Source organism: Leptosomus discolor, chromosome 1, assembly GCF_034619465.1.
Source record: "Leptosomus discolor isolate bLepDis1 chromosome 1, bLepDis1.hap2, whole genome shotgun sequence".
In the NCBI taxonomy this organism is placed as follows: domain Eukaryota; kingdom Metazoa; phylum Chordata; class Aves; order Leptosomiformes; family Leptosomidae; genus Leptosomus; species Leptosomus discolor.
Window position 1 is genome coordinate 28,800,648 of NC_141391.1, and position 144,179 is coordinate 28,944,826.

The 144,179-nt window shown below is 40.8% G+C and overlaps 1 protein-coding gene across 1 annotated transcript; it reads left to right on the forward strand.

Annotated features, from left to right (window-relative positions):
• Nucleotides 1-252: 252 nt before the first annotated feature.
• On the forward strand, nucleotides 253-64,037 carry COG6 (component of oligomeric golgi complex 6). Its single transcript, XM_086481911.1, has 19 exons — nucleotides 253-378; nucleotides 5,203-5,346; nucleotides 5,716-5,787; nucleotides 9,478-9,536; nucleotides 22,237-22,348; nucleotides 24,386-24,468; nucleotides 24,685-24,755; nucleotides 25,925-26,018; nucleotides 29,500-29,628; nucleotides 29,738-29,829; nucleotides 34,031-34,095; nucleotides 38,109-38,200; nucleotides 39,556-39,673; nucleotides 51,089-51,220; nucleotides 51,753-51,920; nucleotides 53,897-54,004; nucleotides 55,538-55,591; nucleotides 57,766-57,845; nucleotides 61,520-64,037. The coding sequence occupies exons 1-19, from the start codon at nucleotides 253-255 to the stop codon at nucleotides 61,665-61,667; spliced, it is 1,947 nt and encodes a 648-aa protein (XP_086338037.1). The 3' UTR covers nucleotides 61,668-64,037.
• Nucleotides 64,038-144,179: the final 80,142 nt, after the last annotated feature.

A 144,179-nucleotide genomic window follows, 5' to 3' on the forward strand; every position in this document is an offset into this window, starting at 1 on the left:
AAGCATTTATTTCATGAAATAGAGCTATCTGATCTCAGGACTCGAACCCTCTTTCTCATCATCAAACCCAACCCTTTCATTTAGTCTCCTGAGTGCCACCTGTGCCGGGAACCATACGCCCCGCTCCCCCACCGGCCGCCGTGGCCGCGGGCCCCGGGCCGGGCCGGAACCAAAGCCGCGGGAGCGCGTTTCCGCCGGGGCCGGTTCGCCGCGGCGGCGCTGGGTGCTCGGCGGCCGGGGAGAGCCGCAGCCATGGCTGACACCGCCGCGCCGCCGCCGCCCGCCGCCCCCGCTCCGGGGCTGCCGGCTGCCCCCGGCAGCAACCCGCTGTCCCGAAAGCTCAACAAGATCCTGGAGACTCGCCTGGACAACGACAAGGTGGGGCGGGCGGCGACTGAGGGAGCGAGGCGGGGGCCGGGCCGGGCCTCGGGGCTGGGGCCTGCCCGGCGGGGAGAGCCCTGCGGGGCATCGGTCGGGTGAGCCGTCGGGGGTTGCGAGCCACGCTGGGTTCCGAAATTGGGAAGTGAGCCCTGTCATACCCTCAGTTCCGTGGCGGAGTCGCAAGCTGACGTTTGCAGCGTTAATTGTAAATAAAATTTATTTTTGCTTTTGTCGTCCCTCAGTCGGGGTTTAGGTTCGTGCCCTGTGCGCAGGAGCCAGCACACAGAGCCCAAGGCCACCTTCCAGCCTTTAACGCAGTTCTGGACAGGAAAAGGTGCCAGGCGGTCGTTTGCAAAGATAGCGCTCCTCGCCAGAGGGGCTGCAGGCTTTTATACAGGTTACAACAAAGCAAAAGTTGCACAACAGTCGTTCACTCTGCAGAGCTGATCTGACATTAGCAAGCAGGCTCTCCTCCTTTAAGTATTGGAAGGCCACTATAAGGTTTTCCCGGAGCCTTCTCCAGGTTGAATAGCCCCAACTCTCTCAGCCGGTCCTCATAAGGGAGGTGCTCCAGCCCCCTGATCATCTTCGTGGCTCTCGTCTGGACCCGCTGAAGCAGGTCCATGTCTTATGCTGGGGGTCCCAGGCCTGGTCTCAGTACTCCAGGTGGGGTCTCACCAGAATGGAGTTGAGAAGGAGAATCACCTCCCTCAACCTGCTGGCCACACTTCTTTTGATGCAGCCCTTCTGCCATTCTAGGGCTCTGGGTTAATGCAGTTAATTCATCTTCCTCTGCTGAGGGATTGCGGGACAGTGGTTTTGCATCCACTGTGTCCCAAAGTGTTACCACAGTGTATCTAGCCCTATGCTGTTGGTTATCCATAAAGCTGCTGCCATCAGTGAAGTATTTGAGGTCTGCATTAGATATCGGCTTGTCTTTTAAATCAGCTTGGTTGGTGTATATATGTTCAACAATACTCACGCAGTCACGCTCGATTTCTTCTGTATTCTTAGCTGGGAGAAGAGTTGCTGGATTCAATACGTTGGTTAACGACAGGTTTATGTCCCCCTGGTACTTCGCCATCTTACTTACATCATACTGGGGACAGCCAACAGTGTCCTTTAGCTTCCATCATGGCCAATGCAGCATGTGGCACAATAACCATCAGGGCCTGTGCTATGGTTAACTTCCTTGCTTCTTGGACTAGTAGTGCTGTTGCTGCCACTGCCCGTAGGCACAGCAACCATCCTTTACTGGTTTTGTCCAGCTGTTTGGAAAAATAGGCTACTGCTCTTTTCCAGCTTCCTAATATCTCAGCAGTTACCCCTGTAGCCACCCCTCTTCACTCATGCACAAAAAGTTGGAAGGGCTTTTCCGTATTTGCAAGTGCTGGAGCCAGGGCTGACATTAGGGCCTCTTTAATGTCATCAGATCCTTTATAACACTCAGCATTCCATTCCAATACATTTTTTGTCCCTTTTGTTGCTTCATAAAGCGGTTTTGCCACTAGTCTGAAATTTGGAATCCAGATCTGGTGGGATCCTGCTGTTCCTAGGAATCCTCACAGTTATTTCTTCGTTCTGGGGACAGTTATTTGGCACGTGGCTTCTTTCCACTCAGAACCCAACACTCTCTGGCCTTAGGAAATATTAAAAGCCAAGTACCATACTTCCTATTGGGCTATTTGAGCCTTTTTCCGGGACACCTGGTATCCAGCCATTCCCAAATAATTTAACAGATCAGTAGTTACTTGAGTACACCTTTCTTTCATTGAGGCCCCCAGCAATAAGTCTCATCAACATATTGCAGCAAAGTTCCTTCATTTAAATTTGGCCAGTTATTGAAGTCCACGGCCAGCGCAGTTCTGAATAATGTAGGGCTGGTTTTAAATCCTTGTGGTCAGACTATCCAACACATCTGGCTTTTCGTTCCCGTGGTAGGATTTTCTCATTCAAAAGCCAATATTATCTGGCTGTCAGTTTCCAATGGTATACAAAAGGCGGCCTGTAAGGTCTAACACTGTTAAGTAGGAATCTTCCTCAGAGAGAGTAGCCAAAAGAATGTAAGGGTTGGGTATCACCGGGTGTTTATCTGTAGTTGTTTTGTTTATGGCCCACAGGTCCTGCACAAGCTGATACTCTGTGCTATTAGACTTCTTTACTGGCAATATTGTCTCCTTTCTCTGTATTTTCTTTCTTTCCTAGCGGATAATCTTTCTTCTGGTATCCTTCTTCCCTGCATCTGGCACACTGGTTGGGGCCAAGGGATTCACCTCTTCTCCCCTTCTGTTCTTGTCCACATCCTTGACCTCCTGAAAGTTCGCATCTTTCTCGGCCTCTACCTTCCTCCTCTACAGCATCTGCTGCCAAGAGCAATGCCTGTAGCTTCATCTTTTCTTTTTCCTTCTGCTGTTTTTGCACCTCCTGGTTGTTAGAAACTCTATATGCTATCTCAATTAGTTGAGAGACTGACGTTCCTCCTGTTCCATCTACCTTCTGCAATTTTTTCCTGGTATCTGGAGCAAATTGTCCTACAAACAGCATATTAAATGTGTTCTTATTTGTCTTATTGTCTAGGTTTAGGTCTGTCCACTTTCTGTCCATTTCACACGGACGCTTCCAAAAGCTGATGGATTTTCATCCAGGTTCTGACGGACATCATATAGTTCAGAAAAGTTTTTCGGCTTTGGTGCCCTATGTTGGACACCATATAAAATCAATTGGCGGTATTGTTTCAACAAGGTTGTGCCCTGACCAGTGTTTGAATGCCACTAGGGCTCCCTTCTAATTGGTATTCATTGTTATGCCTTGTCCTGGGGAAATCTTTGTCCATTCTTCTCCTCTGCCTTTTCTAAAACTATTCTTTCTTCCACGATCAGAAAGGTATTCAGTAAAGCCTGCGTATCGCCCCAATTGATATAATTAGTGATCAAGATAGTTTCAAGAAGCTGATGCATTCCTGAAGGATTATCTCTATAAGTCTTTTTCCAGTTTAATAAATCTGATGTAGTAAATGGCAGATGGATGAATACAGATTCCCCTCCTGTCCCTAAAGCCTGCCGTAGCGGAGGCTGGACACTTGGGCTCATCTGCTGTCTAGTATGATGGGCAATTGGACTAGAATTTATACTACCCTCAGTCGAATCAGCCAGATCATTTAGGGGAGATGATGAGACCCCTGAGCACAGGGAGGTGCTCTGAGCTTCCCTCGCAGGGGTGACAGGCGTGCTTCCCTGCTCTGGTGACATCTGGGTTACAGACAGACTTCCCGACGCTGAATTGTAGGGAGGGGTGGGAGGGGGCTTTGAAGATACCAGTAATTGAACGTCCTTTGATTCTAAACTGGGATAAATTTGTGGAGGCTCCCCAGATCCTCCTTTATCCTTGGGCTCAATGCACAGCATCATATGATCATCTTTCAACCCACAGTCAGCTTGAGTTTTCTGATCCCGAAATAATGACATAAACCCTTCAACAAAATTCATCCTATTTTCCAAAGCACCTACAAAATAACATCAGTTGCAAAATGGTATTGAAATTCAAGGATCCAGTTTCTGGCCATTGTTCTCTGTTATCTAACTTATAATGGGGCCACCGTTGGTTACAGTATTATTTCATTTCCATTTTTGTCATGGGGTCACCCCCATACTTATGCCCGTTCTTAAGGATGCATCTCCAGGGGGAACAAGGGGAAATGCTGGACTGGCAGCTTCCCATCTTTCTCCAGGAGCTGCTCACACTCGGCCTTGATTTAACCACCCAGTCAACTAGGGAAGGCGTACGGGTTATCAGCCTGGTCATGCCGAACCACGATGTCTACGTGTGAGTCTTGAGTGCCCACCCAAACGGTGCGCACCAGTCATAATTAAACGCATACTGACCAGTCTGATTGACCCCTCCCGCTCCCCAGGTTATCAATGCATCTCTTGGGCCATTATGCCACTGTACCACTCGCCGACCTCAGACCGCCGGAGGGTTGAGGCCAGACCACTGATAAAATCACTGGTGTGCACTGGTCTCAGGCATCCTGTCCATCCGTGTTGACGAGTTGGACCAGGCAAGGATTTTTGAGGGCCCCATCTGGGTCACCAGGAATTGTTGTCCCTCGGTTGGGGTTTAAGTTTGTGCCTGGTGCGCAGGAGCCAGTGAGCACACAGAGCCCAGATCCACCTTGCAACCTTTAACGCAGTTCTGGACAGAAGAGGGAGCCAGGCGGTAGTTCGCAAAGGTAGCGCTCCTCGCCAGAGGGGCTGCAGGCTTTTATACAGGTTACAACAAAGCGAAAGTTGCACAACAGTCATTCACTCTGCAGAGCTGATCTGACATTAGCGTGCGGGGGTCTCCTCCCGTGGTGTGCTTTTTACCATACTTTGATGGCCTTATCTCATTCCTTTGTTATCCTGTGTTATCTTGTTTGATTCTTTACTTCGAGGACCACACTTTTACAATGACATGCCACGGACTCGTTTGTTCCCATCAAATCATAGGGAGGTTCACATTGCTTAGCTTTTTAAGCTTCTTAAGCTTTTTCTGATTTAAATGTTTTCTAGCTATGGATAGGTGATGCTTTAACTGAATGTAATCTTACTGATTAAAGCTATTCTAAAATAGTAGACAAAGTTGTGTGTTAAGTATACAAGAATAAGAAAGACTCAGCAATTATATTGCTGATCTGGAGTGTGTTTAAGTAGTTTGTTCTCTAGAGTCATATAGTAGGTTTTTTTTTTTTTTCCCTAAGACTGTGAACTTAGAATGGTTACAGACTATCTAATCCACTTCTTTGTAACCATGTAAAAAGTTAAGGGTTTTTTTATTTTCTAGGAAATGCTGGAAGCACTCAAGGCTCTCTCGACCTTTTTTGTTGAAAACAGTTTGCGCACCCGAAGAAACTTGCGTGGAGACATTGAACGACGAAGCTTAGCTATAAATGAAGAATTTGTCCACATATTCAAGCAAGTTAAAGAGGTAGCATTTGTACAGTGTGACTAGCTGCTGTCTTGCAAGAGTACTGCTATGTAATTTAAAGTTTAAAAAAAGAAAAAAGGATTAAGAGAGATTTTGAATTTCTGGGTTAGATATAATTGTACAGTTAATTTATATTTCACCATTTGTTTCATTTGATGAAAATCCTGCACAGAGAAAGGTGATGTTTCAAACAGACAAAAATCCCAAGTAAATGTTGATCTTTAGAGGTGCATTCTCTCCATGGATTAACAGGGAGCTTCGAGCAACTATGTTCCTTGTAACCTGGGCATCTCATTTTGGTGGGGTGAAGCTGGGCCTAGGCATGGCATTTCTAATTTAAAATAGTTACTGTTATTTGAACTTATTTAGGAGCTTGAGAGTATAAACGAAGATGTGCAAGCAATGAGCAGCTGCTGTGAAGATATGTCCAGTCGTTTGAAGGTAATATATACAGAAGTGGGCTTTGTATATTTTTCCTTTTGAGGTGCGACTACTTTCTTTTAAAAGGATAAATAATTCTTTTGGAGGATTAACAGCGACACCAAGGTGTTTCCATAGTATGTCTAATGTGTTACTTTAGGATATTAGTATGTTTCTTTTTACTTATTTATAAAATGTATTGAGGAAGTCATTTTAATTTCTTCCAAATTGCAGTTCAGAATGCAGCAATATACTTATTTTGAGAACACCAATGTGATATCCATTTGTATATGAGTGGAGAGGAAATATTTTATTAGATTGGATGTGTGTGAGATTAAAGGGTTAATTACATTTGTGCATTTCCGTTTAAAATTTATGTGCCTTTCGCATTGGCTACGTCTGCCGAGTTATGTGTTCGTATAAATACCTCAAGTATATTCATAAGAAAGTATCTTGTAATCCAAAGACGGAGACAAATGTAGTGTGCCATCTTCATTCTATTAGTTTTCCTTCATAAAACTCAAAATGCTGTTAGGCAACAAACCCAATTCTATTCCGTATCCCTCTTGAGTTTGTAATATTCTAGGGGGAAAAAAAGTTGTGTTTTATAGCGTGTTGCAAATCTGGCTTGAGTTTAGTGCCCAAGTTCAATATTCAGTGCACTGATGAGTTTAAAAGGTTTACAGGTGCTGAAGCATAGATGTTTTGCCAAAGCAAATCTGTTCTGAATATAGCACGTAAGTGAAAATCCTCCACTAAAAAATCCTGTGAAAGCAGTTGCTTTTTCCCCTCCTAATGTGTGTGTGGACTTTAGATGTTCCCCTACTTAGATGAATAGGTTTCGTAGTCATTGTATGTAATTCCCGTAAGAATGCTGGTAGTTTGATGAACTTGTTCTAAAAAGCGTGAGAGTGCAGTGTAGCCCACTGCAGTACTTAATTTTTAGTTTTGGAAGGCAATGGGTAATGCACCTCAGAGGTCTCAGATCTCTTTGAACACTGCTAATGTGGATGTATTCCCTAGTGCAGTTCAGGAACTGTTTGATTAATCTCTTAGATGTGGAAATGAGTCAAGTGTCCATGCAGATTTTTGCTCTTTTCTGTGTTTAGATCATGAAGTGTAACTATTATCTGTGATTTTTTTTTTCCAGAGCAGAGCCGCCCTACAGTGATTTCTTTTTCTATTTCTTTTTCTATTAAAGTCAGTAGGTAGTTTTGTGCTGTGCCCCATGCGAGGTTTCCTCTAGAGCCCTGTAGAACTCCTAACTTGTCTCAATTCAACCCATGTTTTCTTTGTCTGTATGAATGTAAAGTAAGTTATTAAGCTCATGAACTAGCACTCAGTTGTCAAATACTCTGGTATTTTATCTGTAATAGGACATGAAAACTTGCAAGCATGCGCTCAAGCTGAATAAGAAGACAGAAATGAACCAAGTAGAGCAAACAAGATACAAAGAGGAAGATCTGTAGCGTATAAGGCAGAAAAGTGTGTTAAGAGAGCAGTGTATTAATAGAGTAGAACAAACACAAGATATGAAAGGGACTATATATTAATAAGCCAAAAAGCTTTTTGCCTTTTTTTATTTTGTAAGTTTATGATACCATCCAATCCAAATAACCAGATACTGATTTCAGGACAGTGACTTGATAAATGCAGTGGCAGAAAGGCAGTGGAGGAGGCAAGTGCTGGAATGGAATAAAGCGAGGTTGAAGGATAATGAAAGTTTTAATTAGTATACCGAGGTGGGGAGGAAGAGAAAAATATTTCTATTTTGGATCTGCAGTAAGCACCGGCTATCAACTTTCTGATTTTTCAAGCATGTCTGACTGCTTCTGCCAGTTACCTTGTTTTGGTTAGAACAAGCTCTTACATTACATGCATACAGTAATAACAACAGTAACTAGCATGTATTTGAAGGCATGTAAATAAAAACTGGCTTCCTGATATATCTAGGTAGATCCAGAAAAACTGCTTTTCCTTCTTTTCTGCTGTTCTACTGTTAGCATTCTGGCTGGAAAGGAAGGAAATTTCTTTTTTAATTTTTTTTTTTTAATTTTATTTTATTAAAATATACAACTCTGAAAGAAGGGGGGGGGGGAAAGTCTGGAATTAGTAGATTTCCATACTGGATAGTACAAGTCTAGTCTTTTGTTGTAATAGTCTTATCTTATTTTTAGGCTGAAGTGTTGAAAATTGGTATTATTATTAAAAAAAAAAAAAATTAAAATACAAATACATTAAACCCCCCTAAATATTATTATTTATAGAAGATATAAAAAGCTTAAAGATATCTTAAATTATTTTGGCACTACTAAATGTTCAGTAAATTCTGTTGAGTTTATATTAAATTTGCATGCTGGTCCATAATAGTTTCCTTTAGAAAATTCAGCAGCTGGCACCTTAGTGGCGCCCACTGTCTGTATTCATAGAACAGCTCAGACTTGCTCTGGTGACTGAAGTTGTACTTGAGTGGTTGCAGTCCTGCTTTCACCTTTGAAAACGTTGCTGTACCCTGACTGCTTTTCTGTTGTAACTAATGTAGTGTGGCAGATGGAAAGGCTGAAATGAATCAGTGTGCTTGCATTGGGCCTCTCATGGGTTTCAAGACTGGCATCTTCATTTTGGCAAACGCTGTAGTTTAGACCTGTTACAGTCTTGAAATTATTCACACAGAATGTCTTCATAGCTGTTTCCACCTCTTCCAATATTATTCCATACTGAATGCATTTTGGTTTCAGGATTTTTTTGTTGGTAAATCTTCTTTTTCTGCCTAAATGATCACCGGTGGTACCCAGGGGGAAACCAACAGTTCTGGATGTCTTTTATCTTCTTGCTGAGTGATAAGTTTCAGAAGTCTTTAACTTCAGTTGCAGCAATCCATTTAGTCATGCAGCTGCTCTCGGTAGCAGAATTGTTTCTGCATGGATTCCCTTGCATTGCCATCACTGAACATTTAAGTCTGTGATGAAATTCTGAAGTGCATTGCTCTTAGAATCATAGAATCATTTAGGTTGGAAAAGACCTTTAAGATTATTGAGTCTAGCCGTTAACCTTACACTGCAAAGTCCACCACTAAACCATGTCCCGAAGCGGCACATCTACACGTGTTTTAAATACCTCCAGGGATGGGGACTCAGCCACTTCCCTGGGCAGCTTGCACCAATGCTTGGTAACCATTTCAGTGAAGGAATTTTTCCTAATAGTTTTTCTTGGTCCTTACAGCCCTGTAAGCTGCTTGGACTGTAGAGGTAAACTTGCTTAGACCAGCAGAGCTCTATTCATGTTGTCTAAAATGTCTGGGTGGACACTGGTGCTGGGCAGTTTAACGTCCAAAGGAACTTGTTTCATTTTTCATTTTGTAACAGCAAAAAATTTACAGTAGATGAACAAACAAAATAATCAGAACTATTTCTAATATTTATAATAATGTTTTTGTATTAAATATAAGTTTAGAATCCACTGTTTGTGAATATAAATGTGTATAAAGATGAAAATATTACATGGATAGGGACATTAATTTATTTTTTCATGACTGAAAATAGGGAGAGTTAATGAATACTTGTTTCAAGAAGGCCTTTTGTTTCAAAAAGTACACTCTTTGAAGTGCTTATAGTCAGAAAGCTTCGAAAGTATTACATATTTTAAAGGCTGTGTAATATATTTGATATGTTTGTGTTTTTCACATGCTTAACGATTCTAATTGCATTCTAGGCAGCAAAGGAACAAACCCAGGACTTGATAGTAAAAACCACAAAACTCCAAGCAGAAAAGTATGTATGCCACCTTATTTATTTCTTGAAGACATGACAATACTGTTGGAATTTTCTTTTAGATCTGATTCCGCCACTCTTATTTTTGAGTAATGACTTTGGGGTTTTTGTATTTGTACTTTGTTTTTAACACTATCTGTGTTTGTTGCTGAATTGGAATAAAAATACTGAACTCCTAGTTTATTACTAGAGAAATCAAAAAGGTAAGAACATGTGTTAGTGCTTATTGCAATAAAAATTGCCCTGTTAGGGAAGAGAATCAGTTATACTGGTACTTCATGCTGAATATGGATGTGCTTTACCTAATGTCAGTTGATAATGTAAGTTATATTGTTTTGTGACAGATACGGACCTACTTAGTGTCTCATCAGTTTCACAAGCTTCTTGTTGTTGTTAATGCTTCAGATCCAGTGGAAATCACTCTCTTGTTCAGGAACTGTATGTAGCAAGAGAAAATTGACTTTTAACCTCCGCTGCCATATTTAAAGCTAACTGTGAAATACGTAAGTGCTGTTTAATGACCCTAACACAGATCACTTTTTCCCTTCGTTCTCCAGCCTCTTGTGGAAGAAAAGATTTGTATTTTGCCCTTTTCAGTATTTTTATTCATGGGAAGGGAATAATAGTGTATGACAGATTCAAGTAGTCTTTATTGTTTTTATGGCTAGGGTATCTGGTTTTACAGCTTTAGGCGTTGTCAGTGTAGAGGAATGAATCTCCTTGCTTTATGAGCTTTCTTCTGAAAATTATATACAGTTCACTGGAGATTAGAAATAATTATTTCCAGTGATAAGTTTCTAGTAGAAATTATGGCTTTGGATAGCTCTGGGTGCTCTTTCAAAATCAGTAGGTTCATGTTATGGACTTCAGTAGGAAGTGGATTATGTCCTGTGAGAATCTGAATGTGAAGTTAGAGTGTAATCTGTACATCTTTTTAAAAGTTGAATGTAGAATAACTCCGTAAAATAGAATGCTGGTTGATAGAAAATGAAGGATTTGGCAAAGTCATAGTTGAAATAAGTGAGGAGAAGTCAAGTCTTAGAAAATTTGTGATTTTAGATATGAGTATGTGAAGTAGTAGGACAGAGAAGTGGTTGTATTTTTTGTAGTCTTAAGTAGAGAAAAGCTGCTCTGATTCCTTGTTCTGAAGGAGAATGGAAGATACCAAGACCAATCCCAAGTAGTATATGTCTAATTGGCCTTAAATTCCATTAAAGGAGATTACGCAGACTGTACATCAGTACTTTTACAATATAGTCCTTACTTGCATAAGAGTTTTACTTTTACTAATTGCTTTAAGAGACAGAACATCCCCTTAGAGTGAGGGGAAAAAAAGGCTTAGGAAGTAGCCTGTCCTTCTAAGGGTCTGTGTGACCTTGGAGTGCACACATAGGAAAAAGTTTTTGAAAGGCTATTTTCTAAGTATACCATGAAGTAGCCACTAGTCGAAGCCAGACAATATTTGTGATTTTACAGTATGGTGGTTGTGGGAGACTCATAGTGTCATTTATTAACAAAGTTAACTTTTTTCCTGGCTGAACTTTTGAAAAATTAAAGCAAAAGCTAAAATGGGAAGGCTGTTTTGTTCCATTTGGGACATTTTAGTCATCTTTTCTCTTGATTCGTTAAATGACTGTTTGCTCTGATGCATCACTTTGGGTTACATCAGGCACATGAAGAAGAGTACACTGTCAAATGTTAGGGGTTTCTTGAAAAGCTGAAATCTTGCCTGCAGTCAGACAAAATACAGGTCTTAAATTGCGAATCCCTTCAACTTAACAGGTGACATTTCTTAGCCGACAAAGGAGTAAATGGTGAAACTGGGACAGCATGGCTTCTGTGTCTTCTGAGGGTTGTCCTAAAACACTGTCTGATTGAAATGCAGAGAAGAAAGCTGGACCCATTCAAAAGGAAGACAGTTGAAACAATGGCTCTAAAGCAAGAATAATCAGTCTAGAACAAGGCAGTTAATTACTGAGTGTAATCAATTTTTTTAGAGTTCTTCCTATAAAAAGATGTCTCTTTTCATATTATGAAACATGGAAGTCGTCTTCAGATTTAATCAGTCCCAGATTTCTTTCTACTCTGTGTGGTCCTACTAGCTGTTTATTTATGATAGGCTTTTCAAAAGAAAACATGAATTAGACGGAAGTTCCTTGAAGTTTAGGATAATGGGCATTTGTATTCGAATAGCACCAATATAGTAGAATTTTCTGTGTAATTTTTTAAATTTAACATAAAAATATTTTTGTAAAAAAAAATCCGTTTTATGGACGTGTTTTTGAGTTCTTAAATCAGTGCTGAGTATGTTTTTAAACATTACTCTGAAAAATAAAATGAGTTATGTGCTTCCTTTTCACATTAATTATGTTCTTCTTTTTCACAATGATAGTTACTGAACATTTTTAAATAGCAGAGATAATATATTCTGTCATTTTGCTGAACGAGTTATTTACACTGTCCTTAAGGAAAGTTATTTTGACTCTGCCCTTCTCACTGAGTACTGTATTAAGTCCTCATCTGTTTTCACAGTTTTTAGCCATTATTAAAAAATAACTGCAGAAATTATTCTGATTTGAAGTAAATAATTTGCTGTGCTAGCTGTTGGTCAAAAAAAGGTCTATTATGCTTAGCATTTATCTGATTTACTTTAGCTGACCATGTTTTTGTAGGTGGAAAATCATAGAATCATAGAATGGTTTGCGTTGGAAGGGGCCTCAAAGATCATCTAGTCCAACCCCCCTGCCATGGGCAGGGACACCTCCCACCAGACCAGGTTGCTCAAAGCCCCATCCAGCCTGGCCTTGAACACTGCCAGGGAGGGGGCAGCCACAGCTTCTCTGGGCAACCTGCGCCAGTGTCTCACCAACCTTGTAGTGAAGAACTTCTTCCTAATATCTAATCTAAACATTATGATTTGATTCAGTGTTCTAGAACTGAAGGGAGACAGTAAACTTTCAGATGGATTTGATGTGTTTATGGTAATTAGGGATTTAGATTTAAAAAAATATTTAATTTTTGTATTTGAAGTTTTAGGGAGAATGGGCTGCTGTCTTCACTCAGTATGATGAAGATAGAAAGTTACTTAGGCAAATAATTGAGTTTGTATTTCATAGTTTTTTATTTCCTTCCTTTCATTGTCTAAAAATATGTGTTAGCTCTGGCTTTGTTCAAATATGTCTAGTTGTCTTTCTGTAATAGTCTTAAGGCGGTTTTCAGTAAATGGCAGGTGTAACCTTGGGTAAACCCTCTTCATGCCTGGTCAGTTCTTGTGGAAAGTAAATTTTATTAGAAGGTGTTAGAATTAGTATCAAGTTTAAAGCAAACTGCAATCAAAAGAACAGAATGTTCACTTCAAAACCAGAGGAAGAAAAGTCAATAGCCAACTTTCTTTTTGATTGGAGTTGTAACTTTATTCCCCTAGCTATACAAAGCAAATAAAGGAAAGACTGAAATAGTAAGTGAACTATTTTTTTAGATTGCAACATTTTTTGACCTTGCAAATGTAAATATCTCTTCAGAAATTTTCATCTATGTGGCATTTGAACCCGTGTAGTGTTTTGGTTTTTTAATCAAGAGCTGTGTGTTGGCAGTGAAGAATAGTTTCCCGAAGGTGCAGAGTGGCCATGGGAACCTGAGTATGAGGATGAACATTTTAGGAAAGAATACTTGTTCATGCTTTCATCCTTGCATGTATTCTTTCTCTTCTGTGGTGCTTGCCAAGGAATGGCTGTCTCTGTGGTTCTGTGGAGGTACTAGGTTTCTTATGCTAAATAGTTTTTGCATTGTATTATCACCTTTATAATTAGATGTAGTTCAAGGTGATTTTCAATTTCCTAAGCTTTTTAACTAAACTCTTTGTTGGTCATCCTCGTCTCAAATTTGTGGTTTGCAGGTATAGTGGTCCACCTGCAGTATCCTCTAGGCAATGCTGATGGGCTATTTGGACTTCCTGTGTTGGTAAAATGTGTGATTTAAGACAATTGGTTAAATAGCTGGGGTAGAAAATAAGATGTTAATCTCAGATTTAACTTAAAACTTCTACATTCTCAGGTTTTTGCTTTGCAGCATTGTTTTACTTGTAACTTAGTTTGTGAGCTTTAGACCTGATCTGGAATAAATGCTAAATAGAGTAAGTTACTTAGATAACAAAATTAAAAAAGTAATCTTCAATTAATACAATTGCATTGTCATTGTATATGTCAGAATTGTTGCATTTCTTTGGTCAGTGAGGTTGCTTGTCCTGAATTTATTTTCTCTGTAAAGATTAATTAAAGTAACTGTACATTAGAAGCAGAACAATTTTCCTTCACATTATTTAAATTATGGAATCTGCTTAACATGGGAATTAGGGTTTTTTTTCCTCTTTTTCTCCTTAAAATTGAGACTTATCACAAATTAATAGAACCATGTAGTGTGAAATAAAGTAGTCCGAGCCATCCAACCCATCTCTCTATAACATCAGGTTAATTTATTGCTGTTCAGGAATGCAGAGTCTGGAGTAGAATGTTTGTTTTAATGTATTTCATAACAAACTTTGATAATAAAGAAAAACTGAGGTAGTTAATTCAGACATTTTCTGTGAATTGTTAAAAATCCACTTCAGTATCTTCACTAGATTTCTGTACACTTACTTGAGCACACTAATACCGCTTTCAGGTTGCATTAGGCTTTTTATGTATGGTAATGAGATTAGTTTGTTTTCAAACAATATCTGCTGTATTTTGAAAGATGTGGGTTTGTTTATTGCCATTGCTACTAGGCTGACGGAAGAAGGATCTTGCTCCTTGAAGTGAGATTTTAATAAAAGCTTCCTGTGACTTGTTGGTTTTCTTGTTGTACCTGACCTTGGTTCTTTTTTGCTTTGTGTGAAGCTAAAAACCTACTTGCAATACTAAACTACTTCACCTTGCTTTGGGAACAAGTGTCCTGGAGTTCAGTAGTTCCCAAACCAGAGAAGTAACAGTTCAGTTCCAAAATACTGTACGCAGAATGCCAGAAGCCTGGCTTCATAGTAGTTCTACCAGCCACTTAATGGTAAGGTATTGTGCAAGATTGTTTTTGAGGTTAGCCACAAATGACAGTCTTGAATCTAACAATTGAAGAAAGAGTCCAGAAGGTAGTAGTTACAATATTAATTCTTATAAAATTAAATAAGAGCAATTATGTGAGTTTATGTATATGTTCAGGGAGATCACAGAAAATAAGCCTGCAGAAGTAGAAAATTGGTGAGAGTCAGAAGCCGTTTTCTGGAAGTAAAGACCACCAAACTCTGAAAGAATGGGAATGGAAATGGCTTGGACAGATATTTTTGAGTCAGGCTAAAGTTTCAGAGCTTTCATTGAGGTTAAGCACTTGAACACTTTTACACATTTATCTTGTTTTGCGAGCTTATATTAATTGTGTTCTTAAACAGAGCAAAATGTGTGTTCTGATGTCAGAGTCCTTATTAGTTATTTGATTCTGGAAAATCAGTTTCTGTAGCACTAGGATTGTTTCACTTTTAAAAAATACAGTTAAATATGATTCCTAAACATATTTTGGAATGCAGCAGTGTATACTCAATTTATTTTATGGAATTACATTCAGACTTGCTCTTTATTTAAATTCAACAAACACAGTTCTTGGAGTTCAGTGAATGATTTGACTGTCACCTCTGTGCTCAATACAAGGTCAAAAGTCATAGGAAAAATGTTCTTAGTGAACATCTGCTTCAGTAGTGCTATGCTACAGATCTCGTACTCATCTCTGGGTGGTGGTTTTTTCCTTTTTTGAGAAATATCTTTTTCATCGTAGTCCCATTTTGAAACGATGCAGAAAGTTCAGCAGTGTTTGTAGCCAGTTAGAGAGGTTTGCTTTCGTCAGCGTATGCTGAGAAAAGTGGTGATCTGGTGGTTTGCACTGATGAGATGTGTTTCATGTCTTGACCTTTTGAAACTTGTAATTACATTTATTCCTGTGAATATGCTTCATGAGAAAAGGCAGTGATTGCCTAAAATGAATTATAATTTGATGTGGGGGAGGGTGAAGGCTTTAAGTTCTGTGGCTGATTTTCTTTCCTGGGTTGTACCACAGTAAAGCATAGGTAACAAGGCATAACACAGTGATCAAAACAGCTAAAACGGATCTGAAGGAAAAAAAAAGCCTAATTTGTCACATTCTATCCATGACCAGCAGAGAAGTCGCAAAGCCTTCTTTCCTTCCAGCTTTTCTACCTGGCAACCATGTACTCTGTTGAGACATGAGGTGCTCTTGATCAATGTGAAATGAGGCATGGTCTTATAGGTCAAGGGACATTCATCAGAAGTGCAGAATCAGTTACATGATAATGTTCCTGACTGATGTTTGTCTAATCTGCTCTTAGAAGAAAAGCCTGGGAACAGAGAGTCCGTGGTCTTCCTTGGAAATTGATTTTGGTTCTTTATTATTTTCCTAGCAGCTGATTTAGTTCTCCTTTTGCTGCCGGTTAAGCTCATTTGTTCTGATCTTATTCCAGGTGGATGTAGAGAACAGTGGGTTGTTTTCATGCCTTTGGCAACATTTTTGAATTTGATGGCAGATTTGAAGCTAGACTAAGCAGGCCCCTTTCAAATGTCTTTAGATCAGATTGTATAAAAGATATGCTGAAGATGTCAGGCTGTTTGGTACAACAGTATCAGCTAGCGCACCTCTACAAGGTGGAAAAGAATCTGTTCACTGGAAATGCACTCCTTTTTAACTTAATCTCTGATCACAAGTTAGAAACCATATCTTGTATCTTAACCATTGCTAAACACTGATTTACCTAGTAAGTATGTGTATCACGTGGTTGCTGTGAAGTGTCGCATGTGAAAATTACTTATCCAGACTATTCTGTAGATGCACACCAATGGTGTTTATAGGAAGCCTGATCAGTCTATAAGTAGAAAATTATTCAATTCTATGAATTTAATTGCAGCACATAAACTTTTTAATTCTAGTGTTTAGAAACCTGTTTGGCAAGATTTGAGTCATTTCAGTACAGTTAGTATCTTCTGTTGCTTAACTTTTAATTTAGCCTTTTTGATTTTTATCTATTTATTTTTCGAGCAGAATGTATTATATGGCAGGGCTGCAGCATTGCACGCTAGCTGTCTAGGTAGGGATTACAGATGTGAGAAACCTTCTAAGTTCAAGTCCACTCTCCTGCTGCCAGCTATCATTTGAATTGTGACTTTTATAAACTCCTCCACAGTTCAACATATAACTAGTGAATTATTTTTGCATTTTGTATGTGTCGTTGTTCTTGGAACACTTGCCTCAAAAGCTCATTCTTTCCAGTAAAAGCCTTTCCCTAGTTTCCAACTTAATTCTTGGATATAAATTGGCTGTTTTCTCATCTTGTCCTTTGTCTTAAGAGCTTCCTTCATCTCCTCTTATAAATTAGGTTCTCCATTCTCATGGTCATCCTGCTAGCTGTGGTCTAATGGGAGTCCATTGTTCTTGAACACAGATGATCAGGATTGTGATCTGTTTTCCAGATGAGGTCTCACTAAAGCCTTCTGTAATATTACTGTTCGTATATCCTGGGAATGTTAGATAATTCGCTATTATTTTCTGTGCCTTCCTATTTTTTAATTAAGGAGAAAATTTCATAGTTGCATTCTGTGATGGAATTGGTCACTGAACAGCTTCTCACAGTATTTCAGTTCTCCCTTAACAAAAGATGTGTTTGACAGACAAACCGTAGAATGAAAACATTTGTTCTCAGCATTTACAAATGTATTTTTGCACCTGGTACTTCAGAATGAATTCCTAACACTTACTGGTGTGTAGATGTTTTTTTATATAGTCTTATATATTTGCCTTCCACAAAAACCATCACAGAAAAGTATTTTTTCTAGCTGCTGCTGAAAAGTGTTTATACATGTGTGTTAAAGATGGTTGTTATCTCTTTATGAGTTAGAAATACTCCATCTTTCTGGGGCTTTAAAAATGTATTGAATCCTCAGTACCACAAATTGAAAGTAATTTCACAACTTGCTGCTATGACTTGTCCTAGGTAAAGGAAGCTGGCTGATTTTTATGCTGCATTTGGTGTCAAGATAAAATTAAACTTTGGAAAAGCCTGTTTCTCCTTCATCTCATTTTTTGAGCTGTCTAGGTGATAATCCTAACAAACAGTGCGCATTTGTATTTGGTTCAAGGGAAAAGTGCATGAAGTGCATAGTTTTCCCAGCCTTTTGAGTTCTCTTGCAAAAGAATTCTGTCTCCCTGGTAACGATTAAAACTGGGGAAATTGCTCTTTGTTGGAGTCCCCCGCCCAAGCTCCAAAGTCTACCAGTGCTTGGCACTTCCCCCTTTGCATTGGTGCAATGTTCCCATGATCTGATGGTTTTGTTCCTTTATGCAGGGATAACTTTGGTAAAAGAAAAAAAAACCCCACACTTTGAGATAGCAGCACAGTGTGGCCTTTCCTCTGCTGTACTGCACTTGCTTAGAACACAGTAGGAATTATTATGTTTACAGAAAGGCCAGTGGGTCTTGAAGTGTCCAAGTGTCTGCACAGGTACTGACTGCTGTGGGTTATATGTAAGATGGCCTCACTCTAGCTTTTGTTGTTACCTGCATGGTGTTTTACATAACTTACTGAAGTGAAATAACTGGCAAACTTGAGTGATATTTTAATCTGTTTCCCTGCTTTAATAAGATTGGTTAAATTCTAGTTAAATATCTGTTAGCTTATGTCTGAGGATACGTGTGTGTGTATATATATGTATATATAAATTACCTATGCGAATGTGTTTGTCTCATTAACACTGTATACTTCCAGGTAGAAGTCGAGGGTATGTAGCACTTAGATGTTTTGTTCCTGATCCATCATCTAGGATACAGGATCTTTCTCATGCAGATTGATAACCAAGGCAACTTCCATAGCCAGCATAGGCAGAGGTGGCTAACCCGGGCTGTGAAACTGAATACCTTGTTGAAATCCTAGGTCCTTTGTAAAGAGCCCGAAAGAAATGGCTTTATGAAAATTCAGACGCATGCTTTTAGGTTTAGGATAGGTGTTTCTCACCACTGACGAATCACTGTCTTGAGGAAGATAGATGATACATTGCTGCCACCTTGAGGTTGTTACCTTGTGTTTACATTGTGAAACTTGCCATTATGCTAGGGTTTAATGTATCTTCTCTGTTTTGTAAAAGTTAATTATTGGGAGTGTGCAGAGTGGCTCAGTGAGCAGTTACAGCAGATGTTAGTCAAAGACATGGGAATGGCTTTAAAGCACGATGTTTGATTGAACTTTGTTCTCTGTAGCAGCAAAAATGCAACAGAGGGAAGACTGTGCAGAGTGAGGACTTAGAAGCGGAGAGAGATTGACTAGTGAGTTCTGCCATTGTTCACCCCAGGAGTGAAGGGGGCACAGAATTCCAGTGCGGACTAACGAGCGTACTGTTTGTACAGTTCCTGACTCTGGCCCTTGTTCTTTGAAAGTCGACAACGCTAATTCCAACAAATCTGCAAAGCAAGCTGAACAAACTGTTAGGCCCAGTTTGTTGCACTTCTTAAAAGCAGACTTCCCCCTGCTCCCAGTTTGATGAAAGTATACATTCAAAAAATCTGAAGAACAGGAGATAATAGTAAAATGGTATCTTCTGTAAGAGCACTTTAAAGTTTATGCACTCAGGAGATTCCTTAACAGCCTGTCTGCTCCTGTGTTTATGGGAGATCTTGTTTCAAACCAAAGGAGGTCTTGCATTTGCTTTCTGTAGTCTCTTTCCTGCCTTCCTTCTTTTCCCTAAAGGGGGGGATAATCCAATGTAAGTATTTTCAGCTTTGTGGTGTTATATTAAATTGAGATTTCCATCACACGAGGAGAGACTCGGAGCAACTATTAAATAAAGTTAATTCACTAAATTACGTTGTCTGTTGTTTCAACCAAATCATGAGGTTGATGCATTAGACTTCTTCAGCACCATGGTGTGAAACAGGAATGCGCTGTTGATAGCACCATCATTGGATGAAATTTTAAGTTTCCTTAGCTGATTTTCAATTTGAGTAGCTATGTCATATGCCTCTAGGTTTTTGGGGGGATTGAGAGGGGAGGATCCTAATATTTTTTATTATTATTATTTGTTGTAACTGAGTATTGAAATGACCTCTTCTTATACACCCGAAGAGTTCTGAAGTGTAGTTTTCATGAGCAGTTTCATAGCAGCAGTGAACTAAGTAGTCACGGCCCCCTTGCCTCTGGCAGCTGGCTGTGCTGGAACACCCCTTGGTACAGAGGCTGTGCCTGTACAGAACTTAGTACCCCACAGTCCCTTAGAACAGGCCAGTGGTAAACTGAATTTGGGAATACATATAACCTCCACCCCAGAAAAATAAATAAAGTAAAAAATTTTTGGATTTTCCTACCAGATTTGTTCCCCGATCTGATTCACTACATGATAGTATAAACAATTATTCTGGCACAGTGGAAAGGGATGAGCAGGGATGGCTGAGGCAATCTAAGCAGCATGGCTCAGGCATTGTTGCAATGATGGAATATATTACTACAGAGCAGACCTGTTCCATCTTTTATCTGTGTCATGAGAATGACGTAGTTATCATCAGAAAATCTCTCACAAGCCTAATGTTGAATTAAGAATACTCTTCTATTAGTATTCTCCTGTCTGTTAATTCTTGTGAGTTTTTTCCTCTGTCTGCAGCTGAAGTTACACCATGGCTTTCTCTCTTCAGATTTTATCGCCTAATCTTCCTGCTGAAAATGTACTGAATGTGTTCAAAAGGTATTCTTCCGTTCTCCTTCCACTGTGTTGAGGTCTACAACACTTTCTGTGTCAGAAAAGCATTATCAGTGAGGCTGAAAAACAGTGCCAGGTCTGTTTAGGTTTGAAGGTAGTCTTGCATGTCCTCACCCTGATACAAGAGACTTAGACAAAGTTGTTCTCTTCAGACCCATCACCTCACACATCTCCCTTCCACCCTCAGAGTCTTTTGGTACTTTCCATTCTCTTCTAAATCTCTCTTTCCATGCCCTGTTCCTTGTGCTAGAAAACTGACTCCACCTTTTTGCCAAACCACCCTGATGCTTCTCAGTCTCTTTCCTGTCTTCCTTTCCTTTCTTCCTGTACCTGCATTTTCTTGTTCCCAAGCTGTGTATGCACTCTGGAGTCCTCCCTTTTTAGACTTCTTCCCTGTTCTTCCTCACTTGCAGTGAGCTACCACCAGAGTGCTTGGAAAGTCCTGTAAATTTTAATGGATGCATCTGCTGTCGTTGCCTGTTTAGTTGGCCAAAATCATCCTCCATCACTCTTGTTTGTTGCTGAGAAACATTCAGCTTCATGGAGACCCTCAGTTTGCAATTGTAGGGTTTACTTGGAGGAAGTTCGACAGGTTGATTTTAAGCACTGCAAAGCTGTCAATGTAAAGGCGAAATAGCCACATCTGCATAGGACGCTGGGGGAACCTGACTTATCAGTTAAAGATGTGATATTAAAGCATATGGGTTTCGGGGTTTTCTTTTTGTAGGTGTCTTCTGTGTCACTTAGAAGTACTGGGTTGCTCTCCCCTTTGATTTTAATAAATTTTACTGTTAAAACATTATTAGATTTTATATTCCCCTTCTCGCTGTTCAGTATGCTAGAAGAGTTAGTGGAACTGCAGGATAGGAAGGTCATCCATGTGTACAGAAAGGAAGACAGTTTTCCATGCTTTTTCAGCTGGATGAAGTCCAGACTCTAGTTGGATAATAGAGAAGGGGTAAATAAATAAAAGCTTACTTTTCAAGCTTTCATCTTGCAAGGAAATTTAATTATTGCAGTCAGTATTAGAAGTGTGCTTGCCTGTCTTACGACCCTATAATAACAGTATATTTAGCTTGCAGTAATTACATTGGAAGCTGAAATGTCTTAAAGTAACTGAGCCTTGTTCTTCTGCAAATAACTAGTTAGTGTCTTCTCAACGTCCTGAAAAAGTAGTCTTTATTTCCTGGAATGCTGTGTGCTCAAACCACAGTTTGAGCAAATTTGCTGTTGGTACAGGAATTCCAGACCCTTCCTGTGGAATAAAACTGCATTCACTTGGGTCCTTCTGTGGTTGTATGGTGTGTGACAAAACGCATGCAAAAAGATGCTGCCCACGAGATGGCGTTTGCGTATTCCATCCCTGCTGTGTGTGTTTTAGGGAGGGTAATAATCAACAAGAAAATTAGCCATTACGTTTTGATTGCTTGTGAGATTAGTAACATTTTGTCCCAACTGTATGTTGTTAAAAAGAAATGTGTCTGTTCTACAGAAAAGTAGATTAATCTAATGATCATTGTCGCATTTTCGGTGCTACAGCTTTTTGTGTCTGTCTGAAAACATGAGCCAAAATTCCATTCTTTCCTTGATGAATTTGAAAGGAAATAACTGCAAGCATTACAACTGTACAAGGGCAAAGTATCTGGATTAGATACTTGTGATACAGATGCTAAAGAATTTTTTTTTTAAAGAATTTACTAGTTTTCAAATGTGCTAACTTACCTTTATATTGTCTTTACTCAGTAATCTATGTAAATTTAATAGAAAATTGTATGTGAAGGTGCAACTCAAGTGTTTGATGGCAAGAATGTACTATTAGAATTTATTAACACTGATTTCTAATGCTAATTATATTTCCAAAAGTATGAATATGCAAAATAAATCTGATAAGCATAAAAAGGTAATGCCCTCTTCACTTTGTTTTGTTACAGTCAGAGACTAGAAATGAAAGCACAAGTTGCAGACGCGTTCATAGCAAAATTCCAGCTGACACCAGATGAAATGAACCTCCTTCGAGGCACGAAAGATGAGCCAATTACTGAGGTAGCTCGATGAACATTAAAAGCTTTGCCCTGAACTAAAATGTAGAAGTGACCTAGCTGAATTGTACATGAGATCTTATTATCAGTTTGTAATTTAATTTTTTATGGAGGAATGTACCTTTTAACAGAATGGTGAATTTCTGATGAGTTCAAAATGTGTGATGAAAGATTCAAGTAACAAGAAAGAAAATCAACATTAAATTTTAGTTTGTGTAATGAGTTTAAGGGGCAAATGAGCTATCGTGTGGTTCTACACTGCAGTAAGACCTTTATGAAGTCTGAATTTTCAGTGAAGATGTTTTAAAACTTCATCACACTCAAATAAAGCAAATGAGAAATTTGCAGTGCTTCAGTAATACGTAGTACTACCCTTGTGCATGTGTGTGTGCATTTTGCATATACATGTATATAGGTATTCAGTGACTTGAAACAATATAAGCTGAGACTTTCCCTTATTAGTATTTGGTTGATGAAGATACTAGGTGCTGATTCACTTTTAGCCACCTTCCAAACCAAGTTTTTGAATGTGTTTATGGTTTGAATAATTGTTCTGCAGTAAAAGCAAACTAAATAATGAGAGAACTGAGTACACTTAATAGATTTTTGTTATTGTAGCAGCATAGAAACCTTCACTTAAATGTAGACTGCCTGCTGAGACATACTATCTCGTTTCCACAGGCATCCTGTTTGCAGTTAAAGCATTATTAAAGGCATGGAACAAATAACCATAAACAGTGCTAATGAAAGCATAAATGGAATGTGTTAAATGATTGTGCACTTGAGTAATTGCTGTGTGCTTTTGTACCAGCTATTACTGTGAAAGAACGTTCAGGTTTCTAAAAAGCAGATGGTGCAGGGAACAATGACAGCAATGCTATGCTATTTATTCAGTGCCTGGTTTGCAGCAGAACGAGTATTAGTCCTTTTGAAACTTTGATCAGTCTAAAAAATGTGCAGAAGTAACTGAGATATAATCATAGTTGTGCTACTGAAATGGCAGACTTCAGGAAGATCACATGTGTGCTTTTCCCCTATGACAGAGTCAACCAGGGTGCTTAAAACATTTTTAGTCAGGCTTCTGTTTTGGCAATTTTTTAATGTTTTTTTTTTTCCTCGAAGGAAGAGTGATTTGGATTTTTGTAAACATGATCTTCAACACAGTTGATGCAAGGCAGTAGGTTAAATCAGTGTCCTACTTCACTTAGAATATGTGTATTTTTATGTGACTTAAGCCAGAATGAAACTCTACTTTCCTGAGGCAAACTGTATTTCAGGTCACAAAAGATGTAACAAACAGTTGTATCTGAATTAGCTAGTCTCCCCCAGGATGTTTGAAAGATGACTTCATAATAAGACACATGTTTGAAAATGTTAGCGGATTTCCATTTGCTCTCTGAAACAGTAACAGAATAACCTTTTTGGCCACATACCCATGTCTTCTAGGGTTTTTTTTCTTCACTGCTGCTGCTGAGTTATTCAGGGGGGAAAGACTGTGCTGCAAAACTTTGGTCTAGGCTATTGCAAACGGTTAATTTTTCTTAGAAATAGTTACCCCATTACATGAAAACAAAACTTATAATACCAAAACATGTAATCATCATACTTTATAATGTTTCAGTTTGCTCTTTCGTTGCTAACGTTAACGGGGAGAAGATGATGGAATGCATCGTAGTGTCCTCAAAATCTCCCCAAAATATTAACTAATAAATATAAAACACACACATGCTGCATAAAAGACAGGTTAAAAATGCGTCTTTACTGCCTTTTTTTTTTTTTTTGTGGAAGAAAGGCATGGTGCAATGGGAAAGAAAGAAGTCCTAAGGCTCTTAGAGTGGAATGAAAGGTGAGAGGTGGCAGAGCAGGGCATGTATTTGGAAAGCAGCACTTGGAACACAAATCTGCGAGGAACATAAATATAGAATTGTAATGAGGAGCATAGAGTGTTAGAGATTCAAATGAGAAGTTACTGCTTTTAAATACTGCTTTTATATAATTTTTTTTTAAAATACTGCTTTTATATTTTTTTTAATTGATTTAGGATTTTTTTAAGGCTTTGGGAAGAGTAAAGCAAATTCACAATGATGTCAAGATTCTACTCCGGACAAATCAGCAAAGGGCAGGGTGAGTGCGACTTAAATGAGTGCAAGATAACCATTTACTAGTTAAAAGCAGAAGTTACAGGAAGGTCTCATTCTTTACTGCACATGACTCTACAGAGTCACAAAAAAACAAAGAATAATAACATATTTTTGAATTTTCATTATTTTAATATTTGTACATGCCTTTGCCAGCACTATCTAAAGTAGTATTTGCAAATAAAATCTTTTTGTCTTGTAGCTTGGAAATTATGGAACAGATGGCTTTACTGCAAGAGACATCTTATGAACGACTTTACAGATGGACTCAAAGTAGGACTAAGAATGTTTTTGTGTTTATGAATATTATTATGATGATTCCTTAATTCCTTGAAGTGGATTGAACTCAGAAAAAACCCTTTCCAAGATTCATTAACCAGTCTTTGGGTTTCCTTCTTAGTGAAGGATTCTTGTGAACCAAATAGTTAATTGGAGATTCTCTCCTTTTTTTGGCCAATCTTATCGCTGTTTGTAAAAGTGTATTATTTATTTGTCTTTTTAGATGGTTTTCCACAGAGAACAACAACTACAGTTTGGTAGTCCAAGCAAATTCTTAAGTGTATTGCATTCCATTTTCTTACAGGTTACAGGGAAGTTGTTGTTTTTGACTATTTGGTAGTAAGATCTAGTTTAGTGGAAGGAGTGGCTTATTACCTTTAGAAAAGAAAAAAAACCAGTAACCTTATTTTATCAGGATGCCCTTTTGAATGATAGTAGGAGATTACTTTTTGCGTATGTATGCTGATCCAAGCATCAGTGTTGGATCTAACATCTTGGTAGTGTAAAATGTAGATGCTTTTTTATTACTTCTCTCTTGTCCTAAGACACTGACAGGAAAATTTGTGAAAAAAGCTGGTGCAATGCGATATTATATTCTTTAGCTGTTCTTCAGTGGATGCTGAAACCTCAAGTAATGGTTGTGGTTTCACCCTAATGAAAATTCCTAATTTTTATGCCGATGTTTGATTTAGTTTATATGATTTCCACGTTCTTGCATGGAATATACAATATTATATAGTTAATGTGATTAAAGTGAAAAAAAAAACCAAAACAGACAACAAAACAAACCCACAGCTTGCTTAAATACGTGCTCTCTATTTTCTTAATAGTTTACCTGGAATGTGGTAAACAGTTATAAAGGAGCCTGACAGAATTCTGGTGGTTGAATGATTTAACAGTCATACGTGGGCGCAAACATATACTAAGATTCCTTTAATTTCTATTGTTGTTGAAATTTGTGATGGACACCCATTTTATAGTGCAGTACTGCTATGGGGGAATTTAATTACATTGACACAAACTAGGCCAGGTAGCTTATTTTGAAGGCTTCAATTCAAAATCAAAAACCTTTGAGTTTTTAACTAATTTTCTAATTTGACAGCTTGTTATAAAAGGTATTACAGTGTAAAGAATGCACCTTTATCTGTGTTGATATTTTATAGATGAATGCAGGACTTTGACACAAGAATCATGTGACATTTCTCCAGTTCTCGCTCAAGCCATGGAAGCCTTACAAGATAGACCTGTCCTGTATAAGTAAGTAAATGTTCGTGACTATCTCTAACAGAAATGAGTATTTCCAGCCTATAAAATTTAAGGATGGGAATGAATTACAATGCCAAGGGTGGCGGCAATTTAGTCCTGTGTCAGATTTAAAAAAAAATAAAAATATATTTAAAAAATCATATTTCAACTTGTTTAAATTTCAGAAGTCTTTTTGACATAATTATCGTACAGTAAATGTCATTGGAGTTGTTCCAACTTACTATTTTCTAATTAAAGTAAAACGTTAGGCTGGTTTTATTTTTGTCTGAATGAATTGTGAATTTCTGCTGCTTTACCCTTCTCATTGTAGGCTTTTTCTGCAGAAAAAAATGCTGTCCAAAGTATGTGATTGTCACATATAGATTCCCAAAGTAAAAAATTGATAATGGCTGATTAGCTTTTACTGAAGTGCTTCTAGGAGTGAGAATATCTTCCGAGTTGTAAAGTAATCTGTTAAAAACAATCTACTACATATGGACCTCTAAAGCACAGGGATACTTTTATATATAGGTGTGTATCTCTCTCTGTCTCTCTCTCTCTCTCTCTCTCTCTCTCTCAAATATACTACTGTTCAGTTCTTGCTCAGAATTTCCTGAAAGGACTTCTTAACGTAAATTAAATGGTAGGTAGTAGAGACAATTTAACCACGAGGTGGCACTGTAAGAACTGTTTTTATTGGGGTGACCGTACTTTAAGAGGTACTTCTTGTACTTCCTTGCTTTTTAGGGTTTTTTTGAAAAATGCATTAGTCACGTTTTGCGACTATTGCAAATCACCTTTAGCCACAGGCATCCAGGACAGCAGAGTACTAGGCAGTCTTTCAAAGGCTAGCCTTCTCTTTTGGAGCGTCAGATGTGCGAAGGCATAGGTACGTGACCCTGAGAACACACGTCTCTACATGCTCAGTCAGTTCTGCTGGTTAATGTGAGAGAGAGGTGGTGTCACTCGACCTCCCTAGCTCGTGCATGTGGCGTGCTGCAGTACATTGGGCCATGGCTGGGGATTGCAGAGTCCTTTCTTGCATTGTCTCCTCCAGGCCCTCTTTCACAACTGCAAAGCATCAGTAACAACTGTGTTCACAACATTTTACGGGATCCTTTATAAAAATAGTTTATATTTTCTTTAATAAATATATTTTTTAATTATGCTACTTTCAAACTTCATAAAACCATTGTTTTGCTTTCTTAACATTTATGGAAAAAAAGCCCCATCTTCTGTATAAATCCACAGCTGGCCAGTTTAAAGTAAATCTGCAAAAGAGATTTTATTTTTCTTCTGACATCTCTCTCACAAACAGCAGTATTACCGAAGGTAGAACTTGGTAGGTAGGACTTTTCTTCTGCCAAAAAGGCAAAAGTAAACATTACTATAGGAGATGAAGCCATATATCTCTCATCAGAGATTCTCATGCTTAACTACTTGCTACAGCAGTATTGTCAGAATTGCAGTTCTGATGCTTTACATTTTAAATCTCAAGATTTAGTTCGTTCCCTTCCAAAAATTTTTGTACATAAAAAATTGCTGAGTTTCAAATGTAAAAATTATGTCACAGACAGAAGTAATTTTAAGTTGTTGTTGGTTTTATGTGTATAAGCACTGCTATGTGAACTAAACACTCTTCCTCACTGCCCTTGCATCTGATAAAGATTGTGATTTGATTGGATGAATGTGAGTAAGATGGAGAAAGGCAGGAGTTTAGAAACAAAACTGCAAATTCTTGTTTTCTTGTATTGACTTATGTCTTGTTAACTTAAGGTGGCAGAAGGACTGCAGCATGGATGGAACTGCAGTCAGCAGGGATCTGAAATAAACATTCAGTTTGGTTTTCACTTCCTGGTTCTAACAGAAAAATTCAAAAAGATTTTGCAGAAAACGCAGGGAGTCATAGCCCAAAGCAGTGTTCCTCTTCCATCATCCACTCTGGTTTTCAGAGCTTTTTCTCCACCTCCTTCTTCTCCCCACAGTGATTATTACATCACTGGGCTTTTAAAAACTTGAAGCTGAGTTGAAAAGAATCAAAATGTTGTTTTGTTCCCCTAACATGAGTATGTATAATATAGTAGTAAATTCTGTGTTTCTAGTATAAATAATAGTTATTACTGAATTTTTTAAGATGCAGGATTTTGTAATAGTTACATCCTTTTCTGCTGAGAGCAAAAGGAAAATTAGCAGTTTTCTTTTTCTTTTTAAAACAAAATTATCATTATTAATGCTGTTTTCAAAACTAATAACAAGATCACAAGATCTGTTTCACTACTATATTTTTAACGGTCTATTATGTACCTGTTTATCGGAGGGGGAAAAAAAGCTTAGCTGTTTTCCACAAAAACTTGAGATTTTTCACTGCAACACTGCTACTTCTGGACTGTGGGTACTCGGCAGATCCCAGATCTCTCCTACTTTTAATTGCATATTTTTTGTAAATATTAATGTATTAAAGACTTTTTTCATGAGACTTTTTTTTTTGCATGGCAGATATTTGCTCTCCAAGTTAACAAATACAGTGTATGAAGAAAAAGGCTTAAACAGAAATTTCTGGATTCTTCAGTATGCTTTTTCTGCCCCTCTCTCAAATAGTAATGTAGATTGAAAAGAGCAAAACTGAAGGTTCCCTTGGAATTTTTATGACATAATAGAAATCTAATCAAACTTAACTTGGAACATTTTTGAAACAGTATATTTCTCTTGTATTTTGTTCTCCACATCTGTTAATTGTGAGTGCAGTACTCATTTTACTTCAGTCAGTGAGTAACATGCTTTTTATTATTATTATTTTTGTATCTGTTCAGCTGCTGGGTGTCATTGGTAAGTGACACCATACTTACTCTTTGACATTTCTTCAGTTATAGTGGAAAAATAAACTGTCGTGTATTTTCTTTTTCTCCTTTGTAATTTATGTGTTTTGTTTAAAATGCTTAAATTTGTTCTTTTCAAAAAAATAGAAGTGTTCCATGGCTTGCAAAAATCCTGTTTCTAAGCAGATGTAACAGGGATATTAGCAGCATTCATTTCCCTTCCTTCACTTGCTATCGTGCTTCAGCCCCAACAGGAAGGCAGCCTGCTCCAAAAATGATCTGTGTGTGTGTTCTTGGTACCTCCTCTACTACCAGCAAGCCATTTGAGATCATCACTCTGGGCTGTAATTGTCCATCCATGTCAGTCAGCTGGACCATATGTGAACAGAAGTCCTAGACCTGTCAATACACGCTTATATGTACAAAGATGGAAAAGCTGATTTTTCATTTACTCTTTGTTTGTGTGGGGTAAGGGAATGGGAGGGTCAAGGAAAAGTTGTTTTTAGTATCTGTTTAGAGGAGTCAAGAAAATCAGATGGTTTTGAATGCTTCATAGTAGAAGCGTCAATGCAAGATTTCTAGAACTATAAAAATGGCTACTTGTATTAACTGTAAAGTTGAGCTAATAAACTGTAATGAGGAGAAATGTTTTACAGATTTTCATGTTTCAATAACAGGTACACGTTGGATGAGTTTGGAACAGCTAGGAGGAGTGCTGTAGTCCGTGGCTTTATAGATGCTCTTACTAGAGGAGGTCTGGGAGGTACTCCCCGCCCTATTGAAATGCACTCCCACGATCCTCTGAGGTACAGTACTAGCAAGATTGTGTATGAAGTAATCCTTTTGCCTGTTGGCACTTTGAATCCCTGACACCATAAACCGCTGATTTACACAGAAATTTCTGTCTTTATTTAGATATGTAGGAGACATGCTGGCCTGGTTGCATCAAGCTACAGCTTCTGAAAAAGAACACCTAGAAGCTATGTTAAAGCTTGTAACTATTCAAGGTAGTACTAGATTTTAAAACATAAATTGGGAATTGATGGAAAGTAAGCCTTTTCATTTTACTGTGCTTATAATAGATCTACACTAAATAATAGATTTACACTAAATTTACAAAGGGACATTTTAGAATGTAGTTGAGAGTTCAAAAATTGTCTGTAATGTATATGAATACATACCTCTCTGAAAACGTTGTCATAGGGTTGCTTATTGATATGTTCAGGATTCCTGTTAAGCCTTGCTCATTTGTTTAGTAAATTTTAAAAATAATTCATTCTTTCTATAATTCTCTTCCTTCTATGCCACAAGTAAAATGGAATTTTCTTCTGTCATGTGGCATGTCATTATAGGTTTACGGAGGTCAAAGTAGGCTGCTCATAGATACGTGAAGCTTTTTAATATCAAAGCTCAGAACTAGAGATTCTCATGCTTATTCTTCAGCCCCTTTGCTCTGTTTTAAGTACATTGGACCTAACCTATACTTTATCCCGTAAAAGCTGTAGTATGATTTGCCTCCATAGCTTCAGCCAAAGACTCGTTTAATAAATTAAGCATGTGTACTCAGTTGTTACAAACTCATTGTAAGAACTTATATTTGATCTGTATCTGGTGAACTCTTCAGACTGTAGGTCTTCATTCATTCCTGCTCTGGGATTTAAAGTGAATATGAATTCTCATTTTCCTTACTGCTGAAAGTATTGGCTTTCCTAATTAACCGTACATGAGCAAGGAGGCTGTTTAGGAACTGTTGTAAATCAAACTGAAGGAATGTTGTTGTTTTTTAACTATAGTTCTAGAAGTGAATTTAATATTATTTACTGGTAGTATCTCAGAAAGACAGGAAAGCAGGCCTCATGATGGTTTTATGGTAGAGAGAAAGACATGGCAGTTCTTTGTGGATGCCTGTCTGATGCTTCTGCTGTAACTGGAGAGTACTTCAGGAAAGGCTGGCCCCATGGAGGACGGTACTGTATCTGGTTCTGCTGTAGACTTGGCTACTGCTGCTGCCCAGGCCTGCATTCTGTTCTGAAATTCTCCTACCTCTTCGTGCAGTGCTTTATTTAACTATTATGTCCCTTGGCCTTCTGGCAGAATGTCAGGCTGAGATGCTATGACCACGTAATTTGATATATTTAGAGCATTTCATCCATAGATCAGAGTAAACTACTTGAGAATAGAGAGAATATAAATGTTTTTGGGAAAAAATTTCCCAAAACATCAACAGCCAGTTGATACTACCCAGAGACTAGTATAAACAAGAGGTTCAATGTTTCTTTCTGAAGCAGAAATATGTTTTCCTAAGCTCTCCAGGAATGGATTTGCCATCACTATTGTACAGTTTTCAAGAAAGATAAAGAGGGATTCTTAGCTTCATACTGGAAGCAACAACGCCTGGGAGGTGCTGTCCATTAACTATTCCTCTGCATCTTTGGGAAATATTTTTGATGACAAGGATGATTATGCAATAAGATCTGTAAGACAAAACAGTACTTAATGGAGTACCACTGGGTTTAACAAGAACCATTTATGGGAAGTGCAGCCTTATGAAGTACCTTGAGATTATATGCTTTATATAAATACAGATCCAGAGTTTGTAGTGGCTGATCAGTGAGTACAATGTCTGTGGTACTGAGAGATTCAAGTTGAGTTCCCTGTGCTGTTGTACAGTCTTCAGGTGTCTGGTTGCGCAGGCTACAGCAGAGATTAAGTTAATTTCACTTAGCTATTTAAAAAGTGGACATCTTATTTATTTGCAGTTATAGATAATGGCAAAGATTTGCATCTCCAGAGGCCAAATCTTTCCACCAAAGTTAGATCTAGCGTAGGCATTTCTGGAGACTTTAATCACAGATATTTGTTTGGGGCTTTTTCCATTCCCTATAGAGGGAGACCAAGCAGCTACTTTAGATAAGACACCTAACTGGGGGGTCTGAAGTTAGATCAGTCAAATGTTTTAATTACAACTTGCGTAGCTTTTTTGCAGGTGAAACTGGTTTTATTATTCAGGCATCTCCATTCTGAGTTCAGATGTTTAAATTCTATAAGCTCTGTGTAATTTCAGGACTATGGAGAATGCAGTAAATCATGACTACACAAAAACTTCCCTTCTCATCTTAAAAAAAAAAAAGCCACGTGTATCTATGGGTGAGATAGAGGTGGATTTGGTCCCAGTGGAAGAACAATTGTGTGAATGCCACATTTTTTGAGAAATGTTCCCATCCCAGTTTTTACTTTAAAGACAACAAACTATGTAGCCCATAAACAGGTATTCAAGAATAGCTTTTAAAAAGCTTTAAAATTTTGAGCTTGCAAATGTTAACAGTTTAAAATTCATCTGACCAAAAATGCTAATGAAATTTTAAAATACTGAAAACACATTCAGAAAAGTTTAACTATTTTGCGTTGTACTGGACAAGCATAAAGCATCTGGTTCTCTTCTTTGGAGCTTAAGTATTCTGCTAACAGAAGCCTGCCAGTCTTACAGACATCTTGCACTTTAAAGGAAGGGAGAACTGCAGGCGTTTTGTTTAAGAGATGCAGTAGAAACCCATTTTTCATGGAGTTACAGGAACCCAGCTGGAGAGCAAAAGCCAAACGAAGTCCAAGAAAGATCTCTCCCTTATAGAAGGATACACAGAGAAAAATTATATGTGGTGTAGCAGGCAGCCAGAAGCATATTTGCAGTAATGAACTGTTTTCTAAAAGTGATTTTGGGTCTCTAAGAATTGTTTATTCCATAATTCTTTTATGTCAGTGTGACGTGTTAGTACTTCCAACACTTACATAACCCATTGTGCTGGAAGATTTCTTTTTACTGTTTGCTGAATCTAAAATATTCTAATTGGACATGAAAATATATGTGAAGGCACAACCATATAATATATCAAGATTGTAATTCCATGTCCTTTGGTATTTGAACTTATGTATTTTTACAGCTAAAACTTTCATACCCAACAACTTGTTAAGTCAATCTGGTCTAGATGTACTATTGCAAATATGTGCTAGGTACTTGTTATATTGATGAACAGTGGAAGTGTGACTGTTCCTACTAAAAAATGTGTAAATTGTTAGGCTGTATCTGGGAGCTAGCCATTACATAACAGACCATACGTCTTGTGGTTTGTAATCTTGCTTTCTTCCTTGATGTCAGTACTCAAATATATAAACATATTTTTATTACCTTACCAGTTTAGTATGCTGAAGTCCTTACAGCCACCACACTGAGTTCAATTGTTTCTGCTTATGTGCTTTTTCACATGTCTTGGTGTAAAGAGACATTGGCACAGATCTCTGATCTTTCGTAATTTTTATTCTCAGAGGTAATCTCTTTTAGTCTGAAATAAGATCTGCAAAATATGTCTTCAGGTCACCTGGTTTCCATCACATGTCACAGTCAGTTTGTTTACTGTTCATTGCATAGGTCCCATCTGAAGATGAACTCCTGTTGACAAGTTTTAAATTAGAATTAAAGTATTGCTTTCTCCATAAATCTATTCTGAGTTGTTACTGAAGTGAGAGCTTGAAGATCTGTTGCTTTCAATTTGATTGATTTATGACAGTGCTGGTTGCCATGCAACAATTCATTTGTGTTCCATGATAAGATAGGGCAATATTCTCTTTTGTGTATAGTTCTGTGAAAGATGAGTTTCAATTGCTGCTGGGGAGGAAGCGTTTGCTAATGCTGCAGCACACAGCAGTGTGGAGGTAACATACATGATTTAATTTGTAACAATGCCATGAGCACGTCAGTACCGAATGCTGACAGTCACGTGTATTTATGGTTCAGGCCTTTCAAAATGGTATGTGCTCTTGCTCCTTGAGCTTCTCACTGGCCTTTTATTTTTCCTGTTTAATTTCATGAAGTGCTAATACTGAGACTTACTGTGACAGTTCTTGCTGGATCATTTGTTCTTCCTGTTGCTCCTTCTCTCTCAAATCCCCAGGCACTAAGTTGTGCTGGGAAGCAATTGCACAGTGTAAGGTAATGACTCTCCAGTACTCTGTTTTGTCATGAAGCGATTTCTTAAAGGCTAGATTTGAAGTTCAGTGGAGGTGTAAACTAGTCTTGTGGAGATAAGAACATGTAGTTCATAATGCTTTTTATGGAGGAGTAGTTCCTATATTTGTTTATTTGTTTTATAGTCTCGAAGAAAAGAGAATTCCATCATCTTGCATAATCTTATCATGTGTTTGTGTTAACCGTAGGTGTGGAAGAAAATATTCAAGAAGTAGTTGGCCACATCACAGAAGGTGTCTGCAGGCCTCTGAAGGTGAAGTATTTTGTTTTCCTTAGCATTCTAAATCTAAAAATTGTTCTGTCATGTTTTTCCAGAACCTTTGTCCCTGTGTCTACAGTGTATTTTCATCATCCTTAGTTAAAGAGTTAGATTCTCAACTTTGAGAATCATAAAGCTCTTCAAAATTAAAGATTCCATAGTTCATAGATACTTGGTTTAAGTAGTCATATAGTGAGAGATACTAGGATACTTGTTTTACTTTTCCTAAGTTCAGGAGTGCTTATGTACAAAAATTTATCTTTGGGATAAGTATATAGCAGGGGAATTAGTGGGTCAAATGAAAAATCAATTTAAGTTACTACCCTGGTTTTCATAGGGACCATTAACACATGCTTAGGGAAGAGTGTACAGGTTTTGCAGTTGTGTCATGACACTTCTGTAGAATCATTTCCTCGCCTGTTTGTGGACTAAGGACTTACTGAGCCATAGCTACCATCTTTGTATTTAATAGACCTCAATAGATTTTTTTTTTTTTTTACATGAATACGTCAAGTTGATATAAAATGTTGGTATTCACAACGTATCCTGCAGGAGGGAAATGCACAGTTTAATCTGTGTGAAAATCCAGTTCCTTTTTTTCATTGTGTTTAGTAACTCCAGCTCTTGTATTGAAAGAGATCATGAAAATTTGTTTCCTACTTACCATCTTTATGCTACCCTGATTTGCTGTGTTTCTGTCACAACCCTCCACAATTGTCTATTTTCAAGTAGCAGTCTTAGTCAGTTTAGGGGACCCATTTGATAGAAATCATTAATAATGATCCATCAAGTGACTGACATTTATTGGATGTGCTTCACATAAGCACAAAGTAAAATAATGAAGGTGATGAAGCTGATACCAATAATTTTCTGACCATGCAGTGTATAAATCCAAGTGTTTTTAAAGTAAAATCTACTTACTAAATACTATTATAATAAATTTCTCTTAGGATGCTGTAGCTATAACAGCTGTGTCCAATTACCAAATACTTAGTCCTACCTGTTAACAGGTAGGTTCTGAATACTATAAGTAAGTTACTGATAAGAAAGAGATAAGGTCTTAAGAGAGGTAAGATTAAGAAAATGCCGTTTAGAATGTCACAGAATCACAGAAGGATTGAGGTTGGCAGGGACCTCTGGAGGTCATCTGGTCCAAACTCCCTGCTCAACTGGCCACCTAAAGCCATTTGCCCAGGACTGTGTCCAGACAGCTTTTGAGTATCTCCAAGGGTGAAGACTCTACAGCCTTTCTGGGCAACCTGTGCCTGTGCTTGGTCACCCTCACAGTAAAAAAGTGTTTCCTGATGTTCAGACAGAACCTCCTGTGTTTCAGTTTGTGCCTGTTGCCATATAATTATGATCAGCCTACACAGCCTTTAGTTTTTGACCTGTTGAAAAACACCTGTCATATTAGACAAACCAACTATTATCACAGCTTTTTTTTTTTTTTTTGAAGATTATTTTCCAAGCTTTCTGTGTTCTTCTTGCATGCTTTAGTTCTGTTAATACTGAATGCTGATGTTTGGGTTCAGTATTTCTGTGCATTCCAACAAAGTAATTAGGGATAGAATCAAACCTCTGTGTGAGTCAGAGGGAGTTTTGGTCTTGATTTGAATACTTGTGATTTGTACTGTTTGGTACAGAATACCTTCCATTTTGATTGCCAAACTCTTTACATTCATATGCTTCTGCTGTCTGTAGAAATATCCCCTGAAACATTGTCAGTAGTTAGTTACTGTGCTAATAAAAATGAAAAAAAAATAAAAGAGCAATTAGAGACTTCCAGTCGTATTCTGTATTTTAATGGAGTGCAACTTATGTTAATTCACTGCCAGTATAGACTTCCCAATGTAAAATATGCTGTACTTATTGTTTCCCCCTGGGGAAATCTTCCATAGCAAAAAAAAAAGCAGAAAAAAACCCCAAAACCCTCAAGCAGAAAAGCCTTCATACAATGCAGTTAGATAATTGCAAGCCATCATGTTGAGAGGAACAACAAAAATAGACTCAGTTTGGAGGAGTCTTTTCTACAATACATTGTTCTTTCTGAAGATTGTCCACAATAAGAAAAATAACTGCATTAATGCCAGGGAAAACACTCTTTGCTGTAGTTGTGTGGCACCACAGTATACTGCTGTTCTAGTGGATTTCTGCTGGTGTTTGCAAACCTTTCACTTTGATTTGAGTTAATGCTGAAGTATAAGATAGCCTGATAAAAGCATAGCCATAGAATTTCCACAGGCAATTTCAAATTCTTACAGAAATATATAGAGTTTTCTTACTGGTTTATGCCTTTCCATATGGATGTAAAATATGATACAGTTTCCTTACTTTTGAAGCAGGATCATGCTTATATGCAGTAAAAATTGTCCACTTTTCTTACTGAGAGTTGGTTTGACTTTAAGCTGTCCAAGTGAATCTTAAGCATTCACTAGTGGTAGATCTTACCACAGGCCTCTCATTTCAGATGGAAATAGGAGGACCTTAAAACGTTTAAATTAAGGTACTCATCTTTTATGTAGAACTTAAGATGAGGTCAAAACTAACAAAATGTTTTCAATGCCTTACATAGACTTCAGATAGTCTTGTATGGTCATCTGACTACAGGATGCATAGGATTAGGAAATGGTAAGAGATAAAGTCCAGGACTTCTCTGAGCAGGTTAGGTTTAGTCACTTGCAAATTTTGATTATCCTGTGCAGTGAATATGTCTCTATGGGAAGCAACAATGCTTCTTTTCCTGCTTAGTTTTTTTTAATTCTCATTTTTATTTCCTAGCCCTGGAATCTTTTTTTTTTTCCTTCTACCTATTCTGCCTTTTTCTATTTCTTAATTATTTTCTTTATTTTCAGTTACTGCTTTTTTCTGTTTAATGTTTTGATTTTCATCTTTTTTCCCCTGCCTTTCTTACTCTCTTTTGCTGTACACCTAGACTATACTCAGTATGCCTGCCCAAATGACCTTTGATGCAACATTGGAGATAGGTATTTGTATATATACCTCTGCACATACATGTGCATTGAAGAGCAAAGTTCACCTGAGTGTCAAAATTAACTTTGTGTGTTGAGCTTTGCGAGTCAAAAATCACTCTTTATTTTTAGTCTCTGACTTAGATGCAAAGGGAGAGGATTGAGAAAGCATAATCTGAGTTAATTCTCCCTGCAGCTGGCTCTGACAAGAAGGCTTCACTGCACGTTGTGCTCCATTGAGCAGCAAACAAATAACTTGGGAGAGCGGGTGGTGGCTGGTGATCTGTGAGTAGCCCTTTCACACACAGGCGTGTGAGAGAACAGTGCAGTGATAAGTCACTGTCTATCACTGCTTCATGAGCACCCAAAGATTGACCCTGGGGCAGCCTTTTATGAGTGGATTGAGACTGTGTGTACCATGGAGACAAGACATCAACTGTCCAGCTATAAAGACAGCACTGTTTTGGTCTGTGTAGCCAGTATCTCCTGGTTGAGCTAAACAGTCAACATAGCTGTTCCTTAGTTATAAATCCAGTAGGAAATATATAATCTTTAAGTGAAGGAGAGATTAATCCAGGTGAAACAGGTAAAATACCTAATACGTTGGCTGTTCTGAATTGCCGCATGATGCTATTGATCAACTATTGTAGTTTAGGGATTTTGCAGCTTTGCAGCTGTTCTAGGTATTCAGTGCTGGGGAGACTTGCAGGATGTACTGCTATTCATCCATCAAATGATCTTCTTATTTTGAAAATTTCAGTAACAAATTGCCACAAAAATCTATAGAGAAATGGCATTTTTAATTTTTTTTTTTTTTTTAAGAATAGATACACCTGCTTGTTTTCTACCCAGAAGCTTGGCAACCGAGAAGCACTTTGGTTCAAGCAGAATGTTATAGTTAATAGGACATTCTCTTTTTAACTTTATTTCTGGTTAAATTTATTTTTGAAAAATCAGACGTACATTGCGTATAAAATCATAGCTGTTGGCTTTTGAAATGTATGCCCTGAAGAATGCTCGTGTTGCTTTATTCTGCAGGTTAGAATTGAGCAGGTGATTGTTGCTGAGCCAGGAGCAGTTTTACTGTACAAGATTTCTAATCTTCTGAAGTTCTACCACCATACCATCAGGTATGCAAAATTACAAAGTATGTTAAAGATGTCTTTATTTTTTTAATTGTATATATAAAGATTAATATAGTAAAAAGTATTTTCATTGCTTAGTTTTTACTTTGTACTATGGAATCAAGGAGAAATGTGCATGATATCAAGCAGATGCCATTTATCTGTTGTCATTCTGCAATTCGTGTTGAATCTGCTTTGGAATATAGCATCCGTTTGTTGAGCTTTGCGAATAAGAGTCAAAAATCATTCTTTATTTTTAGTCTCTGACTTAGATGCAAAGGGAGAGGATTGAGAAAGCATTATGTGAGTTAATTCTCCCGAGTTTATTGTTCTGTGTAGATAAAAATAGTGTACAAAAAACCTACACAAAACATTTAAGATGACAAAGGCAAGTCCCCTTTGAGAAAATGCTAGAATTCAATTATCTCTAGAAATTCAATTTTCTTTTTCTTCCTTAAACAACTGTGTTTTGATACCCTTTTTTCTGTTTATACACTTGCATTTTTCTGTTGGGAAGATGCTTGCCTCATTCCATATCTCACTGCTGAAGGTGAGAATAACTAATATTACTACTTGAGCTTCTTTTCTGAAAAGACATTTAGATGTTGGGCAGACTGGGATAAGTGGTTCTCAGGCACCTCCCGCTGTATTCTAAAACCCTCAGTTCTGATGGCACTAGAGGTCTACGGTAGAACACATATAAGACCTATTCCTAATTTTACTGTCAAAAAAAGCTGAAAGATTTTTGCTGTCATTTTTCTGTCTCCAAAGTTTGTGTTTCCCGGTGACTGTAAAGTTTACTGCGACTGAAAGTGTGATGGTAAAATGGAAGGTCTTAGGCAGTCTTATCTGTTGCTTTCTATCTTGCTAATGACACATTGTTGAAAGACCATTGAAGTACCTTCTGTCAGCTGAGTAATTCCCTTTGTGTAGAGGAAGTGCACCTGACTTATGAAGGGAAAATATAATTTGATAAATGATCTATTAAATGCAACAAGATTATAATCTGAAAATCAAGCTACAGGTTTAAATTAGTGCTATCATGATGCAATGAGTTTTTACTGTCATTTTTGTAGCTTAAAAGTGCTTTTACTTTAGGCGGAAGGTACATCTGTGAGAGGAGCATAGTCATGTAGTGTCATTTAATCTTTATGCTAAGTGTAACAGCTTGACATTTGGAATAGCAAGGCATGAATTCTCATGTTTTTGGAGATGCCTGATATCACAATGAAGAAAGAAGAGAGATCATACTATCCCTAAAGCACAGTATGACAGAATAGTTGTCGACGCTTTTGTGTAATCTATTGTCTATAACAGAAGTAGATTTACAGGTTATTTATTTAATCTTGATTTGTTTTCAGTGCTATTGTAGGAAACAGTGCAGCCACACTGTTGACAACAATTGAAGAAATGCATTTGTTGAGCAAGAAGATATTCTTTAATAGCCTGAGTCTTCATGCAAGTAAACTAATGGACAAGGTTTGTTTCAAAATCATGTGGCTTTCATGGTTCAAAACACACTTTCATTTCTCTTTTTATCTGGTGAGAATATTAGATGAATAGCTGGTTTACATGTCAACTCTTCCTAAAACTGAAGTTTTTTAGATTCTATATTTTAGCTTTGGAACTACATTTAAAACTTCCTGTCTGTATTTTATTACCTTAATAGTTTTATTTTTGTGAAAATAAGGCTAAAATACTGTTGTTAGCAGAATTTGTTTACAGAGCAGTTGACGTATTTTTAAAATCTATGAGAAGCAAAAAGAGGACATTTCCCTAAGTGCAATATAACAAAGTCAGCTGATTGAGCTAGATAATTTGTATTAATGCATCATCAGATCAACAGTTAATTACTCATGTGCATAATTCCTTTCTTGAAGATATGAAGTATATCCCAAAATGGTAAGATAAGTAAAAACAAAACTTGGGCTTTTCTGTCTTTTATAAAAATTGTTTTACTGCATGAACGTTGCTGCCTTTAAAAGTGGAATATACATTTGTTATAACAAACAACTGTACCTAAGTCAGCATCACTTTCCTGATATCTTTTCCTCTCATATTGATCACTTTGAATTGTGTTTCAGTAAACTTCCCATTGTTCAGTAAATAATAGAGACTTTTTAAAATTTCTCCCTTCTGTATTCATATCATGTTGCTGGTGGTGGATCCGCCTATTAAAGGCCACTTTTCTAAAATCTAGGCAAAGTCAAAGAAAATTGTAAGGCTACACGTCCCTTTCTATTTCCTAGGGATCTGATCTTCATCCAGGATCCCTGTCTGAGGTGTGATGAGTTGACTAGTCCCTAAAACCAAGAAGAAATGCCTTTCTTTATTCTTCATTATTGCAGGGTTCAACAAAGTCCTCACGTTACCATTTTTCCCAGTTTAAAAAAAAAAAAAAAAGTTTAAAAGTGGAAAACAAACCACAAAGTTTTGTAAGTGTATTTCTAAATTATTTGTACTTAACCTACAAGAAAAATGCAAATAATACATAGATTTACAGAAACCATTCTTTGGGCAAAGCCTTGTAGTTCACCAGCCGTTCTGTAGGATTTTCTGAGTTGGGTGGTGTTCTGTGGTCTCAAAGTAGTTTTCGCGTTCTGCACAGCTTGCATCTGGTCCCAATTTCCTGTCTTTCTGCAAGGGCTGAGGAATGACTTTCTCAAAGGAACAGTTGTTCCTCCTCTTCTTCTCTTCCATATATCCCAGTGACTCCTTTTAGTGGTTTCATTTGTTCACCAGGTTACTCCTTAGCTGCTACCACCCACAGTCCATACGACTAAAGTCCACTTAGTACATTGTTTGTTGTCATGGGATATTTCTGTTTGAATATGGTGTCATTGGAATAGTTCCTCTGCTATGAATGCTTCTTCAAGCATCAGTTAAAGCTTGAGTTTGTAAAATGTACAATGGACTGGGACAATATGAATTTACCAAAAAAATTTAAATAAATAAAGCTTATGGCTTGTTATGGGCATACACTAGCTGTATATGAATTCCTCTTATTTCCTAACATGTAAGCTAAAATAAAGTATCTGTGTACTTCTTCCTTTTATGAGGAGAAAATAGGGATGGACCTTAGCAAAAATAGATGACTGCTCTTTACTTACAAAGAATTTGCGAACAAAGTAGTGCTTAAGGAAAGACATCTTCTTGGCTTGAAAGTGTAAGACAGCTCTGTATTCATCTCTGCTGTATTTAGCTCTGTTGTTTTTATCCTGCTGGGTCTTACATCTGAACTCAAATAGGATCCAGCATAATTTTTCTACTCACATAGCTCAGTCTTTGCACTTTTGTTTTGGGTGATATGCTGCTTTCAGTTTGGAGGCGCGTAGAATTCAGGAGAAAGAGTGATAAAGGAATTGTGATCCCCAGTTCATAGTGTGTGTATTGTCACTATGGGAAGGTTGTGTAATTCTCATTGCCCTCTTAGTTCCCCTTCCTTCAGCCCCCAGCCTGGATGTAACTGGCTCTAGATGCTGCCATTGTTTTATAAAGGAGTCAAATTTGGTTTTACTGACGTTAAATGAAGGCGGTGATTGCACTGCCACCTTCAGTGGTGTTATATTACAAATAACAAATGGTATACCAAGCCTAGCATGTAATGTGAAAAGATTACAATATTGCTGTTTCTCATAAACGCATTTTATGAACTAAATCTGAAACATTGACAATTTTACATTGCGTTAGTGCCATATGAAGATCTTTCCTCAGGATATAATTGAGGTCAAAAGCTTGAAGAGGCTCAGAAGAGAAACAGATACATGAGTAACAAAGGCATGCACAATTATTTATTAATCTCTGTGCTTCAGTAGTTAACAAAGAGGTAACACTATGGCTGAGAAGGAATCTTACTGTACTTCTGTGTAGTTCTTGTATCTGAGAGTTTTAGATAGTGCTTTGAAGCGCCTTATATTACTACCTTCTATGAGTGGACTACTGAATTGATAGAACGATGGCTTATCTCCTCATGACTGCTGAAATTACTTTTACTTCACAAAAACTACAAAATTAATAGGCTGAATTACACCACGAAAAACATTCGTTTCCATGAGATAAAGACCCTATTTTATCATAAACTTAATTCTCCTGTTACTTACTGTGTGTTAATATACAGATACCCAGCTTTTATGCCTTTTCATGTCTTCGTGAATTTAGTAATGAATGTCACAATGCTTTTATACTTTGAGGAATCTCAACGTTGCTTTTTACCATCCTTTTTATTAATGTATGTTCAGACCAAAATTGTATATATGTGTTAGTAGGATTCTCTTCACAGCCCAGCCTTTTTACCAGATTTTTGCTAACTATGTACGCAGTGCAACTGCTTCCAGATTTTTTTTTATTTTCAGAGGAGATTAAAGCACTGGAAAACAGACCCTTTGTACTTACATATGCGATTGCAGAGGCTTCTTTGCTGCTCCTGTTATGCACAAAGAGAATACTCACTTGTAAAATTAGTGAATTACTTGTCACTTAGGCAGTCTGGAAATCATGGTTCCTTATTTCTGCTTATATTTTGCATCTTAAGGCATTGGTAAGCCTGTTTCAAAGAATATAGCCTGCCTATTACTTTGATTAAAATGTGATTCTTAAGGCAATTTAAATAACTTTGGAAATAGATTCAAATACAAATAGGGTGTTCTTAAATAAAAAATATTTTTATTTCTATACACATTAAGTGCCTCGTTTGTATAGATCATTGGAAAGTGGTGAATATGGCCTGTGTGAGTTGTACCATCTTAATGAGAGTTAGTATTCCCTCTGTATCGTCACTTGTTGCCGATAAACTGAAAATCGTAAGCAAGAAATTTTGAATGGAAATAAGTTATACAGTTTTATTTAATTTAAAGAGAATGTATGTGTTTTCTTAATTGCTGAAGACTTAGTCATAATTATTAGTGAATTTGTAACTTGACAGGAGTCTCTTTAGCCCTGTGCTGATTCTCTTGTGCTGCAGCGTGGGGAGAACTGCCTAGAAACACTAGTGTGTTACTGTATCTTGCTGTGGTATGATTTTTTGTAGTAGTTGATAGACCAGAGTAGTATTTAAGCAAATCTTTCTCATAAGTATAGCTAGCTGGGATCTTTTTTAGACAAAGCATGTTTCGTCAAATATACTCACTCTTCAAGATCTTTTTCCTTTGGATCTGGACAAACGGCATGATGGTAGTTGGACCCTAATGTCCTCATCACCACAGACAATTTCATTCCCTAGGTTATTGATTATGCTGAGTTGAGCATTGCTTTCAAACTGCCTGGAATTTCATTTCTGAAGCACAACGGGAAACTGAGACTTCAGGCTGTTCTTTCTAGGACAAGAAAATAGCTTCCATTTCACATCTATTTTTGAGAAGAGTCCCATGTTACATAAGGAGTGTCACAAGTATGGAGCTGTATGGAAACTTAAAGGCAGTCTTATATCAGAATTCTCTCTCTTGCTTGTCAAGCCATCAGTGTAAATGGTACAGGGAAATCCCTGGTTACTTCGAAGTACTTACTGGCTTGCTCGGAAGCACTTTCCTGTGAACATTTTTTTTTCATTACATCAGAAAATCTGAAATTAAGGTAGTCAGCAGTTCTCACAACTTCAGACTCTTCAGTCTGAGAAACTCTTTCTATGGTGTTCTCATTCAGACTTCTCAGGGAGTGCTTTACAATCTGAAATCTATGTAACAGGAATATTCAGCATACTGCCTGAAAGTAAGTCCATTGTTACCAAAGAAAGGCAGTACACAAGGGAATCTCTGGCTCGGATACTCCTTGAAACCTATTGTGAAGCTTGGTTACAGAGTCGTTGCAAAGCCACTTTGTTTTCAGGGTTTAAAACACCTTTCAAAGCTCTGAGATTCTCAGGTCGTCGTGGAGCTCAATGCTTACATCATGTAGAAGCTCTGCATCACTACCCTTCTCCTGCATCACTGAAGGTTCAGTGCATCAGCTTTTACTGTAAACACTGTCTTTCCTTTTGCATTGTTGATCCTTCAGAGGCAGCGTTGGGCAGTCTTGCCAGGGCTTTCTAGCTCTGGTAACAATTGTTATTTTGTGGTTGTTGATTCAACCAGAATGTTTTTTGGCCACTGTTAGTGTCCTTGTGCTGAAAAATTGTGTTTGTGTTTGTTTCTTTTTAGCTTTCTTGGACGCAGCCATGGGTCTGCAAGCCATGCTAGTAAAGCAGATCAGTAATGATTTTAAAAAAAAAAAAAAAGAGGGAAGATTTAGACTAGGTACAAGGAAGAAATTTTTTACCATGAGGGTGGTGAAACACTGGCACAGGCTGCCCAGAGAAGTGATAGAAGCCCCATCGCTTTAAACATTCAAGGAGAATTTGGACAGGGCTCTGAGCAACCTGATCCAGCTAAAGATGTCCCTGCTCACTGCAGGGGATTGGACGAGGTGACCATTAAAGGTCCCTTCCAACCCAAACTATTCTATAATTCTGTGGTATGGTCCTTTGATTGTGCGCTAATAAATCAAATGTTTAGGGATTTGGGATTCTGCTTGTGTTATTTACTGTCTGAATCTAAGAGCAGCCTGGTGCAGATTGCCATTTTACAGGTGATGATAAATCCAGCAGAAAATACTAAATGAAAATAATTGTCAGAACAACAGAAACTGCTCCAATGAAACTGAAAGGAAAGTTCAAAGCACCTAATGCACTGGAGTGGATGGACTGCTCTTTCAGTTCTCTCACATTGTGAGAATTGTAGTTTAAAATCATGAGTCCACTGGTGAGGCGCTTTAACAGCCTGTTAGACTAACCTATGCCAGCCTGTTTTATTGGACCAAAATAAAAATAAAAATGGGAGACTGGGATTTTCAAGCACACCTGTCCTTACTCTGGCTTCAGTAGTACTCCAGAACAATTATTAAAGGAAAGAATAATTGCAAACATTGAATTAAATGGAAGGAGAATTATCGTAAGGGTACTAAAGAGAGATTATGCCAAACTAACCTGTCATATGCTGTCTGAGCTGTTAGAAGACTATTAGTAGAGTACCCCAAATCAAGTTTTGGGATCGTTATTCCTTAATGCTGTTCTTTTTAGAGTAGATGTATGCAAATTAAATGCTGTGATCGCGTTATCTGTTAAGTTTGTCAGTGGGAGAGGTATTAAAACATTATATGGGAATAACTGTGAACTTTTCCCTCATAATTTGATTCTTCACAGAATGAGACCTATTAGGTTTCTGGGAAACCAGATATGGGGCAGATTAAATGAGGCTGGTTGTTGTGATCTGAATGCTATTGTGGGTTTGAATGGATCCATGTGAACAAAGCAAAGCTAGCAAGAATTTTTCTGTTGTCTTTTCTTCCAAGAAGAACTTCATAGCTGAAAAGAAAAGCATGCCATTATGCGTTCTACTTTAGTGATCTCTGTAGGATCCTAATAGGGCTCAAAAAAGTGTAGGGCAGCTTCTCTGCAACTTCTCTGGTAGACACGCCCTCAAGTTTCTTAGACTGCTGCTGTGCAACTGTGGTGAATATTGTCTCAGTTTGTACAATGAACTTCTGTAGTTGATGCTAATCAGTTGTAACTGACAGGATGAAACATCCAGATACCTTTTAACAAGATTTCACGTCTGTAGTGCTTTGTCTCCATCCCCTGGAAGTGACATTTTTAAAAGACTGTATTAAAACCTTTTTGGGCCCTTAAAAAAGCCACCGACCTTTTGTTTGTCACTCTAAGCAGTGCTTTCTCTGAGGAGTTCTGTCTTTAAAATTACCTTCTTGTTTTATTTAATACTAGTATCACAGAATTGCAAACAGATGAGTTCAGCAGGAACTTCTAGAGATCACCTACTCCAACCATCTTGCTTAGTGTCAGCTAGAGCCGGTTGTCCGGGACTGTTTCCAGTTTTAAGATATTAAACAGGACTGGTTCCTGTTGAATATCTTCATAAGTGATCTGGATAATGGGATCAAGTGTACCCTGATGAGGTTTGCCAATGATACCAAACTGAATGGGGAAGTAGACACTTCAGAATGGAAAGACTCTGCAGGAAGACCTGGATAGCCTGGGAGAGTGGGCTAACAAGAATCTTACGAAGTTCAGCAAGGGCAAGTGTAAGGTCTGGCACCTGGGAAAACAATCCAGGAGTGCAGCACAGGCTGGGATCTACCCAGCTGGGGAGCAGCTCTATGGAAAGGGACCTGGAGGTCCTGGTGGACAGCAACCTCAATATGAGTGAATAGTGTGCTGCAGCGGCAAAGACATGCTGGGTTGAATCAACAAGGGCCTCAGCAGCAGAGACAAAGAAGTCGTTATCCCACTCTACTCAGTGCCTGTCAGGCCGTGCCTGGAATACTGTGTTCAGTTTTAGTCTCTGCTGTACAAAAAAGATGTGGACAGGCTGGAGAAGGTCCAGAGAAGGGCCACAAAGATGACTGAAGAACTGGGAAGCCTGCCATATGAGGAAAGGTTGAGAGAATTGTTCAGCCTTGAGAAAAGAAGGCCTAGGGAGACCTTATCAGTGTGTTCCAGTATTTAAAGGGTGCTACAAAGAAGATGGAGACTCCCTTTTTACAAGAAGTCATATGGAAAAGATGAGGAGTAATGGGTACAAGTTACTCCTGCGGAGATTTGACACAGGAGGAAAATTTTTCACAGTAAGAACAATCAGCCATTGGAATAATCTCTCCAGGGAAGTGGTGGGTTCCCCAACATTGGTCACTGTTAAGATTCAGCTGGACAGTGTACTGGGCCATCTTAGACCATGCTTCTGCCAAGAAAGGTTGGACCAGATGATCCTTGAGGTCCTTTCCAACCTGGTATTCTGTGATTCTATGATTTAGCTGAGTTTTTAATGTCTTCAAGAATGGAGAATCCACAGCCTCGCTGTGCGACTGTCTACGGTGTTTGACTAACCTTACAGTAAAAAATTGTGTTTCTATGTTTCAATCTGTGTTCATTGCCTCTTGACCTGTCAATGGATACCACTGAGAAGAGTCCGTCTCCCTCTTCGTTATCCCTTCCATAAGGTATTTATACAAATTGATAACGTCCCTCTTGAGTCTTCTCTTCTCTGGCCTGATACTCCAGTCCCTTCGTGAACTTTGTGGCCCTTTGCTCGACTTGCTCTAGTATGTCCCTGTCTTTTTGGACTGTTAACTTTCTAATGTTTAATTAGGGTAGCATGTGAATAGTTTTGATTACTTGCCTATACAGTATTTACAGTGTCTGCAGGTACACTTACGAGCTTCTAACAAAGCTGCTCTCCTTAATATCCAGACCTTGATAGAATTAACTGTATTTAATAGGAACAAAAATGGCACATATTTTTTTCCATATGACCTTCTTTGTAAATGAGAAAGGGAAAAAATTAACATACATGCACTCTCTTCTGGATTGTTGATACTGCCTTTTATTTTTCCTGTATTTTCCGTTGCTGTTTGTTAAATCCTTCAAGACATCCTTTTTGCTGCGTGCTCTCATAGACAGAGAAGCCTGCTCTGGATTGTATATTTGGAGGAAGATTACTGGCTTAGTAATTGTTCCCCACTGATTGATACGCAGAACTTTAAATGAAGATACAACCTTTTATACTAAACCTTAGGTACAATTTTTAGTGTCCATTGTAATTTGAGGAGAATTCGTTTCAGTTTTGTATATTGGATTTTAAAAATTGGAATTTCTTCTTGTTTTCTTTGAAAGGCTGAACAGCTGGTTGGCACATTATGTGTTTACTCAGTTATAACTAGCAGTTATAACTAGGTAAAAAATAGTATGTTTTAATGCTGTTGAACTAGCCACTACAGAACTTCTCTGATTTAGCTCCCGTCTGGCTTAGATCTGAAGATTCTACTTCAAGAGTAGAATTCAGTATGCACTTTAAATCTGTTTTTCTGGAAATAGAATCACAGAATGGTTTGGGTTGGAAGGGACCTCAAAGATCACTCAGTTCCAGCCCCCCTGCCATGGGCAGGGACACCTTCCACCAGACCAGGTTGCTCAAAGCCCCATCCAGCCTGGCCTTGAACACTGCCAGGGAGGGGGCAGCCACAGCTGCTCTGGGCAACCTGTGCCTGTGCCTCATCACCCTCACAGTAAAGAATTTATTCCTAATATCTAATCTAAATCTGCCCTCTTTCAGTCTGAAACCATTACCCCTCGTCCTATCACTGCACTCCCTGACCAAGAGTCCCTCCCACCTTTCCTGTAGGCCCTCTTGAAGTACTGGAAAAGCCGCTATAAGGTCTCCCTGGAGCCTTCTCTTCTCCAGGCTGAACAACCCCAACTCTCTCAGCCTGTCCTCACAGGGGAGGTGCTCCAGCCCCCTGATCATCCTCCTCTGGACCCACTCAAGCAGGTCCATGTCTATCTTATGCTGGGAGCCCCAGAGCTGAACACAGTACTGCAGGTGGGGTCTCAGCAGAGCAGAGTAGAAGGGGAGAGAGCAACAATAATTATAATTATATTTTAATGCATGTAAAACATTCAGGCATCATTTTTTTTATTAGAATAGCGATTTAACTCTCATGGATTGAAATCAGTAGGTTCCTCTAAATTAGATGTCTGGTTTGAAATTTTCCTTTTTAATTCTGAAAAAATCTCCAAATCTACATTCATGTGCAAAAAGTCAGAATTTTCAAAATGGATATAGCACTGCTTTAATTTTCCTTCCACTTACTGATAATAGTGCCTCTGTTGCAGTAGTCAGGAATTTCAAGCTAACCCAAGTAGAATCTTAACGATCTAAACCTTTTTTCCTTGCCATGTTTTCTTCTTCCATAATGTTGTTCCTTGCTCCCATCTAGAAGACAGTGGACTTTAAAAGAACAGAATAAATGAAAGATCAAGCTAATTTAGAAGCTTTTCACCGTCGGCTGCTTCAGGAGACAAAAATTCTTTGCAAAGAAGCCTGAAATTATCATTGCCATGATCTATGTGTGTGTTAGAAGTGAAAACCCCATCAAACTCTGGTCTCAAATTAATGCCAAAATACCCCTGAACACGGTCCAGTTCAGGTCTGAGAACACTGTGTTCAGGGCACAATCAATACCACTAATAATAACAAGAATAAACAAGAAGGAAGTCACTCAGTGCTGTAAATTTCAGTAAACTTTACTACTGATCACTACTGAGTAAGTGTCTCTTTCTGAATTACTGTTACTTCGTTGTTAGAATATTTGTTTTATTCTTTCAAGACTGCTTAGGCTGAACAACAACTGTTCTCTGAACCTGTTAGATTTTGTTTTTCATTAGTTGCTCAAATTAGGTATACTATCTCTTGGAAAATGAGAATAGAGGAACACTTCGTATTCAGAAGGATGCAAAAAAGTTTTTGTTTAATCTGTCTTGATAACACTGTGGGGACATGTATGATATCTCAAACATTTCAAAACACACACAGTGTGGAAGCTAGGCCTGGCTTCAAAGAGAGAGTTGTTTCTTTTTTCTATGATGGCGTGTTCCATTAGGTACAGATTCATTTCCAGAAGGCTCTGTAGTGCTCCATTCTGAAAATGCCTGTTACGCTCCCCTTGGTTTCTTTCGCCACCAGCCTCTGCTCCTTTGATATTTTTTTCTTCCTTGAAGACTCAAACATCCGTGTTATTACACTACTAATCAGTAGTTCTCATTTGGAACATGTTGCCTGTGGCTTGGGGGTCCATCCAAGACTGCCTACTTTTCTTGTTGAGCTGGAGTCTTAGGAGCGTTGCAGAAGTGCACACTGCCTTGCTCTGCTGTGCCCAAACACCTTGAGTGAGACGCACAGGCCAGTCCCAGTCCTGGCCAAACTTAGTTCTCCCTACATCCTTCTGGAAAGAGATTATGCCTTGAAGCGTTAGCTTATTCTGTATTGCAGGGGGTCTCCTTACTCCCACGTGATGCAGCTAGATTTGTGTTTGCCCTTGGATAGGCAGGAAGGTGGGAAGAGGATTGTTGGCAGAAGGAAACAAAGCCAGCAGCCTGGGTTGTAGTAAGAGGCTGGAGGCAGCAGGAAGCCAGTTTGAGGCAGCATTGAAGACAAGAAGATGCAATTACATTTGGAGTAGAGCCTGAGGAATGTGGGTTGGGAAAAAAAAAGATATGCTAGGTTTTATATTATATATACATTTTATGAAGCGTTTAATGGGTATTTGCCTGCTACAAAGGAGGGCTAAAATATGTGAGCCTGTGTTAAAAATAGCATAGAATTTCAGTGCATTTCAGGCGCTCCAACTTTTTGTAATTTGACTCAGAAAGTATGTTTTTTCTCTTAATATTTACAAACTTTTCATCTTTCTGTTTTTTAAACATCTGCGATTCCTACTTCTCATCTTTGAGGTAGGCCTGCATTGCAGTTCTTGAAGTATCATCGCAGTTTATGTAGGTGTGCTTGAGTTAGCTTGTACACAGTGCATTGTATACTGGTAATTTAAGGTTAAAACTTGCTAGGGATTAAGACTGTTGCATCTGTGACTGCAGCATGACAGAGGCTGTGCAACCTTGTCAAGATGACTTCATTCAGCTGTTGCAGTATGGCCCTAATATCCCAGAGCTCTGCTTGCACTAGATTCTGGAGTGTTTACAGGAGGTCTTGCTCAAAGTAAACTCACTGGTGCCAACAATTTGGCTATTCTTTGTCACCTAAGCTAGCAAATGTATTTTTTTTACTACCAAGTGTGGTACTGTTCGGGTTTCTCTAGATTATAAAATAGTTATAATATGAGTGAAAGGAGAAATTCAGTTTTGCTTGTTTGTCACTGAATGGGATGGTTTTGTTGAAAGTTGCACACAGTTATTACGTGAAACATGTTAGATTTGTCCAGCGTCAAATTAGAGTTCTTCTCTGCATGGCTACATGTAGTGTTATTATTAGCTGGTTGCGTTTGTGCTAACAGCTTGGATGATGTTTGCTGTAAATGAAATTTAAAAAAGTCCCACAAACAGATAATCTTGTTCTTCAGGTTGAACTCCCGCCTCCTGATCTTGGCCCCAGCTCTGCACTAAATCAGACACTGAACTTGCTACGGGAGGTTCTGGCATCTCATGACTCATCTGTTGTTCCACTGGATGCCCGTCAAGCTGACTTTGTGCAGGTATAAGAATGTTGGACTGCTCTGAAGAGGAGGGGAAAAAAAAAAGTCTGTCTAAGAGTCTCAGTACAACAAAAGATGGGTGAAACATTAATCTTTTCTGTCTGGTCCCATTTTGGAGCTTTCTACCAAACCGAAGTTTGTAATGTGAGTAAGATGGTGACTAAGTGGATAATTACAGTACAGTATGGAGTGCTACTCTTAACACAGTATCTATATTCTGTTATCCAATTACTGCTCCATTAAGTAAATACACCTTCAAGATTGCACAATTACCAATTATCTCTTCTGGATTACTCTTCCTCCTGCTAGGTTAGAATCTGTTCTTCTCAGGTTTTTGTACTTTTCCCATCACTATGGTAGCTGATCACCTGCTGACAAATCCAGCAGAAAACTGCTTTCACAGTTGGAAACTCATTTCTCTTTATTCTGCTTTGGGGAATAAATACATGATAGAGACAGAATGAGCTTAGAAGCCTCGTGTGACATGATTTCCTCCCTCCCCTCCCTCTTTTCTGTGTGTTTTCTATTTTAGGTTCTGTCTTGTGTGCTAGATCCTTTGTTACAGATGTGTACTATGTCTGCTAGTAATTTGGGCACAGCTGATATGGCAACCTTCATGGTAAATTCGCTTTATATGATGAAGACTACTTTGGCTCTCTTTGAATTCACTGACAAACGTCTAGAAATGTTACAGTTTCAGGTAAGATTTAACAGTCCCAAAGGAAAGTGAACTTATGATTTTTTGCAGACTATAAGTTGTGATGTGAACATACTTATTTTTGGTAATGTTGGCTTTGTGTCAATTCTGAGTCAAAGAAATGGGTTAAGTCTTATAGGGACCATAAGCAAAGAGCAGGTATTGGAGCTTATGGTACACAGCATCTTTTAATTTAAACAGACCAAAAAAATTATTAGAAGGTTTGGTTTGGTTTGGTTTAGTTGCAGATAAACCCATATCAGTGAACATTTTCATTATCCTAATCATTCTAACACTTAACTGTAAACTGTGTGAGAAGAAGCAAATGGAAGTTGAAAGCTCAAACAGTCCAATGGCTGACTATATTTGATCATATAGTTAATACTAGATCATCATCTAGTTTGTGCTAGAGTACAGCATAGCTGAAGTTATTACTTCAGTCCTTCCTTCTACTTTTCTTTTCTCCTTTGTTTGGTTTCACCTAACATGCCAGGATAGTTCATATGTGGTACCATTTTGAAGTGGAAATGTAGTTTATAAACCATTGACTTGGGAAAACTTAGGCACTGCCCATTTATACTTTTGCTACATGAACATCTCTGCAATATCTCAGGAGAGCTTTTGGAGCTGGGGGGCTCAGAAAAAAAAGTCACAACTTTTTATTTGAAGACATCAGTATAGATTGGCTGTGAGCCATTTTTCACTTTCTACTCCTAATGAGAATTTCTAGCACCTTTTAGCTCTGAAACAGACAGACAACTCCACCAAACTGTCTGGGGCTTTTCTAATTTCTATTATCAGAGTTTCTTTCTTCACAGTAAATGTTGCAATTGATTTATTCTTCAAATAAGCAGTAGTACTGAAGGTTATGCATTTAATACCATTTACTTTCTTCAACCGTTTTACAAATACAGGAACAGACTGAAAAAATACCTTTAAGATTATACATAAGTAGGTTATTAAAGTGGAGTTAGAATGGCATATTTAATAAGAGAAACATTTTTCACAGGGAAGAAGAACTCTGTAAGACAGTTAAAATCTCCAAATTGAAATACTAAGATTTCCCTGCTGATTTAAAAAGAAAAGTTCATTTTTCTAAACAGTTTTAGGAAGTAAAAAGGTGAGCTCTTAAAATATCAGACATGGAATTCTTACAGTTTACTAGGGTTTGATATATTACAAATTTTTGCTTTTCTTTAGGATTGAAAGAAAAATAAATGAAATGTGGGCTAGCGATCTGTAAAAATGAAGTAATAATGTATATATACCCAAATATCTTTCCAAGACTACTTAGACTAAAAAATGATTGCTGTTGCTGTTACTGGATTTATTAAGTTTCTCTGCGAAGTGAAGATTATACTAGGAATGTAAAATATGTTTATAACTTTTTTTCATATGAAGATAATTAAAGCAAAATTGATAGCTGTGATTTCGTTGTCTATTGTTCTTTCAGTTAACTTTTTTCAAATACATGTTTCTCAGTATTTAATTTAAAGTCATTATCAACTATGATTTAGTTTCAGTTTTATTTTCTTTATGAAAGACTGTCTCTTTCTTTTGTTTCTTATAAAACTGCCATGCTGTTGTCAGTATTTTCAATAAGAGTTAGATGATTTTTATCACATATTTTCAAAGAGCTCTAGCAAAATAAAATGATACAGCAATTTTGAAGATTAGAGCTTTGGTAGTCTTCATTTTTGGTGCTGTTGAATTTACAAATACAAAAAAAAATAGGTTCTTCTGTTAGTCAGAAATGAAAGAAATACCAATATTTTTGCTGTTTGCTCCTTGTAATACGGAAGACTTAAATGGATAAAATAATTACGCTGTATATTTGTGGGTTTTCATTGTATCACTCGCCTTTTCTTATTTGGGTTTTTCCCCTTCTTATTAATGTTTCTAGACCTTTTAACCCCACAGCTTGTTTTATTTAATATTATCATGCGCACTTTATAAATACCTTATGCTTAAATTTTCAGATTGAAGCTCATTTAGACACACTCATAAATGAACAAGCTTCCTATGTATTAACAAGAGCTGGTCTAAGTTACATATATAATTCTGTGCAGCAACACAAACCGGAACAGGTAAGCTTGTACAATGTACTTGTTGAGGAGGTACTGCATACCTGCCAACTAAGAGAATTTTGGCACTAACATTTTTTGCAAATTAAACTTCCTCTGAAACCAAAAAACTCAGTACTATCTGTTGATTTTTCACACGGGACCAGGACTGTTAGACAAAGGCACCTTGCAAGTACAGATTTCTCCTGCACTGTGTATTCAGCAAACCCAGCAGGTTTGGTATGCAGCAGTCCTTCCGTGCAGCTTATCAGTATACCATCAGCAAGCTCTGTACACCGCAGACATCCTGTACGTTCTCAGAATAGCTGTATAGGTAGTTTAGTATGCCTCAGAAAGTGTCAGAGTCAAGCAGGCTCTAAAACACGAGTGCTGAGTATGTATACCGCTTCCACAACATCTAGAACCACTGTTGGACCTACAGTGCAGGCGACATTCAGGGTTATTCCATTGCACACCATACACAGAGTGCATACCCTGCATACATTAGACAATTACTGCTTTTTTCTTCAGTGGAAAATTGGCACGTGAGGTTAATAGTAATTTGAAATATTTTCTTCTTTTGTCCTTAGACATTGTTCTAGCTGTTCTAGCACTAAGACAATGAGATTCTAAAAGTGAAAATTTCGTATTTCTTAGCGCCAAAAACTGGAATTCAGAGCTCATGCTCTTCCTTTCTTGTGAACCATGGTTGTTATGTGATAGGTGTTAATACAGCCTCTCTCCCCTTCAGCTGTGCCTGTGTCCTTTTGTGACCTTTTGTGAAGGTGAAGAACAGTGTTTTATGGAGAAAGCAGAACTCTGTTGGAGAGCTTTGTGTTGTTTCTTCAGCCAATAATTTTGCATAAAGTGCCCAAACTCAACAGATTTTTATGTATAAAGATGAATAAATAACTGTATAAATAATCTGATTAATAGCTCAGCTTGTTTTCCTATTCATGAGCCTATCTCCTGTTCTAAAACCAATTTAAAATCAAGCAGGGCAGATTGTTAATGGAATGTAGCAATTTTAATTTCCAGCTGTCCAGCTCCCTAGCTGCAGAGGTGACATTGTCACAGAGTTTGCTAGGGGGTTAGGCAGTGTGTGTACATTGTAATGCCATACCAGCACAGAAGATTTACTGGGAAGCAGACTTGAATTCTTCACGGTCCCAGAACAGATGAATAAAGGGAAGTTGTCCTCTGTAAGTCTGGAACAGCAAGGGGATGTGGCCAGTTTGCAGTTCAGTTTTCATCCTAGACCTTGTGGAAGGATTTTTCGGGGCTTTATCATTTGATGGTGAAGAAGGAAGTAAAGGACTTGAAAAGACATATTAAGAAGTCAGTGTTATGAGTTTTTAATTTAAGAGAGTGGTAGAATACAAATGTTACAATCTATCAGTATTGATGTGGTAATTCAGTTTCCAAACGTTTAAATCCTGTAGCATGGCCAATAACAATTTAGTACCGAACTAATTGTAGAATTTGTTATTTCTTACCTTTTTCCATATGTTAATAATGACCTGTTTTTCCCCCTTCTCTTTAACTGCTGATTCTTAGGGTCCTCTATCAAATTTGCCAAGTATGGATTCTGTGTCCCTGAAGGTTGCAATGGTAAGCATTTTACCATTTCTTATTATGATGGTGATGCTGTGACATGGGAAAGAATGTTATTAATTATGTGATGTGGCAAGATATTCATCTAACCAGTCATACTCTTAAGAATAGCTAAATTACATGTCTGGGAATACTTTCTTCATTTGTAGTAATCTGACCACTTGAAGTAATAAATACATAAATTATTTATGGACAAGTAGTAATAGAATATTCATTTCTAAACCTTGAGAAACAGAACTTTACTTACAGGAATGCTATCCCATGAGTCATCTTAAATTGCTAAAAGCAAATACTTAGCTCTAATTAGTTTTAATCACCAAAGGTTGGTTGTTTTTTTTTTTTGCCTCTATGCTTTGAAATATGGGTTCTGGTATCATTTATAATTTTAGTCCTAAGGCTTTGATTTTATGCAAATAGTTCAGCTAAACTCAGAAGTTGGGTGCTGGGCATATGTCACAGTTACGTTTTTTTAAGTTGAAAGCTACAATATATTTTAAAACAAATTATCAGCTGGTATTTTTTCTTAGAGTGTGTGAAGGCTATTTTGCATAGAGATAGCAATATCACAGTTCAGTAGGCAATAATGTATGATCTGTCACTCTTCTTGCTTAGCTAAGTTTAGCTTTATTCTGAAAGTTTATCTGAGACCTGCTCATCCAGCAGTACACATATACCCCTATGAAAAAAAAAGGTCTTTTAAGAACTTGTGTGTTGAATCCCTCCTAATTGTGTCAGTGTAGCCCGTTTTCCTCTGTTCAAGTTTTAAACCAGTGATTCCCAAGCTGGTTGGACGGACACAGTTCTGGCACAGAGCACTCAGTGGTTTACTCTGATCAGCACACATTCTTATCAGTATAAATTTTGCATTTAAAATATCTTCTATTTATCATGGTCTTGTAGATCAATGAGGAATTTAAAGACTGCAGCTTGGGGACCAACTCTTTAAATTATATATATGTAATGGTTATCTATAGTGGTATATAATAATTTCACTTGAATAGTTAGAGAGGAATCCCACTGCTTTATTTTCTTCATTACTTTATTTTATGTCTGCTTGTGTGAACACATGGAATGGAACCCAGTACGCTGAAATCAACCCACATAAATCCCGTCTATCAGCCTAATCTGTTGTCTCCCTGGGATTTAAACCACGTGGAGGGAGTATTTGCAGGCAGATTCTCTGCCTCTCAGCTGAACCTGAAAGTTTTCCAGGTCCCAGCCTTTAATTTGTTCATATGTGCTTACAAATGCTGTTCTAGTAAAGTCCATACTTTCTCTCAGCTAAAAGCTGCCTTGTTTCCAGAATGATGGCAGATAACCCCAAAAAGTTAATTTGTGAAAACTGCAAGTGACTTCATTAGTCATTTGAGCCCACTTTTTGCACGTTTAAGTGATGGATGGATGTGGATTTTAGGGTTTGCCAGATTGAGAAGATTCATCCAGTCTTCAGGGAGGTTGCCATCATTAGGTAAAGTTGTCTAGGGCCTTGCCTGAGTGAGTAATTCTGAGGATGGAGTTTATACAGATTCTATGGGTAACCTCTTCAGTGTTTGATGCCACTCCTGGTGAGAATTTTTCCTCTTACTATCTAGTCAGAATTTTCCTTAGTGTCCTATGTGTCCAGTACTCCTCATGTTTTCACCTGTGAGAAGACCTGTCTCCATCTTCTCTGTAGCCACCCATTTGATCATAGAATCATAGAATGGTTTGGGTTGGAAGGGACCTTTAAAGATAAGCTAGTCCAACCCCCCCTAGACTAGGTTTCTGTGAGGAGGCCACTATATTCCCTTTGCACCGAATAGACTAGGTCTGATCTTCAGAGGTGCAAGCATACATGCACTAGCTGCATAGGAAACTTGGATTATTTTGGAAGCTGGATTCTCATTATTTGCCCCTCCACCTATGCTCCTCAGAGCCAGAAACTTAAAATTTTGGTGACAGAAGTGCTAAAGTTAGACATTAGGTTTGGACTATTAAGTTCCACCTTAAACATTTGTATAGTATATTAGGCTCTATCTTAAATATATAAAAGGAGAAAATTTTATCAAATAAGAAGGTGCCATTTTAATGTAATCATTTTTTAAAGATCTGTGTTTTTTACCTATTTTCATCTAACAGCAAGTTTTTTGATACGTTGATCTCATATTATCTTTTTTTCTCCCCACCCCTAGGCTCAGTTTGATCGCTATCTGTCTGCTCCAGATAGTCTGTTAATGTCCCAGCTGAATTTCCTTCTGAGTGCCACTGTGAAGTAAGTATCCTGCCTTTGAATTTCTATTATGCCTGCATAGTGATCAGAAAGATGAATTTGATTAGGTTTTAGTGGGCCATGATGAGAATTCAAGTTATCAGCTGTGATTGTATTTGCATTGTCCTTCAGGTCACAATTCAGTTTCGTTCTGGCTCTCCTCTTTTTGAACAAGCAGTGGGGAATACATAATTCTGTAACTTTCTGAACTAGTTACTCTTGATTTAAGGGACACCATCAAAATGAATTACATTCATCTATTTTGAACATGTTCCTCTGTGTTGGCAGTTTTTTGTCAGCTTAGTTGTAGATTGGTTTAGAACTATTTTGTAAGCATTCCAAAGACAGATGAAATAAGTAATTCTCCACTCAATATTTCTTTTATCCTTACTGCTCCGTCAGGTCTAGAATTTTCAACTTTGTTGTCTTCTGCTATTGAATATTGGCATTCTGTCTCATTGGATATTGTGCTGAGATTACTTTACTTTTCACCTAATATGTTTTTTTAGTGATTTCTTCTTTGAAGTATGGAAGCAAAAACTTTACTATTTGTCTTTTGTCTTGTTTTTTGAATATAATCAAACCCTAAGGCTAGAGAAAGTGACACAAATTTCTTTCCAATTAAATATGAACCATATGAAGACATTTTGTAATACTTAAACTCAAGAGAATTATATGCTGCACTGATCAAAAACTTTTCCTGACATTATTTTTCACACTTTTGTGAAGAATGCAGGTAACAATATACCAGAAATAGAGACTAGCACGTGACATTTTATGAAATGCAACAGTATTTGGAAGCTTATTACTATTACCTGTCCTCAGAGGGATTGTATTACAGCATCTTGCAATTAAAAAATTACATATGTCAAGGGAAAAATATTTATTATTGGGAATTTATTAGAATGGAATAGAATAGAATAGAACAGAACAGAACAGTTCAATTGGAAGGGACCTACAACGATCAGCTAGTCTGGCTGCCAGGTTCTCTCACTGCATTGCTCAGGTTCTCCTCAGCCAAAGGCTGGGTTTCATGCCGTACGTCTGGTGCGTGGCTTGACACAGGGGATGTTGGTGTGTTTCAGTAGTTCGGTGGGTTACTGTTCGCACAGCTCAGCCAGCAGAGCTGACCCTGTTGTGCGAGTGCCGTTCTGCTCCAGTACACATCAAACAGGGCAGCTTCAGCAGTAATGTCAGAGAAGCATTGCAACTTCTACTACTAGGTGTCAAGCTATTAAACCTGTATTTTAGCTCTTGGTACTTTTTTATTTAGTGTAGGTCTATTTAAAAATCATAATATCAGTAAATGTATTTTGAAAGCCTCAATTTTTCACTGCTAACACAGAAGCAATTTTTCAGAGGTAAACTTTATGCTACCGTAAAGACTCAGGCACAGTAAAGTTACGTTGACTTAGTCATTTCTTCTGTCAGATGAACCAAGATAAACTAGTCGTGTAAGCACTCTTAGCCTTATCCCATTGATAAGCTTTTCAAACCTCTCAGTGCAGTTGAAGCAGAATTCATGTTAACTTGCGACAGTGGGCAGCTGAGAGGTGAGCCTGTGTGAGGATGATGCTACAGCTCAGCTAACGTGCAGGAGTTTATTAGCTTGCTATAACTCAGTGCTATAGGTCAGGTTCTGCTCTGAATTAAAAAAAAAAAAAAAGTCTGTTAGCCCCTTAGCCTTCAAACATGTAGCTTTAAACACAAGCAGCCCTTCTGAAGTTAAGATACTAATTTTCAGAGAGGTGTGCTCCTAGAATCAGGTCTTAATAGTCAATATTTTCTGTAGGAAATAAACCTTCAAAATTCAAAAATTTCTCAAAATTCAAGCAAAAAATTTCAGCAAAACATTTAACCAGTACTATAATTTTAATCTCTGGCTATATTAGTTGAAATTTTCAAGTTAGTTTTGCAGATGTTTGATGTCAATTTTGAAGACTTCTTCCTTGAAATCACGTTAATTGTGAACTGCTGTTCCAGCGGTTGAGCTGGAACCCAAGAGTCCTTTGGTTCTCAAAATCAGACCACATACTTTTGATAAGGGACCAGTGCATTTATTACAGGCTCACTGGCAATATCATTTAAGCTTTAGAACAATGAAGAACAGTCCTTCCAACATTTGCCAGTGCATGCTCTTGTCTTTCAGATTACTTTGCTCATTTAAAAAGTTTTAAGCTATTTATTTATGTGTTCTTGGTCTTGAAAAGCTTTTTTCCTTTGTGTTAGATCATAGAAACTGAATGCTGGCATTACTATTTTTGGAAAGTGCTGCCATTTGTGTTAGTGATAAAATGTATCATGTTGTTATGGCAACTGAAATCCTAATGTACTGATTAATGACACTGACATTATGTGATGGGAAGACTCATTTGATGCTGTTCAATCCTCTGGAATATTTTAATGAACTTTTTCTTTTAATTTAATATTATTTGGTGCAACACAGTTAATTTTATACAAATTCTCTGGGCAATACTTTCTCAAGAGATTGTCATGTTACAGTAGCTTGGTGATCCCAGACTGTGTTCAGAGGCAGTCGTTTTACTTGAGCACCTTGAATATGTTTTCCTTACAATAGTGTTTCTAAATTGGCTAATACAAGGCCAGTCTGTTTTGCAGGTGTGCTGATAGTCTAGTGATACTGGCAGTTGATCCTGTATATCGAAAAAGCAGATACTTTACATCAGAATAAGCAGGTTTTGTCTCTTAATCTTCTTTCCCATAACTTCTGTTTCTTAATATTTCCTGAAAAGACAAAGTTCTATGCACTTGGTCTTTGAGATTTCTTTTACTTGTCAGTTCCCAACAGCTGGTGAATTCAGCCCTGATTTTAGTGGTTGAAGTTTTAGTGTCTTTTTTCCTTTGCTACGTTTTACAGCAGGGATGAATCTGGATTCACGGTTACCTTGGTTTCCTCAGCTTCTCCTGGTGTTCCAACTGAATGGGTTTGGCTGTAAAATAGCTGTAACTACTGTTTCCGATAGATAAAAATGCACGTGCAGCTGTAAACATATCACCATGGTGATTAAACTGATTCAATGGGCAATGTAAAATAAAAGTATTAGTTTGTCTTAAAAACCAGTAAACTTTGCAATTAAATTTAGCATCCAATCTCTTTGCATTGCTACTCATTTAGATCCAGAAAAATAACAGGATACAAACTTCATAGCATTGTTGGTAAAAGTCTGTAGCCAGTTTTAAGTCTCTGATCAATATCACTTTCAACTCTTCCTTTTTCACCAGTTAGGTGCTGTAAACATAAAGCAAATATATTGTGTTTGCTGGTAGGTGAAAAAAATGCGTGTACAGGAGGTAGAGGGTAGATCACTAAGATCATTGGTCTTTTAAAAGATGCAGGGGAGTGCAGGTGAAAAACTAATGCATGCAAATTAAATCCTTCTACTATTTTTTTCATGATTGCAGAAATAAAGAAGCTAATTTCTTGGTTATCAGGATCCTATATGTGAGTTTATCTATGTACAATACAAAGAGATGAAGAAGCCGCCTTCTGTTTTAAAACTTCAAGCTGTTTTCACAGTTGAAGCAAAAGGGCTTTTTAGTGTAACTGACAGTGATTTTTAATGCGTGTTTTTAGCATATATCTTTAATTCTTTGTATGTAGTACAATTATATTCCCTACCATTTGCAATTTATTTTTGGTTTGTGTTTTTTTCTAGAGAACAGATAATAAAACAGTCAACAGAACTGGTCTGCAGAGCTTACAGTGAGTTATATGCAGCTGTGATGGATCCTGCAAATGAATATAAGGATCCAGAAACCGTACTACACAGATCTCCTCATCAAGTTCAGGCACTCCTTTCATAGTCTTGCTTCCCTCAGATTTGTCAGAATCCATAATTATGTATTCACTGAGAATTTGCATTGAGTTATTTTTCTCTTTCGAATTTTGATGTGTGACTGTATAGTTAAAATATGTAGGAATGTGGTTTTGTTTAATCTGCTTGGCAGAAGTCTCGTCTTTCCTGTGTCTTCAAATACTTTCTATGGGCCAGAAAATAGAATATAGATTAAAAATTATTTTGATGTATTCCTCTCACGGAAATGGACCTTGACAATATGCAATCTCTTTGAAAAAGGGAATAAAGGAGCAAGAATCTTTTTCCTTGCTATACATAAGCCTTTCAACTGGAGATTGAACCAGTGTCTCTTACAACCTCACCAACATTTTATTTGCTCGTTTCCCTGTTCTTTCACTCTTTTTCTCAGCGTATCATCAGTAAATGCTGATAACTAGCTTTAATACAACTGCTGTACTTTGTCTCAAGTCCATTATTTTTACAGCTCATAAATCATTTCAGAACATCTGATGCTGTTTTACAAATCCTGTTGATGAAATCTTTGGGGCAAAATTTGTTTGCTTTTTTTGGAATCCAATGTCATTGTTAGTTCTGGTATTCTATGTGAGAAGAAGAAATATTTGAATTACATGTGTGTACATAACCTGAAACTCAATGCTTTAAATTATGTTTTAGATTTTGTTTTACTGGAGGGATTTTGTTTTAGTGCAATCATTCTGTAGGAATCCTTACATCAGTTGAAACTTGCAGATCTTTTAAGACTGGGACCAGTAACAATGTGGATTAGGAAAATGGTTTGCACAGCAATATGGCCATTCCTCATTCACATGTACATGTGTTTTTGTGTTGTCTTTTTTTAAGTACAGAAAAAGTCCATCTGCTGTAGTACAACCATTTATTCAGTTAATAATCCACCAAGAGAATTTCATGGTCTGTATGTCTGCAGTAATGCTGCTAAAAATGATAGTTACGTTCACCTGTGGCAGTCACAGGTTGTCCTGGGAATTATGCAGGAGAGCCGGGGTGTGTAGTTGTTCTAGGCCAATGCATAGAAAGTCGTGAGTGAAGGTTTCATTTCTTTCCTCATTTGGTGCAAAACTGAACCTGCTCTGTGTGGAAACCCTGATTACACAGAGAGTTATGATTTAGGGGACCTTTGTTTCCAGTAGAAGAGGAAAACAGATAAATAGGACACTTGTTCTCTGTTGGGCTTTATGATCATTTTCTGCACGTTCCTTAAATGTATTCTTCTTTTGGGATTGCCTTGTTATAGAGAAACCTCCAGGAAACAAAAAGTTACTAAAAGGAATTTGGGATGTTTGGAGATTAGGGTGGTTGTTTTTTTTTTTAAAAAAAGGATAATTTAAGCTACCTGTTTTCATTGGGAGCATTTTGCTGGTTTTTTTTTTTCCTCTTTGTTGTTGTATGGGTGCCACAGAGTTATTAGGGTTGCCTGGGTTTACACTCATGTTAGATGTGGCTTATTTATATACATCAAGGGGGAGATGAGCAGTCATTCATATTGAATAACTTACATACTTTGTTTTTATCAGTAATAATATTCCCCATATAAAACATATACTTAGTGGCAGCCAAGTCTGCAGTTTAGTGTGTGCTTGCAACAGAGCAAGAAATAGAGAAGGGCAGCAGCAATACATTTTAGACTCTCAGAAAACTCGTTGCACAAGATATATCCAGTGCGCTCAGAAATCAGCTTCCTTGGTAATACCGCAATAAAGCAATAGCTCCTTTTCCAAATGGGCATAATTTGTTGGTATAATAGAAAAAGATTTGAAAGTGTAAGCGTCCCTGGAGTTCTTAAATTCTTCTGTAGATGTGAACGTTAGATTTACTCTGTTTAAGAACTCTAGACCTCTAAGACAAAAAAATTCGAGAAGGTTAGAAAAGCTCTAGTGGAAAATTAGGCTCTTTTACTAGGTAAGGCACTTTAACTTACTCAGATTTTTGCATTACCATGGTATATATTCAGAAGGCTGTTCATTGTTGTTTAATAATGTTAATATTGCTTAATATGCCTGTAATTATTATCTAATATGTGAAAATTACATCTGTTGTGAAGAGATTATAAATTAGCTTGTTATTAGATTAACATACTCATAAGAATGAACTTTTTCCTGAAATTACACTCAACCTCAGTCTGCAATAATCAGTCAGTAGTTTGCATGAGGATTAGTAAGAAGTTGCTTCCTATCTTGGAGTCCATGTAGAGGCTTATACATTATTTTATCTTCTCTTAATAAAAATGGAAGAGCTATAAAAATTAAAGTCAGTTGCCAATTATGGTCTGTGGAATTAAAGTAAATGACAAAGGGTCACAAATGAGAAAGGACATCAATAAAAGCATTTGATTTACTGACTTCTGTCTTCCGTGTGCTTCGTTTCTTCGTGCTTGCCTTCCTGAGAGGAGGAAGGAAAGGGTGATTAGATTTTGACCTGCCTTTTCTAGCTTGGCATTTCTGACCTTTCTATTTTACAAATTCCCAGGATTTCCATACCTATGAAGCTGCAGTCCTCTTAATTGCTCAGTTAGATGGGTGACCCGTAAATGGGTGACCTGTTGCAGTAAATGAAATCATTCTGGAGGTCGGTATCGGGTCCGTATTCAGACCAGTTACTGCAGGTCTGACTTGAGCATCGCAGTGCATGAAGAGGCGCTCACCTGGCTGGGCTGAGGTAACCAGCACTTCTGCTGTTGGTCCTTAGAGGCTTTATATGCAGGGGCATGCCTTCGAAGAGTGACTCCGTTACTCTGTGCTGGGCATCAGTGTGCTTGGGAAAACTGGGTGACGAGAGGTGCTTGAATACTGCCTGTAGCAGGCAGCGTGCTCGGCATTTGACACTCCGACAACCCCAATTCTGAGAACAGATGCATAAAAGGCCTCTTTTTGCATCGTTGTCTGATCCAAAAAGCACTTTTGTGGGAAGTGGGAGAGCTGGGTTCTGGGCCAAAGGAGTCTGGGATCGACATCTCCCACCTTCCTGGAGAGCACCCAAACCCTTGGCTGTTGTGTAGTGTGAGAGGGGGCAGCTCTGTTTCTTCTTTTTTGAATTCAGCAGCTGTGCATAAATCAATGCAAAATATGGGAGGCGTGAGATAGAATAAGCAAGGAGGAGTTTGGCCCTGTGGCATGAATGTGAGGGCTCTCCTGAGCACTCCAAGGTCTAGATCTTTCTGCAATTGTTATGCAGGGACCTTATCTTTGGCCTCCAATACATGAGTCTCAAACAGAATCAGGATGCCAGGATGTTTATCACCCACAGAATATCCAGCAAACAGCAAGCTACAGAGTTGAGTTTGGGTTCTACCCAAGGTGGTTCATCTGCACGGGTGACAGTGCCTCTATGTTCAATCCTATGAGCACAATTTTCTCCCCTCTTTATAAATGTGCACACCGCTATGGAAATAAAATATGAAAGTTGTTTTAATTATAGCAAGCACACAGCAGCCCAGCCACAATGATTTTTTGTTTTCTGTTATAGAAAAAGAGGAGCTTAAGGAGGTTTGGAAAGGTGATAATACATTTGTTTTGCAGGATTTTGGAGTGCTCCTCTGTATTCTTTGAGAATTATGACTAGCCCTGCCTTTTGTCTGTTAATAGACTCAACTGTAATTATTTTTATTAAGGTTTCTGAAATATGCGTTGGGAGGAAAATACTTTCAGAACCACTAAACTTTTCCATTTACTTAAAAAACTCTATCTGTTCTTTGATCCCTTTGCTTGCCTTACTGAGTCACTTTGCAGGCAACCCAGGGGGTGGGAAGCTTACAAAGTTTTGAAAATTAAACGAAGGGGTTAGGCGTATTTCCGTGAGTAAAACAGACCCTCCAGAAGCAACACAGATACGGGTGTGGGTTTGTTTGAAATCCACTGCCACCTGTTTCTGAGGGAAAATGCAGATAAAGAGACATTTGTTTACGGTGAGGGCACCCATCCAAAAGAGCCATGGTAGGGTTAGAGGCTGTAAATCGATGTTAAATGGATGTAATGTTTGAATAGTTCGGAGAATTTTCAAAATGCAGATTAGAAGAAACCGCCAGTGGAAGTATAAGGTATGTCGTGTAACTGAACTCCCTCGCATATTTGATTTACTTGTTAAAGGTTTCCAGAACCTCTACGTCTTTTCCCCACGGCTCTTAACCACTTTGCAAACTAAACTTCAGGACAATCCTGGAACTGTTACACCAATTCTAACCCTTGGGCAAATCAGAGTAAAATGAGATGCTTTGAGTTACCCAGTGGCATACAAAGCGGTAGTTGAACTCAGGGCCAATGTGTTTCTTGACAGAATTTCAAAAAATGGGAAACAAATATAACTTGAACTTGAATATTTGTCCGGAAGGCTAGGAGAGGCGATGCCCTTTGAATGGCAGGGCAGGTATCTCCAGCCATCTGCTGCACAGTAGGAAGCCAACTTGATTTTTTCAGAATCAAACTACTTTTAAAAATTTTTTAAAGGCATTTTAAAGGTAAGCGTGCGCTCCTGTGCTGTACTAAGCTGGTCGTTTTCTGCCCAGCTAGGCTGCTGAGCTGATGTTTCAAGTGGGGATGTTCACACCAGCCTAGTAGACTTGGTACCAAATGCTCAAAAGCTGGGTGAACCTCTTGTCATGAAAAAGTCTTCTTCTGATACCTCAGGTGTCTACATCCTTGAGTAAAGAGCCATTTTATGTAGAGCTGGTGTAGGGCTGAAGTAAACCCCAGACATTGCTTCTGCCTTGGCCCTTCACCGACTGTTCATCCCCTCCAAGGTGCTGCAGGTAAATCTTCAGTAATCTGCAGAATCCTCTGGTGCAAGGCTATGGGAAGGCAAAGTGCAAAGGAGCCCCTTACACCTGAAAATGTACACTTGTCCCTTATCTTATGTACACTGTTGAATATATCTTACGTACCTTAGGGCCCAAATGAGGGTACGAACCCGTCAACGCTACAGTTGTCACACAGACTTTGCATACAATAGAAAGATGAACCACAAAGGCCTTTAACAAAAAAAAAGTTTATTTTGACTACCTTGCTTTAGCAGTAGGGAAACCTTGATGGAGCAAGATATGGCTGAAAGGTGTTTGATAGATTACTGCAGAGCAGCTGACAGAAAAGAAAAAGACTGTTGCATGTTTCATATTCAGACAATGAAGCTTTCATTTGCTGCCTAGCTCACAGACGTGGTATTGTCAAATTGCGAAAAAATGCCTGGCAGACTGTATCATTGACTATATTTAGGGAGAAAAAAAATTCAGAACACACTATTTATAGAAGCTACACAAATAAGCGCAGAGTTCTTATCAGCCAAAGATAACATTAGTCGTGATTTATCAAAGTAATCTTTATTTTATGGAAAATGTATAATAGGGTGTAATTTAATCCTTTGTGAATGTAATGTGTATTTCAAAGAGTTCTTTTTTCTCAATAAAACCATTTGTTGTACTTGTTAAACTAATTAGTCTTGTTGCTGCTGCTTAGGACAGGATAAAAGATGCCCGTTAATGAAATAGGGGAGAAGACGGCTTCGAAAGTTTGTGAAATATTTTTGTACTCCTTGCAAAGCCAATTTTCTGATCAAAACAGGTTTTACCTCTTTTGCTGCGAGCTGGCATTAACCAAGTTTGTGCAGATGATACATTTTCCTTTTTTAATTCCAAAATGGATTACCGCAAAAACTCATCTCATCTCTGGGTGTTTCACCTGGCACAGGCATCAGGGGGTCCTCCAACTTCCCTGGGTACCAATGCTGGCGTGAGCCACGGTGCCTGCCGATCCCCACAGCCAAGCGCCGACAGGGAGGGTGATGTTCCTGGCCGCTTCTCCCTGCTCTTTGCATTTTTTCCACCATGTGCAAATACATTCCAAGCGTCACGGAGAAAGGAAAAAGGGAAGAAAACAGAGCTGCCTGGGTGCATCCTGTGCTGGTCCCTGGCCGGCCACACGCCTTTTGCTGGGCAAGGGCAGGTTCCACAGGGACAGAGAGTAGGGATGAAGATGTGCCGAGCCTTGGCTCTGCAAGAGGCCCCAACAGTGGTGCCAGGCTGCAGAGGCAGGACATGAGCTCATTCTCTGGATCTGCAGTTGACCTTGAAAGGTCAGAGACAGAAGTGGGTGAGAGTCAGAAGAGGACACATTTTATTACAATCTTTTTTTTTTTTTTTCTTCTTAGTGTTTTTGGTGTCCTTGTTTGTAGCCTAGCAGCCTCATGAACTTTTAATAGGAATTTATGAATGATTTTCAGAAGATGACTCTTAAAAGACTGACTAAGCTCTTAAAGGTCCTTCTCCCTTAGAAATGGCTCAGAAAATGCCCCACAGAAGGACCAAGTTATGGGCAAATCCTTAAAGAAAGGTCTTGTCTTTACTGTCTGTATGAGTTCTCCATGGTCATCCTAGTTCCTTGATTCTCCTTGTACCCTCTGTTGTAGAAACTGTCCAAATGCAACATTTCTAATCCTGAATTACTGCATCCAGCCATTTCACAGATCTTCAAATCTCCTGCACACAGAGGTGAGAAGAAGCCTTGGTCATGCTTCTAGCTCCCATGACCCCACTGGTGAAATCATGGAGCAGATTTGCCTTCTCCAGCCCTTCCCAACCTTGCTCCGAGGACACTTGCCTGCTTGAGCAGGAGAGGCTTGTCCCTGTCTGTTCACAAAGGACCGTGCTTCTGCTGCCTCTGTTACTGCTGTCCTGAGCACTGCTCACAGCTTGGGGTAGGGCTGTCCAGCTCCTTCTTGGCTGAAAAGAAAGAACAGGCAAATTACCAGACGAGCTACTTGGTTTGTGTAGGTGAAATACAGCCTTCACTTCAGCAAACGGCAAGTCAGAAATTTGAATGGCATGGCCAACCATTCAGCCTGCTGCTCCATACCTAAATAGTATGGGAACGATAAACATTTATCCCTATGAGCATCTGTTCCCACCTGCAGCTCAGTGAGAAACCTGTGCCTTGGCTCTGCTGCTCCAGAGAACAACAGCAGAGTGGACTGCGTGTCTTCTTACAGCAGCCCTGCTAATGCTGCAAGGGGGAGCCAATGTGGCCCAGGGACTTCCAAGACAGAGACCGAAGCAAATGCCAGAAGATCAGCTTGCCAGCACTACGACTTGGAAAGAGCTCTGAATCTGAGGATGTTGTAGCAATGTTGTCCTCTCTTCAGTTTCAGTAATAATTTATGCTTGAACATGCTCTTGCACTGTTTGGTTTGTTTATAAAATACACCAATTCCTTCAGATCCCCTTCCCCAGGCCTTCTGAGCAGCACACAGGAATATCACAGCACTGATAAAAAAGTGTCAGCTTTCTCCTTAAAGGGGATCTGTTTAGAGAGTCATTTTATTTATTTATTTATTTTTATATCCAGAACAGCAAAAGAACTGAAAACTATTTCACAAAGAGTGAAAAAATTAGATTGCTGTGTGTCAGTAAGTCCTTGCTCTTCTAATGAGAAGATATGTCAGGCTATTTTCAAACCACCCGCTTTGGCTATGCGGCCCAGGTATGGTAACACCTGAACATAAAGCTGTGGCTCAGAGTAATGCAGAGCACTTACGGAGTGGATCCTGGCACCTTATCGAGTCAGCAGAGAGAGCTGGGTGGCTCCTGGAGGCCTCTGAAGGGTGACGTTGTGGGTCCTTCAGATGGCGAATCTGCTTTTTGCGTGCTAATATTGTCAGAACCACTGTGGTTGCACGATGGGAAACACTGTACAAGGTGCAAGCTCCTGCTGACACTCCAGTTTTTGTTCAAGAGAAATTGGAGGGCTTGGGAAGGGTTATTTTGCTGTAGCAGATTTTGTACTGGATCAGGTTGTTCTCACGCCTCCAGAGGTTTTCAGCCACTTATTATATGTCTTTTCCTCACTTAGACACAAAGCTTCTTGGAAAAGGGCCTGTGCTGCTGTGCGTTTTCCGTATCTTTATAAAGCATTGTATTCCCAAGGCTTTCTTGAGTACTAAACTGAGACCACAGAGCAGCAGCAGCAAAGCCGAGCTGTCTGGAGGCGAGACCACGGTGGGTACGTTGAAAGCAGCAACTGCGCCAGGTACGGGGCGGTCACTGCCCAAAGCCCCCCACTGCTGCTGCATGGTCAGGGAGGTCAAGGTGACGGCAGCAGGACACAGGCTGGGGATGCAGGCTTGTTGCTGTCATGGTGTTTTGCCTTTCCCTCTGATTCCCCTTTTCCTTACAAAGATCACACGCTGCTGAAGCAAGTGGCTATAAACAAGATGTCGGTTGCCACTTCCCGCCTGCCACCTCCCCATCGCTAAGGCAGAGTGTGGAGAGGGAGGCGATCTCCACACACGTAAGTGAAGAATCTGCTCCAATAATCCCTAGCAGGTGGAGGAAAACAGTGACCTTACTTTTTAGCTTTCATTTTTATTTAAACACTGAATGCTGTGGCTTTTAGTTCAGGGAATTGATGTGGACTGAGGAAATTGCAGAAAGGTGAGATGTGGCATTTTTTTGCCAGTATATCTTCTGCCCTGCAGAGCCCGCGTTGTCTTTCGTAAACAGGTGAGGAGGTGTCTGTGGTTGTGAACATGTTCTTCCTTTTTCTTCTTGGAAATCCACTCTCAATTAGTCTGGAACATTGGATAAACTGGTGCTAATGAAATAAAAGGGTTTATTAGGTTACACAACGGTATGCAATGGCTTAGGGGACAAAGTCGAATATTTAGTCAGGCTAACTTTAGGAAACAAAACAGCCAGGGACATCACAAGTGAAACAGCTGAAAATCAAAATTTCATCTAACAGGCAGATTTGTAGGTTAAATAGGGGGATAAATAATATATGGGTGTTATGTGGAGAATACAAGGGTGTTATGTGGAGAGCAACTCATGTTTTTCTGACTTTCTCTCTTGCAGGTCTTTGCAGTTACCACTTTCCGACCAACCACTCACTCCGTGATTGAACTCTGGCATCTACTCTGCAAAGCTCTTCAGCATATGATTAAGACCAAGTGGCTTCATGGAAATGAAAACATGTACATAACTTTAAGCCCCACAGGTGCCTGAGACCCAAAGACAGCTCTTGTGGAGGGCATAGCTTCCAGCAATGTCAGCACACAGGACTGGGTGCTCAGAGTGGTAATTTTCCGATGGGGTAGAGAAAACTGCTTCAGAAGAGATTAACTGTGCTGTAAAAGTGGTTATCTCTGCCCCTAGACAGTACAGTTGGGACCAGTTTGGAGACAGCCATCTGCATTGGGTATGTCTGAGGCCCAGGTCCTCCTTGTTCTCCCAGTTAAATAAGGAAAAGGCAGAATCAGAGAAAAGCAAGTGGAGCAACCTTGGCTCCACATGGAACCATCTGGAAACTTGAGTTTGCTTGGGCTGGCATAGCTATAACTGAAGATCCCAGCATGGCCTAAAATACCCTTAAATGCCACAATCTCAACAGAAATAAAATAATTCAATGGGCACTTAACCATCCAGATATGTGCACACACTCCTATTTGCGTTTTCCTGGACAGAAAGTGTAGGTTGTGACCTCCAAGATCTTTTTGAGGAACACCTTTCTTGGCTCATCAGGAATGTCATGGGACCTGAGCTCTGCAAGTCCTGGCTGTGGAGCCCTGCTCGCAAGCAGCCTGCTGCTCCATACTCCTCGTTCAACGGGTGCCACGTGAGAAGCTCAGGATCTTACACTGACTGCGGCTGCAGCAACATGAGTATGTACAGCAAAAAGTGAGGCTGAGACCCTCTAATCACCAGTGTCACCTCCATCTGAAAAACTTCATAGCCAGTGCAAATCCCAAAGTCCTGAGTAGAGATTACTTAACATGGATTTAGTAGGTATTTCTCCCATCCCCTGACGTTGTATTTTCTCACCAGGTAAGTACATGTTGCTGGGAAATGAGACTGGACCAGCACCAGCATTTCTGAGGTTGATTTTACTGATGTTCTGGATGCAGAAGTGCAGTGGGCTTAAAATGTGTTGTTTGTGTCCTAAGATACAGAAACAGAAGGGTTTTTACATTTCCAAGTGTACTTACCCTGGATGGATTTTTCTGGAGTCATGTTCTTGGTCTAGAAATGTAGCTGAAAGTGTTGCCTAAGTGGAAACCAGATTCAGCTCAGAGCTCTGTTATAGATGACTCTGACTTGGGTGGAATGGCAGAGGGCAAAGGGTGGGAGTGCCTGATTTTTTAATACTTTATGTCTTCAGTAAGTTTCCGATGCTGTAAAAACTTGCGCACACATTTCAGCACATGAGTAATCCCATTGAATGTATATATTTTAAATCAAGCATATGATTTCAAAGGAAGGGGACATCTGCATACATATGTTCTCATGAACTCCACTACACAGGGATGTGTAAGGCTGCAGCTCATTTGAAGTTCTGTCTCTCAGCAGAGGTATAGTCTTGGAATAACCTCTAAGAGTGTCCTATCACATCTCAGTTATTTCTGGCTGCAACTGAAGATGGAGAAATAACATTCTTCTGGTCAAGGACTGAATCTAACAAACGCACTTAGATGAAAACTCCCAATCCAGCTCTCTTCATGGAGAAGACGACTGAACAATCGAATTTTTATCAAACCAATAGAAAAAAAGAATTCTTTCTGCATTTAGGTGTGTTAAAAATATGTGCAAAATGTTATACATTGGCCAGTATTTACACTTTTAAAGAATCTCTCATTAATCTTGGTTAAAACTAATCTATTCATTGCATTATTTTTTTATCCTCTCCTAAAAGGAAAAAGAGGCAAATTTTGTAATAAATTGTGTTAACTTGGTTATTGATGCTGCTTAGTGTTAAACAAAGGAGCACAGAACATGGAAATCCTCAATTACGGTTCTTTTAGCATATCTGCTTTCCAAAACATACTTTTTAATGGTCGTATATTTAAAGCATAATCTTCACTTAATGTCCTGATTTCTCCTAAGCAAATGGAAATACATAGAGTGCTATGAATTTAGATCCATATTTTTATATGATGCCCATTCTTTTTAGTTTCAAGACATAATATATAGAACATTTGCAACTTCTTTTAGTCTCTCCTATATACACATTGTTATTTAATAGTCAAGCTGTTAAATACATTCCCTGTAACTGATTCCTTGCGAAAAGTCTTAACCTCAGCAATGATTAAACGCAGGTTTTGATCCAAAAACATCAAGGGGGAAAAAATCAGGAGAAACCAACATGTGCAATATATAATTTGAGTGTAGCAAAGCAAGAGTTAGAATGTCAAAAGCAAATTGGTTTGGCAATTTATATTACATTGTCTGGAGATCCTGGCTCCTGAGAACAGGAAACCCTAAAATCACAAGTCAGTGAAGAAGAGACTCAGTAGGATTGGAGGAAGTGTGAGGGACAGGAGCAAAAAGATATATGGTCTGCAGAAAGATGTGATGTGGAAAACGCTCACCAGAGGCAGAGATTACTCGAGGCAGAAGTTAAGATACAAGTGGCACAGAAAATATTACAGGAAGCTCCTCTAGACCTTGATGGCAGAGGAAGGGCTGGTAAGTGCAGATAAAGGAGGCAGTTGTAGCCTGGGCAATGGGGACAGGGACTGTGCTGAGTCTGACAGAGCGCAGGGTGGGAGGGAAGGGTGTTTCTGCAGATAGTGGGAGACTGTTTCTTCCACGGTTTGGGGGCGCAGCAGCAAGATCAGAGGCTGCTTACTGAGCAATGAAACAGGGAGGAGAAATTAATGGGGAGCTAGTGATCATTCCTGAGCGAAGGATCATGCCATGCATTAAAAATAGACACTGGCTTGCAAGAATAAAGGCTTTTCAGGCTTCAGGTAATGACATTCCAGACAGGCCCATCTATATCAGAAGTCAGAAACATCAATAAACTGTATTACAGATGTTTACATGCCAGGCACAAACAAATAAAAAAGCCACTTCATTTAGAAAACATTGGAGTTACAGTCACCTTCGCACAAGCCTCAAAACCATGTGGCTTGCATGACCCTTAGCCCGGCTGCAGTGTAATGGGCCATACAATGCAGCCTGAAGGAGATGGAGACAGATGGGATCTGTGCCTGTCCCCTGCCCCTGTGCAGAAGGTGAGAGGCTCTGGAGAGCCTCAGGGGATGCTTGGGAGGGGCAGTGGGGATGCATGGTGCCAGCAGGACCCTTTCTGCTTTGGCCACCAGCACCTGAAGTTAGTGAACTCTGTGGGAAAAGAAAGGGAGGTGCGAGGAGCAAACGCCATGCCTGAGCCCCATCAACCCTGATGCCACTGTTTGCTAATGATGCAGAGCAGTTTGCTTGGAGCAGGGGGATAAGCAAAGGAGAGGTTGGCAGACCCTATGGTGGAAAGGTTTGTGGTTAAAGCCCAAAATGGCAAAGCAGGAAATCTGGGTTTCTTTTCAGGTTGTCACCACTGGTGGGGAAGTCACTTAATCTCTGTGCTTCAGTTCCCCCACTCTCGGTGTCATGAATAGCTCGAACAGAGTCACGAATAGCCGCCTGCCCTGATGGGGTGAGAGGAGGCTGAACACACGCATGTGTGAGGAAAGGGCCTCTTCGTTGTGTTTTCCCATCCGAAACCACAGCACTGAATAAGCAGATATTTTACTACCCTAATGTTGTCGGTCTAATCTGAATCTTTCCGCTCTGTTTGTGCCCTTATCTGGCCGCACCCTGCAGAAGGACGGCAAGGAGGAGGCTCTGCTTAGCCTTTCTCATGCATCCCCTAGCATCTGCTTGCAGCAGCAGATTAAATCTGTTTATCTGCCCTTCTTACTGTGCCTCTCCAGCAGTGTCGTAGATGGATGCCAGATCACTGCCCTCATCTGAAATGCCATTTAGCAAACACTATGAGGTAGTAGGGCGGTAAGGATAGTTGTATACTTAAATGGCAGGTGAGGTCCTAAAGCCAGAAAAAAACAGCCTGGCATCATATTGTACAGAAGATAGCTCAGATCTAAAACCTGAATATGTGTCTTTTGTGGATGACAACTTCAGTGGTAAAAATGCACACAGGGGCATAGCTTTGGCCCTACCTAAGCATCCACTGAGGCAATTGCAGCTTTAAGGCTTTGCTTGGTTTTTTGCTGCTGTTCATGTTTGTGAAAGAGGTTATTTCTTCATTTTCCACCTAGCCAGATGAAAGCTTTCACTGAGAGCTGTGTCTAGCATCTAAAGAATTTTTTCTTGTGCATTAGAGGAAGAGTTGTCTTTCTCCAGCCCCACACACTGCAGGTCCACCCTACAAAGCCATTGTTAAGCTGGTGATAGGGAGTACAGACGGGGCATATTACACAGATATTTACCCTCACATTTTCATCCTCGTAAATCCTTAAGATCTTTTACCTAACAGCTGGAGATTTGTTCTACATTAAAACATCCTTTTCCTCTTTTCTTATCTTCTTCTGGCGTTATCGTTTCTATATCGGAATTACCTGACTGTCTTTATCTTGTCACTTTGACTCCCTTCCTTTGTCGCTGATGCGGTTTCCCTCTTAAACCTCACTTCCTTGTAAAGCCTCCTTGCCTTTGTGCTCTTTTCCAGGAGCCTCGCCTACCATCACAAACTGGAGATCGTATCTTTTAGCCTTCTCTCATAGTGGTTGATTTTAATCCTTATTCCTGGTCACTTGTGGCTAATCAGATTGCTTTTGTAAAATCATAGACATTAGCACTGGGATTTTACGCTGTGGTAATCTGAATTTAACTAGCTCTGCTATTTGTTCTTACTACTTTCAGTCAGTTACTTTTTGCTGTGGAAGATCAGGTTCACCATAGATTTTCCTCAGAGTTCTTTACTTTGCAGACGATTAAGTTGTATTCTCTATAAAAGGGGACTTTTTCAACCCTCTCCTTTGTTTTGTTTTGTTTTAACAGACATGAATCCTAGGAGAGAAGGTTTTGAATTATTTTCCCTCTATTTCTGCACCCAGCAGTTGCTCGAGCCCTTTCTCCTGTTTTCCATCTCTTGTCTCCTTGCCCACAGGAGCTGTCTGTGATTTCTTTACCACACTGCACTGCACCAAGTGGTGCAGCTTTTGCTTCTTTAAGGCCTCAATATCAAATCTCTAATAACTCTAAGCATCATGTTCTTCCTGTGCTAAGTTGTAACTTCACTTTTCAGTGTCTCTCCTATTTCTTTTTCACCATTGCTTTTACCTACAGACATTTTAGAATATCAGTGCCCATCTCAGCCTGTCTGTACCGATTGCATCCTCCATTTTGTTTTGGTGTGGTTTTTTTATTTTATATATATTCACTACATGTCATACTGGTGGAAATAGCCATGCTGTGAAACCTTGGTGTACCCACGTATCTTGAGTATTGTGTGCAGTTCTGGTCTCTGCATCTGAAGAAGGATATAGCAGAATCAAAAAAGCTGTGGAGAATGACAATTAAAATGATTAAGAGAACTGAACAAACTGCTTATGAAGACAGACTGAAAAGGCTGGATTGCTTCAATTTGGAGAAGGCTGAGGAAGGGTATGACAGAAGCCTACAAAACATGAAGGCAATAGTAAGGGGAATGCAAAGCTATTGTTGGCCTGATCCTTCAATAGCAGAAGTGTGGGCGCTTTGTGAAATATGAATGAATTTATAACAGATAGTAGCAAGAAAAATTTTACATGGTAAATAGAGCAATTTGGGAACATGTTACCACCAGAGATTGTGGAGAAAGATAGTACCATCAGATGCAAAAGCACTAGAGAAAAACCTTATGAACAACAGGTCCAGAAACAGATCCTAAAGAAAACAAGCCAGGACATACCCTCTAACATCCCTAATCCTACTACTGCTGTGTGGGGAACCTTGGGTAGCATCAAGATTTGTGTGCTCTCCCCAGAAAGCCTGGACAGATGGACACTGATCTGACCCAGGAAGGCATTTCCTACACTCTCCTGTCTTTCTCATCTATTGCTAGTGATCTTTAACAACAGGACTCATGCTGTTCCGAGAGGAGAAATAAGAGCAGGAGCATGGCCCTTTGGGATGGATGAATGCTCAGAGGTCGTCAGAGTTAATGGGAGCTGGCAAAATTTCAGAGGGCTAAGGAGAGACTGAAGGGCCGAGATGTTCAGCAGCAGAAGGCAGAGAGAAGATTCTAATGGTCAGAGGATGGATCCTCACTCCAGCGGGTACTGAGAGAAAATACAAATATGGAGCTCCACACTGAGCTATCTTGTTAGACAAACATTTCAAGAGCAGAACAAATGATTTATAGTTTTGGCCTATTACAACTCACTGTGGGTTGCAATGATAATGAAAATAATCCAGAAAGGAAGTAGATACGGTATTTCTAAAAACCATTAACAAATAGAATTGCTGTGTGTTAAGGGGAAAATTTGTTACACACAAAAGGATAATTTGTGATTGAAGCCAGTTCCTAGTTTTACCCAGCCTTCCTGTATGGTCTGAGGAGGGCTGTTCACCTCTTTTGATATCAAATCTCTGCCCATTGAGTGCAGACAATACAAAACTGGGAGGAGTGGCTGATACACCAGAGGGTTATGCTGCCGTCCAGAGGACTGGAAAAATGGACTGGAGGAAACTTCATCAAGTTCAAAAAAAGAAACACAAAGTCCTGCACCTGGGAAAAGAAATGCAGAGTCCTGCAGCAGTACAAGCCTGGGGCTGGCCATTTGCAAAGCAGCTTGGCAGAAAAGGACCTAGAAGTCCTGGTGGACACCAAGTTGAACATGAGGCAGCAAGTACCTTTGCTGCAAAGAAGGGAAATGGTGCCCTGGCGTGCATTAGGAAGAGCATTGCCAGCAGGAGAAGGGAGGTGATCCTTCATCTGCTCAGCACTGGTGAGGCCACACCTGGAGTACTGGGTCCAGGTGCAGGCTCTCCAGTACTAGAGAGACATGGACATACTGGATTGAGTCCAGGGAAGGGCCACAGAGATGTTGAAGAGCCTGGAGCAGCTGACATGCATGGAGAGGCTGAATCTGTGATTCTGTTAAATAGTAATAGAATTATAGAATCATAGAATGATTTGGCTTGGAAAGGAACTTGAAGATCATCTAGTCCAACCCCCCTGCCATGGGCAGGGTCACCTTCCACTAGACCAGGTTTCTCAAAGCTCCATCCAACCTGGCCTTGAAGACTGCCAGGGAGGGGGCAGCCACAGCTTCTCTGGGCAACCTTTTCCAGTGTCTCACCACCCTCACAGTGAAGAACTTCTTCCTAATATCTAATCTACATCTCCCCTCTTCCAGTTTGCAACCGTTACTCCTCATCCTGTTGCTACACTCCCTGACCAAGAGTCCCTCCCACCTTTCCTGTAGGCTCCCTTTAAGTACTGGAAGGCCACTATAAGATCTCCTCAGAGCCTTCTCTTCTCCAGGCTGAACAAACACAATTGTGTCAGCCTGTCCTCATAGGCAAGGTGCTCCAGCCCCCCGATTATCTTCATGGCCCTCTTCTGGACCCACTCAAGCAAGTTCGTGTCTTTTTTCTGCTTAGGGTCCCAGAGCTGGATGCAGTACTTCAGGTGGGGTCTCACCAGAGCAGAGTAGAGGGCGTCTCCTGGTCTTCAGCCTTATCTGCTGACTGCAAGCAGTTACAGCCAGGGACCATCTCTTTGTATCTAGTACCTGAGAAACATGATCTTAATTGAGCGTATAATACTATTATAAAATCACTTATTCCTTTGAATGGCTGCACTGTAGTGTTAAGAGTATGGGAATCCAGTAAATACATCCATTGATGTTAAAAGATGGGAAAATCACAACGGAGGAATAGAATTGTTTTCATGCTGTGTGTGACTAAGCTGTGGAAATCAGAAACACAGAGGTGGCTTGACCCAGTTTCTTTGCAAATTTTAAAGCACCATTGAGCATGTATAAGGTGAGCAAGAATATTAGAAGTTTGTCATGGTGAATAAATGTTGTGCAAACTTATTATACTTCATGTTTAGACAATCTCCATCCCATAACGGGGCTGGGGACCTTGTGTGAAGGTGGACTCCCTACCACACCCCTTTGTGAAATCCTGACACCTTCTGCTTGGTCCTTCTCCCAGACCACTCACTGTAAACGGCTCAGCTTTAGGGCTGGTCCAGGATGGCAGATTTGCAACTTCTGCTTATTCATAACCCAGAAAATGTTAAAACATGCAAGCATATAATCAGTAACCAAAGAAAGGTCTTTTTAAAACCAATTTTTTTTTTTGTGAAAACCTCTTTCTATTGTCAGTGTTTCTGCATGATTTGTTTACCTTTTCCTAGGGAATAATTTCACAATTGTTTTCAGCTAGTTCATTTTCCAGAAACCCAAACTGAAACTTAAAAATAAAGTTAGCTTCTAAAAAGAACGGCAAAATATGCACAAAATAGGAAAAAAAGGAGGGAAAGGCTTTCCTTGAACCCTGATAAAGAGGCGAAGTGTAATACCGCCCCATTCCCTATTTACCCAGTTCAGCAGGCAGCTGCGTTTGGTCCTGCCAAGTAAAAACAGCAGCAAAATATTCCTGTTTATGTTGGTGCTTCTTTAAATCTGTTTTGGCGGCTGTTTGCTTAGCTCTAATTTATCAAGAAAGAGACACAGGGTAAGAGTGGTTCCAGTTGAAAACCTTGAGGCAGGAATCTCTGCTAGCATCAGCGGTGCCAAACAAAGTTGTTGAAAAAGCTGGCCAAGGCTTGGCCAGAACCAAGCATTGTTGAATGCTGCAGGCTGAATTGTGAGGGAATAGGGAGGTTAAAGTCTGGACACAAGTCAGAGGTTGTAAAAGTAGGACACTTGACTCCTGCTTTACTGCAGACACTTGTGTTAGCATCTTTCTCTCCTACAGAAATCTTTCATCTGTCTGTGTTACTTAAGACCCACTGAGAGCCAGACGGGTCCCACAAACTAGTTCCTTCACCACTGGTCTCTTCTGTAGCTCTTCTATTGTCTAAAGCTGGTGGTGTCTTTTTAAATGCAATTTCAGCCCTCATGCAGGCAGGGAAAAAACCCAACAAACAAACAAAAAACAACTCAAAGCCTTGTTGCTTACTATTTGAGCTGCCAGAACATCAGTGCTGGAGAAACTAGATACCTTTCACTTCAGCAATGGGTTGAGGGGGGCGGGGTGGCGCACTTTTATCAACACCTCACATCATGACTGAGGATTGAAAAAAAAAAAAGGAAAAGAAATGCTTCAAGTTGAATGAATCCTCTGGAGGTGCTGCAATTTGTCAGATTAGATCAAGGTTTTCTGAAACTTTTGAAGTATCTTCAGATTAAAGGCTTTCTTGGAAACTGATATCACTCTCTGCTGCAGGTCCACACAGGACTGTAAAATATAGTCTGAAATTCATTGTGTCTGGACAACAGAGAAAGAAATCTCCATCCCAGGATGCCGTTGCCCTTTAACCTGCAGTTTATAGAAGCCAGGACTGCATATATTTGTTGGGGGAAAGTTGCCAGCTAACCTTTGCACTTTCAGACAGTCTGTTTTGTTTCTGGGCTGTTGATTCTTGCTTGGTGTAGTCAATTATAGTCGTGCATATTACTGTGATTGCTACCTGCATAGCCTCTGTGATTTCTGAAGATTATCTGAAGAACACCGTGCTATTGAGATACTGCTCAAAAATGCAAATACACACTGTGGGAATGCCCAGAAAAAACAGTTTCCCATCTGCCTTTTGTTTTTGTAAAGGAAGATAAACATTAAACAATGGAAAGAAAAAAAGCATGATAGGGGTTGTGAGCAGGAGGCAATAGGAGAAGAGAGAAAAGTTCTCCAGATGAAGGTTTTTGCAGAACAACAAATACACTTGCCTTGAAAGTTGCAGACATATTTTTCTTGTGAAAACAACTCTCACATGGGGTCCTTGGGCTTAATGTAGTCTTACAAGGTATTTTTAGACCACAGTGTCTGTTGCTACTATCAGTGTCTAACCTCAAATATCCATTAGTGAGCCAATTGCTTGCTTACCTTTAATTCTCTTTCCCTGGCCTTCAGTAACAGCTAGGATTTCTGAGTCTGTGTGTATGAGCAGGAGACTTCCCCTGAGAAGAAGAACGGAGGAATAGTGCAGTCTGCAGAGAAAAATATAGTCTGTGAGTTCAAAGCAAAGTTTAGGCAACACCAATACATACAAACCCAGAGATGAAAGGCAGAAAATGTAAAGACCATTTAGAAGGCATAGCTATGGAAAGGTGAACAATTCCCTTTGCTCTTTTTGCACGATTCAGACAATGTGGACTTTCACAAGGAGGTGTTTTAGCTATGCTTCGTCTGTTTACGTCCGTCACTGTCTTCAAATGGTCGAGAGCTGTGGGCATGAAGGGTTGTAGTACTTCACCTAAAAGCTGCTTTGCAAAGCACTTTGATGAAATAAACCATCAGGGTATGTAAAAGAAACAGAGCTCAAACCTGAGACTACTTCACTGTGACAATTCTATACTGGGAAATGATTTCCAGCCAATGCAATGATGTTGATTTACAAGGATGGGACTAGGTACAGGAGAGATCTGGCAGGCAAAACAACTTGCTCAGTGGAGCTAAGTTTACTGAAAGTGAAGACAGGGGAAGAGGCAGTGAGGCAACATGAGCTACAAGCAGGCCTTTGGCAAGCCAGGCTGGAAAGCAGCCTTGAAGAGAAGCCCTTTAGCCAGGTGTAAGAAATCGGGCAAGGAGGGCAAGAGAGCAGCATGGCTGAGCCAAGACCTGCTGGTCAAAATAAAGCAAAATAGAACAGCACAGGCAGTTGAAGCAGGGACAGGTATCCTGGGAAGAGTACAGGGACGTTGGCCAGTTGTGTAGGGACAAGGTCAGGAAGGCCAAGGTGCAGCTGGAGCTGAACTTGGCAAGGGATGTAAAGAAAAACAAGAAGGGCTTCTACAGGTATGTAAACCACAAAAGGAAGGTAAAAGAAAGTGTACGCCCCGCCATGAGCAGCAATGGTGAACTAGTAACAACAGATGAGGAGAAGGCTGAGGTTCTCAACAACTTTGTTGCCTCAGTTTTCACTGGCAACCTCTCTCCTCACATCTCTCAAGTTAACGGCCCACAAGACGGGGACCAGGGAGACAAAGTCTCTCCCACCGTAAGTGAAGACAAGGTTCATGACCGTCTCGGGAACCTGAACATACACAAGTCCATGGGACCTGATGAGATGCATCCCAGAGTCCTGAAGGAATTGGCTGATGCAGTTGCCAAGTCACTCTCCATGATATTTGAAAAGTCATGGAAGTCAGGTGAAGTCCCTGGTGACTGGAAGAAAAGGATCATTATGCCTATTTTTAAAAAGGGTAGAAAGGAGGACCCTGGGAACTGCTGACCTGTCAGCCTCACCTCTGTGCCTGAGAAGATCATGGAACAGATCCTCCTAGAAGATATGCTAAGGCACATGGAGGACAGGGAGATGATTTGAGACAGTCACCAAGGGCAAGTCTTGCCTGACCAATTTAGTGGTGTTCTACAATGGAATGACTACATCAGTGGACAAGGGAAATGCTATGGATGTTGTACATCTGGACTTCTGCTAGGCCTTTGACACAGTCCCCCACTACATCCTTCGCTCTAAGTTGGAGAGATATGGATTTGATGGGTAGACTGTTCAGTGGATAGGGAATTGGCTGGATGGTCACATCCAGAGGGTAGTGGTCAATGGCTCGATGTCCAGACGGAAAATGGTGGCAATGGTGTCCCTCAGGGGTCTGTACTGGGACCAGTGTCATTTAATACCTTCATTAATGATACTGACAGTGGCATTGAGTTCACCCTCAGCAAGTTTGCTGATGACACCAAATTGGGTGGTGCAGTCGATATGCCAGAGGGACGGAATTCCACCCAGAGGAACCTGGACAAGCTGTAGAGGTGGGCCCAGGTGGCCAATCGCATCCTGGGCTGCATCAAAAGAAGTGTGGCCAGAAGATCGAGAGAGGTGATTCTGCCCCTCTACTCTGCCCTGGTGAGACACCACTGGAGCACTGTGTCTAGCTCTGGAGCCCCCAACACACGAAGGACGTGGACCTGTTGGAGAGTGTCCAGAGGAGGGCCACAAAAATGATCAGGGGGCTGGAGCACCTCTCTTATGAAGACAGGCTGAGAGAATTGGGGTTGTTCAGCCTGGAGAAGAGAAGGCTCTGGGGGAACCTTGTAGCGACCTTCCAATACCTGAAGGCAGGGGAAGAACTATTCACAAGTGTTTGTAGCGATAGGACAAGGAGTAATGGTTTTAAGCTAGAAAAGGGTAGATTTAGGTTGGAAATCAGGAAAAAAGTTCTTTAACATGAGGGTGGTGGGTCACTGGAACAGGTTGCCCAAAGGCGTAGTGGAAGCCCCATCCCTGGAGACACTCAAGATCAGGCTTGATGGAGCTCTGAGCAACCTGACCTAGTTAGAGATGTCCCTGCTTGTTGTAGGGGAGTGGACTAGATGACCATTAAAAGTCCCTTCTGACCCAATACATTCTATGATTCTATGATTCTGTAAGTCCTGAAGCCATTTCAGCTCTAAAAGAAGTCACCAGACTGACAGATAATCGATATCTGATAACACCTTTTCTCTTACACTACATGTGTCCTAGTTACGATTAGTGTCCCAGGAGCAGCATATAAATTAGGGGTGTAATTGCCCCTAAGATGTACCCTACAGTCAAGGAAGAGAAGAAAGAAACAGCAAAATCCACCCCAGTCTCCTTCTGGAGGTGTGTCTTTTTCGTGGACTGTGCACCTACAGCTGTGAATCAGCTGCCTTAATGTCCAGCATTAAGTAGGACAAATCGTTTTGGAGGCTGTTCTACAAGAGGATATAGCTCCATAGAGGGATGAGTCAAAGCAAGAAAGGATACTAAGGCATGGAAATGAGGAGATGTGGCTGCAGCAAGGATATGCCTTCTCCTCATGCCTCTCGTACATGTTTCCCAGTAGATTTCCTCTCCAGTGTTCTTTTCAAGGTTTATACAGTCCTCCCCAGCAATGTATCCAAGTGTAATCCAGAGGACACTAGTGAACAGAATGCCATCTGCCACAACAGGCTTGTTCAGTTTCATCCTAACCCCCAAAACTGTTTATGTCAGCTGTCCAGCATATACATTGCAATAGTCTATAAGTCAGTGCCTTGCCTCCTTAGTGGGGATGGAGACAGGGTCTAGGTCTAGCGTTATGGACCACAGAGAGCTTTCAGAGGGTAATTCAGTGTCCCCAGACATTGTGCAGGGTGCTGGGGGTATCTAGGTAATGGAAACACAGGGTGTGTTGTGGCACGCACCTTCCTTCATTTTTGCTCTCCTGATGTCATTTTCTGCACAACAGCCCACTCTTTCAGACCAGAAAAGACGACTGGCCTTGCCTCTGAGGCACTGGAGAACTGCTAAGAAAAAGTAGAGGAGAGATGGGTCTGGTACTGGAGTGATCTTTGAAGGCAAGGACAGCTTACCTTCTCTTTCCGAGAAAATTGGGGCATGACATTCCCTCTTTAATCTCAGAGCTTTGTGATAACTTTCTTGAGTCCTGTAATATTTCAAAATGATTGGGAGGCGTTGGGGATGGCTTAAAATGAATACGTTTTTATACTCTTCCCTAAAAATCACTACATCAGAAACAGGATCCCTGGGCTGTCAATTCTTTTTTTAACATGCTCGTATTTATTTCTGTGCCAATATTTTCCAGTAGAGGAAAGAGTTTTTTGGTAAACTAAACTAAGATATTCATGGGCAACAAACAGATCTGCTTTCTGTCTTTGATTTGCAAGACCAAGGAAGCTGACAGCTTTCCCTGTCCACTCATAGAAAAGGTCTCCTTTCCCTCAAGCATCCCATACTGTGAGAACTCTGCTTGGAGAAGCAGAGGGATTCCTATGGGTAAACTGATGCACATAGACAACTACCAGGCATGAAACATTTCTGAAAAGTAGTGTGTTTCAAGGCATCCTATAATCAGCATTTTTTATTTTTGCTTAACACATGGAGGCTAGCTTATTAGGTATTAAATGTATAGATCCCCTAATAAGACTACTCCAAATTTTGAAATTAAATTTCAAGCAATAGGAAATCTATAAAATATTTGTAACATTTTAAAAATCTAAACATTTTCAGTAAAAGCGTTTCTATAAAATACACAACCTTATGTTACAAGTCAAAACAGCATTGGTAGTTTCGAAGGTGCTTTAAATTAAGCTAATGTATACATGTGTTTTTTAATATCTCTAAGCAATACTTACCTCACTTCATACAGATTTCAGGTTTTGGCAGTTTATATATAGTAGCTAGCTCCTTAACACATTTGTGAATCTGATTAATTTATTTCTAGTTGTTTCTCTAACTAGCAACAGTGGTAAAGCTCTCCCAAACCATGCCAGTTACAGATGCAAGCATTATAAAAACTAAATAGTGTGTATCATCTTATAAATTTGTCCTTTGAGATAATGCAAAATGAGGCACAGTCAGTTAAGATATTAATCGCGTATGTTTAAAGTCCCTGACAATGAAACTATTTTATGAAATAGCTTTTAAGGCAGTTATAAGAGCGGTTCTGTCTCCATTAACACCCACACACAAGTTTCATAAGCCTCCGTTTCACTTTGATAATTTTAGAACTGGATAGCTTTGTTATGAAGCTGAGAAAGCTTCATAACAAACTCTGTGTTCCTCCCATGCTGCCTGCAAAATGGGGGAGATGATCTCCAAAAGCAGGTGTCCGTTATACAGAAGAGAGCCACGGACAGCAAGGCTTGCATCCAGGTGATGCTTCTGTGTCTCCTGAGGAGCTGTCATCTTTTTACAAGGGGCAATCGCTGCTGGGACCTGGTGTGCACATTTTGCAAACATCTGACAGCACAAAAAATGATCTGCTGATGACAGAGGTGTGACTGAGTACAAAACTGCATGTCAAGAGCTGCATCACAACTGTCCATTCAGATTCATCCTGAGGGGTGTGTATGTATATACACATAGCTATGTATATACATAGTCACATCTTCTTTAGGCATGGAGCTTTGGTGAGACACTAAGAATCGAAGTGATGATCTGAAGAGATCTGGAAAGGCTGTGGGGAAAGGCAGGGCTCCTTTAGAGGGCATGCTGTGGCTACAGTAGATACTGTAAATGCTTTCCCTCCTTTCCCAGCGTTGCTTACTCTTGCATAACTGCTCTGCTGCCACCACTGTTCCTCCCTGTTTATGGCTCTGGAGCTGGGATGCTATAGGTACTGCTTAGATGAGTGCCTACCTCCCAGTGGTCTTGAGATGAACTGGATCTTCAAACTTCTCTCCCTCTCTCTTTCTCTCCCTCCCTCTCCCCCCTCCCCCTCTCCTTTCCCCCTTCTCCTTTGCTTTTACAGCTCATTAGCTCAGCCAGCATGCTGTATTTCAATACACTGATTTCAAGCTTGGTCCCAGCAGGTTCTTGTAGAGGCTGATGAGCGGTTGCTGTTGTGCGCAGACACATTTTTCTGTTATTATCTGGAAGGGATTGCTGCTGTTTGATTGACAGGAGGGTAAACTAAGAGCCAGTGTATTCTCCTCTACCTTCTCTTCCCCTACCCAGCCCCGGCTTCTGGGCAGTAAGAGGGAAACAGGAAACAGCTTGTGCCACTCAACAAGGATAAGGCACCAAAATGGGTAGTGAGAATATGCACCATTATACGAGATAAGATAAGAAGCTTAGGAATACCAGTGCTCAGGCTTCAGGGGGAAGCCCAGCTCATAGCTGACGGGCATTCAGAAGAGACATCCTAAGCGTGTTGCAGAGTTGTCTGCTGGCTGGTTTCATTCACTTGTAGCTGAAGCAAATGCCGCTGCAGCAGGAGATGAGATGGTGGTGCTGGAGCCACATGGATGTGGGGAGGTGACCCACTGGGGTCTGTGCCCTGCACATCGCTGCCAGACCCCCAGGCACCCCTCTGCTCCCTTCCTGGCCATCATGAGGAGGACCATCTTGAGAAACTATCATGTATCTTTTTGATTTTGACAAAAGTACATCTTCTTTATGGCTGCATCCATCTCTGGGTTTCTAGAGGGGAAAAAATGGTGGGATAACTTCCTCTCTGGAGTTAAAGCCACCCATCAGTGCCAGAGCTGCTGGGCAAACTTATCAGCTTCTAGTTTTTTTCAGTTCATGGTTCAGGTGCTCCTGAAGCCCCATGTTGACCCCAGCCTGATATTTTTCCCTACAGCAGGATGAGATCCCAGTGCCATGAGACACTCCAGTGTAACCACAGCACTGAGGAGCAGTCACTTCTCCAGAGCATTAGCTGGCACAAAATCTGTTGCCAGGCAAAATAGAAGAAATGTTACTGGTTACCACTGTTTCTGCTGGTTTTCGTGCTGATGTCAGCCAAAACTGTTGAGGACGGCACAGGAGGGATGGGTGAGGAGGGGAGTAGCTTTGCCCCACCAGAGGTTGAAACTGGATCACAGAACAGCAGAGTGGGAACTAGGTGTGGAAACTCACCAGAGCAAATACATTAACATCCTGTCCCCCCATGAAAAGTCTCCCCATGCCGCTTTCACAGCCCGTGGAGAAAATGGATGTTTCTGGGCCACTGCCCGGCCGAGGGAGGAATGAAGGGTGGCCAGCTCTGAAGGAAATGCCACAGCACAAGCAGCTGCCGCTGAGCAGAGGAAGCCCACATCATGGTGGCCTATGCTCTGCCCTCTTGTACATAATTATTTAGATTATTCATTTCCTAATGTTTGCTTTAGAGTAACAGATAGATGTGCCACATGATATTTACTTGTATTTTGCCTTGGTTCCAAGTTCTGTTATTGTGTATTCTCTGTGTTGAAACGTAATAGGAGACACCACCTGCTTGCTAAAGCCTTCACTCTCAGTGCACAAGACAGACAAAAGACATTGTTTTCTGCGGTTTTACCCAGGAGGATGAGCAAAATGTAGGTTTGCACTTCACAAACTCTTAAGCACATCCGCTTTACAGCAGCATGTGCTTAAGTGATTTGCTAAATCAGGACCTTCAGACGGGGCCAAAGCCTTTCAGGAAAAACGTCCCAGTGCCAGCTATTAGATTGGGGCTGGCCAAGTCCAAATTTTCTGTCTTAATTATAGGGAGGTATTATATTTATTAATGTGTTCTTTCAAATCATATACATAACTCTTCCACAAGTAATCCAGGAGATCAAGAAAACATTTTTCAAAGCTCCCAAGATGCAAGGGGACAATAAGAGGAAACAATTATTTTTTTTCCATTAAATGGCAAAAACAAAAAGAAGGATGTTGCTTCTCTGGAAAGTCACATTGGCTCTCCTGCTTCTCTGAGTCTCTTCTAGGAAATAGGATCGGGTTCCTTCAGTTCCCTTTGAAGAGGGCAATGTCACTGAATTTCAAGCCATTCATTTGCAGAGACCAAAGACAAATATTTTCCTGGACTTTGACTACCTGAATCAGGAAAAAAAAAATGTTTATAAATAGACACTGCTGTTATTGATGACATACTTGGCTGAAATCACAAAGGCTTATCAGTATTCAGGGGCTTCTGAAGTAGGGTTTGTAAATGTCTAATACGTGTGTAAGTGAGCAATTTCCTGTAAATCAATGTACCTTACTTTAGACTTCAGCTTAATAGCAAACCTACCCTCCAAAACAACTGACACAATCATTGCTTTATCTCTACATGAATGCTGCCCTATACCATTTTGCTATTTTTCTCTTTTTCTTTTAGCAGAAAATTTGTACTCATCATAAGCTTCAATTATGGTAAATGAGCGCTATAAATCTGGAATACCTGAATGTATAATCAGCAAACAAAGGCTGATTTCTTGGATGTTTTTATTAAGAGAATGTACCTTAATAAACAGCAACAAATGCTAGAGACGACAACAACATGGCAAAGTGGGGACTTGCTTTTTCTGGGTTTGAGAGTGCCTATTCTGATCATTTAAGAGACCAGAAAAGTAAAACAGAGAAAATGCACTGATTCAGAGCAAGCAAAGAAAACAACCCTGTTCCTTCTTGGCCTTCAGACCACAGAAGGCAGATGAGGAGAATTTGTGTATTCTGGATTTCTGGTATCAGGAATATTTTCATGGGTGGTCCCCCCCCAGCTGATGTAAACAGACAATATCCTGAAGTTGCTGGAGCCCAGCCAATTTGTTAGACCGCAGGGCGCCCTTGACTATTTTTCAGAGCTGCCATTTGGAAAGCCTGCTCTTAAGCCAAGCAGCAGAAGTTAAGCAACAGACTGAAGTAGCTCTCACACCACTGATGAGCCTGACTCAAAGCTCCATTTTGCACTTCATTTCCAAGCCGGTACCAGAGTTTAATGCACATAACTTGTCCTACAGAGCTTCTGGATTACACCTGTTTTGCCTTTTTTCCAGCCAAAAGTTGGTGAAAGGCAGTCTATCTGTCTCTTGCAGGGCTCAGAGGGTGCCCAACTGAATTGCCATAAAGCGGGAGCCGCCAAAGCCATGGCTCAGCATGAGCTTTCCCTTTTATACAGAACCCAAGGAAAGCAAACATCCCAGCCTGGCTCCCCTGTGAGCATCTGCGTGCCAAGGGGTCCCTTGGGAGGTTGACCCTTGGGCCCTGCTCACTATCACGTGCGCCGGGTGACGTAGGTAAATATGTGATGCTGTGCTCTTTGGACAGGTGCTGTTTGCCAACAGTGATCGAGGCTCTTGTTTCACAACCAAAGTGGGGGAAAACTAAGGCATTTGGGACTTGGCCCCATCTGAGTACACACATTCTTATTGCTGAATGGGATGTCTAAATTGCTAAGTCTTCAGTCATCCATTTCCATCATTAGTATAGGGTTATATGGAGCAAAAGACAAGAAAAACCCCAACAAACAGTTAGGGCTTAAGATTGCTTTGAGAACTATGAATTTTAAATTATCTTCTCAAATTCAGAAGGGTTTCACAGAAAGAGGGAGGAAATATCCTGGACCATCTCACACATCTAAGTCACTAACCAGGGATAGCAGAAGCTAAAACAGACTTCCCTGAGCAGTGACGTGTATGAAACCTACTCTCCAGCACCACTTGCCTGGGTGGATTCTCTGATGTCCAGACAGCAATGAGTTTATCAACCATTGCCTCCCTTCGTGATAATTCTCGCTCAAAAGTGAAGAATCAGACCACTGGGTTCACACATTATGGAGATAGGAGAGACACACACATGCCCTCAAACTTCCTAAGATTATCTATTAACCTTAGGAAAAAAAGCTAATTTACATGCTATTGCAGGAGATCGTACAGCAGCTATTCCTAGCTCTGTGAATGTGTAAAATCAGAAGTGCTTACTGAAAAACCTAGCAGCGTGTATGCCATTAGCTAAGAGGAATCCCTGTTATGTATCTTCAGCCATATAAAAGACAAAGGATTTGCCTGCTCATCTCTCTGATGAGCACAGACACATAGCACAGCTATCCACTTCATGATGTCATTGAGATCAAAGGCAAAATCTCCCTGCACATCAGTGGAGCAGTCAAGTGCATACGGAGCTCCCGCCCAGCCGTGCAATGTAAGAGCGTGAGGGCATCAGCGTGGTGAACAAATGTAGGAAAAATTTGCACATGCTTCCCTCATCTAAACCTCTTTCCCTCTGTACTTCGTGCAGGCTAGTTGCAGGATAATTACCTCCTGGAGAACAGCCCTGTGTTTGTGCACGATGTAGTCACCATCACTGTGGCGCACTGCACCATCATTGCCTTGCTGTGCTGGCGCTGCACTGGGAGAGCTGGACATGCAGCACCATGCTTCAGATTCCGGTCTTTCCACCAGATAGCTGGTTTTATGCCATTAACCCAGTGAAATTTTGTCTCAGTGAAAACCAGCGGCCTTTCCCCAGCAACCCTGGCTGGGACGATGAGTCCACTGTGCCGTAAGGCGCCCACAGTCTGTGAAAGCTGCTTTCATCATCATTGCTCAGCAACCTTCACCATGATTTTGCATGGGTCTACTGAACTTCGTCAACCTCAGGGGACGGCTGCAGAGTGCTGTGCAGGCACAGGTATGCAAGTGGACCAAAGCATCCCGCGGCACTGCTCCTCCTGCTTGCACACCGCCTACTGGGCATTACTGGTTGAGCAATCCTGGGGACTGGGAAAGTGTAATGCCCCGGCAGGAAAGCATACTTAAAGCTGAGAAACACTGCTTCTGGCCTGCAGCTCTCCTTTGTGAAGGCTCAGTGAATGGCTTGAGATATGCTGGAAGATTTAGGAATTCATTCCCTGGCTGCAAGCTCAGTGAGGAGGATTTTCTCTGTAACATCAGAATCCTGCCTTATAATAAGAAACTAATTACCTTAAATGAAGTCTCAGTGCAACTAGTGAACTATATGTAATGTGTTGTCACCCCTCATATTGACAGCATAGCAAGTAATTGACTACTGTCTTGCAAGCTGCACCTCAGCTCACCTTGGTATAAAATCACTTCACTGCTCTGCCTCAAACTTCCCTTCTGCACCAAGTAAATAAGGATGCAATCTTTTCCATTAATTTTAAGAGGTTTTGGAGCAAGCCCTGCACATGTGGGAACTATGGCTGTGGTGTGGTGGTGCTCTCTGCCATCTGCTCTGAAGCTCTCATTCACACGTCTCATCACACACCACTCCATACCCCAGTGGCTAGAAATGCACTCATTAGCTCCTTGTAAATATACCTGCAACGTGATTAGAGCAGGCCAATGGATTTTTGTGAACTGGTATTCACTGGAAAAGATGATGCTTTTCACAGATCCAGGACACTGAATCTGAAACAGTAAAGCAAACTAAGGTCAGGTCAAACCATTTGACTCAAGCAGTTCATGAGGGTGTTTCAGCAGCACTGTGTTTGGGACCATCTGGTGAAATGAAGCAATTAGTGCATTTCTGATAGTTACAAGAAGATTGTGTTTCCTTTTCTGCTCATACTCCAGGGTTTTCCAGGTTTACTACCTCTGTCTGACTGGAAAAACTTGAACCTGCCTTAGCTGTTTCCTTGAGCAGTGTGCCAGCCACCAGCTGGGGACTACTTTCTGTGGCTGATCCCGGTGTCTGTTTCCAGAGTAATTTACTCCACATATAATATTTCAGTAGTCACTGGAGCAGAGCTTGGTCCCTAGCTGACAGTTTACTGTTCCTGGGGCTTTTCCATCCTCGTCTCAGTTAATGTTTAAATATTGAATAATTATTCTTTATTGAGAAATATTTAAGTGGGAGAGGTATGCTTCCGAGGGCTCTTGCAAAAGAGATGGCTGAGGTGAATTTAAAAGAGAGGGGAATTTGATTTGAATCCAGATGTAGATCAGAGTGAAGAGTTGACCTGTGTCTCTTAGTGCTCAGATGAACAGGCCAGCCACGGGACTATAGAATTGAAGAACAGCACTATTGCACTACAGACATGGTATTTGTTTGTTCATTTTTTAGGCTACATCTCTGGGATCCCCCAAAGGCAGTGTTAGGACCACTTTCAGTCAAATCCAAACCCCTAGTAGTGCAGAGACCCCTCTGTAAATGAGAGCATTTCTGTCATGCCTTACTGCAGCTGCTGTGGACATCAGGTAGACAGAGATGTTCCCTGACAACCCTAGTGGCTTTTCTGTACTCTTCCTAGGCATAAAATTAAAAGGAACTCCTTTTCCTCTTTCCTCTAGCTGGTAGTGAAGTTTTCTGAGTCTCTTCTTGCCACTGTAAGCCTCTGCATTGACTTCTCCACCACACTAGGATTTGTGTTTACTTGGGTCTCTCATTTAAGACACACTAGTCCTGGCTTACAAGCATCTTATTGCATCTTTATCTGTAAACATGCTGAAAGGTGCACAGGATCACAGCTCTGGAGCCACTTGAGTATCTCACAGCCTCATGCAACACAACAAGAAGAGGAAAGAGCAGCACCTCTAATACACAGACTAGTAAATCAGATGGGAGGAGAGAAAAGAAAAAGTTTCTCATGAGGAGACCTGGTCAGGAGCACTAAGACTCTGCAACTAAGTTGTCTCCCTGAGGGACGTTTTGTGTAGCACTTGAGCACTCAGGAAGATGAGGACTGAAACCCAGCTGTACCCTTTCCTTGAGGTGCACCTCAGCCATGTGCTTGGAGCCACCCTCATCTGTCGTCCAACCCCCTAAGTGTCTGGAAAGTGGGACAGCTTCAACTGAGAACAGCTCAACACTGATCAAAAGGTAGTCAAGGTGGTTGGAGTACCACAAGAGGAGATACACTTTCAGCTCACATTAGGCAGGGAATAGAAAAAATCTGCCCATACTCTGGTCTGTGGGATCAGTCCAAGGTCATTTGCCAGCTCCTCACTACCAAGACAGGAGAGGAGAGGAGTTTTGTGCATCCTAACTAGGTTTTGTTTGACTCAATGCTTAACACTGTCAAAGTGTGGTCAGCTCTAGAACTACCCAGAGCCAGAGACTTTGCTCATGGGAGCACATTAACTGGTCATATTTTTTTGAAGTGCCAGTCCATAGTATCTCTGTGTACCAACTGTAAAAAATAGGATAATTCTCAGCTTTTGGGACTGTTTGGAAAAGAATGACATTTCTTGTGAGGAGCTCGGAGTCAGCACTACAAAGTGTACACTGGTGTACATGCACGTGTCTTAGAAAGTGCCTGGGATACAGGTGTTAATAGATGCCATGGATACAATAAAGCAGAAGACTTGTTCCCTGGTGCAGTGATATTTCTTTCTGTTTATTCTTATTACACTTATTATAACACTATCAGCGTGAAGAGGGTTATAATAATGAGGGCAGCAGAGATAAGATCATGTGCCTGCACAGGCTGCTGATACCTTGCACACAGCTTGATCCTATTCAAAGGCTCAGATGTACTTAAATCCTATCCTAATACCTTATCACTTTAAGCCTCTTATGACTTTAATGCTTCAAAAATACACCCTAGACCAATCAGCCTGACAAACTGGAAAGAGAGGAATGGCTGATAGCACCTGGGGCTTGTGCCTTGCACACCCAGCTGAGAGGAGACAGAGTCCTCCGAAAATCCTCGGTAGCCAGGTGGGGCCTCCCCAGGCCCGTGGGTCAGGTGGGGGCTCCCTGACCCACATCTCTGGGGAGTGGGATGGTGCTGGGGGGCACGAGCATGGGAACACATCCCTTGCTGGGAGAGGTGGGATGGAGGTGGATTTATGGTGCCATAAAGGAAAACCTCTGCTTGGCAGTGGGCTGTTTGAGAGGGTGAGTTCCCCCCTGGTGCTGGCACCCTTTATCTTGGAACAGGCACAGTGCCAGAGATCCAAGTCACCAGCATTTTAGGGTAGAAATCTTGGAGTAGGGATTATTTTCTAGTCTGTGTGCTCGTGCTCGCCCTCCTTGGCATGATGGAGATCCTGGCTCTGGCTGGACCCTGTAGCTTCGACTGGAATATGAAAAAAGAAAAATGAGAGCAGCAAAGTCACTCTTTGGGAACAGGATTTGTTCTGCAGGGAAATTTTTTACCTCTAAAATTTGAGCATTGTGGGTTGAGAGAAAGGCATTATTATCTATCATAGTTCCTTTTTCTGAGACAAAATAAGACCTTAGTATGCTTGGCATTAAAGTATGCTTTTAAACTGTTCTTTTGCAGTATATTTTGTTGCATATATCCACCAAGTGTGGGAATAAAATGTCATACTTACAGGTTTACTCATCATGCGGCTTCTCTTGTTTCAATGAAAATAATTGATCCCAGGCATGTGCATGCAATAGTGTTTTGCAAGGAGCAACATACTGTACTAAATGCTACATACTGTACCCACAGACTAGAACTTTGTGTCAACCCGTGTGAATTATTTGCAAGGCAAAATACAGTGGAATTCTCTCCAGGGTAACACTGAGGTTACAGCAGTTCATTTACAAAGGGGTATCAGCTTCTGGGCTGGAAAAAATTGTTATATGATCTGTTTGTGGGGTGGTTCTGGTTCAAATACAGGTGTGCCAGGAGCAAATACTAAAAGGAACAGTAAAACACATGTTACAGAAGATCAGCAGCAATGCTTGTATTCCAGTGCATGCTGCAAACAGCCCGTCGGGAGCGATCTCCTGCTGTGGCTCCATGGGGATGCAGCACACAGTAAGGCTGGACTTTGACTGCACCGCGGTACTGGCGATGCAGGCTGGGCTCCCTCCCTTCTCTCCCCATCACCTCCCCATCCCAGTCTGCTTGAAAAAGTGGCTCAATGTACTTGAGAGCTGCTGGGATGACAGGGTGATGGCACCCACACACACTTCCTACGGGTGATGATAGGCACGCGCGAGAAGGGAGCGTGTTTTTAGGTTAGACGCTACCTCCCCACCCCTGCCCACACTCCTGACAGCAGAGCCTTTTCAACCTTTAAGTTCAGACACCCTGATTCACCACTGAACTTGTATCATCCTGCAAAACCCTCTCATGTTGTCAAGTCAGACCTCAGTGAGATTGCTCTCTGCGGGCTAATTTTCATAGCTGCCGTACACACCGTGTGCAAACCCAAACTACGCACCTGCCAGATGTAGATGTGGGAAACCTTGCAGCTGTGTCCCTTAGCCTTGTACCACACTTCTCCTCATGGTAAAAATGCAGAGCTGTCAATGTTAAGTCTTACTCCCACTCTACCCTCCATCCAGTTGGGTGTTTTTCTCTTCTCAGGGCACCCCATGGACTCGTCCATCTCCCTGACCCCTCATGCCCAATGGGAGGGCAGAAAATGCAAGAGGAACTGCAGAGCCATACAGGGCCAGAGTGTAGTTCTGTACCTATGAAGGGTTGGAGTTAGCCCGGATCCAAAGGCAACAAACCATGGGAGCTATAGGGTGCTCAGCACTGTGCAGGCAGCCTTGATATGTTTCAGCAATGGCCAGAATGAATGCGCTCAATAATTAGTAGCAAATTCGGGGAAAGCTAGATTTCCCTCAATTGTTTAAGAGTTACATAGTCTGTCTGATAATGCGTGAATCCAAAATCCGCATTAAATAGAAGAGGGTCTTTTTTGTTTGCTTAAGGTTTTGGTTTTTTTTTTCCCTGTTACCTTCCTGTCCTTGCTTTGTCTGTGTTTCCATCCCTGCTTTCTCAGCCACCATTCCAGCACTGGGACACAGCCTACCTTTGCAATATTTCATGTAACTCAAGTCAGAAGGAGCTGGCTCTACATGATGGGCACTTCCAGACTTCATAGGTGTTTCACAACATGAACTACAGTTTTCACATTACCTTCCCTTGCCAATCAACTGCCCAAGAGATCTCAGCATCTGAAGAACAGCAAACAGTTTGTCCTACAAAAAGGGAGAAGTCCAGATAGGGGTACCATGTAGCACTGTGCATGAATTTTGTTGAGGAGATCAGCATCACAGAGCCAGAGACAGGCCTGTCATTCCAGGTGGTCCAAGGAGAATTTTATGCACTGTATGGTATATGTATTTATAGCTATTTTTGCTCCTTTTTTTTTTTTTTGAGCAAGTGTAAGGATGCCTCCCTCCAAAATAGCTCCATACAGCAAGACAGTGTATGTGGGAGTGCTTCATATTAGATACTTGGATTTCTACTGAGTTAGGAAAAGTGATGACCTACAGAGAATTGGTATGATCTTCTATCTCCTGCATCAAGTGTGTTGACACTTAATAATCTGACCCTTTTGTACTTTCTGTGAAAGTTTGGGAGATATGCCTGTGTCCATCATTTGAGCTTGGTTCTGGAGACCAAGTCTGTCTGTGTCTATCTTTGTCAGACTTTAAAACTGGTGCTTATTTGCCCTTCTTTGTGTCCTTTTTTTTTTTTTTTTTTTCCTCTTTGGCCTTATGTATGAAGTCCTGCAGCCATAGGAAATGGAGGGAAAATTCTTGCATTAGGTATAGAGGTGAAAATCACCTTTGTGAGTATCATTCTTCGAACAAAACAAACCAGCAAACAAGCAAAATGATTGCATCCTGTGACAAACCAAGTTTCTCATCTGAGCCAAGTGCTGAGGGAGGGTCTGGGCGGGAGGGGTTGGATTTGTCACTCCCCATCTCTGGCCTAAACCCCTGCTGTGAAGCAGGAAAGGAATAGAGAAAGGGAAAAGCATCCAGGTGTTTTATGATGTTTGGGCCTCCTGTGTCTTTCTCAGGCTGGCTAAAGCATCTGCTCAATAGAGCCACCGCTGCTTAGGCAATCTGGGGCTGGGACAGCCCGGGGGCATCCGTGCCCTGTGCAGGCTGGGGTTGCATGACGGGGTTTGCATAACCCAGGCCAGACAGTTTCTCCCTTGCACAGCAGGGTGAAGCAGATGGATGGCAGCACGCTGCAGGCAAGTGAGACCCTCATTTCCCATCCCTGACAGCCCTGGACACAACCCAGCTCCTGGCCTGGCACTGCGGCTCCTCTCACATCAGGGTTCACCCCTGAAGAGGAAGTGCTGCACAAAATGGGGAATGCAATAGATAAGTGTGGCAAAACCAGAGCCCCTCAGCCTCATCTGCAGCCCCTTCTTCCCCTCTTCCTCTGCCGAGCAGCTGCCTGGCTGGATTTTTTGCAAAGGTCTTTTTTCTAAAAGTGACTTGACCATTCACTATTTTCATTTCTAGACATCACTTGAGAAATGGAGAGTTAGGAGGGAAGTTGTGACCACTCAGTGCGACTGCCAGCAGCTGTGGTAAGCCACTTGGACCTGCAGTAAGCACAGGGACATCTGCTCCAGCCTCCTCATACGAGAAGCCACAAAAGTCCCTGCAAGATGCTAAACCAAGCTTTAAGACTTCAGTAGGAACAACTCAGATGCTTAGAGACTTCACTTGTACCACAGCCAGAAAGCAGGAGTGGTCATCTACATCTTAGGCCCTCACAGTGCAAGTAGATCATGGCCAAAGTTGCTGAGACATAAAAACAGTCCTTTCCAAGCGCCTACAGCCAAAGACAATATGATGGCAATAGACTTGTATCTCAAAGATTTAGAAACAAGGAATTTCTCCTAAATTATACTGGCAATTTTCCTGCAAGAAATAAACTTGACTTGTCCAGTACATTGGCAGCTACAGCTTAGAGAGCTTCCCTCATGTCTTGGTTTCCAGTAGCTGCTCAGCATGCTTCCAGGTCTTGGTAGAAAGGTGTATTGTAAAGTGGGATTAAGAAAGGCAACACATCTGAGGTCAAGAAGATTAGCAGTGAAATTTCGTTTAACTAGACAGATCATTAACTGCACTGTACTTCAAGATTTCCAGTTTAGCTCTCCTGGCCCTCCAGCTGTTGAGGTAACAGGGCTGTTTTGCACCTTTCAACAATGCTGTGGGTTTATTTCCCAGCAGAAATACTTGAACTCTGTCCAAGTGAGCGATTGAATACTGCCTCTTGCTTTTCCCCCTCAGCACAGGAGGACAAGAAAGCCCGCTTGGAAGAGAGCTCACATTTCTTTCCGCCTTGCTCTCTGAAGGCATGTAGCTCAGCTGCTTCTTATCACTCCAATCTCTGTGGGTCTGAGTCTCTGGTGTTAAGAGAGTTCAGGACCACACACAATCAGATGTTATATTAGATGGATAACATGAGAGAAGGACCAAAGCTGAGGCTAACCCTGAGAATTGTGCAGTGGGAAAGCAGATACTGCATTACATGCTTCTTCAATATCATGAGGCTACTTCATAAAAATAATTTGAAAACTTTAGTGAGATATTTTGCAAAATTCTGCTAATAGTTTTCAGTATCACTGCATGTTTCTTCTTCTTTTTTTTTTTTTTTTTTTGCCAGAATATTACCCTGTCAGTTATTTCACCATAATGATCCTAAAAAAAATGGCTGAAAAGGTTAAATCCACTACTCCAGTTTCGAGGAGCTAGGCTATGAAAACATAATTTTACAAGCTGCTACGAGACAGTGAGTTATGCAAGATTCACCATGACCAGCGAGGAGACTGGATAAGGCCTTTGGAGTATAAATATTTTGTATCAGCTGTGTAAAATACCAATGCAATGAGTATGTGCAAGAATGCCGACCAGGCTGCAACGTGTCTTACTGACCACAAAGGCAGACTGGGGCCAAGAAGGTTGTGATGGATGTGGTCTGGGAGTCTTCTGCCTTGGGGCAGGCAGTGACAAAGGGTTTCTAGGATTATTCTAAAAAATAGCATCACTGAGTCCTGAATGCAGAAGGACTCTCATAGTACTCATGTCCCCTAAAGCCTGAGCTCAAAATCGGAGTTGTTTTGTTTACTTAAGGTCCTCCTCGGTCCCAAATAAGTAGCAGATGCCAGGCAGCACTAAGGCTGAAAAGTGGAGTAGCGTTAACTCAGAGAGACTCTCCCAGTGCTGGTCACTTCTATTGTGGGTCCAGTACTGCTCCAGTTGTCACCAGGGAAAAGCTGCATCTGCTGCATTTTACATCCCCTCCCCTCCTCCTCCGCAAAGTATGTTATGGAAAAAGTAAGAATAGGCAATACCCTACATTCACTGAAACCCAGCAGTGAAGTAGCCTTAATTAGGGGGATTTTCCAAAATTTCAGGGTCTAGTTTAGCATTTCATTTTGGCCCTCATCTGTCTTGATTTATTAGGGAAAAAGGCAATCCAGTGCTAGCTATCTTGGAAAGCCTTTTTCCCTATGGATTTGACAAGATTCTTTCTTGAAAGTGGTCTTTCTACCCAACTCTCTTGACTCTATCCCTTCTCATTCCCTTCCTAACTGCTTTTGCTCAAACTTAAAAATCCCTGCCAAATAGCAACATTATTTTCTCTCAAAAATATGTGTTTCTAACAAAGTTATCTCTGAAAGTACAAGTAGATGAGAACAGCTCAACAGGAGCTGTGTCTCTGCTCAAAAATACAAAGGGGACCAGCCAGCTGTGATACTCCAGAAGGGTTTTACTCAGTCATGATGATGGTGAAAATGGCAGAAGGGTTCAGTGATGGTTTAGTTCAGTAAATCATCTGATATTTGTAAGACGTAAAGGCAGGTTTGAACCGTAAGAGGACCCATACATTCCCTGACCAAAGCTCCCTGTATCTCAGCACCGTTTCTCTGCTAGTGCAATCTGCAGGTCCCCAGTGAAAAGGGAAAAGTATGACTGCACTTTCTCAGATGCACCATCCCAAATTCCCAGCTGTCCATGGCTCAGGGAACCAAAGCTGTCCTTATTCATGTCCTTCATGAGCCCTTCTTCCATGAGGTGGTGAAAATTGGTTTACCGATGCCCTTTTCTCTCCTATCTCAAACCAAAATACAAAATGCAAAGTTCAAAACAGAGAATGAGGAGGTGAGGGTCATGGCCTCAAATGGTGGCAGGAGTGCTGGGAGAAGAGTGAAAAAGAAAGGAACCTAAACAAGTTTGCTGTGCAACATCATGTTTTTATGGCTTAGCGATGTCAGAAACAGCTCCTGCTTGCAAATTCCAAGAGTTTCAAAGATTATGTTTTAAAATATTGTTATTTCAGAGAAATATTTTTTCCATCAAACATTTATCTATGTATTTTCTAGTTGAGTGCTGGCTCTCGAAAGAACGGATAGGACAAATACTGCATGATTTGAGTGACTGATTACACTTCATTAAGAGCAACTATTGTATATCTAAAAAGTCCAGGGCAGGAGCAGCCTAGAGGAAAACACATTCCCGTAATCCTTAAAAATAATCAACCAATTCCCAGAAATTAGGGAGTGATTGGAAGGCTATACTTATTGAACAATTTAGCCAGTACAGATGATTCGCTTACTCTAATTAGCAAAAATATGTAGAGAGAAGCTTGAAAACCACTTAGCTGCTGAATTGCTTAGCCCAGCGGTAGTTGTCGCTTGTTTTTATTGGCCATTAATTAACTGATACATTTTAAAAGGCTAAATATAAAAAGGCCCCTTACAAAAAGCAACAGCAGCAAACTTAGTGCTTTGTTTCACTGTGACAGCTGGAGTAAAGGTCTCCGGGTAGTTATCGCTGTCACCCTAACTCACTCATCTGGAGCGTTTGCTGCAGTTTTACCTCTGCCTGCTCCGGGCACAAGTGGTCTTTGTCTCAGGGCTGCGTGTCCTGCCGAGCCACAGCAAATGCAAGGAGCAGCACGGGGCCATGGCTGGGATATAACCCGCCCATACGCTGCATGTGGCTTTTCCCCACACCAACTGTAGAGATAATTTAATTTGGCCATGGAGCTTTGGTCACACTTGTCTGCACTTGTAAGCGCCGTCAGCTCGTGCTGCCTGGCACCCCAGCAGAGCCAGTGGCAGAGGGGTGGCTGGGGTGGGCTGCAGGCATTTCTATATGTAAGTATAACTGCACAGCGCTCCGAGACGAGAGGAAGGTGAGAGCAACAGCCAACGGGAGTGTGCTGAGGACCCTCGTGCTTGCTCTCCTGCCAGCCACTGTCAATCAGGATGCTGAGTTTTAAAATTCATGAGTTAATCTGGTTCTGCAGTGAAATGTCTCACAGCTGGAAAATGCTTGTTCCATGAAGGCAAAATTTTTTGCAGAAAATTTTGTTTTCTTTGATGGAAGTAATTTTCTAAAAACTACTTAAAAGCCATCAGTCAAAAAGCATTCCTCTTCAGTCTCTTTGAGAAAAAAATTGATTTTCTATTTCAAAGCAACTTTTCTATTTTGTGTTAAGAACTTTTTAGATGTTCTAATTCCCAGAGAAACATAGTATTTTCATTCTTGTCCCCCAAAAATTATCTGACCAGAGGCATTGTTTTTCTCTTTTTAGTTTTGTCTTCTAAACAATTTATTCTTTTTTTAATCTTTTTTTGTTCCATTCCTAAAAGGAAAAAATTTTTGATTCACCATCTTTCCTTTGAAACGCAAAAAATTGGTTCCCACACAACTCTTTTTAATAGAGGGAATGTGTTTCAGCAAATGTCCCTACCATAAGGATCTTCCAGACAAAACTGGTTTAAAAGTAATTTAATTTTGCTTTCCTTTTCTGCACAAGCTTCTGCTAGTGCTCACTATTGTTTCTAGATTCATTCACAGTAGAGTCATACTGACCTCAAACCCCACTTCCTACTAAGCCTGGGAACAGAGATTCATAACTCCACTGGATATTGAATACCATGGATGTTGTGGAGATACTGGTTTTACAATCTTTCATAATCCTCCTCTCCCCACTAAAGTCTCCCTGTCCCACAGGCTATAAATGAGGAAACACATTGCCTGTCTTTCCCTACTCTCCAGGTCCAAATGACCTCCTCTCCAATGCTCTCATAAATACCTGTTTACACTCAGGGCAGTTGTTCACAGTCTGTATTTAGCTTCAAAATCTGCTGCTTCTATTTCAACCCTGAAAAGTGGCTTGCCTACCTGAAAGCTTGTCTACTTTTTCAAACTACACTTGTTTGTCCAATAAGAGATAATATCTTTACCTACAGACTTTGCCCTGTCTTTTATTACAGCTATATTTTACAACAAATATTACTCACAGGGACAGACATAGTGAAGAAGAGCATGAGACAGCAGAGGAAGAGCAAAACACCATCGTTATGCCAATATCCCCTGTGTCATAGGCACGGGGATAAGATTCAGCAGACCAAATACAGACACCTCTGTTGTTTGCATCTCTGCTAAGATGGTCCTGTTCTTGGTGTCAGGATAAGGCCAGGCTATTTCACACAAAGCCTTGCCCTTCCTTAAGATCCCACTAGAAACTGAGAGAACTGCCCTCGCCTGCCTTCTCCAGCATGAAGTGAGATATTAAAATAGGGCAAGATATTGTTCTGATTTGGAGAAACCAGTGCAACTAGAGCAGAAACCCTTCTTCAAATATCCAGCAAAGAACAAAGCCAAAACCCAATTTTAACAAACAATCCTGTTTCCAATTCTTCATCAGATAAGAATGTTTTGTGCACATTGGGCCAATTTATTCTGGAGCAGAAAAGCCTGTAGGCGCACACAGCCCACCCCACCATTTCCTGTGGGAGTCACTGAAAAATCTTCTGTCCTTCTATTCCCCGGACCAAAAGATTCCTAAATATTCTGGGAGGATCTTGCAGACAACCATGTAACTATGTTTAGGAAGCAACCAGCCAACGGCAGGCAGTCACGAGAGGATGCATATTCATTCCTTGTGTAGCTTGCTGAGGTTTTTATGAAAGAGAGCTTAACCTTTCTTTGGCTTGCAAAGCTCTAATCTATTAATTGCTATTTATACAAGATAATTCTTTACAATTATAATAGGGAAAAATTCCCCCATCCAAATCCTTAGAGGGCATATAAGTAAGAACAAAAAAAGAGCATCTAGCTCTGAATATTTGGCCTCTTCTACTAAATTTTTGAATCAGAGTGGAGTAATTCTTACAGGATAAAATAACTTCTGTTTCAGAGGAGAATGTGTACCTAGGGAACTATCATGGAATCCTGCAATTTGTTGGTCATTTCCCCCATGTAGATAAGACCTACAGCTTATTTTCTTACAGTTCCTCAACTACTGTTCTGCTTCAGGAATAGTTTAGAGAAATGTGAATTCATCCCATGTGCATGAACTCTTCCACCAAATGAAATTCAATAGGGTATTCTGTTTGTAAATCTTAAAAACTATTAAGTGGAGTAGATTATTCAGCAAATCTCACAAATAATGAAATACCTTGAGAGCTATATAGAAAAGCATCATCTAAGTAAGATAAATTACCATGCAAAAATTTTGTAACAAAGGAGACCAAGTTGAAATTAAGCCTGTGAGGAAATCTTTTTTCATAGTTTGAAGTTTTCTTCTCTTTGTAAGCCTGTTTCACCATTATAATGTGATTAACAGTATATGGCTCAAGTAAAGGACTTAGGGTCCATGAGCTTCATTTTGGTCTGCACCAAGAAAGGAGCTGGATCCCAAGCAAGCAACGTCAGTATTGCCTCTGACTCTGGGGAAATCTCCTCCAGGCACGGGGTGCCGCTGACTCTGGAGTGCACATCTATCCTCCACAGATATTTAAGAAGTGCTAACTGCAACAGCTGGCTGCAAAGCCTGGAGCAAGTCTTTACTGGGCTGTCTGAAGAAAGTCACAACAATGGGAAGGGAGTCACACTCACTTAAACTTTGCAGGAAGAGCTGGCAGTGTAGGGGGCGACCTTTGCTATTCAGTTCCATATCCCACTTCCTCACACCGGTAACTCCCAGCAGGTCCTGCAAGGGAGGTTTCTCCAGTGCCCAGGTTGTTGTGAGATACTGGATTATGGTGGCTGCAAGGTGTGCATTATCTGAACCATCCCAAAACATCTGTGTGGAAGTGATAAAGCACTGCAAGGAAGGTGCTGTAAAACAAAACATGGCTTTTAGTCTGGATCGAGTCCCTTGCCAAGCCTAAGAGAGGGCTGCAGTGAAGGGCATGCCCAGATTGGCACAGGTCCCATGAAACAACACGTCTGCAGTGTTTACAGGAGGGAAGATCTGTCCTCTCCTTTGCGCATAAAGATTTAACCTTGCAGGTTCAGATTCAATCATGGATTACAGCCTAGGAACAGAAGGACGCATCCAAACTTCACCAAGAGCTTCAGAGGAGCAGCGGCTCCCTGAGACCCAGCACTTGGGCAATGACTGAGCCAGGCAGGGGTAGGTGAGAGTCTCCCTTCTCCTGGATAAGATGTAAAAGGAATTCCAAGTCTCATGGCTGCACAAACCGTGAATCCTGCAGTGTTCCTCTCCCATGGTAAGGGCAGAGTCAGCATCCTCTTCCCTCCACACTGCAAGCAGTTACAGAGGCACTAATAGAAAATGCTGTTATCTCAGAGCTGTCCTCCACCTCATCGGGGCCTTTCCCAGCTCCTCCCTTACCTGGGTACCTGCCACATTTCAGAGAGACCAGCCACCTCCTCTACCTATTTTTGCTATACAAGATCCATGAACTAAAGATACTCCACATCTCCAATACAGTTTCACGTCCAATTCATGAAGCAGGAATTTCCCATCTCTTAGTGCTTTGTCCTTTCCTGGGCAAGGACTCCCAAGAAACGTTGGAAAAAACTTCACTTTTTCTTTCTATTTTTTTTTAAAGATTAATTCCATGCTTTCACTACTTCTCATCTGCAGAATTCCTCTTCCTGTTGCCTATACAGACTGTTTTGTTACTAAATACAAAACGTGACACATACAACTAGAATAGCTACCAAGCTGGTTTTATACAAGCAAACCTGTTTCAGCCTGAAGGACCTGGTTTGGGCCTTCTCCATCTATATCATGCAAGGTTGTGATTCAGGCTGAGGCAGCCAAATGACCCTGTTTTGGAGTTGTGTCCTTGGCCAGAAGGTACAAGTTAGTACAGTTTTTGACCCATTACAAGGAGCGATGAAGCCTGCTGCAAGTTCAAAGACAGCATTTGTTCCTTGGATACCTCTGGGGCTCATGCAGAGGTTTGCAGTACCTCTAGAACCAGAAACGGAGCTCACTTGTGCATCTGTTGAGTCTCAGCCTGTTGCAAGAGTATCTCTGGCCATTAGAGGAGACATGAGAAAGTCCAAGCATACTGCCACCTCACCCTCCTCCAGCAACCCTGCCTTCCCCTTGAGCTACAAAACCGCCTGGAGCTGCAAAAGCAAAATGTTTTCAGCACTGCACCAGTTTTCCTGCTTTGTGCATCAAGAGATGGGGCCCAAACACCTCCCGCCCCGTTGCTTCTCACTCCCCTCCCTTGTTCACTATCTCCAGAGATGAACACTTCCGCCACCCCTGGCCCTCTGCTTTCTCTTTGCTTTGGGCTGACTAATGAGCTTTGCCGTGCCAGGACAGCATGCTGGCTGAGAGCGAGAGCTGTTTGATAGCACTGTTTGTGAAGCCTGTGAACTTGCACTAACTGTGGTTGGCACCGTGAGAGTAAGCACTGTTCCTAGGTTCCTGACACAGAGGTGAGTAGAGGCATGAGATCTGCCCTCACACAGAGAGCTGGCACATGTCCTTGCCTTCACAGAGACTTCAGTTAAAGGAAACTAATCTGCTCACAGTCAAAGCTTTAGGCAAATTGTCTGAGTACCTGCCTACATTCAAGCCAGTACATCGTTAACAAAGAGCTTTGTATTTCATGGGGAGACGGGGACAGAGGGAAACTCTTCCTTAGTCTATCAGTCCTGGTGCACTGGAGCTTACTGGATGGTAAAAGTGGGAACTACCAAACCCTAGGAGATAAAGGGAGAGGGCTTAGTTGGCACTATATTCACTCCAAATGCTAAGAGGGATCTAGTAAGGCTGAAGATAACTCTATACATTAGGATGTGCCCAAAGGATTAATGCTTCCTGTCTTCTTTGTCTCTGTTAGTATATTTTATCTGCTACTGGGTATTTCTTCATTATTGCCACAGCAGCAAATACTAAACAATATCCAGCACCAAAACTATATTGCTCTGAAATAGTATCTAGGTCCATCCTTTTATGCCTGACAGGTGGTACCCACCCAAGCAATATAAAACCCCATCAGATTAGGATTAAATTTATCTCTCTGTGATCTTTCAAAGCAGCATTTAGTTTATTACTGTTGGGAAGAAAAGTTAGTCTGTGATCCAGAAAATTTTCAAGAAAATCCACTGTTCATAGACAGGACTATCTCCTGGAAGAGTCCTCTAGAACCCACTGACTGTGCTGATCACAAGGCCACCATGCAAAAGGCAGGTTGAAGCATCAGAGGTAGTCTCCAGAAAATGGATGTTCCCCTAGCCTCTGTGGAAAAGGCGGACACCCTGCCAGGCAGACCTGATCACTCTCTGCCTCAGCACTAGGGCAGAGCCAATCCCCATTGAAAGTCTCCAAAGGTACCTGCTTCTCTCCACTGACTTTTCAAGAGCTTATAATAGGTAAGTGCATTGTCACCTTTGAACACTGCGTAAGTTCAGCAAACTTAAAGAGAAGTTACAGCAAGCTTGGAGCCAAGTCGTAGGAGCTGGTATATGATTAAATGATGTGCTGTAAATTCTTCTAGGCAGGACAGTCGTGAGACCAGTTTCTGGATGCTCTAAACTGCAGCCAGATAAATTCTCCAGAACTGCAGTAAATAAAAAATATCTGAGCCATCATCCTAGTTTCTCATTATTTCATTATCATCATAACTCCATCCTCAGACAGGAACTACTTTATTCACAAGTGTAATGCACAGAATCAGTTGTAAGACCAGACACGTAACAAAATAATTCATATTTCAGTGAAGTACTGTGTAGTACAAATAACCAGCGTTCCCCAGAGTATCCTAAAAACAGTGGAAGGAGGTATCCTGTGAAAGTCAGAGAGTTTTGCTTTTGGCTTCAAGGAGATCAGCCTACAACCATAAAAGATGCAGCACGTTCAAGAGGAAAATCAGAGGTCACCAAGTTTTTGTCATGGTTTTGAGGTGCTTCTGCTATAAAATAAAAACCTCTTTGCTGCCATTAAAACACCACCCAAAAACATGATAGCCTTGATATTGTTGAGTCTGTAATAGAATATAAACACTCTATTGGCAACGTTGCATGAAATAACCGCCTTTAAGTGACCTTCAGAATAGTAACACAACAGATCATATTCTTCATTATTGTTATTTCCAGGCTGTTCACCATAATATCTCAAGTATGAGCCAGATAAGCAAAACTGCATCCCACTGAGCTGGTTTTTAATGTCTTGATTTGTCGAGTAATAGGGTGGCTGCTGGCATACATGATTCTCATTCACATACACCACTGCTAATTGCAGGAGAGTATCCTGAGAAGCTATTTTTCAAACACTTAATATTCACCATTATCGTGAAGAATTTCCCAGCTCGTCCTGGATATAATTAACAGCTTGAGTGAAACATTGTATTTACTGATATTGCTAAGCTCTTCTGAATACGGTTTCAGGTTGGTGAATCGACTAGTGCATGTAATCTTTAAATGATCAGATTGATAGTGCGTGCTAAGAAGACAGAAGCCTCTTTTTGACAAGTAACAAGCAGTCTAGTTTGTGGACTTCAATGAAGAAGTGCTTCAGATATTAAGAGGAATAAATGCCACAGTGTGGTGGGCTGTATTTTAGCCCTATGTGTGGACTTGATCAGCAGCACTGGAAAAGTCTTTTAGACAGTAATTCACACAGTTCTGGAGGGGAAAAAAAGCTTCTGTTCATTGTTTGCACATTAGAGTAAATAATATTTGATGACAGGAAAAGGAACATTTGGCTCTCTCCACCACAGGACTCTGAATTTGTCCTTTAAATTACTCATGTATGGTTATGCAGTGAATTCTTTAATGTCTTTTTTGTAGCATCCTGTTTTCAGAGGCTGCTGTATTTTCTTTTAATTAGCGCATCCCTGGCCCGCCTCGGGATGCTTGGCAGGGACTGGGAAAGGTACAGTGGCTGAATTGATGCCTGCCTCTGCCCCACCAGAGCTGTCGGCTTTTAAAATAACCATGCTTGATTATAGGATGGCCAGAGTTATTGACTACAAGGGCCCAGCTCGTTAAAAATGGACTTGAATAATATAGCTTGACCCACTTACACAATCGAAATGATCACTCACTATTTTTAGAGAGAAAACCTGGAAAATGCTTAAGGAGGCTGAATGAGGTCTCCAGCCACTGGAGGGTTATTCTCCTCACCAGTTTCTCCTCTGCTTCTCATCAACATTTTTCCACTGGACATGACAGGTCTAATGTACCGGTATTTTCTAATGAAAAAACGATTTTGCCCCTCCAGACCCTGGCCAGTTCTCACCCTGCAGATCTCCTCAGCAGATAATACTGCTTTCTGGGGACATGCACTGGGGTCATGTGTGGGTAGTGTCACCTGCACAGCAGACTCATGGTCGTAGGACTACAGCTGGGGTAAAAACATTTGATTGTTATTAACAAGCACTCAAATCTTACACTTAAATTTCACTCTAAAAGCTCCCCCTCCCTTCTCCCTTGTTTCTCCAGAGGATAAAATGGCTGGCAGCCAAGTTGCTTTTTTAAGCCATGTTCTTTAGACAGGTGCCTATAGACCTTTTTTTTTTTGGGAGGTGGGAGGTAACGTCAGAGGAAGCCATAGCTGCCGAACCTGTGCTGGGTCACGTAGACTTTGCAGCAGTCTGCATCCTAGGACAAGCTCAGTCCCATGGATGAGGAACTTCTGCCCCAACACAGAGCTGCAATGTGACTCACAGTCACCCCACCAGGAGCGTTTGCATTCTTGTTTTCCTTAACCATTTTCATTAAAGTTGAAAAACAAACCAGCCTTATATCTTTCTATTGGCTTTGGTGCCTTTTTCTTTTTTTTTCCAAAACCCCAAATATAGAGCCGGATCAAACCTGACAGTGTTTTCTTTATGTTCATCATAATTTTGCTACAAATTCACCACATGCTATGCTGGAAATCTGCCTGACAAGTGTTTTTAATCTGAAGGGAAAATACCAGAAGTTATATCACTTGCAAATTGATGAATGTGACTTTTTTTCTTTTTGCAAAAATGATTTGCTCTCATTTCCAACACCCTCTTCTTGCAGATGTTATCAGTATGAGAAAACCAAGGTAATGTTGGAGTAGGCTGTTCGCAGTTCAGCTAAGTACACCTCCATCCCTTTACATGGTTTGGTTTTTTTTCTTGGTGTTAGTGTATGAATGGTTTACAAATTCAGCAGTATCCCAGAGTGTGACTTTAGACAAGATTCTGCCACTTTGTCTCCCATTATATACTGTAGTACTGCACATTGCAGTTCCATATACCATACCCTGGATAGTCAAGACTGTTAAAATCATTTAGATACCTCACTCCTGTTGGTGATCTGGACCCTTGTTCTTCCTGAACCCCAAAGTGCCCTAAACAAGGATCCTTTGTTACACCTGTTTTCTCCAAAACTGTGGATTTCCACACCTGAGACCAGTTCTACAGGGACATAGGAAGTCAAGTGGAGAGACAAGACTTTTGAATTGTCCTAGTAGAATAATTACAACAACTTGCATTCACACCACAAAAGAAAAAAGAAAAAAAAATGAAACAGGAAGGGGGTGGAGGGAAAAGATTTTGAACATATTGAGTAACAAAATAAATATCCACTAACGAAGCTGAAATGAATACTTCAGTGAAAATCATTTCAGAAAACAACTGGGAAACGTAAACATATGCTCATCTCATCTCCTTTAGGGGCCTGTTGGAGAGGAAATGCAACTGCGGAGGAACTTCCAAAGCAAAGCACAGGATTTCTGGTTCTCCTCCTGTTTTTCTCTCTTGGCTACAGACCACCGCAGCACAGCGATATTCACAATAAATATTCCTCGTCGGTCAGTGCCAGCAAGGGGTACAATATAGGTTCTAGCCAAACAGCATGACTAACCTCCTGGCCTGCCTCTGGCACCCAGCACCCTCTGCAAGGGGAGAGGTGGCAAATGAGTACCATATACCTGTACGCACCTGCAGCACCATGCAGAGGAAAGACATGACAGAGAACTTATGTGGGTGTATTTCCCCTATCTGCATTCTATTTGGGCAGAAATGATCCTTTGATCAGATTTTTGAAATGGAGCTTCTGCCACAGGTCAGGCTGTATCTGTAGGGCACAAGAGAGGCTAGGGAGGCAGGGCACATACCACGTACAAATACAACATCCACCCCAAATTTGGCAAGAGGCTGGGGAGTTATACACTTACGAACACATACAGTATTTTTTAACAGAAAACTTGTCATATTTTGGTTCAGGCACTCCAATTGTATACAATAATATGAAATGCTGACAATAAAATTCATTTCAGTAGCTGCTGAAGAAGCTGTTTTCACCCAGGAAAGGAAAGAGTGTCTTACCGAAGCTTGCTATTACTGCACCGTAATGAGTTAATACAGACTACAGCTTGTTAAAAGGGCTGAGATGAACCAGTAGATATATGTGGGGAGGTTTATGCTAGCACCTACTCCTACAGGGTATGAGTCAGGCCAGTGCTGTTGCTCTATCACTTTTATAAACATTAAACTTCTTTGCAAGCTTTTGAGCTCATCTGAAATTTCAGGTACAGATTTCTTAACTGACTAACCAGCTAAAATGTCTGCAGGCTGATAAAAATGCAAAACAATCTTTAAAAAAACCTAACAGAGCAGAAGAAATAATGATTAAAAAAAAGAAAAAGAAAAAGGTGGGTCCATGTAGGAGTCACAGTGCAAGAATAAAGACGACGGTCTAAACCTGGAATGCTTGAGACATTATACAGATGTATAATGTTTTAAAGATGATTTGCTAACTTGTCTCATTCAGGGATTTACTTATTAGCTGTAATCCAGTCCAGCCTCTTTCTTAATTTGAGCTATGACCCATGGGGTTTAGATTATATAAATCCGCTCTCCTTAAAGCAAACAATCAACAAAAATCCCTTAAAATATTGATTGAAGCATGGCAACAGGCAGAGGAGATGAGACACATCACCTCATCCTACTGCTCTGAAGAGACAAGTGACTGCTTGAAGGGGACAGGAAGGTGAGAGCAAAGGCTTATGTCTGAGTCACCTTCTCACCATGGCTAAAGTAACTATTCTGACTCCTTTGACTTGTGAGGAAGCTGAGGAGAAGCAGGAAAGTCAGTCTCTCTTTTCAGATTTGTATATCATGTTTCCCAAACCATTGTAACACAGTCTGTGTTTTCAGAACTTCTTTTCTGTCAGGTTTCTTTTCCTTCAGACAATTAAGTATTGTGAGCAGCTTTTATTTAGCAGGTTTCCCCTACGATATACAGTTAGAAGAAATCTTTTATTTCTTATAGCTCTTCAAACCCTTCTAGAATATAGACATACATGGAAAACACCAGTTTAACTTCAGAGCTATATCCGAAGTTAAAGGGTTGGTAATGGTACCTACCACCTTGCTCATAACATGTGCAAAAATTGGTGGTGTTTAGGATAAATTTGAGGCTTAGAAACTGTCCCAAAACCATCTGCAAGAAATCAAAGAGCACATAAGCACAGGTCTGCTGCAGATCCTCATCACAATATGACCCAGATCGCCCGTGAGAGGATCAGCATCACAGTAGCCTTCATATATCCTGATGGAGACACTGAGCCTGGTGGTTATCGCACTCCTGAGAGAAGGGGGAAAGGTATGTCTTCATATAGTCTTTAAGCCTGGTTAAGCCTGGATCCCAGGAGCTAGGCACTTGGCTGGGAGGTATTTACATAAGGCTCATCCATGCTGCCAAAACCAGACCCTTGCACAGCCAGGAAGGTGAACACTGAGCAATCTGTAACAGCTGGCAGAGAAAGCACAGGAAAACTAGGACCATATCCTGGTGAGCCATGGTGAAGAAGCATCTCCTGGGAAGCTCCTGCCAGGAGAAGGAGGGTCAGACCTGGAATTTCTGGAAGTTTTAAAAGGGGTACAAGTTTGTGCAGAAAAAAAACCACAAGGGACCTTTGACATAAGAAGAGACAGGATTTTCTGAAGATTTTTTTTTCCAACACATTTTTTGTTTCTCTGTACTCAGCCAGTTCCAGTTTCGAAGCCTTTGTGCCTTTCTTCCTTCACACATAAAACTTCAAGTAATAATACTTTAAAAAGTCTACATGTCAGATGAAATTCAACACCTCTCCGAGTAAATACATCCCACTGCGTCCCATAGCTTTCATTGTGAATCAGGAGAGATGACTAATGCCATAACTGCTTATTAAAAAGAAAATTAATAATTTTTTTCGGTAAGCTAGTCTTAGATTTTTTTTTAACACTTTAAAACCAAGGAAAATTAGCTTTGCTGAGATACAGCAGAGGCATTTGATTTTCTGTAGATATAAAAGAGCATTTTGTTCTCAACACCTATTGCTGATATTTCTTTTTGCTTGACAAATGAGCTCATCAAGTGTCACTGACATTTTTGCAGTAATGTGCTAAAATATGCTTCATTTGCTACTCATCTGAGAACTTCAAATACGTGTCATTCAGAAGGCACCAAAGGATTGATCCAAGAACTCATGTGGGCTGGAAATGCCTCAGTTTCCTAGAGACCTCTTGGTTTCATTCTCAATGCCTATACCAAGAGTAGCAAATAACCTGGTGAACAGAGCTCTTTCCCAGGTGGTGGGAAGTGATGATCTGAACCTCCTCAAGCTGGTCCAGGATGTCTTTCACCACCTGTGATGTAAAGCAGTTATGCACTTTGCTCACTCTGTAAGGAAGCTCAAGGACATGCTTAGGCATTTGGTGCTTTTCTGGGCAAGAATAAACTCGAATGATGAAGAGGGGCTGCATACCCTCTGCACCCATGAGCACTTGACCCTCAAAAACTACCATCCATTCTAAACAATACTGTGACTGAGGCCTCAAATAATTGTATCTGACTGACACACTAAGCAGAAATAATAGAAAAAATTAGGAATGGTAGAGACCACTGCAGTCACTTCATCTAGTCCTGTTCTCAAAGGAAAGCCAAATTCAAAGCTAGATCAGAGGCTGGAGGGTCCTGTCCAGTCAAGATCTGATTATATGCAAGGATGCAGATTTCCCCAGCCTCTTTGGACAACCTATTCCAGCGAGTGACCAACCACCCAAACCAGACACAGTTCTACAGGAGTGGTTTCACCAGTGCCAAATGGAGAGGAAAACCACTTCCCTGAAACAGCTGGCATTTGCTGATGCAGCTCAGGATCCTGTTGACATTTTTCATCCAAACTTTTTGTCCACCTGGACCCCCAGGTTGTTGTCTGCAGAGCTGCTTTCCAGGCAGTTTGTCCACAGCCTGTAGCAGTGCTTGGGGTTACTTCACCTTTGCACTCACCTTTGTTGAACGTCATGAGGTTTCTGTCAGATCGTTTCATCAGCTTGCTGAGATGTCACTGAGTAGTAGCTCTATTTCCTCCTCGCAAGTTGGTGTCATTGGCATATTTGCTGTGGGTTCATTCTGTCTCCTCACCCATGCCATTAAAATACATATTAAATGGTATCAGCCCCTTTATTAAACCCTAAGGAATGCCACTCATAACTGGTCACCAGTTCAAGCCATTGGCCTTTATTCTTTTAGAGGGGCAGACCAGCCATGTTTTTTTCACCAGCCTTGTAGTTCATCCACCTACTCTAGACCTCCCCAATTTGATCACAACAGCGCTATGGGAGACTGTATCTGAAGCCTCCCTAAAGCCTTAACAGTCTTCTCTTGTTTTCTGAGCCAGTCATCTCATCCAAGAACACAATCAGGCTGGTCAGGCATGACTTGCCCTTGTAAGTCCATGCTGGTTATTCCCAGTCATCTTTCCTTCATGTACCTGGGCATGGCTTCCAGGAGAATTTGTTCCATAATCTTCTCAGGGACTGGTGGTGGTATGACTCTGATCAACAGTCAACTGGTTTGTTTCATAGCAAATCTTCATACTCTCAAGCCACTGTTTTGTACAGAGCTGAAGCTTCCCCTCCTCTCCTTCTCTCTCTGAGCTTCTTAAAGACAGTCCATGGCACCAGCGTTCAGTCAAGCTCTCCCATTGCATCCCTGTGATCCCAATGGCACATAGCGTTGTGACTGAGCACAGACTTCTAATTCCCCCTTCAGTTCCCCATGATTTGTATTTTGCCATTTAAGATCACAAAATGAAAAAAAAATAAAATCAGTGTCTGAAATGGCTTACAGAAATGCAGAATCGGTAAAAAATTTCAAAGTGCAGAATAATTATTTTTTTCATTAAAATGCCCATAAGATTGTTCATATTTTTCTTCAGCCTATACTAAAAATCTCCTTTGTTTTGCAAAGAACCTAGTTTTTCAGGACAACTATTCCTGCTATGGCTAAGAGATAATAGCTGCATTAAGTTATATTGTAAATCATTTAAACACACACAAGTAAGAAACACTAAAAGATTGTGGTGGGGATACCATTTGCTACCAAGCATATCTATTTCCTTCTCTCTTAGCAGCAGATGCAGGCTCGAGAAGAAAACATTCAAAGGGTGATATTTAGTTCCAGAGGTTATATTTGTAGTTTCTATTAGGAGATTAAAGCACATGAGCTCCTTTGCCCTCCAGTACTGGTTTTCATGGGCTTTGCAGAATTTGAGGACTCTTAACTGCTGAAAAACAGTCTTAACATATCAAATCTCTGCCAGTAAATGTATCCTTTCATTGAAAAAGATTTGGTTGTTAAGTTTCTTTACTTTACAGAGATTGATGAGATTTACCTTACACTTAGGGCTATACAAATAATTGATTTTGCAGTTCAGTGGCAGAACACAGCTAAAGCCAAAACCAATATTTTGGAGGTTTTCTTGCCAAAATGAAACCCTGAAATACTTCATTTTCTTGTTGAAAAGAACATTGAGCTCAACCAGAAACCAACTGTTTCGCTTTGTTTTATTTTTAATAAAAACAAAAGAAAAATAAGGAATAGAGTCACAAAACCACTATGGAGGAAATTTTCCATTTTTACCTGGTTTCCCAGTGTTTGGCAGACTTTTCCAGATCACAGAATCTTTGAATTTGGAAGGGACCTTTGGAGGTCATCTAGGCTAACTCCTGTGCTCAAAACAAGGCAGAAGAGAGCAGCTTAATCTGCAAAGCAGGTTCCACATGAGTCCACTCTTTCCACAGGATCTGGATGAGGACAGTCTCTCCATCTTTCTTTACGAGTGTTTGCAACGTCACTTTATGTGCTCCAAGCCTGAGTGACTGCAGGAAGGTTGAGCAGGAGGTAAAACTCACTTCTACAGGAAGGCTGAGCAGGATGTGAAACCTCACACAGGTACTAGGATACAGGTTGTTATACTAGTTAATGAGGTGACAAACCTTCTCTAAAAAATGTTTTCTATTATAAAACAATGGAAGAAGTCTTAGCTATTCTGCTACTTCTGCAGCAAAGAGAAGATACACAGTAGAGAATTGGGAAGACAGAGCAGTTTCCACACTACTGAAGAAGGTTACATAAAACAGGCTATTCGTGTCTCTTACAAAGCATAAGCCTTTGATTTCTGTTTTTTGGTACTGATTTCCCATAGTGAGATTCTATGTAAAATGAAGAACATACTCTTGAGTGATGGGATCTGATCCTGCAGCACTCTTGCTCCTTGTTAGCGGAACGGGAACACTGTGCTGGAATAAGCTACACGAGCAAGGAGGCTTGTGCTCCCACAAATGCTGGGTTGTGCACTGCAATATATTCATAGCCAGCCTTGGATTCAAGGCTGGCTCTAAATGGGATCCTCAGAGTTCAGGGCACCTCGAAGCTACGGTACTTTGCATCTCTCGTTATCGAAAGTTTGGCCAGAGCTGAACTGTGGAGAAAGATTTGACCTTGGCCGCTTTGAGGACACACTGCTAACACAGCACGGGATGAGGGTATTGAAACAAGTGCAGCCTCAACTTTCACCCTGCTGAGCAACAGGTTTGTCTACTCCCTTCCTTCAGGTCATCCCTGGAGATGGAGACTGAGCACACCCGAGAGGCGGGTATGCTACTCAATAAGGACTAGATCTAGGCAGTCTCTTGCGTGTGCTGCTCCTTTACCTGGCTCCCCTTTTTTTAATAAGGAGGTCACATAGCCTGTTTCCACACCTGAACTGTTACACATCTGGCTGGAAGGTTTTGTGGAATGGCTTAGGCCAACATTTGCTGGGACAGACAGGAACTTCTGACGTGGTGTTGGTGGTAACAGTGGAGCGCAGGCTGGGTGGCCTAGATGACTTCTCCAAGCCTCGTTTCCTACAGTGCTTCTCTTCAACTTTACCTTGAAACTTCTCCCCATGTTTCTTCTTCTCCACAGCATATTCAGCTCTGATGCTGTCAAGAGGCACTGTGGAGAATCTACAGCTTTTCCAAAGGTCTAATAGGCAGAAGAAACAGAGCGGATGGGCAGCTCCTCTGCCAGTCTCCATCCAGTTTTCTTCCATGCCATAGTCACAGCACTCTGTCCACAGTATCCAAAATTTCTGTGGCATGTGGTAAATGGGAGAACTGCTTTTCTATTTAGTTTTGAGTTACAGACGAAGAATGTAAGACTAATAAGTCCACCATGTAAAATATTTCTGCAGTGCCCTCAGAAAGAACAAGAATTTTGCCCACAGACCCAAATTTGAGGCTTTATTTATTGAAGACATAATACACATACCTTGGCATGGATCCTCAGATCACTGATGTTGGGGGCCTGGGGCTACAAAATATGAAACGACTCCTCAGACAGCACTTTTCAGTGAGTCATTAGCAGGGACGGATATAGAAGTCAAGGACCCATTATGCTGAGGCCTGCACTTTAAACCGCATGCTGCCACTAGGTTGTAAATTTTCTTTTTGCCTCTATTTTAGACATAACTATGATATGGTTTATAAACAGTATTGCAGACATGAACAGTATGACTTTTTAAAGCAGTTTTACCAAAACAGAGAAAGTGTTAAAGCTGGTTGCAAGTTTTTCTGATAAGTGATTCAGAAACTGTCGGACTCTACAAAATTAGTCATTCATTAAAAGGTGTAAGAATCATTTCTTAACCTATTAATGAATGCACTCTACTGTAAAGTGTGACTAACTTCCCATAAAAAGAGATCAAAATAGTGGGTGCATATAGTTGCTTTGTTATCTTTCTGCCATAACTCATTCTGCATAGGCATATCCAGGAACTGAGTCCACAGGTGCTCAAAGGCACTTGGGGAGGGCTGACGGACTCACTCCTTGAAGGGAAACATTTTCTCGGAAAGACTCACTCTATACTTATTTGGAAGATGGGGAAAGTAATAACAATCTCTCTCATCTGCTTCACCAAGCCTAGGCCTGTTCCCAGTCATGCTATTAATCTCAGCCTCTTTTTAACTCTTGTGGCTTTTTTGACCCAGCCTTTATTTTATATTTAGGCCGTTTTCTTGTAATGACTCACAGCTGTGACTGTCATTTTACTACAGTGAAATGTGTCAACAGGACCAAGAATAGCAGCTGTCTGTCAGACCTGCACCTAACGTGTTAATGGAGATACCAAACATTGGAAACAAAATGAAAGGCAGAGAAATGGAGAATGCGACTCTACAGTGAACGCCATCTTTAAAACAGTATGCTTATTTTTTTCTTCCCTAAAAAAGATAGTAAAGATTTTTTAAAAAGAGGGTTAATGGGGCTCATCCTGCCCAGATAAATCTAAGGTAATGGAATTTACTGGGATAAATGCTTTCCTGGGAGGAGTGGAAGACCCAGGGTTATCTGTACCTCTTCAGCATCACCCCAGAGAGTTATTCTGATTTATACCAGCTAAGAACTTGTCCCTTCCAGCTTCATAAAAAATGTATCTATGGCCTGGGAGCGTAGTGTGAGACTTGAAAGGAGTTTGTCTCAGCTCTGCACATTCTGCACCCTTTGAGGTGCCGCAGCTACCTCAGTTCTGGGCAATAAAACATTCCAGACACCAAAACTTTCACTTCTGCAGGAGCTGCTCAGTTTTGAGATGTGATCAGCGGTGCAAAGGCCAGATCTCACTCAGTAACTACTGGGGTTCCTAAAGGATCAGCACTGGTACCAGTACTGTTTCTTCATGTCTTCAGTAACAATCTGGATGATGGGACAGAGCGCACCCTCAGCAGGTTTGTGGATGACACCAAACTGGGGGAGCAGGCAAGACAGTCAAAGGCAGGGCCACCATTCAGAGTAACCTGGACAGGCTGGAGAAATAAGACAACAGGAATCTCACAAAATTCAATAAGAGGAAGTCTTATTGCATCTGGCATGGAAGCAGGAGTGTCTGGGAGCTACTTGTCTGTGAAACAGCTTTGAATAAAAGGATCTCGTGGGCAAGGCCCTTGCTGCAAAGAAGGTCAAGCACCTCCTGGGCTTCCTTAGCAAGACTGTAGCCAGATAGGTCCAGGAAAGTGACTGTTCCCCTCTGTTTGGTTCTTGTAAGCCCACATCTGGAGCACTTTGTATCTAAGCTCTGGCAAGGGGCTGAAAACACGAATTGTCTTGGCTAGGCTCCTTGAGGACCTCATCTAATAAGTGTTCTCAGAGCACAGCTATTTCGTGTTAGCAGATTCAGTGCAATAGGACTACCAATGGCAGAGACCTCTGGATCTTCAGCTGGTGTCACGCTGGTGTTGCTTATCCTACTACTAGCAGTAGGTTTTCACTGGGGTTTTTTTGGTTTGTTTTGTTCTGGAAGGGAAAAAGGCCAACAAGTGGCTTTTAAGGTACACACCGAAGGAGGTCTTGAGGGGTTTAACAGCAGCTATTATTGCTGAGGTGATGTTACCTGATCAATAGCTGGGCTGAGGTAACACAGAGGCTGATGTGAAATCTAGATCTTCAGCTACAGGTGGAAGTGACCCAGCAAAGGAGAATCTGGTTTCATTCCAACAAGGGAACCCGGGACTGCTGGGCACAACTATTACCACTGACCGGCCACTAGTTTTGGAGCTTGCCTGTTCCTTGACTGCTGCAGTATGCGCCTGATACCCCTCAGTCCCATGTGACTTGGACATGCACCTCAGTGCTGAGGAAACCGCTGGTCAGTGCACGTCTGCAGGCAGCCAGGGAGCAGAGCCCCATGGCATCCTGCACTGACATAGCTTGTCCTGCCTCCCCTGAGCAGATGATCACTCACATCTGCTCATGGAGCTGCACTCCCCTCCACTCCTCCAGGAGCTATCTAAAAAGTGAAGTGAGTCTTAAAATCAAGAGAAAAAACACAGGAAGAGGCAGTGGGTCTGGCACTCACTGGAGGAAAGAGTCCTGGGTTCAACATCATTCCCCTTTTCTGGTCAATGAAAGGTAATTCAGAGAGGAATCCTTGCCACTGGTCTTTCATTACAATCTATCCCAGGGCTAGTGTTTATCAACTTTAATCTGCCCTCTTCTTAGTGTTTGGCTATTTTGGATCCCTTTCCAGGTTTGATCAACTCTCCCAAGGACTACGTAGTGTCTCTGTGTCTCACACAGGGTTATGGACTACACTTGGAAGGTGTGTAGCTCTAGCAATGAGGCACTCTCATTGCTAAGATGTGCAAATCTTTTATTTGAGCTGCTAAACAGTTTCTGTGCACACTGAGTTTTCCATGGTTTTAAGGACTAGTGTGTAGTAGCAATAGCCTACAGATGATGATGACAAATTATGATTATGTGAGCCTTCAGTATCTGTCAGGAAAACTTCAAATGCCTTAAAAAATCCTGCTTCCTGAACTCAAAGTAACCCATAGTAAGTCAGTAGGTTGAGAGAAATTAGGCATGAGCGAATAAGAGAGTCTGCATTAGACTGGCTGAGTCATTAGTGTCGGGATAAGTTTGAAAGGCTACAGGTCCTCTGAGGCGCAGACCCCATGGAGGTATCTGAAAGCACTTCCTTCAGCATCTGAACTGATGCTTAAGTGGTTCACACTAGAAGACTTTAGATCAGGGTTCCTGATGTTTTCTTCTGTGACGGCTGTTAAATGAGCTGAACATCAGGCTGGGGCCAGATAATGAAATTCATGTGGAATGTAACTCCCTTCTGTTTAAAAGTGTAATGTAACATGCTTTACAAATTGATGTAGAGCAAATACAGCAGTACTTTTCCACGTTCAAGGGAGATGTATGTAGGTGACTTCATTGCCAATAATTTGAGACAACCTGTATTGAAAACCTGCTTCAGCGTGAAGTCCTAAGCAAAGGTAGTCCCCAGAGCAGCTCTGTACATGCCACCCTTAAAGGAGGTTCATCCTGATCCTAGCAGCATGGTGTGTCTGGAACAGTCTTTGGAGAAGTTTGTTAACACAGCACAGGGTAACAGGAGGGCTTGGAGGACTGCTTAGGGCAGGAAAAGTAGCAGAAATTAAGTTCATTATTGCCCTTTCTGGGAGCCAATCTGAACTCATCAGTTTCGTACAACATTGCAGTGTTTTGTGGTAGGAAATGGAAAAAAAAAAAAAAAAAAAGAGCGGTACAGTATTATGCTGTGCCTTTTAAAGAAAGAAAAATCCATCAATAATTACTATCAAGTTGTTCTTGATCATATGAAGAAAGAGTGTACCAGCTTCAAGGTTACATTCCCTCTAGTACTGATGGAAGTGGAGTTTGTTCAGTCTAGATGGTATAGTATGAGCATAATGGACCTAGTCAATTGGTTTTGAAAGCCTAAAACCAGGGGAAACCTGAGATCTATTGTGAAATAGGCCATAGTGATGCACCCTGTCACCCTTACCTGTGTTTAGTATTTGGATCTGTCTGAAAATTTATTTTTCAGAATGATATCCCGAGATGGCAAAGCCATCACTTATTTCCATAGCTTGTTCTGCTGATTAACCATATTTGTCTTCTGAAATCTAGGCCTTTCTGATCTGAAGGCCTCTAATTTCTGCATCTGTACATTGGCCTGAGTTCTCAACCAGACTGAAAGCCCTTTTCATATGATGTTTTGCCTTCCCAAGAGACAACAGTACCTATTATGGTAATTCTCCAATAACCAGGTCACAGCTAAGCCTTCGTTTGGATAAGCAGACCTAGCTCTTAAAGGCTTTCCCTGTAAGGCATTTTCTCCAGGCCTCAAAACATTCTTACAACTCATGTTGTGACCTTGGACACAAGTACTGTGCTTCAGGGAACCTCTGGAGAGCAAGGGCTGAATCCATGATGGTATGGCTCTGCCTCAGATACTCCTGTAAGAGATAAAAGAGCTGGGATGAAAAAGTATGTGTTTCCCAGGAACAGTAAGTAGTTTCTTGAGCAGCAAGTTTCAAAGCAATTCCTAGTTCACAAGATGCCTGCTCCTAGTCTGAAATATCTGAAATACCAAAAGTATCTGAAATACTGATAATTCAGCAGAGCAAAAAAAAATCCAGATCCAATTCATTATGCAAAGAGTTAAATCAGGCAACACAGGCAGATAATAACTAAAAAGTGAACTTATATTTATGAGCTTGTGTTCACAACCACCACTGCCAACCGATTGTACCACGTGTCAGTAAATAACAGGCAATGTTGAGATCACACTATCCTATTATTAGAAACGTAATAGTCATATCTTGTTTAAAAACCTGTTTTTAAATCTGTTGCCACCTGGAAAACTAGACTAAACAAATCAAGAGTTAAGGTTATCTACAAATATTCTGGGCAGAAACATAATTAGGGCTGTAATTAGGATTATCATTTAGTAGGCAATGTAGACAAGCCTGAGAAGATAAGCCACTATCAGTTGCTGTTGAGGGCTAAAGTGATTATTAAGCTCGTAAATTTGGGCCATGTGTTTTCCTGGCAATGTGGAAATAATGTTGAACAGCTTCCAAAAACTCGAGGCAGGACTGCAGGTGGTTTCTCTTAAAAAGCTTTCCCAGCATGGCACCATCAGCAGACAGGTAACATGCTCGCATGTGCCAGAGTCTGCTTGCAACTCTCCAGCGCCAGGGCAGTGGGGCATGGAGGATGAGGATGTGAAGTGGGGCATAAAGCTGCTTGCTGAGCAGCCTCCCACTAGTCCCTCCTGGCATGACCCCCATGCTTTCCACCCCTGCTGATTCACTCACATCACCAGGACACAAAGCACCCAGCACTTCTCAACAGCACCTGCAAGGGCAGGCTGAAGAATTTTCTTTGCAACAAGGAACTCCAGATAAGATGGAAGACCATAATGGTTTTTACATCAAAGCAGAGCAGACAGGTTGAGCCCTTAAATGAACATGTTGCAGGATGTATAACAGTCAGGCTGAGAGCTCTACGTGCCTGCAATGCATGGCTGGAGGACATGTGGGAACCCCACTTGGAGCATCTCCCAGCCTTCTGTAAGGTGACAGCAGAGGGCAGCCAGCTCTGCAGTGCCAGGTGTCCTTCTCTTCTGCTCCCTTTCACCTCTGCCAGTGAGACAGGCAACTCCCCAGCACCCTCACCCTTCCTTGGAGCTGCATATCCCAACTTTCCCAGGCCTTGCCCACACCTGCCACCAGGGATCCATTGCTGTAACCTCTTGCCACATGGAGACGCACATGGGATTAGGTACTGGGACCTGCGTACATCCACTTTGCTCCCTGACACCCGCAGGGGAACTGCCAGCACCTTATCTGCAATTCAATGTCTGCATTGCACCAGGGGCTTGGGGGAGTCCCCAGCAGGGACCTTGCAACACACAGCAAAGAACAAAGAGCTGGCAAAGAGCAGCTTAGTGTCACAGGCAGCTGGCAGAGGTCAGCACATCTCTGCAGGGTCTATAAAGGTTAACGTGGCTGTCACTTGCTCAAATAGGCTGACTAATGCAGAAAGAACAGGCAGGTCCCGGGCAGACCTCTCTTTCTGCTGCTGTGGCTGCAGAGAACCTAGAAGAGACTAGGAGCGAGTTAGGGAAGCCACAGGTTTGATGGGGTTGGTGGGCTCTTCCTCAAACACCCTCGTTCCTTGGAGCAGACCAAGCACTCCTGTTGAAAGCAGCAAACCAGCAGCAGCCCCCTGATTCTTTGAAGTCGCTGATGTTTTGCAGCTTGCTGAACTGCTTAGTGAGAAACGCTTTTGGTTTCCAGAAACAGAAATAAATTGAGTCAGAACTTGCTTTCCTTCAGATAACTGATCTTTTTCTTCCTCTGGAAATACTCAATGGACCTGTTTTTATCTGTGCAGTGTTTACTTTCCAGAGGCTTTGCCATGTTTGCAGCTCCACGTTTTTTTTTACCTCAAAATTCTCCACAAAATACACAGAGAGCTCAGGGCCAGTCCCTGATGTTGGGAGGATAAATCCACTCCCGAGACAGAAAGGACGGCTCTCCTCATGACTTTTTCTATTCTCAATTCTGTTTTGACATTTTATCTTCCTTCATTCTACCTGAACAGGAAGCTATAGGGGCAGCTGCAAACCTTCTCACTGCCTTACGTCCTTCAGCTCCACTATTTTTACACTGTCAGTTGTTTTTATACAAGTGCTTCTACATTTACGGGATAAAATGAAGATGGCAGAAAGTCTCTTGTTACAAATTCCATTGTGTATAAGAAGGCTAAGTGCCATTCCCTTTATTCAAACCTAGCCAATGATCTTTACCTCTCTGAATTTATAGTAACCATAATTCCAGAAGATCCTCAGATACCTCAAAGAGTTTTTTTCAGTATGAATAGGTTTTACAGCTGGGTGAGGTCTTACATTACAGAGAAATTTATGCTTAAACATCTGTTCTTAAATGTCCTTCAGCTAGTCGAGGTGGTTACAAATCCATCCACAGCACCCGCTGGAAGATATAAAAAACCTGCTACCCTAGTTTAACATACCAAAATATTTGTTATTCCAGTGACAGTCTCGATAGCAGGAAGGAAGATGTCAGGAAACTTCAGATTCATGTCAGACCTCTCAGTTTCTGGCTATTTCTCAGTGGTAGGGAAAAGCTCTCTTCTTTTTTAATCCTTTGTGCAGCCTGTGAAATGTGCTCAGAAGTTGAACTAGTTCAGTGTTGCTGTGAATACACAGTCTTACAGGTCCTAACAGGAAGAAAAGCATGCTCATTTATTTCTGCATGCCCTAAAACTTTTGATAAGGATTTGATGAAGCTCCTTATGGCAGGCTGACTCTGCACACATAATAAAAGCTAGTCCTTGACACAAGAAATGCATAGCTGAGAGCTGCAACCTTCACAAGATTGTATATATGGTTTCCTTTGCTGCCATAAGTAGTGTCTTGTTTGAGACAATCACTAAAAATTTTCCCTTGCACATCTTTCCTTCTTTAGAAAAAAAGCAATTAAACCTGGAGAGTCATCTTTAAATAGACCAGCCTGGTTTCATATGGTTGCCCACCTGAACGAGGTCCTACAGGGTCATTCTCCATGGAGCAGGTCTTCCCTGTGGTTGTCCTGGTCTATTGGCCAGATTCGTTACTTAATTTAGCAGTGTATTGACACAGACTTCCTCACTGGTGTATCTCAGAATCTTTGGTTCTGGTCTTTTCAGTAAGATAGTCCATACAGCCTTCTTCAAATCTAATGGCATAAAAATTCCTTGTTACATAAAAGTTCACCCTGATAGATTTTAGCATTAATATATGATAGCACTTTCATTATGTCAAAGAAGTTATGCTTGTCACTGCAGAATAATATACAACTTGTCACAGTAATTATCTAAATTGAAAAATAGCAATCTACACAATTAAAAATGTGAACTTCTCTAGGCTGGCTTCATTTGGGTTCTGTAATTGCTCAAAATAGTTTTTATTTACTATGCCACAACATCTTTTTTTCTGCCAGTACATTTAAACATGAATAGCTCTTTTTACAATGCTGTTATGCAGTTTCTACAACTGCAACAGAGCCAGATGAAACCTCATACTCTCTATGAGCATTTTATATAGTGATTTTTTTCTTTAATCAGTTCATTCAATGTTGAAATAAAGCTAGCACCTCACATGGGCTACACATTCAAAAGGGTAGACTGGTGGAGCTCCAGATGGAGTTATGCCAACTGACACCAAGCAAGGATGAAGCTCTTAGAACCTAAAATCTCTGTAATAAAAGACTGGAGTTCCATGCAATACTGATTAAACCTATTTGGATTTTTCCCATTAACTTTAACAGTACATATATTAAGCTGTCACATTTTTTGTCCTTTTCTCTCAGCAAAATTCTCTTCTTTGGTGCACACTGTGGCTCTCTTGTATGTGATGAAGAGCTTGTGTAAAATATTCTCCATTCTTCTTTATTTGGTTCTTTTTCAGGTTTTCACTAGGCTGGCATGTGGGGCTTCTGTGGCTGGTACAAGTGCAGAACTGGCAGATGATGCTACACTGTGGACGAGAATAAAAAAAAGGCAGGAGATGTGTGTCAGGAGGAAGAGTTTCCGTGTTAAATACTCACTGATTAGCAAAAATGTCATGGTGTGAAATAATAAACCTCAATCTTTTCCTTTCAAAATATATTCGGTATTTGTTAATAAAAATAAAATACGCATAACATAAACAAATTCAATATGCCCAGCACTGAGAGTCTAGGTGGAGGTTATAAAGCTTAAAAGGAGTCACTGACTTTCTAAATAACCCTAAACCTGTACTGAATTCAGGGATGTAAAATCATACTGTAGAAGAGCAAAATTAGAGCCTAAATGCTATGCTAGGCTGAGCTCAGTCTAATCAAATTCATTTAACCCCATTATTTTTCTTTCTCGTGTATCACAGATGAAAACAAGGGAGCCCTCTTGGCAGGCGGCCAGCCTGAAGCCATCTATTACCCTCCATGCTGAAGTTCTGACAAGGAGAACAAGGCAGCTGTCCTTATGTTAATTGATATTAATGACTGAGGTTAGAGACCATCAAGCCAGCTCAGGACTTAACAACAAAGAGAAACCCCAGCCCGGCTCTGCAGTAATAGGGACAGAAGTAGTCTGAAGGCAGACAGATGAAATGCAGTGACGTCCTTTTTAAAAAAAAAAAAATCTATTTATTTTTTCTTGGAAATTGTTTAGATGAGACATCAACATATATTAAACAAGAAAAAGAATTACAATTAGAGTAACTTGCTTTGTCATTTTTCTGACATGTCCTGCACTGCCTTTGGATGGGCTGAAAGAGGCAGAGGTGGGGCTGGCCACCTCCCCAGTGTGAGGGCATAGTGGCCAGGGAGCTGCATCCCCAGGCACAATGCAGTGCAAGGACGAGCTGCCCACAGGAGCAGCCCCAGCTGTTCCCCGGCAAGCCCTGGCCTGAGCCCTGGTCCTGCCCCAAACTCCATTCCCAGGCTTCTTAGAACATTCCTGGTAAGGTCATTTTTAGTGTTCTGTGGAAGTCTGTGCTAATTTCATCAGATGCCTGCAGATTTCACACATTTTTGTACATTTGTGCAATGCTGCAAATTAGCTCTTGCTTTCAAATTAGCTGGAGCTATTTTAACCAGCAGAACCGGTGATTTACATTGGTGAAAACTGAAATGATTGTACCTACTTAGTTTTACTTGTAACAGGCTCTGTTTATTTGCTTTCAGTTTTACTTTTTTAACAAAGCTTGTTAAAATGAGTCCATTAAAATGAAAAGCCCTCCTCCCATGAAAACTGAATGCACTTTGATTAAACGTGGTTCCAGGTTGAAATGAAAGGATGGAGAGGCAACCCCCAGAGTACAAGAGACAGTTTTTATACCCGGGAACAAGATTTTTTTGCAGTGTTGCTTGGTTTAGTTTGTGACAGGGTTTGGTTTTCAGTTCACAAAGTGAAAAGAGGTCAAGGGGACAAGCAGATGGAGGGGCCTCTGTCATATCAACATGTGGACAGCCTCTATGCTGTGACCCTAGGAGTGATACGCCACTGTGTAATTTCTCATGCCTAACTTGGTTTTCCCTGGTCTTCTTCATGTGTTATTTTCTCTTTCCGCCTTATCCTACCCTTAGCTTTCGTGCCCCTTGGCTCCAAAACTGTCTGGAGAGTCAAGGAGATCATGCGAGCACTAATTAGCATATACCACTGTTCTGCCTCCTGGGGTGTTGTGTCTTTTGGCCACCTTGTCAAGGTGTTGAGAAGCTCAGTGTCGCAACATACATGGTCTGTTAAAACACGTGTAGTGTCTATGCTGCTGTTGAGTAAAACACTTTCCTCAGTAGGTCCTTGAGAAATACATTCTCTTCTTGACCCAGTTCTCTTCAAAAGACTGAGATACAGTCAAGTCTATCACACTTTTGAAATGAAAACAGCATTCAAGCTTGCTCTATACTTTCTGGTCTCTCATGTAAACGTCTGGTGATGCTCCCTTCAAACCTTCACTGCTTTTGCAGCTTTGGAGTATTTTAGCACAAAAGGAAAAGAATGGAGTCTTTTGAAAAGGAAAATGTGCCTGTACATCCCCACTTTTCAGGAAGAAAGCAAATCCATGAGTTATTACACAAATATCAATGTTTGAAATGCTCTTGCTTTCCCAGCTCTTCTCTGTTGTCACTTGTCTGAAGTCCAAATAACACAAAGCATTTACTCAGCATAATTTGTCTGAGCTGACAATTATTTAATGACACAATAATCTGAAATGCCAAGACACGATTACAATCTGATTTCAACATTTTTTTTAAGCCACTGATGCAAAAGATTCAAAACCATGCTATAGTGTCCTATGAGAAGGAGTAGGGTTAAATTTCGGGAAGCAAATACTTTACCCAATACGGGAGACACCATGATCAGGCAACTGGTTTTCCCAGGGCAATGCTTATCCCCTGCACTATTTTTTTTTTTTAAATATCATAGAGCAGATCCTCCTGGAAGATATTTCAAAACATACAGAAGACAGGGAGGTGATTATAGAAAGCCAACCTGGCTTCACCAAGGGTAAATCATTCCTCACTAATCTATCGGCCTTCTAAGGTGGAGTGACTGCATCAGTGGACAAGGGAAGAGCTACAGATATCATCTATGTGGCCTTCTGTAAGACCTTTGATACAGCCCCCACGACATTCTTACCTCTAAATTGAAGAGATGTGGGCTTGATGGATGGATTGTTAAATGGATAACGAATTAGCTGGATGGCCACTCAGTGGCTCAATGTCCAAGGGTATATACTGGGTCCAATACTATTTAATATCTTCATCAGTGTCACAGATATCAGGATTGAGTGCACCCTCAGCAAGTTTGCAAACGACACCAAGCTGAGTGATGCAGTTGACACAGCTGAAGGAAGGATGCCATCCAGGGGAACCTTGACAAGCTTGAGGAGTGGGCCCACATGAACCTCACGAAGTTCAACAAGGCCAAGTGCAAGGTCCTGCACCTGGGTGAGGGCAGTCCTCAATATCAATATATACTGGGGGAGGAGTGACTTAAGAGCTGTCCTGCAGGGAAGGACTTGGGGATGCTGGTGAATTAAACATTGGACGTGAGCCGACAATGTGCATTTGCAGCCAGAAAGCCAATAGTAACAAGAAGCGTGGCCAGCAGGTGGAGGGATTTGATTCTTCCTCTCTACTCAGCTCTCATAAGACCCCATCTGGAGTACTGTTTCCAGCTTTGGAGTCCTCATCCCAGAAAAGACAGGGACCTGTTGGAATGGGTCCAGGGGAGGGCGACAAAAATGGTCAGAGGGCTGGAATACCTCTTCTATGAAGAAAGGCTGATATAGTTGGGGTTGTTCAGTCCGGAGAAGAGAAGAGGCCAAGCAGACCTTATTGCAGACTTTCAATATATAAAGGGGGCTTATAAAAAAGACTGAGAAAGACTTTTTGCCAAGGCTTATGGTGACAGCATGAGGGACGATGGTGTTAAACTGAAAGAGGGTAGATTTAGATTGAATATAAGGAAGATTTTTTTTACAATGAAGGCGGTGAGACAGTGGAACAAGTTGTCAGAGGAGCTGTGGATGCTCCATCATTTGAACTGTTCAAGGATAGATTGAAAAAGGCTTTGAGCAACCTGATCTAGTGGAAGATGTTCCTGCCCTTGGCAGGAGGGTTGGACTAGATGATCTTTAAAGATCCCTTCCAACCCAAACCGTTCTAGGATTCTATGAAATCCACTACATATGTGTATGTGTGTATATATACATACATAATGTCCCAGATAGGTCCAGACATTTGGTGCCTTTTTTCCCCTTCCTTGTGCTAGCACAGTGTTTGAGGTAGTTCTGAGACATTGTCATTATCTCTAGGGATGCCACAGTTAAACTGTGTTAGAAGTTAGTTAGAAGAGGGTAAGTAGATTTGGTTCATTCAATCCTGGTTGCAAAATTCATGGACACAGACTCAGTGGTATAGCGTGACTTCTGGGTCAAAACCAGCTTGTGAGCAGTTCATACAAGGCCAAAGCACGAGGCCATAGCCTGCAGTACAGTTGTGCAAGTGGGTAATCCTAATCCCCAGATGTGAACGGAGGCAGTGAAGCCCGCAGCGTGCCACTGCCATTTCATGTTGGGTAAGTCTCCCAGGGCATTCACACTTCTCACCTCTCTGAGGTCTGCCTTAAATGTCTTGTGCTTGTCAAAATGGAGACCTTGGCTATGTTTTGTAGAGTAGGAAGGGTCACTATCCCAACTGTGTACAACGTCTCTTATGCCCATCTTGGCAAGTTCACCTTGCTCACTTTGTATAGCTCCCTCCTCCACCTACTCCTGAGCTTTGGCTAGCCTTACTTTTTATTTTGGCCTTTAATCTTTATTTACACACCTTTTAACACTCTGTCTTCTGGGCTCAACTCTTCTTTCCTAGGGGAACTTGCAATTCATCCTTTCAGATCTCTCTGTAGAAGTCCCGCCTTCTATGAATTGCCCAAGCCTAATTTTTTTTTAGCTCAAGTGTTCACAGGCAGAACTTTCCTTTGGTTCTCAGGTGAAGATTTGGCCTCACAACAATTTTTTTGCCATCATTTACAGAAGCCCAGACTGTGCATTACATGAATTGCCCATTTGTGACAAATTCTGTTAGAAACAGCTCACAGGACAGTTCATTTTTTAAAAAAAATAAATCTTCCAAAAGTTAATGGAAAAATGACAATTTTCAAAAAATTAGCCACTTGGGAAACAACAGCATTTACTGTCTGGACATCTGGGTCTTCCTACTTAAATAATTACTTATTTTTTAAGCACTGTGGAAGCCTGAAGGCAATGTCATTCATTTGCCTATGTTTTTCTGAGCAAAGGTGGATCTGTTAAACCAAAAGCTTTGAAGAGGTATTTGGCAAGTAGTGAAGAAGTATCTTGGTGTAAGAGATTGGCATGCTGTAGCCTGGCTTTAAATCTTATGGCTTACAGACAACAGTAAACCCACTGTTACACTACTAGTCTTGAAATATTTTTCATCTTACAGTGATACAAATGGGTGCCAGCCTGACATCTTGTCTGATCCATGCCCACAAGACAAATTCTGGGTCGTGACTGCCCTTCAAGGCCTGGAAATTGTGTGTGATGGAAGAGGAAAGAGTGGTGTAAAAAACATGTCCCTAGTTGCTTGATTAGGATTTTACTTCAGATTAGGATAAGTTGTCAATGAAGAAAAAACCTTACTTGTAATGCTTAACTGTGCTGGTGAAAGCCTGTCAACTGTTTCACCCAGAGCTCTGCCCTCCAGATAATGTAATGAATCATATAAATGGAGTAACCGATATACTTCTAAAAGCATCACCTTCCAGCTAGTCTTTAAAAGATGAGAATGATACTGATGTTATTAGTTAGTAGGGACTACATGATTACAGAACAAGTAATGAATTTAAGTGCACTGCCAGTACAAGAAAGGTCATAAATGGCTATCAAGAGCCTTTATCTCCATATCTCAGGAGATTTAAATACCATTAAAGTGAGCAGTGAAGCAAGTTTTTACCACCTCCTACTGTAGTAACCCATTGACAAAGCCCTTGGTGTTAAAGGTCCAGGTTTCACTAGACTATCATTCCCATCAAAATAATTTCATTCCAGCAGGCACTGATTTTTAGATCCATTGTTCATAGAGGTTTAGAGAGATTGCAGATTGTCTGCAGGAGGAACACCTCCATTTATTACATGTCTGCCAATAAATCGACCAAGAGAATATAGCCTACAAGCATGTATATGGATTCCTTGCAGCGTTTCAAGTCCCTTATCATGTCTCAAGTGTTAATTGAGTTAATGTGTAATTTGGAAGATGCAGTTTCTTTCCTGAAAAGATGAGGGGACAGTCCTATGGTATTGCTTCATAACTGAGTTTATTCACAGTTACACGCTTGATAGAATTTAGATGATAATTTGTACAGCTGGATTTCAGTGTCCACATGATAATTATTTCTTTGCTTAGTGATTTACACTGTTTTTGATTACTCCATCTTACTAGCGCCTCAGATGAAATCTAGGTTTTGATATATTAAATGCTAAGGCTGGATCTGGGCAAATAGTGCAATGAATTTTGCAGATGTAGATCTGGAAAGCTGAGGTGCAGGATTTTGGTTTCTACTCCCTTGGCACATGGTTGCCGAAATTATTGAAGCCCTATCAGGAGCAAATTTTTCCCCTGGTGTTTTTTATTTGGTAGACATACACACTAGCAGGAACTCAAAGTCCCTTTTCTTGTAAAGACGTGACATGCGAAATGTTAGGCTATAGTGTTACCTGGTATTATGAAGCCCTCCAAAACAGGTAGAGTCCAGTGAGTTCTCAGCAAGATGGGAACAGTGGTTCATTCACGTCACACATATATGCTATTTTTGGCATACGGTTGGCTTTTCCTTATTAGGAAAATAAAAACTCTTCAAATAGAAAGTTCTTCTTGCTCAGTGTATATACCAATTGGCTGCTTTCAGCCAGATTGATTTCCGTTCACCTGCAAAAACTTTCTTTTTTAAAAGTTTGCAGCACTCTGTTTGAGGTCACCTCATTTCAAGCTCGCTCTGTCTCTGTGCTTCCTCTCCGACTGTGGAAAAGGGTTATCCCTTGGGAATGATGGTGGATCTGGTTATATGCCCAGAGGAGAAGAAGTTAAGGGAGACAAACGTAGGGTGGTGAACTCACAGATTTCATTTGGCTTTCCATGAGCAAAGCACATACCCATATACAGAGGTGGCCACGCATGGGAGAGGCTGCGGGGATGCCACATCTAGGCAGTGTGTCTGTGCCACTCAACATTTCCCTTGTACACAACTTCTCCTCCACTTGAACTTCTAAAAACAAGCTGTAGAGCTGTCTGGGCCAAGGATTTTCAAGAACCAAGCCAATGTTGATTTTGTGCCTTCTACAGAGATTAAGTAGAAATGTTTTATTAATAATGCCCGAAAACCTTGTTCTGGCTCTCTTTTCTTGTTCTAATTGAATACTGCACCTGAGCACTACAACAAGGCCTGATCGAGGTCAAATCAATTCTAACAATATCACTTCAAGATGATTTTTACTCTATCCATACCAATCCATTTTTGCACAAAAGTAGCAACTTACTAAACTAATACCTACTGATGCACATCAGCATAATACATAAGCAGTAAGAAAAGCTGTATCAGTCTGCTCTTTATAGACTTTACTGAGGGGATGAGATTATACAGTTACTGTAAAATATGACCTTTCCTTATTAGGAGAATAAAATCCCTTCCATTGGAAAATGTCTCTTGGTCATCTCATCAGATTTTCTCCGGTGTCTTCTTGTTATTTAAAAGGAATGTAATTCGCATCCATAATGGTCATGGATTATTTTCTGGACTAGATCTCTGTCAGGATGGCAGGCATACATTATACAAAGTACAAGCATCAGTAAAATCATGCAAGGCCAAGCATAGCTCTCATCTTGTTTTGAATGAACTGAATGACAAATGAAATATGTAAAGCTCTTTGTTTCAGTATGTGTTTATGGTCCCAGCGGGAGATCAGCTCCCTTCCAGATTTTCTGAACACAGAAAGTGGAGTTGAATTTGGTCCAATCATTCAGGATTTTTTTTCTTATATTGAACCTAAACTGCTTTCTGAAAGTTTTGTTGGGTTTAACCAGAACTAACCTGGAGCAACTTCATCCACATCTGAACTGGAACTGACACAAAATAGATACTGCTTTGACTTCCCGGCTCATAGATGTGCTTTCGCATGTCCTGACACCTCTTGAGCACTACAGGACCCAGACGTCTTGCGAGATTTGGATTGAACCAGGTCTTAGTTGTGGCTGTTCCAGTGTATGAGTATTGCTCTACTGTGATACCCCACTTAAAGACTGATGACTTCATGAAAAGAGGGATTCATCTCTTATCAGAATTGGACATTCAATTTTAGCTAGTTGTCTTCTTCATTCACAGAGATAGATAGAGGCATATCCAGGGGAAGATTTAGAGAGAGAGCCCAAATGACTACTTTAGATTACTTTAATGATTTTCAGGAGAAAGTTGGATGAAAATTTCACAGTCAAAAGGTCTACAGATGTACAGACACCTTTTTTATTTTTCAGCCAACTGCTTCTTTGTTCCATCTTTGTCCAGTTGACATCACTCTTCCCAAGGCATCTCTGAGTGGTAGCAAGAGCTTTGTGAAGCGACCAGCTTCCATGTCATGTGGAAAGTTCACATTTTTCCAAAGATGGCTCTTTTTCCTCTGTTTCATCACAAGCTGGCAGCACCAGTCTGAACAAAGCCAATGGAAAATATGCACTAGAAAGTCATCATGAACTAGCAGAAGAAGAGACAGAAGTAGATTGTTTGAGTTTTATTTTAATTCAGATTTCCATGATTGTATGAAAACAGGATGGTGAGAACCTCTCTTTTCTTTCTCCTCAACTCTTGTTCCATCTGTAACTAGTCAAGAAGAGATTACAAAGAAAGAATGGGTTGTTCAAACGTGTTTGTGCATGAAAATATCTATTGCAAGATTTTTTTTTCTCTCAAAAATCTAAAATGCTTCATTTTACCAGCCAGACTGGATGAATGCTGTGAAGTAGTTATACACAAATAGTTGAAATTTTTTTAATGAATCTGCTTTAGTTATGTTTTCATCTGCTCTGGTTCTGCTTTCCACAGATATTCATGCAATTAATTTTTTTAGAACAAGGTCCTTCTCAAAGTAAATATTAAGTATGAGAGCTCGAATGTATATGCAAAGGAAATTTTACATTGCCTTTCTACAAGGCTTCAGAAAAACAAAAACTCAGAAGTATTAGGCTTATTCCTGCTGTCAAGAAGCAGTAGGAACACAGATTAACTGAAGTGACGCATCCCAACTGAAAAAGCCAGGTCTTATTTCAAGGGTGAAATCCTAGTTTCCCTGAATTCAATAAGAGAATGCTGAAACATTTCAGTGTGACAAGTTTCTATCATACTTCTAAGGTACTGAGCCCACTTCTATATGCCTAAGTGTTAATTAATGTTGACTTAATAAATTCAAGAATATCCCTTTATATTTTGGGGACTTTTAAATAGCACAGAGTAGGCAAATCATCCTTTTCCGTTACTGTTCCAGACTGATTTTAGACAAATTTTGGTCTGTGTCACTGCCAAAAGAGATATTTCACCAACCCTGGCTATGCCTCCCCATTTCTTCCCCCACACCTGGCACTGTGGTTGTTTTGTTTAGCTAGACTGATGAGCTGACCAAGCAGAAAAAAAGGGTTGTGAGTTTGTTTTGAGAAAGATTTGGTTTGTTGCAATGAGCCCCCCTGATCTGGCTGGCAGTGTGGCTGTACCAAGAGAGGTATCTGTAGAGGGGAGGTGGCAGGAACACAGGGTCTGGGGGGTAGCACACCCTCGGACTGCCTCTAAATTGCTTTTAAGCCAGCTGCATCCTTGCCTCCTGAGATAATCCCTTAGAAAGGATGAGCAAGATGTGTGGAAAGAGACTCCTTTAGCTGCTGCTCTGTCTCTTCTGGGCATCTTGTCTCAAAAAGGGAGAAAAGCAGAGGTGCCATTTTAGCTTTCAGTAGCAGATGAGGGGCGTTCGGGTGGCAGGCTGCAAAGCAGCACACAAAAACACATTGCTACAGAAAACGAGGTTTTTCAGCCTTTTCTCAGAGTTGAGGAGGCATGTTCTTCTCCTTTCCAGAGGAACTTTTGTTAAAATGGAGAGGCACATGCCAGGGCCTTCACCTCTGCCCCACGTGCTTGCCGCTTGGGGTGTGCCTATTCTCAAAGGGGCTGCAAGCCCCAAACCCAGCCGGTGCTGCAGGGGCTCCATGCAATGCATCCACAGTGACATGTTGCAGTCTCATGGGGAAGAGTTCTGTCCTCCTTTCCCCGCTCTCACAGCACAGCCTGCCAAGCTGCTTCTGCTCCCTGGTTTTCAAGGGGACAAATGACACACTGCCACCAAACTCAGGTGGGTGTTATTGGATTGCAGCTCTGATACCTATCTTGGCATTAGGAAATCACCCCGAACTGCCTCTCCCAGCAGTTAGTTTTGAAGTCAGTGCCTCCACAGAAGCAGGGCAGCCACTCCTTTCTGCTACCAGTAGAAATCACTCCAGCATCAAGATGTTAAACCTTTGGCCTTTATCTGATCTTGCCCATCCCACCCCTTCACACCATTCACTATCAATGCCTCCACAGCTGTAGATGTGTTTTGTCAGAGCCAAACTTAGTCATTTCAGCATCCCACAGGAGTACTGTTTCTAGACCCTTGTAATTTTCCTTTGTGCCGCTGTTGAAATAGAGAATACTGGATGTCTTTTATAGAGGAGGCTTATAAAATATGAACATCTGTTTGTTATGAAACTTAATGCTGACAGCTTGTAAGAGCCATCTAGAAAAGTATTTAACTCAAAGTGTTCTTTGTGTGTGTTGAAAGAGAAGGTTTATATAGGTATATTGGAGGAGGTGTCTGCTTCAGGTAAATTTTATTTTGAGCTAGTGTCAGTAGGGACTCAGAAAGGATTCAAATCAGAGAATGTGAATTCCCCAGAAACTCCTCTCTAAGGTGCACTTAAAATGCTAGATTTTCTTGGTTCAAGACCACTATCAGACATGTTTTGTTACCTGGATATACCTGCATTTTTTCAGTTCTGGCTTTCTACTGTCTAAGATGGTTGCATTATGAAGTGAAAATCACTGGTATTCATCAACTGCGTGTGGTGGTTCACAAGGTTATGCATTAATATTCTGTGACTACAAAGAGCTGCCTCGGATAGGTTAATTCCAATGGAAAGTTGACAAGATACTTATCTTTGAAATGATGCTATTGAATTACACTTGGTGTAGCAGTCTGGCTTATACCTTGGTTTTTCATCATACCAGTTTAATAAGCAGCATGGGAACAGGAAAAGAGTAAATAGTGAGCTTTGTTCAAGGCATTCTTCACTTCATCTATGTATCCAAGGGGGATGAGACAGTTACTCTTTTCTAAAATGCATCTGTCATATTAATAGACCATTTGGTACACTGCCATATGCGAGATTTTGCCAAAGGCAATATAATATTGTTAATAGTAGAATCCTAGAAATTAGAAATGGAAGAAGCTTATTAGATTTATAGTCTGCCCTTCTGTCGATACACTGCTAAATGACTTTCTCTGGTATGTTCTGCAATTGCATTTTAAATGAGTCCAAAGTTACACTCTGTTAGTCAGCCATCAGGGCTGAGGAACTTGGAGCCGGAGGAAGTGTGCAGGTTAAGTCTCAAGTCAGAAGAATTTGTTCCCAGTGGAAACAATATTTTTTTTGCTGAGGCTGATTATTGTTTTGCCATTGACTCAAATGGAGCCAAGGAGACTCAAACTGACAAAGTGCCTCAAAAATAAAGTGCAAAACAAAACATGCTGGTGGTGTTTTAAAGCAATGCTGAAATATAGTTGGAGCATACTGTGGCTCCACGTTCCCCAAGTACTTTTGTATTTTTGTCATGACTTACATGCTTTTTTCCCCTTTCCCCTTTTGCTTTATGAACAACCAAGAAAAACAGGGTAGGATACAAGAGACACAAAATAACTGCATCCCACACCCAGAGTTAAAAAAAAAGGAAGTTTCTTCTAACCTACTTTAGTTGGCTTATCTCAGGTGTAACTTGAAATACTAGGAGACCCAAAGGGAAACTGAACAGAGTGTCATTTTTTTAAATTTCTAGTGTCCACTTGAAGAGATGGTACAAAATATTTCTGCTTAAACTCTGAGTGACCTTAATTTGTGTACATGTTGCCAGTTTAAAAACTGATGTATAGAAAGCTGTCCAAAACTGTAAGCCCAACATAGCCCATAACACATTGTCTTTCATACCATCGTATGTAATGCAAGCTTAGTAAATACTGTTCTTTTATATAATTTACTATTTGTCTTACAAATCTCTGGTGATACAGGCGATCTCAGTTCACAATGGCTGGACCACACACAGGCAGACTTATTTCTGAGATATGAGTGTATATGTATGCAGGACATACAATATCTCCTGTTGTTACTAATGCACTGATATGATTATCCCTGGGTCTGGTTGGGCTGGCTATTATTAAGCTTCCTTATCTTTTATCTATTGCTTTGTAGCTTTGATAGTCTTAAATCCCTGAACATACTCAGGAGATTGCTAGGGATAGGTTTATCCTGGAGGGTACTACAGCCATACCAGCCAGGAGACCTATGGAAATGCATTATATTCTCCATCCCCTCCCATGCCAGAAGATGCAGTGGGGTGAGGATGCACACCCAGATCTCAGCCTCACAAGCAGCAGGGCTCAGCTGGGCTGTACACTGCAGACGAAGGCCTCAGGGCATGCAGCGGTTCATCTGCCTGATGAACTGCCCAGAATGGTATAAAGGAAATGGAAGGTTGCTACCCTAGTTTCGCAGTAGGCCAGCCTCCTCTGCAGCCCAGATTGTCAGATGTTTTACCAGACCCCAAAACCTCTCAGAGATGCACCCCCAGTTTGCAGCCCCATGCTATGAGCCCCATAGTTGTACAGCTCGAAGTCAACAGCACTCTAGCATGTAACCACTTTAAATGTGATTACTTTGCTCATACTAAGCCTCCTTTTAAATAAGCCATGCTTCAGAAAATGAGAAACCACAAAAATACCTGAAGCAATTTATTTTTTATCGACGGGATGCTACAAACTACAAGTGCCAGTTTAAATTAAAACTCACTCCCAATGATCAAAAGATGCACAGCCAGTCTACTGCTTGCAAAGCTCCTCTCACTCGTGATGTTTTGAAAACAGGAGTAGATGAAATCCAGGAGATTTCTTGCAGCCTTCTGGCTGTATTTAAGGCTAAGGGCAATGGACCTTCATCACAGTTTCAAACCACAGCGTAAACAACTGTTGTTGTTACTGAAAAAAATTACGGAGATTTTTAAAAGATCAGGTGAAGGAATTAAATATAGAACTTGCTACCTTCCTGCAATTATTCAATATATTATAGCTTATATTTAGTCAGAAAAGAGCTCATGATGAACATACTTACAGCAAAAACAATTATTGAGCAGAAGAGGCAACGAAGTGGATTACTGATTTCTTCGCTTTTTGAATAATCAGTCTTGGTTATTTACAAAACATTCCCCAGGGACATCACTTAAAATACTACTGGAATCGCATTCTCTAACAGTGAAAGTGATTATATTTTTGGGTTCTTTTCACAAAAATGCATCAGAACAACCAACTTTATACAGTAGGGAGGGAAATTAAGCCGTTGTCACTGATGCACCACTTTGCTCATTTTTTCCTTCATTTTCTACTGGCAGTACTCAAAGAATAAGGGCTGGCTTCCATTCCTGGACTGCTGAACTCATTTTGGAGAAGCAAGGTGTCCTAGACTACATAACTCAGACCAATGTGTGACTATTAGAACCAGTTGGGTTTCAGAGACTTCACGAGTATTTACAATGTACTCTTTTCTACTGCCCCTGTCTTTTTGCATGTATCCTAAGGAAGAGCCTGGGCCCAGCTCTAGAAGGGTTTGTATTCAGTGGAAATCCTGTTCCCTTTTCCAGTTCCACAAAGCTCAGCAGGACTCTAGAGGGTGGTTCAGCAGCCACCTGGCCATACCGAGAAATTTAACTGGAAGTGACCTGCAGCAAGTCAGCCTTGCTTCTAATTTCAACCCTCTGTTGGAGGGCTACCTGGGGCAAACAGAACCCAACCCAGGCATGTCTTGTCCACACTGGCTTTTGGGAGCAAAATCTGGAGTAACTCCAGAAATCTACAGGGTTTCCTTTCAGCCAGAACTGGTTGATGTGCTTCTAAAGAGAGACTAGGAGTGAACAAATGCTTTGGTACCATGGATGCTTTGGATGACCATGTGGATGATCAGCACATGGGGACCTGGGACTGTTTGTGAGAGCTAAGCTCTTTGGCAGTGTACAGTTGCGACCCGTGCCCAGACAAGGTAAACCAGATTAGATTCAAAAACCCCTGCCCCATGCATCTTGCCTATTTGCAGTGCTCTATAACCAGTAGCCGTCTTGGCAGAATCCAAAGAAACAGTTAAAATTCTGCACATTTAAATGCTCTCCAGGCAAGACTCTCCTCCTGGATCAGTATATGCCAGCACTCACCGCTGATGTTTTGCCTTTCCTACATGTGAAGATCTCTCACAGTTGACAGTATCAAAGAGCAGATATCAAAGCTCAGTGGTGCCTTGCGGATCTGAGAAAAGTACTTTGCCCCCTCACAGCAATTTACACAAGGTGCAATGTATACTACACATGGCATGGAAATGAAGCTGTCATTTTCATAAGATTCCTTGTGATATTTCAAACCTTGAGAGTGAACACTAAAAAACAAGTTTGTGTGACTGGAACCACTTTGTGCATGCAGTTTCTTGCTTTCACACATTTTGGGGCTCATCGGGTATTCCTGTTACCAATGAATCAGGTATTTGAACACCAAACTTTACAGAAATGGCACGGTACAGAAATGTTTTATCTGTTTAGGTCTAAGTGCTCTTTCCCTAATTTTGAATTTTTTCCCCAGTCCCACTTTTTCCTCAGTGGTTTTCACACTGCTGTTCTGAAAACAAACACAAAGTAGATGAGACCTTCTCTGTCTACCAAAAATTAAGTCTAGCTTAATCTAACTGGAAGGCAGAAAAAAAAAAAAAAAAGTAGCATAAATACGCTTGCAGTGATACTTTAGGGCAAACTTCAAAGTAACTCCATGTGGGGTTCCCGGAGGTAGTTTACTTGGGCACGACACAAAGAGGCAGCAGCTCTGTGCAGAGCTGCGTACATGAGCATAAAAAAAATGTTAGGCTACTTCAGTAATTTATCTACAACTTTGATGTAGCTCTCATATTGCTAACGATATGTGTGTCATGCCATTTGGGAACTGTATTTTACACTACTAGGACAATATTCATTGGTATGTCTTCTGGTCTTTGGAAGAGGCACTTCCATGGAAGGCAAGCAAAGCAGAAAAGGACATACATACCAGGCTATATATTTTTTTTCCTCTGAGTTCTTCAAAATGCTAATTCTGTTCAGAAGACTGAATATGTCTTCTGAACACCTGTATTCACCCACTGAGAACCTGCTCCATAAATAATCTTTCTCACTCTGTAAAAATTCCTTCATTATCCAATTTGAGAGAAAAAAAAAAAAACAAACCTCAAGCAAAAATTCCTAAATTACTGTTCATTTCTCTCCCCAGTATTTCCGTAATAAGCCCCAGGATGAAAAAAAAAAAAAGGAAAAAAGGATTCCTTCCCAGACAACTCTCTTTTTCCAGGCACTCACATCACTGTAAACATATTGAACTCAATAGGAGAAGAATTAGATGCACTGGCTCTGCTCCCAAGAGCTTACAATCAAAGGACCAGTCACTGTACAGATGTTTCTATCATATACTCAATGGAGAATAAAACACATCCCTGAAGGAGGAATGAAAGAGAAGATGTAAAGCATAAAGAAAGGGTAGAAGTGAGAAAAAGCATTCAGGAAACTCAGATGCAAGAACGGAGACAGCTATTTCAAGTAAGCATAACATAAACAGGCACAAACTGATGCCCATGGCGATGACAGGCAAAGGGAAGGGCTAATGTTTTAGGACTTGAAATAGTTTTGGGGTGGTTTTCCCAGAATAGTAGGCACAAGCTCAGTTGCCATCAGCATGATGCCTTTTCCTGGTTGTCTGACTATGCAGGAACAGTTGCAGAGCTTTGTGTTGCAGGTCTACCTGAGCTCCTGCACTGACCTCAAATTAACTTCATATTTATTAGGCTTGGGAGGGATCTTCCCTGCAATGCAATTTGGTAAAGATGAATGGAAGCACAACATAAAATCCTTTTCTAATTATGTTTCTGCAATGTCAGTACTTGCTGGTAAGATATTAAATTTCAAACCCATTACTGTACACTCTCTTCCTCTGTCCTGCTCCGGTGGCTGAGGAATATGAAATCCTAAGTCTCCTCATAGGGTCTGAGACTCACAGGCTGTGGGTTCCCAAACTCAGTGAGAAGCAGAGCATGCAGGCATGCCTGGGGGAGGACTCCTTGGCAGATAGATGCATTTGTGTCACACCCATAGAGGCAGAAATTGTTTTAATTTTGTACGCACTTAACTACGCCGAACTGCCACAGCAGAGAGACCAGGTAATACAGAAATCTGGACACATTTTGTGTGTTAGACCAAAAATAGGCAGATAAACAATTAAAAAATGTATTGTATCAAGATTGAGATCATGAGGCTCCAAGAGAGAATTTTGGTGAATGTCGTAAAAATATAAATTAGGCAAACTTGGATTCTTTGATTGTTGTAGTTGAACAGGTGATTGCTTACAAGACTAAGCAATAAAGATCTCAAAAATGCTTCAAACATATCCTGAGTAAGAGAAGTTAGGGAAAAACAACTGTATTTGTTTGTTGAGCAGAGTTTTACCGTCTACAACAGCTAAATCTCTTCTGTCTTGAAGTGGCAGTAATCAGACTTCAAAGAACAGATCAGGCAAGCAACGAAAAAGGACAGAAATTTCCTGGAGACACACAGTCAGATTTTTTGACTCTCATAAAGTTTTTATTCCTTTTCTTCTTTTCTTAAGTTGTTATTAAAGCAAAGCCTCCTTCTTCTGTGGCCTATAGTAAAGATAGTCTTTTCTGTGTTGTCTCATTTCCATTAAGTAGACTATGTATTAGATATACTGGAGTCATTTTTTTTCCTGAATTTTAGCATTTAGTATCTCTTACAACAAACACTCATACATAAAACTTCCATCCAGTGCTGGGATTGGCAGTGAACTTCAAAGACAGCAGCATCCGCCCCCTCCTTAGGCAGCTTTATCTTCAACCTTTGTCTTCTCACCTCTTTCCAAAATAGTGACAAGAAAGTACAACTCTATCTGATGTACAGTATGATGTAAACATTGTAAATACTTGTGAATAATGCAACTTAAATCCCACTGCTGCCTTCTGCAAAGATTTGACAATGCTGGCAACCATTCCAGTTAGGCAGAAACCCACTAAACTGTTTCTGATTGGTAGGATTTTTCCAACACAATATCACTTTACCATTCATCCTCGTGGCTGGGTCCCCAAAGATCTACCAAAATGCTGTGGTCTAGAAATAAGGAAGAGAAAGGAAGAGCAACCCCATATTCCGTCAGGAATTACTCCAAACCTCTGCAAGTGTAGTAGGAAGGGGGGGGAGGTTGAACTATCAATCAGTGGTACACAACCATAGGTACAAAAAAAGAAAACCAGGAAGGAAAACTGTAGTGACAGTCAATGGTCACAGTATGTCAGCAAGAACAATCAGTTTTCCTCCACTGAGAATTACGTATTTTGCTGGGAAGGTAATATACACAGACATACCTAAAAAGAGCTGAATGAGATCTCCAGCACTCAGGCATATCATCCACACTACCACACCAAGCAGCATGACTCAGACCAGTGACACCACTTAGTCTCCAAGTCCCATTCAATAATATTAAAAACAATTTTGAGAACTATTCCCTCACAACAAAATTTCTTTTCCTTTCCTAGAAGCAGATTCTTCCCTGTACCTTACTGATAACTTTCCCATTCTCCCCCTCCTCAGGTTTAATTTCCCAAGCCCTCTGCTTTCTCTTCCTTACACACTTACTTTCCAGTGGGTTTCATTTCGGGGAACAACACCTGCACCATTCTTCTGAGAACAAACAATGCAATATACTTCTGCATATGACACAAGACCCAATTGCATTTTTGCTTCCTTAGCCATCGAAGGGAATTAATTAAAGAACGAGACAAAGATCTCACTCTCCAACCAAAGAAACTAGGTCAAGCTTAGTACAGACCAGTAACTAAAGTGCAGCATTCGGGCTCTACTGCTCAGGCAGACAGTAAGGATATACCCAATAAAACAAACATAAACCATTAACATGGAGTTGTGAACTCTAATAGGCTTTGGCTTATTGCCTTTGCAGGAGCACACTGTGCCAGTGAAGCACAGAAAATACACGTTCAGGCAAATGGTCCGGGGGATGGTGGCAGAGTGCGATCTTTCAGACCTTAACAGCTATTTAGCTGCTCTCAAAACACACACACAACAACTCTGATAATTACACTTGCCGCAAAACCTAGGCATGGAGCACTGGAAACCTTTTAGGGGCTCTTTATCATTTCCTGCCTTTGCCAGAATAAGGCTAATTTACTCCTATTTCAGCAGGCTTCAGCAGAGTGAGAGAAGAGAGACCGGATTGTCAGCATTATTGAAAAGATTCATGATTAGTCACACTCACTTGAAGACAAGTTACTTGCCAGACACTACACCATTCATTAAAAGACCTGCAAGCTGGCAGCCCTCCAACAGCTGCGAAAAAGCTCCAGGGCTGGCAGGCCCAAGAGGACCTCTGAAACCCCATGATTTCCGCACATGCTGGAGTGCAAAAGGCCAGTTCAAGCATGCCTGGGTGCAATTGGCACCGCAGGAGTTCAGAAAATCAGTCTCATGTTCTGAGAGAAAATTTAAAATTTTCTATTCTGAGAGAAATTAAAATATTTGGGATCTCACCTGGTGCTAGTGTCAAGGTAATGCCTTTTGAGACTAGTCTGAAATCATTGCCTTTGCATGGACCCCATTCTTCTGCAAGGCTCATGCTTGAGCGACCAGATTTTTTCAGTGGTCTGGGAACTTGGAGTGTTTTTTAACCTGCTTCAGCTCTGATCCAGTTCCTGCAGGATACATCAAGGTATGTTGGAAATGTCCTGCTAGCTGAGGTCCACGAGAGCTGGTTCCCCATTTGCAGTTTCATTTCCATGCCCTTGACTTTGCTGCTGCTCTTTTGTGAGGACAGATGGGAAACAGCACTTCATTCCTCTCCCCCACACACTTGAGTGTGCATCTGTTCGGGTTTGCCCCTTCCCATTCAGTGTCAGCTCAAGCCAAACTGTCCCAATTTTTCCAGCTCTCTCAGCACTTGATGAATGCTGACTTCCAACCCACTACCCAGAAGCATAAGAAGAACCAGATGTTCATGTGTACCTTGCAGATTATTTTAAAATAGGGGAAGAAGCAGTATTAGCAACCCATGTTTGACTCACTTAATCCAGGCACTTCACTGGGTATGCAGGGCTGAGGGTTGGTGAGATGGCCAAGCCAGTCCAGCAGCTCCCTGGCTCCCAACTGCACAGTCCTCTTCCTCTCCCTCCCTATCATCTCGCCATCACCCGGTTCAGCTCTCCTATCCCCCTCCTAACTCCAGCTCTTGCATTCATCTGATCCGTTAAATATTCAAAAAGCTAACCAAGCCCCATCATCTCCCACAGCAATCCATG

Coding starts and splice junctions, on each gene's coding strand:
- COG6 (XM_086481911.1), top strand. CDS start 253: ATGGCTGACACCGCCGCGCCGCCGCCGCCCGCCGCCCCCGCTCCGGGG. Junction 22,349..24,385: donor AAGATGAGCCAATTACTGAG/GTAGCTCGATGA, acceptor TAATTGATTTAG/GATTTTTTTAAGGCTTTGGG. Junction 54,005..55,537: donor AGCAACACAAACCGGAACAG/GTAAGCTTGTAC, acceptor GCTGATTCTTAG/GGTCCTCTATCAAATTTGCC.